The sequence below is a fragment of the Eleginops maclovinus genome, chromosome 12 (assembly GCF_036324505.1).
Source record: "Eleginops maclovinus isolate JMC-PN-2008 ecotype Puerto Natales chromosome 12, JC_Emac_rtc_rv5, whole genome shotgun sequence".
Classification (NCBI taxonomy): domain Eukaryota; kingdom Metazoa; phylum Chordata; class Actinopteri; order Perciformes; family Eleginopidae; genus Eleginops; species Eleginops maclovinus.
In genome coordinates, this window is record NC_086360.1 from 2,809,189 (window position 1) to 2,948,858 (window position 139,670).

Below are 139,670 nucleotides of genomic sequence, written 5' to 3' on the forward strand. Positions count from 1 at the left end.
CTTCTTCGAGTTTGTTTTAACCATTTAGTATTGCTAATTTTACTATTTGTTCCACCATTGCATAGCTGATAGCGTAGTGTAATTTCTTTACACAGCAACTTTGGGGATTAAATGTGTGTAACCAGGAGACACACTTACTGTCTCAGCGTGTGAACACGGTGAAATAAATGTACTCTACCCAGTCCCGGCCCTGAGCTTTGTGCTGCCCTAGGCATGATTTTAGCCGGCACTGACACACACTGAACAAACTGAAACATTGACCTTAATTAAATGTATTATGTCAACAAATGACATATAATTGTATTACGTTAGTTGAAATCAATAATATTAAGTTGAACCTAATATGTTTCATCTAGACGTATGCTATTGCTTTGATCTAACCTAATACAGTTCTATAAAATCTGTTGACATAACACATTAAATTAAAGTCAACGTGTCAGTGTTTTCAGTGTATAATTAAAGGTTGAGATCTCAGCTGCATATGAAGTAATAAAGAGTAGCTCCAGCTTTAACAGATAAACACAGTAATGCATTAATTATAATCCAGTAATTGAATAGCCTGTATCTTTTTGGCATGGACCATAAGATATAAAAACCTTAACCTTTGTGTTACTTTTATAAAGTAGAAGATCTGAGTGCTCCTTCCTTGTCAATAAAGGTTAAGGTTAGGGTTAGTTTATTTATTTAGCACATTTCAGACACAAGGGCAATTCAAAGTGCTTTACATAGGCAATAACACTGATCAAAAAATATAAATTGAACAAAAAGACAATTCTTAAAAAGGATAGAAATTAGTTAAAAATAGACATCGTAAATACAGCTCCGGAAAAAATGAAAACACCACTCAAAATGTTTCTTAAATCTTAATCTCTACATGTATGGCAGCCATTCCAGTGTCTGTTGAATTCCAACACAGAGAAATGTTGTCAGTAGTTTATAGAATACATAAAAAACTAAAAAATCATCTAACTCAAAGACATATAAATATTAAAACCGGAGAAACTGATAATGCTGCAGTGGTCTCTTAATTTTTTTCCGGGGCTGTATACATAATGCTGCTAGAATTGCTGAAGTGTAATGTTTAAACATGGGTAAATGACCTCTGAAAAAGCAGCATTTAAAAGCAACGTTTTCAGCCTTCCTTTAAAGAACTCAGGGTTGGGGCGGACCTCAGATTCTCAGTAAGTTTGATCTAGATCGTCAAATTTAATTCAGACCCTTGGGACGATGAGTAAACCCGCTCCCGAGGATCTGAGAGCTGTGGGTAACAGAGCAGCATGTCCGACATACAGCCCCGGAAAAAATTAAGGGACCACCTCAGCATTATCAGTTTCTCTTGTTTTATTATTTATAGGTATGTCTTTGAGTTAAATTATTTTGTATTGTGTTCTATAAACTACTGAAATGTATTCTCTGTGTTGAAATTCAACAGACACTGGAATGGCTGACATACATGTAGAGATAAAGATTTAAGAAAAACATTTGAGTGGTATTTTAATATTTTCCAGAGCTGTATATTGTGGTCCCAGTACATTTAAGCTTTGCAAGTTAACATTACAATGTTGAGGTCTATCGTTTGAGTGATTGGTAGCCAGCGCAGAGCTCTGAGAGCTGGGGTGATGGGGTCAACTCTTGTGGTTTCTGTGAGGACATAGGCGTTCTGGATGAGTTGTAGTTATCTGATGGATTTTTACATAGACCTAAATTAAGACAATTCAAAACGAGTCTTTCACACATATTTCCACTTGCAGGCTTCATGTACTCCGCTCAATACATTATCAGCAGCCCGACAAAGACACTTGTATTTTCTGTTTCTCAGCATGCTCCTTCCTGTTGAGCTGTTGGGCAGCTACAGTGTGAGCAGCTGACCCTCATTGATTTCAGTTCGGGTTTCTTCTGGAACAGGAGCACTGCTGGCTACTGTGGGACAGAGGGCCACACTGATCGATGCTCATCCAAGAGGTCAAGAGAAACAAGACAGCAGCCTGACAGAGGCCAGGGACAGCAGTCCACACGCACGTATCATCACGCCAGCTGGGAGCATGGGCGTCACTTTGTTTTGAAAAGAGCTGGGGACATTTTTTCAGAATAAAAACGACTGTATTGTGCCACCCTTTTTTTGTACACACAGGTTCCCTATTTGTTAGCAACACCAGAGACACAGGAGATAAAGAGTCAGGCTAGCCTACACACTATTGTGGCAGGAACCATAATCTATCCGGCAGGGGGGAATAATTGAGGAAACCATTCATCTCCTCTTTTTTTAGGAGACTTGCACGCGCCTGTTCTCCACGCTGACACACACACCTGCAAACTCACCCGTTGTGAAAAAGGTGACATGCTTGAACCGGACCCCTGTGGGGGGGGGGGGGGGGGAGATATTTTTTATTTTAGCATGTAAACTACGCATTCGGATACTCTCGGAGAAGAGAATAATTTTGGGTCATTTTAGAGTCAGTAAACTAAAAAGGAATTATTTTTAGTTAACATTTTTTTTTTTAAGAGCAGTTCCTGTGCCTGCTGCTGCAAGCATGAGCAATGTTTATATTTTTATTTAAAATGTACTGACGTGGTCAAATTGCACATCTTGGGTCCCCAGAAATACACGAGTGAGAAGACAAACTGTTCTCAAGCTATACAGTATCTCACAAAAGTGAGTACAACACTGAAGATATGACACTTTGATACAGTGTAAAGTAGTCAGTGTACAGCTTGTATAACAGTTTAAATTTGCTGTGCCCTCAAAATAACTCAACACACTGTTGTGTCTTGTCAAAAATGTTAGTCTTGTCAAGTTTGTTGTTTGGGTCATCATGCCCCAGGTCCATGGTTGGTCATGTTTTATGTTTTGTTTTGTCATTTTTGTCTTGTCTCCCACTTCCTGTTTTATTTTGGTAGTCACCTTCTGTCTTCCAGGTCTCTTGACTCCCTGTCACTTCCCTCGTCAGCCCCGCCCCTGATTGTTTCCACCTGTTCCCTGTTACCTCATGTTTAAATAGTCCTGTCTCCCCCTGTCTTGTGCCAGTTCGTCTTGTCCTGTCTGTGGGTCAGTAACCAGCGTACCAGCATTTTGTTTATTAATCCTCCATGTGAGCGTCTTGAGTTCTTGTTTTTGTTGTGCATTTTTGGAAATAAAGTATTTTTTAATACTTTAACTCTGTCTCCTGGGGTCGTGCATTTGAGTCCTACTGCATTGTGTTTAAAGTTTGTGACACACACAGCCATTAATGTCAAAACCGCTGGCAACAAAAGTGAGTACCCTAAGTGAAAATGGCCAAATTGTGCTGAACTAGCCATTTTCCCTCCCCGGTGTCATGTGACTTGTTAGTGTTACAAGGTCTCAGGTGTGAATGGGGAGCAGGTGTGTTACATTTGGTGTTATCCCTCTCACACTCTCTCATACTGGTCACTGGAAGTTCAACATGGCACCTCATGGCAAAGAACTCTCTGAGGATCTGAAAAAAAGAGCTGTTGCTCTACATAAAGATGGCCTAGGCTATAAGAAGATTGCCAACACCCTGAAACTGAGCTGCAGCACGGTGGCCAAGACCATACAGCAGTTTAACAGGACAGGTTCCACTCAGAATAGGCCTCGCCATGGTCCACCAAAGAGGTTGAGTGCACGTGCTCAGCGTCATATCCAGAGGTTGTCTCTTGAAAATAGACGTATGACTGCTGCCAGCATTTCTGCAGAGGTTAAAGGGGTGTGGGGTCAGTCTGTCAGTGCTCAGACCATATGCCGCACACTGTATCAAATTGGTCTGCATGGCCGTCGTCCCGGAAAGAAGCCTCTTCTAAAGATGATGCACAAGAAAGTCCGCAAACAGTTTGCTGAAGACAAGCAAACTAAGGACATGGATTACTGGAACCATGTCCTGTGGTCTGATGAGACCAAGATACACTTATTTGGTTCAGATGGTGTCAAGCGTGTGTGGCGGCGAGCAGGTGAGGAGTACAAAGACAAGTGTCTCTTGCCTACAGTCAAGCATGGTGGTGGGAGTGTCATGGTTTGGGGCTGCATGAGTGCTGCCGGCTGTGGGGAGCTACAGTTCCTTGAGGGAACCATAAATGCCAACATGTACTGTGACATACTGAAGCAGAGCATGATCTCCTCTCTTCGGAAACTGGGCCGCAGGGCAGTATTCCAACAAGATAACGACCCCAAACACACCTCCAAGATGACCCCTGCCTTGCTAAAGAAACTGAGGGTAAAGTTGATGGACTGGCCAAGCATGTCTCCAGACCTAAACCCTATTGAGCATCTGTGGGGCATCCTCAAATGGAAGGTTGAGGAGCGTAAAGTCTCTAACATCCACCAGCTCCATGATGTCGTCATGGAGGAATGGAAGAGGATTCCAGTGGCAACCTGTGAAGCTCTAGTGAACTCTCTGCCCAAGAGAGTTAAGGCAGTTCTGGAAAATAATGGTGGCCACACAAAATATTGACACTTTGGGCACAATTTTGCAATTTTCACTTAGGGGTGTACTCACTTTTGTTGCCAGCGGTTGAGACATTAATGGCTGTGTGTTGAGTTATTTTGAGGGCACAGCAAATTTACACTGTTATACAAGCTGTACACTGACTACTCTACATTGGATCAAAGTGTCATATCTCAGTGTTGTCCCATGAAAAGATATAACATATTTTCAAAAATGTGAGGGGTGTACTTACTTTTGTGAGATATTGTACATGTTCTGCAAAACAAACCAGTGCTCCTGTTTATTAAATGTCTGTATGCTAGCTAAGTTATACTTTCAAAAAGTGGTGAGGCCATGTCCCCAACGTCCCCAGCATAAATGACACCTATGCTTGGGAGGTCCTTCTTGAAGTGCCATTATCAAAATGTGCTTACCCGCCTGAAGTATATGGAAAAGCTCATTTATTTTAACTTGTTTAACACCGAAGCTTTTCAAGGTGCTCTCTGTAGGCAAGGAAAGGCATCATAATAACGTTTAACACAATACAAATGTATATAAAGCAATACATACTGTAAAAAAAAACACATATGGAGATATAAACATTTCTATTATTGCTCATCTGCAGCATTAAGCATCTCATATTGTAATTATTTCACTGAACCAGAGGGCAGAAATCATACTGACATGTTTGCACAGTTCAGCTAGTAAATGTTGCTATTTTAGTACATGGTGTTGTTTAGTAGAACTCTATGGTACTGGTGTATTTTAGTCATGATTTATTTCATGATTAAAAAAAGGTTTACTGTGAGTCAAAGTTTCAACTCTTACTCTCACATGACAATTCTGTCATCGTTCTGTTATCGTCACCATGTGACTTCATCAGCAGAAACCACCATGATCAGAGAAGAAGCATCCTACTGAAGCTTACATTTGTAGGAATATTGCATCATCTTGGATGTTAGTTGTGATATCGGTTGTAGCGGCCCCTCAACTTGAATAAACATGCTTGGAGTGTTTCCTTACGGGTGTACTTTATTCAGACGAGTGTGCATTGCACAAACACCTGGTAAAAACTTAAAAGGAAAATGACAAAGGCAATTTAGCTAGATACAAATAATGCCTTGACAAATGCACTTAAGCAAGCTAGCATCAAATAGATAACGACATTATCATGAAATGAATCACATTACTATTTACATTACATCATTTACACAAACGTAAGAAATGAATACATATGAAATAGACAGTACATTACAATGAAACACATACCTCGCTCCGCATATCGAGGGGTGCTAAAGAGTGGTGATCCAGGGAAGACTGCCGCCATTAACTTAACGTTGGAGAGCTAGCTAGCAACTTCATACGTTATTTTTAAACTGCTACTGCCAAGCAAATAGAGCACTCATTCAAACGGGTTTGACCAGGAATGCTGCAACGTAATATAACACTTCAAGGAACGCTTTAGAGAACACGTTAATTTAAAGTTATAATACTATTTTGAGATCTCTGACTCTAGACATGCATTGTCTTGTAACGTGCCTTCTTGTGTTATACCTTCAGCGAGCGTGCACGTTCTGGAAGGATTGGTTCACCGTGCAGATAGCATGATGTCAAAATAAAAGTCACATGAGATAAAAAGTAACTCAGAATAAAGGATAAAATATAATAACAGGATAAGCATAATAGACACTGCTAGTGGCCATCTACACTCCCACCACTCATGTTATGAAAAGTGAAGACAAGGATCAACCTGGCTGAACGGCTCATACTTGAGTCCTATATCTGTATCAGTGTTCTAGATATGTGCAGGTGAGTACTAATTAGTAACTAAGAGAGGGTAGCCTGTCATAAGAGGGATAAGGTGTAGACAACTGGACTGATCACTCACTCTCGAGGAGGAGAACTAGTTTCTGAATGGGCCTTTCTATAATCAAAGGTTTGGTAGGCCGATCTTGTTTCACTGACGTTCTTTCTCCTACTAACACTTTGACGCGACGCACTAGTCCATCACTCTCCTTTGTGGTTGGTAGCATCTCGGTATTGAGACTTCCTTCAGCCTTTGTAGGTCGCTCTTCCATCTCTCCCACCGTGGACTTAAGTCTTCGGGAAGTGGGTCAACCCATTCAATGCCTCGACGGCACAGCTCCTGGAGGATGCACTTTCCGGTTAGGATAAACGGAGCCACGAATCCAACTGGATCGTACAAAGAAGCAATGACGGATAGGATGCCGCGACGTGTGGAGGGCCTGGTCTGTGGGTTCACATTGAAGCTGAAAGTGTCATGTTCAAGGGACCACTGGATACCGAGAGCACGTTCTGCTGGAGCTGCAGTTAGGTCCAGATTGAGTGGTTCAGATGTGACTGCTCTCTCAGTTGGGTCCACAGAGTCCAGGACTGACCTTTCATTTGAGTTGAACTTGTGTAGACGTAGGCCTCCTCTCTTGCACAACTCTCGTGCTTCAGCGATCAACTTCTTTGCTTCCTCTACGGAGGGGACGCTGATGAGCCCATCATCGACGTAGAAGTTCTTTTCAACAAAGGCTGATGCTGATGGGTACTCTTCCTTGTGTTGGCGTGCCAAGTACTTCAACCCGAAGTTGGCACATCCAGGTGACGAAGCGGCGCCAAATAGGTGGACAGCCATTTGATACTCTTGAGGCTCTGCTTCGAGGTCTCCATCCTCCCACCAGAGAAACCGTAAGTAGTTCCGCAGTTCAGGAGAAACGTAAAACTGGTGGAACATTTTCTCGATGTCGCATACGATGGCTACAGCCTCTTTCCTGAAACGACAGAGCACTCCAAGGAGAGAGTTGATCAGGTCAGGACCTGTTAACAGTGTATCATTTAGTGAGACACCACGGAACTTTGCTGAACAGTCGAAGACGACCCTTAGCTTCTCTGGCTTCTTGGGGTGGAACACCCCATGGTGTGGTATGTACCACATAGTCTGCTGTCCTGTTGCAGGAGAGGCTGGCTCTGCGTCGCCTTTCTTTATCATATCTGCCATGAAGGCCTTGTACTGTTCTTTATACCGCTGGTTAATTTTCAGTCTTTTCTTTAGGTGCTGCAGTCGAACTGTAGCCAGCTTCTTATTATCTGGTAGCAGAGGAGGCTCTGTGCTCTTGAAAGGGAGGGGCATTTCATAGTGTCCATCTTTCCTTTGAGTTATGTTGTCACTCAGGAACTGAATGAAGTGAATGTCATCTTGTGACACATACTTGTCTTTGTCTGCATACTTCCTTTCATTGAAGTCTGATTCCAAGGCCTTCAGCACGTCAGTGGTTGATGGCGCTGGTATTTCCTTCACCGTCACTCGATGGACGAACCTCTGGTTTCCCTGCCGATCCAGATGTGGATTGGATGAGCCTACGATGCTCCAGCCGAGTTCCGTTCTCTGGGCGAATGGATCATTTTCGCCTCCTGTGATGACTTCCAGGGGGGCTAACGCGAACGGGCAATCACTTCCAATTAACAGTCCCACCTCACAGTCCTTCAGCAGCGGAAGTTTGTTTGCTAGATGCTTTAGATGAGGCCAAAGCAGCGCTGTTTTGGAAGTCGGAATGTAGGACTTATCGACCGGGATGAAGCCACGAGTGTAAGCTTGGCGTAGCTGAATCTGTTTTTCAGACTGTAGTCCTCGAACTTGTAGACCGTAGACACTTCTACTTGCTATGGGTGTGTCAACAGCTGTCATGGTGCTCAGTTTGAGCTGTACTGGTTTAGTCTCCACATTCAGCTCTTCGAGTAGGTCTTCCAAGACGAATGTCGAATCACTCTGCGTATCCAGAAGAGCGTACGTTATAACTTCTTTCTGTGGTTCATTTGCAGATGACATGAAAACAGGGACGATGCTTGATGTAGCAAAGACACGCTGCGTAACTGCATGGGACGTCACCTTGGTCTCCTCCTGGCCTTTGTCTGTAGAAGTGGACTGTTTCTCTTTTGCTTCCACATATCGTTTCTCTCTCTCTTCATGTAGGCAGGTGGGGTGACGTCTGCTGCATGTGCCACAAGTGTGTCGTGTTTTGCAATCTTTACTGTTATGTCCTTTTCTCAAACATCCGTAGCACAAATTGTTTTCCCGTATGAAGGCCTTCTTATCTTCCAGAGATTTAGCTGCAAAGGTAGGACACTTTACGACGCCGTGCGTCTCTTCTTTACAGATAGGACAAGGTGGCCTTGACTTGGTGCTGAACACTTTCTCGACCTTCTCCCAGGGATTGTTCCCTTTAGTGTTTGTGTGAAGTGCTCTAGCTCTCTTGGGCTGCCTGTCATCTGTGTCCTTGATCAGAAGTGGAGAGGCGACAGGGTTATAGGCTATCCGGGCCTCCTTTTGGATGAACCTTGTGAAACAGGAAAAGCTCGGGTAGTCCCCAGATTCGTCCAACCTTTCTGTGACGACTCTGCTCCATCTTCGTGTGATCCAGTCTGGTAATTTCTTCAGCAGCTTGTGGTTCTCTTCACAATCGTCCAAGATGGCCAATCCTTTCACATGAGGCATCGCTTCAACGCATGCCTGCAGGAAATCAGAAAACTCTCGAAGTGCAGCAGGATCACTGTTACCAACCTTGGGCCATTTCATGAGCTTGTCTCTAAAGGCCTTTTGCACAATGAAGTGGTTTCCGTACCTTTCTTCCAGGACTTTTAAGGCACCCTGATATGCTTCTTCTGAGTTTCTATAGAAGAATCCCTCTACAGCTTTAAGTGCTTCTCCACTCAGATAGTTTTTTAAATAGAACATTTTTTCATGAGCTGGGAGAGGCTTGCGGTCTATGAGGGCCATGAAGGACATCTTCCAGTCTACATACTTTAGGGCTTCACCGGAGAACTTTGTTGGCTCAGGAGCAGGCAGGCGATTCATACTGAGTGAGTTAATGAGTGCTTGGGTAAGGTCTTTCTCAGGAGGCGCTAGCGCATTGGCGTGTGCTTGTGGAGGCTGGTATGCGTTGGCCTTTGGATTAAGCTGGCCTTTGTATTCAACTGTGAGATCAACAGTCTCTTTTAGCCAGTTTCTGGAGTCATGTTCAAGGCTCTCGTATGCGTTTACTCTCGCCTCTGCTATTCTTACTTCTGACTGTGCTTGAATTTGCTGTAGTCTTTTCTTTTCCTGACGCATGTTTGCCTCTATCTTTTTAAGAGCTACTTGTTTTTCTTCTTCCAACCTTTTAAGAACTAGCTGCTTCTCTTCTTCTAACTTGCTAAGAACTTCTTCTTGAGCTTGTATTACATACACTGCTTTAACCTTTTCCTGTTGAGCTGCAAGTTCTGCTTCTGCATCTACATGTTGGCTTGAGGCCTGTGAGTGGATTGAATTTTCTGCTAGAGAGTGTACAGTATCTGTCTCTGTGTGTCCGAAGATAGATCCATACTCATCCTTCTTAAGTGCCATCCTCATTCGTACTTTCTCAAGTTCTGGATTGAAGACCTCTTCAACAGTTTCTAGCCGCTTCTCTATTATTTCGCTGATCTCTGCAGTGAGTGCTATACAAGCATCTATTTTTGGTACAATGTCTGGAGTGGCATTGTGGTTGCGTTGAATGGGCTCATAACATTCACTTACTGCATTGTGTCGCATTTGGATTTCTTCTCTGATTTTATTTAGTTCATCTTGAGAACAGAATGATTTTAGCGTTGTCCTCCTTTCCTGCCACCTCTTTCCAGGAGCCATAAGCTCTCATGAATTCTCTCTTATGTTTAATGGCTTCCTGTTTGTGCATCTCTAATCCCTTTTCTGTAAATGCTCTTTCACGTGAACTAGATCTGACTGGCTGTGGGTTATCGGTCATGGGTGGGTCATGTGTGTTAGTTACTTCTTCCCTATCAAGTGACATTTTGTTAAAGTTGTGTAGCTGTTTGGTTATATTGAAGTAGTGAACTATAGTTTAATGACTGAAATATAGCTCAATACTTCTCTGCAAATACTTAATATCAAACATGCACTGGACGAGTAGCATCAACAAAATGTAGGCTAACACACAAACAGCTTAGCAATGACTGCTAACATACAGATTTACCCATGAATGAATTTACATTTAACAGGTTCAGTTTGTTCAATTTTTTTATGTTAAATTAATTTACCCTTCTGTATCTTTAAATTCACCTTTCATATATGCCTATGATTAAATCAGAGCACAGGCCCGTAGCCAGGGGGGATCGAAGGGTTCGTTCGATCCCCCTCCCGCACTCGACCCCCCCCCCTCCCCCCATACACAGACACGCCCCTCAAGATATGTGGGCTATTCAATGAATGAATTGTTCATCTCCGGTGAATATACATGATTCAAATCTAAATTTACAATATCAAAATCCAGACTAATAAAAAAGAAAAGTAGACTCAGAGAAGTGACGAGTAAGAAAAATGGTTAATATTTCTGTTTACACATTTTGTTCAGACTGTTTTACACCAATCCAGTCGGTGGCGGTAATGCCCCCATTTCTGTTGGTAGCTAGCCTAATCGCCTATTACATAGGAACAAAGAAGAATCAGAAGAATAGCGAAAATGGGTAAAAAAGAAGACAAGGAACGTAAACGAAAGAAGTCGGCGGCAACATTGTCCCAAAACATTGGTGACTTATTCCAGAAAAGGACAAAAATCGGTAAGCTGCTGAGTGCAGGGCTTCTATTTCTTTACTACTTAGCTGCTAGACCTAGCTGCATCTGAACACTCACTGACCTAGGCTACTTGTCAGTGGTTGCCTAGCTCCATTAGGCTATATGCTAGCACTATCCCTCGCCGAACACAGAAAATACCACTGTCAATTTTGTAGGAAACATAGCGAACGTAACAGTAACTATTTTCGGGATTGTTAAAAGTGTATTGCTTGGCGTGTTAACGTGACTTCGGTGCTTCAATGTCTCCCCCCCTCCATCTCGTTATGCTTGTGCTCTGCAAGTGCCACATAGCTGACAGTTCCCCCCGTCTGTTTTAGACTAGTGTCTGTCTCCTGAGTCTACTGTCTTGACGCAGAGTGTTACCATTTTGTGCTCGCGGCTTCAGATGTCTATGACAGAACTTATTATGTGCAGTTTCGACCTCGGTCTCTATTGGTGCCTCTCCACCTTTTCCTGAAAGTGAAACGGATTTTATGAGGGGTTCCCCCCACACTAAAGCCAAATTATTTTATGCCCATTAGTTGATTTTTAAGAAATGTAAGTGACAATAACATTCAGTAACTCACTTTGCAATGCTGATGATCAAGCTAGGCTGTATTTTACTGTCACCATGCCTGTTGCTCCAGCTAGGCTGTATTTTACTGTCACCATGCCTGTTGCTCCTAAGGCCATAGTAAATAAAATACAGTATAGAGGTGTAAAAAAAAAAGGGGGTTAAACATGGATAGGGTGTATGTGAGTCAATCAGTGTAGTTTCCCTGCACCTGATGTTTGTGTTTCAGGTGCAGATGTTTGTTGTCAGACGTTTGTTGTGTGTGCTTTTTGTTAAAACCGTTTTATGACAAATGCAATATATCTGCTTGATGAAATTACCCAAACCCTCACAATTCTATGTGCACAATAGAAAATAAAATAATTCAGAGAATAAAATTATTATTATGTCTGGTTTGAAATACTCTAAAATTGACTTAAATGTCTTTCTTTTGCTGTATTTATTTAGTGAGTCAGCATGTGGAGGGTGAGCTACCAGCAGCTAGTAGTAGCAGCAATGAAACAGCCTTGCCAGGTAACAGTGCAGTGGAAGAGCAGAGAGATGCAGCAGCTCCTGAAGTGGCTGAGGATGTGAGAGTGAGACAGGCAGCAGAATGTGAGGTAGCCCAGCCGAGCTCTGTACTTGACAGTAGGGCTGACCTCAAATAATCGATTAATCGTTGGTCGACCAAAAAAAATACTTGTCGACCAAATTCCATTGGTCGATTGGTCGCAGGGGAAAAAAGCCGCGTCTCGTCAAAGGGCTTCCGGGACTTTTAATTTGAAGGGCGTGACAAGAAAGACGTTAAACGGTTTTGATTTGTTTGACAAGGACAGCATCGACTTATTTGGCTATCATGTCTGGAAGGAGCTCTAAGATATGGGAGCATTTCGAAAAGGATAGAGATGACCCAAAGAGGGTTATATGCCAAATTTGCAGAAAAACATTTGCCTATCATTCGTCCACGACGAACATGATTTACCACCTCAAGAATGTAAGTAGCTTAGCCTACTAGCCTAGCTATCCTATGCGATGAAGTTAATGCAATTAGGCCTATTATAAATATATATAAATTATAAATAATACATTGAATTAATAAATAATGAATTAAGTACATTTAGTTTTGTCGCTAGTATTGGTAAGGCTAAATTATCCAGCTCACTGGTTAACTTATTATTTAAATCTCTACAGGCGCATCCACTTTATTGCAATCTAGCCCCCTCCACCTCCACGTCATCCTCATCATCCTCCTCATCCTCCTCATCATTAACGCAGCAGAAGCTCACAATGAAAGCCCCTCTGTCTGAAAAAAGGAAGAGAGACATAACTGACAAAATAGCTGACTTCATAGCGCTGGACATGCGACCTGTGAATATCGTCAGTGGTGAGGGATTTAAAGATCTAATTAATTGCCTCGAGCCCGGATACAGCCTGCCAAAACGTGAAACAGTGATGCACGCGATTACAAACAAATACAGCACAATAAAACAAACACTCCAGGGCAAGATCGATAACTGCAAAGCACTCAGCTTCACAACAGATGCATGGACATCTAACCAGATGGAAAGTTACATGACGGTCACAGCGCATTTTATTTCGGATAACTGGCAACTGCATTCATTCGTGCTGGAAACGAAAGAGTTGGGAGTGAGCCACACAGCTGTCAACATAGCAGAGCGACTCAGCGAAGTCATGGCAGACTTTAAAATCCCCGCGGAAAAAAGGGTCGCTCTTGTACATGACAATGCCGCGAACATGGTGCTGTGCGCCCATCAGTTAGCGCGTAACCCGTCCTGGGGTAACGTCCAAGGAGTTCGTTGCGCAGGGCACACTTTGCAGCTGTGCATCAATGCGGCTCTTAAAAAAGATCCCATTTGCCGTGTCATAGCAGCTGCCAGACGTCTTGTTGGACATTTTAAGAAAAGTGCCAAGGCTACAGCGGCTCTCACTGAAAAACAAACACAACAGAACGTGGTTGAACACAAACTCATCCAGGATGTCTCCACGAGATGGAACTCCACTCACTGCATGTTGGAGCGCCTTCTGGAACAGAGGTGGCCGGTCACCGCTGTACTTTCCGACCCCGTTAGCGTTACCACACACAGATCTGACCGCGATTTGGATCTCACCACGGTCCAATGGAGGATAACAGAAGACATAGTGTCGGTGTTGAAGCCGATGGTCACACTTACAGAGTTGCTTTCACAAGATCTTAATGCATCTCTCTCTGCCACGCTGCCCATGCTCATAAACATGAAAAGACGTCACCTGTTGCTGCGCGAGGATGACAGCGCGGCCGTGACAGCACTGAAGAAAACACTTGGTGAGGAAATTGACAAGAGGTGGGAGCTAAACAAGGAGCTGCAGTCCAGCATTTACATCAAAGCTGCTGTCTTGGACCCACGCTTTAAAAGCTTATCGTTTATGGAGGAAGAGAAACGCAACCAGGCATACACTACGGTGTTGGATTTAGCTGAGAGTCTATCTCCAGCAGAAGAGCCTGCCCAGACACAGCACGCCAGTGGGGACGACAACGAACCCGGGCCTGTACCACAGAAGAAAACAAAAAAGAATGAAAAGCAGGACGAAATATCCATGCTGATGGGTACAGATGAGGAGCTGCAGACAGAAGAACAGAACAATGAAATGAAATGGTACTTGGAGGATAAAACAAAAGTTGAGTCGGGACCGCTAGCATGGTGGCAAAAAAACGAGGAGCGTTACCCGAAGCTGGCCAGAGCAGCCATGCGTATTCACTCCATCCCATCCACGTCCACACCATCGGAGCGCATCTTCTCTAAGGCCGGCTTCATTGTTAGCAAGACGCGGAGTTCACTTCTCCCTGACAATGTGGACAAATTGGTCTTCCTTTCTCACAATTTGAGAAAACTCAGAGCCGAGGACAAATCACTGTGAGCTTCAGGTTTTTTATGCAAGTCTACCTCGTTGGTCTGTTAATCTGCACTGTCTGTTTCAAATTAGGCCTATTTATTAGTTTAGGGCTATTCATGTTTGCCTATTTTACAGCAATCATATTTTTTTTCGTTATGTACATTTCCAAAAGAAACGAAAATAATAATATGTTTTTTTTTTAAATTAGTTTAAGGCTGTATTATTATTTTTGGTTTTGTTGAATTGTTGCATCATCATTCAGTACGTGTGTGGCGCCTGTTTAAAATAAATAATCAGAATGTTCAAACTCCGTCTGTCTTTCTGCGAACGTCGGGTTTTTTTTCTCACTCTCCGACTGAGAGAAGAACTTGTGTAGGCTATAGGCCTAGTGTTTAGATGAACCAGGAAACATTTTGTTAGTAGTCACACAAGGTTACTCCCGGCGTTAGTGGTAAATGTGAATAGATGCGGTAGCCGGGCATTAAAGGTAAAACTTCACAGATGTGTATCCCGGTCAAAATTGTAAAAAAAAAAAAAAAAAAAAAAAAAAAAAAATTGGGGGGGGGGGGGGGGGGGGGGGGCGATTAGTCGATTAGTCGGAGTAAATGACGACCACTGGTCGACCAACAAAATCCTTGGTCGGGGACAGCCCTACTTGACAGTGACCTTGGCTTCTTCATAGATGCAACCAAATCTATTGAGGAAATAGCACAGGCTGTGTGTCAGATGTCTGATGGCCAAAAGTACAATTTGGTGAAAAACCACGTCAGACCTTCGAAACATTTCATTTTCCCAACTACATTTATTGGTCGGTGCAACAGGGCATTCAGGTATGATTGGTTTGAGGAGCATGGATGGTGGCTGGTTTACAGCATGAAACTCGATGGCGCTTTCTGCATATGCTGTGCTCTCTTTCTCAATGCCACAGAGAGGAAACAGTCAACTTCACTGATAAATGCGCCCTTCAGTAAATGGCATAAGAAAACGAAGATAATTGGAAGCCACCAATCGAAAGCAAACCATTTAGTGGCATTTGAAAGAGCAAAACTGTTTCGACAGTCACATGAAAACCCCAATACCCGGATATCAGTCCGTATGGACAGTGCAAAGGAGACCAACATCAAAGAGAACAGGCACATTCTCAAGTGCGTTGCAGAGGCTGTTCTCTACTGTGGCCGTCAATGCATTGCACTGAGAGGATCAGCTGAGCAGCAGCATTGTAGTGGCAATCCTGGGAATTTCTTGGCCCTATTGAAACTGCTTTCAAATCACGATGAAAAGCTGAAGCAGCATTTGGAGAAACCAAAGCTAAAAAATGCCACATATCTATCACCTCAAAGCCAAAATGAAATGATTGATGTAATAGGGAAGCACATGATTCAGGCCAAGATCGTGGAAGAGGTCAGGCATGCTCAGATGTACACAGTCCTAGCTGATGAGGTCACATCCCATAATGAAGAGCTGATGCCAATGTGTGTTCGCTTCGTGGACAAAGACTTAAATATCAGAGAGGAGTTGCTTGAGATTTGTACTTTGCCACGGATCACAGGTCGCCACATTGCAAGCGCGATCAAAGATGTGCTGAGTCATCTAAGCATAGAGATTGCTGACTGTCGAGGCCAGGGGTACGATGGCGCCAGCAATATGAGCAGCGAAAATGTTGGCGTTCAAGCTTTGATAAAAAAGGATGCGCCTAAGGCAGTTTATATGCTACTACTTACATGTTTTAAAGAGTCCATCATTGTCCCTGTCCCCAAAAAGACAAAACCCATCTGCCTCAATGACTACCGCCCAGTTGCACTCACCTCCATCATCATGAAGTGCTTTGAGCGGTTAGTCAAAACTTTTATCACCTCCTCCCTCCCTGACTCACTGGACCCCCTGCAGTTTGCCTACAGAGCAAACAGGTCCACGGATGATGCCATCTCCCTCACCCTCCACACTGCCCTCTCCCACCTGGACCAGAGGAACACTTATGTGAGAATGCTGTTCATTGACTACAGTTCAGCATTCAACACCATTGTGCCCTCCAAGCTCATCATTAAGCTCAGGGACCTTGGGCTCAACAGCGCCCTCTGTGACTGGATCATGAGCTTCCTGACGGGCAGATCCCAGGCAGTGCGGATGGGGAACATCACATCCTCCACCTTGACCCTCAACACCGGAGCCCCTCAGGGTTGTGTGCTCAGCCCTCTCCTCTACTCCCTGTTCACGCACGACTGCGTGGCCACACACAGCTCCAACACCATCATCAAGTTTGCTGACGACACGACCGTCATCGGCCTGATCACAGACGGCGACGAGACGGCGTACAGAGAGGAGGTCAGAGCCCTGACATCTTGGTGCCAGGACAACAACCTCCATCTCAACGTCAGCAAAACAAAGGAGCTGATTGTGGACTACAGGAAGAGGCAGAGAGAGGCACACACACCCATCACCATCGACGGGACTCCTGTGGAGAGAGTCAGCAGCTTCAGGTTCCTCGGGGTAAACATCAGTGAGGACCTGACATGGACACATCACACCAGGGTCATATCCAAGACGGCTCGACAGCGGCTCTTCTTCCTCCGCAGGCTGCGGAAGTTCAACATGGACTCCAGGATACTCTGCAACTTCTACAGGTGCACCATCGAGAGTATCCTGACTGGCTGCATCACCGCCTGGTATGGCAGTTGCACCGCCCTCAACCGTAAGACTCTACAGAGGGTGGTGAAAACTGCTCAGCACATCACCAGGACGGAGCTGCCATCCATGGAGGACCTCTACACCCAGCGGTGTAGGAAGAAGGCCGGTAGGATATTAAAGGACCCCCATCACCCCAGCAACAATCTGTTCTGTCTGCTGCCGTCTGGCAGACGGTACCGCAGCATCCGGACCAAGACCACCAGACTCAGAGACAGTTTTATACCACAGGCTATAAGACTACTGAACTCCTGAGCTCTGTGAATGTCTACTCACATCTGTTTATAGTACACACATACATATATATTATACACATCTGCCATACATATCTGTTTATAGTACACATATCTATATATTGTACATATCTGCCATACACATCTGCTATACATAATATATGCATCTGTCCATACCTCCTCATTCAACAGTGTAAAGTATTTAAATACTCTCAATGTATTCCACATATGTATATATTTCACATCCTCAAATCTTTATTGTTAATATTGTAAATATTCTTCTCTCTTTTTGCACTACTTTATTTATCTTTTGCACCATGCATGTTGAGTTGTTGGAGGAGCACGCGACATAAGATTTTCATTGCCAACATATACGCTGTATCTGCTGTGCATATGACAAATAAAAACCTTGAACCTTGAACCTTGATATGCACTGCAATGGGCATTGCTTGAACCTTGTCATTGCACGCTCTTGTGCTCTTCCAGTTGTGCGCAACATGATTGATAAGATGAAGTACATCGTCATGTTCTTCACCTGCAGCCCGAAGAGGGAACACCTTCTCAAGGAGGTTGTAGATAAGGAGGCACATTCTACCGGAAAGCGGAAGCCCCTGATTGACCTCAGCCGCACAAGATGGGCAGCACGGCATGATGCCTACAGTCACTTCTACAGTGCCTTTGTCTTCATTATTAAGGCTCTGGAAGTCATGGCACAGGGTCTCCATACAGAGGAGTACAGTGAAGATGTCACCAGTGGATGGGAGGGCAAGTACAAAGCAGAGGCCTATGGTCTCTTGCTACAAAACTTTGGATTCATCCTCACATTCCTCACCGTATACCAAGTTTTATCCCACCTGGTGGGCATCACGGTGAAACTGCAAAGCACCTCACTCGACATCATCGAGGCATTTAGCATGGTTGATGAGGTGAAGTCTGTCTACAAGGAGCTCCGCGAGACCATCGACGACGACTTCAATCAAATCTACGAACAAGCAGTTAGGATGGCTGCTCAGGTCAACGTGGAACCAACCCAGCCGAGAGCAGCTGGAAGGCAGAAACACAGGGAAAATGTACCCGCTGAAGGAGTGAAGGAGTACTATCTCCGGAACATGACGATACCCTTCTTAGACCATGTCATTTCAGAGTTTGAGTCCAGATTTAGTCCCCTCTCTGTGACCGCATCAAGGCTCATGGGCCTAATTCCATCTGTCCAGTGCAACTCAGATGTAACGGTGGACATCTCTGAAGCAGTCGCTCTGTACCAAGATGACTTGCCATCACCAGAGGTCATTGACCAGGAGCTGAAACGGTGGAAGTTGAAGTGGCAGGTCAAAGCATTACACCAAAGACCAAGCTCATGTGCCTCAGCTATCAAAGAGTGTGATGAGATGATGTATCCGAACATCTTCAAACTCCTGAAAATTGCATGCACCTTGCCAGTGACCTCCTGCGAATGTGAGAGGTCTGCCAGTGTTCTCCGGAGACTCAACACATTCATGCGGAGCAGCATGGGAGAGGACCGCATGTCATCCTTGGCTCTCATCCATACCCACTACGACATGGCTCTGGATCTGGATGAAGCTGTCGATCTATACTCAAAAATGCACCCAAGACGATTGGAGCTGATGAGCGTTCTGATGCAATAGAAGCCATAGAAGAAGAAGAGGGAGACATGGGGGGTGGGTCATTTCACGTGAAATCAGACACTTTGGGGCCCAACCGACACAGATTTTAATCAAACTTTGTGTGCCTTCTTAGTGGTAAGGTAGAACCCCAGAACTGCATTTGCATGAATCTGGCACTAATATAAGGGAGAAATGGACTAAGAATGTTTTAAGTAAGAGGGTAGGGCACTACACATTCAACCTTGATTATGTCAATTTAAATTACAAAGAGATGGTTTTGATGCTGTTTGAAAGCTCTTTTCTGGAACACTTCAATTTATATCATTATTAATTCATGTTTAAGTTTTAATGACCATACCGATAGTGTACTTCATGAAGTAATTCTTATCTATTTATGTCAACAGTGGAGAGATAGACAATAAAGGACAGCAACAACAGACAGACAGAACAACAACAGAGACAGACAATGGAGGGCAGCAACAGACAGGCAATGGAAGAAAGCAACAGACAACTGAGGTGAGCAACAGAGACAGACAATCACAGATGTAGGAAGTTTGAGTAACACTTACATTTATATCAAATTCTTCATTCTTGTTAAAGTTTTAATGACTATAGAGATAGCTCAATTGAAGCAATTCATGTCCATTTATGTTAACAGTGGGGAGCAACAGACAAAAAATGAAGGACAGCAACAACAGACTCACAACAAACTTGACGATGAATAAAATATGTCTAAATTAAAAGATCTGAAGTGTGCTGGTGTATTTAGGGGGCATTGGAGTAGGGAGCCAAATGAAGTCCACTTTCGGGGGGAAAAGATCCCCCCCCCCCACCACAATGCTGGCTACGGGCCTGGAGCATCAACCATGTAGGCTACAGTATATTGTTTATAAAGGTGATTTCAGTCCATTAGACCTACATAAATATCACTGTTCACAATCGAAAAGTCCCTGTGATTTTATGCAGCAATCAACATAAACGAAATGGACCGGTCTTGCCTGGATTCCGTTTGAAGTGAGGGCGTTGGAACAGTAGATAGCAGTCTTAGAATGGCGGATGGCAGGTCCTTCTCACGTCGAGTTGAGTTTCACTCCACGTCGAGCAGTCGAGTTTTCACTGTAGCGGCCCCTCAACTTGAATAAACATGCTTGGAGTGTTTCCTTACGGGTGTACTTTATTCAGACGAGTGTGCATTGCACAAACACCTGGTAAAAACTTAAAAGGAAAATGACAAAGGCAATTTAGCTAGATACAAATAATGCCTTGACAAATGCACTTAAGCAAGCTAGCATCAAATAGATAACGACATTATCATGAAATGAATCACATTACTATTTACATTACATCATTTACACAAACGTAAGAAATGAATACATATGAAATAGACAGTACATTACAATGAAACACATACCTCGCTCCGCATATCGAGGGGTGCTAAAGAGTGGTGATCCAGGGAAGACTGCCGCCATTAACTTAACGTTGGAGAGCTAGCTAGCAACTTCATACGTTATTTTTAAACTGCTACTGCCAAGCAAATAGAGCACTCATTCAAACGGGTTTGACCAGGAATGCTGCAACGTAATATAACACTTCAAGGAACGCTTTAGAGAACACGTTAATTTAAAGTTATAATACTATTTTGAGATCTCTGACTCTAGACATGCATTGTTTTGTAACGTGCCTTCTTGTGTTATACCTTCAGCGAGCGTGCACGTTCTGGAAGGATTGGTTCACCGTGCAGATAGCATGATGTCAAAATAAAAGTCACATGAGATAAAAAAGTAACTCAGAATAAAGGATAAAATATAATAACAGGATAAGCATAATAGACACTGCTAGTGGCCATCTACATCGGTTTTACACTGTGCCTGAGAGTAACTCTCTGAGGTGTTATTATATTGTTTCTGCAAGCCCAACACAACAAGAAGCTGTATGAATGGATCAGTTATGAATGCACTGTGATGTATACCAGAGGTCCCCAACCCCCGGGCCGCGGACCGGTACCAGTCCGTGGGTCATTTGGTACCGGGCCGCACAGCAAGAATAAATAACTTACATTATTTCCGTTGTATTTATTGTCTGAGCCATAACGATCTTTTATTTTGAAAAATGACCGGATTCTCATGCTAAAATGTAACCCACAAGCTAGCAAAATGAGTGAAAAACCGTAGTATTTGGAAAGTTTCTTAGCGAAGGGGAAAAGGCCCAGTGAGGAGACGAAAGAAGAGCCTACGACTTTCAAGAAAAAGAAAGCTGCATTTAACACGCAATACCAGGGGTCCTACTTAAAATATGGATTCATCGCGACAAGTGATTCCCGCGCTCCAAGCCCGCTCTGTATAATATGCGGCTCTTTTACACACAAATAAGATGGTTATCCCGAGGGAAATCGCTGGACAGAGTGTTTGAATTACGAGAGAGCCGCTGCAGAGATTTCTCTCAGAATAGAAGTGACCGCTGGCAGCACATTTCAGTGACGAGGAAGGGGCCGCAAAACTGGCTTACATATGCGACATATATTCAACCTGCTCAATGAACTTAATCTGTCACTTCAGGGGAAAATGACAACTGTCTTAAATTGGCAGATAAAACAGCTGCATTTAAAGTCAAACTGGATTTGTGGGGACGGCGCGTGAACAGAGGCATATTGGATATGTTTCAAACATTATCAGGGGATTTTCGGTGAGACTGAGCCTGAGTCGTCATTCTCTCAGCTGATGCACGATCACCTATCTTTGCTTTTAAACGAGTTCGAGCGCTACTTCCCAACCACAAAAGACCCACGAACTGCCAAGGAATGGATCCGCGACCCATTTATGAACAAACCAGGTGAATCCAGCATGTCTGTGCGAGAAGAAGATCAGCTGCTGGAGGTCGCAAATGACGGTGGCCTTAAAAGTCTGTTCGAGACAACAACTCTGCCGGTGATCTGGATTAAAGTCATGGCAGAATACCCTGAGGTCGCCACAACAGTACTGAAAACCCTGTTGCCATTTCCGACATCATATCTGTGTGAAACTGGGTTTTCTGCAGTGACAGCAACCAAAACAAAGCTACAGAGTAGACTGGCCATAAGCAACACACTTCGGGTGTCATTGTCTCCCATTGTCCCTAGATGGGACCGTCTCGTTGCAGAGAAACAAGCTCAAGGCTCCCATTGATTTAGCGTTATGGTGAGCTGACATTTTCATGCACTTTATATTCGTTTTTGTTGTGTACCTGTGTCTTATTTTTAAGGCATATTTAAACATCACCATAGCGACCAGAGTCAGAGAGCGTTCGGGTTAGGGGGCAGAGAGGATGCTATTCATGTTATGTGGTTGGCGCGATGTTACGAGGACGCTGCTAATAAAGTTGCATACGAGTACACAGTGGATTCATGTTTATTATTATATTTACAATATACCACAGTTTTTATGCCAGTCGTCATTTTTATTGTGTTGTATTTATCCGTCACAGCTTAAAGCCCGGTCCGTGAAAATATTATCTGACGTTAAACCGGTCCGTGGCGCTGAAAAGGTTGGGGACCGCTGATGTACTACAGTATCATCCAGTGTGTGCAGTGAGCAGTGTGTGTGGACAAACACTGCCCCCAGCTGGTCACCTGCTGCAGCATGCACACACACTTCCCCTTACTCACAAAAAGTACTCAGATCCTATACTTGAGTAAAAGTAGAAGTACTCAGATCTTGTACTTGAGTAAAAGTAGAAGTACTCAGATCTTGTACTTGAGTAAAAGTAGAAGTACTCAGATCTTGTACTTGAGTAAAAGTAGAAGTACTCAGATCTTGTACTTGAGTAAAAGTAGAAGTACTCAGGTCTTGTACTTGAGTAAAGTAGAAGTACTCAGATCTTGTACTTGAGTAAAAGTAGAAGTACTCAGATCTTGTACTTGAGTAAAGTAGAAGTACTCAGATCTTGTACTTGAGTAAAAGTAGAATTACTCAGATCTTGTACTTGAGTAAAAGTAGAAGTATTCAGGTCTTGTACTTGAGTAAAGTAGAAGTACTCAGATCTTGTACTTGAGTAAAAGTAGAAGTACTCAGATCTTGTACTTGAGTAAAAGTAGAAGTACTCAGATATTGTACTTGAGTAAAGTAGAAGTACTCAGATCTTGTACTCGAGTAAAGTAGAGGTACTCAGATCTTGTACTTGAGTTAAAGTAGATGTACTCAGATCTTGTACTTGAGTAAAGTAGAAGTACTCAGATCTTGTACTTGAGTAAAGTAGAAGAACTCAGATCTTGTACTTGAGTAAAGTACAAGTACCAGAGTGTAGGAATACTCTGTCACAGTAAAAAAGTAAAAAGTAATATCTCTGATATGTTTTATAATGATTGATCATTAAAGTGTTCTCAGAGCTGGTAAAGGTGCAGCTAGTTTGAATGGCTTTGTATACTGCAGGGTAGCTGCTGGATTTACTCCAGGTGAACTAAAGTCTGATTTAAGGGCTGATTATATTTACCATCCTTAATCCATATCTGTAAAGTAACTAAAGGGACTAAATACATGTAGTGGAGTAAAAGTACACCATTAACCTCTGAATTGAAGTTAAAATACATGTCCCTCAAAATTGTACTTCAGTACAATATACAGTATTTAATTAACTGTACAGTTTTTCACTTCACATTCTCACTGTTTTGTGTTGGGAGGTTTTTTAGCAAACAAGTTGTAGAAAAAATGTGTCTTTCAAACCCACTCTAATGCTTTGGTGTTCAGCTGTAAAGATGTGCTTTAATAGAATAGAATATAAATCTCGCTTCAAGGATCTGTATTTCAGAAAGAGAGCAGAAGATAATATTCCTTAAAAGAAGGTTAAAGGAAAGGAATAAGTAAATAAAAAGTAGCTACAGGCTGATAAGTGGTGTCAGCAAAAAGGCGAAAGTAGTGTAATATAACAATATCTTGTTAGATTAAAAACAAGAGTCAAAGTTATACTTCGGACTGGATCAATCACAGCGGGCCTGAACCTCTGCTGTCACATCACATCACATATTCATAGCCAATCAAACAGTGTCTCAGCTCATTGTGTCTCTTAGTGGTTCCCAACCAGGGGTACAGGGACCCCTAGGGGTACAAACGGGGATTGCAGGGGTATGTACAAAGATTAAGGATTGCAAATTATCTCCACACCAAAAAACATTTTTATATCAATGTTCATAAGCCTGGGGTCCCGCCCCAGAACTACCGAAGTTTATGAACGACAAGCAAGCTCAAGTGTCTCAGAGATGACTGCTAGAAGTGAGTCTTAATATTATTATTTTCACTCACAATAAATGTAGATGTCAAGTTTAAATGCATTTGTATTAAAGGTGAGTGGTCTTCATTAAAGGAGAAGTTGGGTTAAATATGATACAAAGGGTTTAACACATTCCGAGAACCAGCACCTTATCGTGGTGGAGAGGTTTGTGTGCCCCGATGAACCTGGGGGCTGTGTTGTGTGGAACCTTGTGTTCCTGGTAGGGTCTCCCATGGCAAATTGGTCTCAGGTAAGGGGCCAGACTAAGATTGGTTCAAAAGACCTCATGACAAACAAACTTGAAAGCGAGGATACCCGGCCCGGAGGAAGCCCGGAGGAAGCCCGGGGTCCCCTTCTGGAGCCAGGCCCAGAAGGAGGACTCGTCAGCGAGCGTCTGGTGGCCGGGCTTGCCCTGTAGCCCGGCCGGGCTTTCCCCGGAGCCCGGCCGGGCACAGCCCGAAAAAGCAACGTGGGCAACACCTCCGCTTCTCCGTCCCGCGGGCCCACCACCTACTCGGGAAACAACGATGGGGTCGGGTGCGCTGCCAGAAGGGTGGCAGTGAAAGCAGAGGGTCTTGACGGACCAGACTCAGGCGACAGAAGCTGGCTTTGGGGACGTGGAATGTCACCTCTCTGGGGGGGAGCCCAGGAGCCGGAGCTTGTGCGGGAGGTGGAGCGTTACCAGTTGGATCTGGTGAGGCTCACCTCTACGCACAGCGTCGGCTCTGGAACCTTACTTCTTGATAGGGGTTGGACTCTATTCTTCTCCGGAGTTGCCCAAGGTGTGAGGCGCCGAGCGGGTGTGGGGATACTCACAAGCCCCCGGTTGAGTGCCGCTTTGTTGGAGTTTACCCCAGTGGACCAGAGGGTCGCCTCCCTACGCCTGCGGGTTATGGGGGGAAAACTCTGACTGTTGTGTGTGCTTATGCACCAAATAGCAGTTCAGAGTATTCGGCCTTCTTGGAGACCCTGAAAAGAGTCCTGTATGGGGCTCCTGAAGGGGACTCCTTAGTCTTGATGGGAGACTTAAACGCACACGTTGGCAATGATGGAGACTCGGGTGAAGAGAGGAGAGGAGTTGTCAACTGATCGCCATCTGGCGGTGAGTTGGGTCGAGTGGCGGGGGAAGCCTTTGGACAGACCTGGTAAGCCCAAACGTGTAGTGCGGGTGAACTGGGAACGTCTGGAGGAGTCCCAAGTCCAGGAGGCCTTCAACTCACACGTCCGGCGGAGCTTTTCAGGCATCCCTGTGGAGGCTGGGGACATTGAACCAGAGTGGGCGGTGTTCAAAGCTCCCATTGCCGAAGCTGCGGCGGGGAGCTGTGGTCTCAAGGTTTTATGTGCCTCAAAGGGCGGTAACCCTCGAACCTCCTGGTGGACACCGGGGGTCAGGGAAGCCGTCCGACTGAAGAAGGAGGCCTTCCGGGATATGTTATCCCTGGGTACTCCTGACGCAGTTGCAAGGTATCGACGGGCCCGAAGGGCAGCAGCCTCAGCCGTGGCCGAGGCAAAGTAGCGGGTGTGGGAGAAGTTCGGAGAAGCCATGGAGAAGGACTTTCGGTCGGCACCAAAGTTGTTCTGGAAAACCGTCCGACACCTCAGGAGGGGGAAGCAGGGAACCATCCAAGCTGTGTACAGTAAGGATGGGACGCTGTTGACCTCAACTGATAGTGTGTTAGGGCGGTGGAAGGAACACTTTGAGGAACTCCTGAATCCGACAACTCCGCCCTCTATGTCAGAGGCGGAGCTGGAGTATCACTGGGGGAAGTCACTGAGGTAGTTAAACAGCTCCACAATGGCAAAGCCCCGGGGGTGGATGAGATCCGCCCAGAAATGCTGAAGGCTCTGGGTGTTGAGGGACTGTCATGGTTGACACGTCTCATCAACATTGCGTGGAAGTCGGAAACAGTACCGAAGGAGTGGCAGACCGGGGTGGTGGTTCCTCTTTTAAAAAAGGGGGATCAGAGGGTGTGTGCCAATTACAGAGGCATCACATTACTCAGCCTCCCCGGGAAAGTTTACTCTAAGATGCTGGAAAGGAGGGGAAGAACAATGCGGATTTCGTCCTGGTCGTGGAACGACGGACCAGCTTTTCACTCTCGCAAGGATCCTGGAGGGGGCCTGGGAGTACGCTCATCCGGTCTACATGTGCTTTGTGGATTTGGAGAAGGCGTATGACCGGGTTCCCAGGGAGATACTGTGGGAGGTGCTGCGGGAGTATGGGGTGAGGGGTTCTCTACTCAGGGCCATCCAATCTCTGTACTTTCAAAGCGAGAGCTGTGTCTGGGTCCTCGGCAGCACGTCTAACCAATTTCTGGTGAGGGTTGGCCTCCGCCAGGGCTGCGCTTTGTCATCAATCCTGTTTGTGATATTCATAGACAGGATTTCGAGGCATAGTCGTGGGGGAGGGGGTCTGCAGTTCGGTGGGCTAAGGATTGCACCACTGCTTTTTGCAGATGATGTGGTCCTAATGGCTTCATCGATCTGTGACCTTCAGCACTCACTGGATCGGTTCGTGGCCGAGTGTGAAGCGGCTGGGATGAGGATCAGCACCTCCAAATCTGAGGCCATGGTTCTCAGCAGGAAACCGATGGACTGTCCACTCCAGGTAGGGAATGAAGCCTTAACCCAAGTGAAGGAGTTCAAGTATCTCGGGGTCTTGTTCTCGAGTGAGGGAACAATGGAGCGTGAGATGGGCCGGAGAATCGGAGCAGCGGGAGCGGTACTGCAGTCGCTTTACCGCACTGTTGTGACGAAAAGGGAGCTGAGACAGAAGGCAAAGCTCTCTGTCTACCGGGCCATCTTCGTTCCTACCCTCACCTATGGTCATGAAGGATGGGTCATGACCGAAAGAACGAGATCACGGATACAAGCGGCTGAAATGGGATTTCTCCGCAGGGTGGCTGGCATCTCCCTTAGGGATAAGGTGAGAAGTTCAGTCATCCGGGAGGGACTCAGAGTAGAACCGCTGCTCCTTCGCGTTGAAAGGAGCCAGTTGAGGTGGTTGGGGCGCCTAGTGAGGATGCCACCTGTGCGCCTCCCTAGGGAGGTGTTCCAGGCACGTCCAGCTGGGAAGAGACCGAGGGGTAGACCTAGGACCAGGTGGAGGGATTATATCTCTTCGCTGGCCTGGGAGCGTCTTGGAATCCCCCAGTCAGAGCTGGTTGATGTGGCCAGGGAAAGGAAAGTTTGGGGCTCCCTGCTGGAGCTGTTACCTCCGCGACCCTGACGGAAAAGCGGGAGAAGATGGATGGATGGATGGATGGGTTTAACACAAGAACAAATCTAGGCGAATCCTTACAGATGAGTGGGGGGGTTCTTATAGAGTGAGGTACAGCAGACAAAATAAGGTTGGGAACCACTGACTGTAGCAGACAGCAGGAGGACATGTTTGTGGACGTCCATTTGGAACCACAATGAATGTGATTGGTTAAATGTACAGTAGGTAAGAGATCAATCCATCCACCAACACTGAAAAAACTGAAACGTTGAATTTAATTAAATGTATTATGTCAACAGGTTTCACTTATTTTTTTAAACTTAATATTACTGCTTTCAATTAACCTAATACAGTTATGTATTATTTGTTGACAATACATTGAATTAAAGTCAAGGTTTCAGTTGTTTTGGTGTACACATCTACCTTAATAAACTGTCTGTCATCTCTCACTGAGGTAACCCATGACAGTGAAATACATGGAGAAGTTTGCGGATTGGTTGACCTGTCTCTCCTTTAAAACAGGGACCCATCACCATGGTTTGCAAAGAGAAAAAACATGGAAACTGTTGCCAAAAACACGTTTGTTTTTTCAAAGCTGATTTTATCCTTGCTTCATTTTAAAATCATTAACATTAAACAGTTCTGAACAGCTAAAATGACATGTTACAAATAAATTGAAACATGTCATTTACAATCAGGGTTGGGAGGGTTACTTTAAAAATGTAATCGGTTACTAGTTGCCTGATGTTAACATGTAATCAGTAACGTTATCTAAGTATCACACTGTAAAAGTAATGTAATCTGATTACTTTCCATTACTTTTGGCTTACCTCAAAATCAAATGCAATGCAGATCAAATCAATACAAGAGAAAATAAATAAGACGTTTTCTACTGAAGTGTATTCTGTAAAACAGGACAATGGGTCATCTTAGAGCAAGGCCTTCAGAACACTATAGTGTACAAATGCTGTTTTAGTTTAAAACCTTAATTAAAGTAAACACAGTATTTTTGTTTAATAAATCAGGTGTCCATCTACAGCATCAAAAAACTAAAGAATAAGAATTTTTAAAAAATGAAATTAGCCAAAAAGACAATTCATACAGCACGTGTTCCTTGAGCTTAAGATTTTATATCAATCTTTAATTTCAAATGTTTTTAACATTGTTATCCTGATGGTATCCCCGTTTTGAAAGAATCAGTAAACTCATTATTATTATTTTTTAAATGTAATTGTAATCCAACACAGTTACCTTTTTTTTGTATCCTGATTACGTAATCTCTTACAATTTACCCCCCCATCCCGTTGATTTGGGCAGTGGGTGCTCAGACCCTTCACACCATTGCTTCAGAAGCATCTCTCGTGTGACATCAGAGACGTTACATCCAAGTCTACGTTCTTTCAGAACCACTCCCGGTGTCTGCTAGGTCCGATGGTTTGGGTTCAGGCTCGTGGCTCTTGGCGTTGGACAGAGGCTGGATGTGGGACTGTGGTGGTTCTGACAGTTCCAGGGATTCAGTCCTGGACTCGGACAGACCTGGTGCTGGTTCTGCCTGAGGCAGTGGATGTGACAGCTCTGCTTGTTGCTCTGCTTTCCTCTCAGACTCTGACAGTCCTGAGGTTTGCTGAGACTGGTTCTGATTCTCTAATGGGTCTGATATCTGCTGAGTCTGGCTCTGGTTTCCTATTGTTTTCTGATTCTGGTTCTCTGACAGTTCTGAGGTTGGCTGAGGCTGGTTTTGGTTCTCTGATGGTTCTGAGATTTGCTGAGGCTGGTTCTCTGAGTGTTCCAATGTTTGTTGGGAGTGGTTTTGGTTCTTTGATGTTTGCTGAGACTGGCTGTGTTTCTCTAATGTTTGCTGAGACTGAGACTGATTCTGGTTTCCTGTTGTTTTCTGAGTCTGGTTCTGGTTCTCTGCTGGTTCTGGTTGGCGGCAGTGTGAGTGCAGCAGCAGCTGTCTCTGCAGCTCCTCTGCATTGTGGGCCAACATGAGGCTCACCTTCCTCTGGTGGGCAAGAGCCTCCTCCTTGTCATTCAGCTGCAGCAGGAGACAATAAGAAGACTCCTTACATGATGAGAGGGAACAGGGAGGCAGGAGTCATGTCTCCCAGGATGCACCACAGAGCGCCATAGCAAGGCCTTCCTGTCTGTGGCTATCAAACATAACAATCCACTGTATGTATTGTAATATACATTTTAAATACTGCAGTCCAATCTAATCATTTTTAACTTAACTTGTAATGTTTACATCAATATTTTAGCTTTATTTTTTTAGTTGAAAATATAGAAAAAAATATATATATTTATTTTTATATATGTATTTTATTGTCACAAAACCCAATGTCCCCCTGGATAAATTAAGTACTCTGAATCTGATGATTTTGATGAATAGGACATACTATCAGCCAAATTAAGATGCAAATTATTCAAATATAAGCAATTGCTTTCTTTACAACTTCCTATAACTCTCCAGAAGTTTATCAAGTTTAAGTTGTTTCTTCAGAGGAAAACACCACATCAAACTGTGTGCTTGAAGACATATGGACTATTAATATGGATTAATATTCAACATTCCAAACTTGAGCTGAATTGAGTTTATAAACTCCATATTTCCCAAAACGGCTGCTAAACCTTATCAGTGTTTTTCTCTTCTTTACAACATGTTTACTAGAAATAAATACACAGAATGTATCTATCCTCATAAAATAAAGTTATTTAACGAATCACAGATCATCACAAGCCGGCACTTTCTTTTATTTGATCTGTATTCTTTTTTTTTTGTGAAGGGAGGTACACATTTTTATTCAGAGGAGACCTCTCTTTTTTAGGGAGGACAGGGTTTGAAATTCCTGTGTTCTATAGACCTTTAAGTTTCTTTGTTTAGATTTCTTTTAAGAATGAATTATTTTTACATAATTTTATTTACTAGTGTGCTTCAAACTAAATACTTGTCAAAATGTATCACGATTTCTGTAAAATCCTGATGCAGGGATTGTTCATGCTTAAATTTTTCTCTAAAACTCCACCTTTTCATTCATTCAAATACTTCTGTCACGTTCAGAGCGAATAACCGAGTGCAACACCATGAACTGCATGAGACGCTGCCTGAAAGTCTGTGCTAGTATTGTACTAAGTGTTTTCCAAGAATACAATCAGGTTGAGGAGTTAACATGGGAACAGCGGCTGTTAACAAGCGCTCCTCTCTATGAGGACAATTGTCCCCCCTCATTAGGGAACACTCCTGACTGTACACATGCACATTAACGCCTTTTACCATTACAAGGGAACTGGAGAATGGAGGCCAGCAAACTGAATGGCATTGCACAGGGTCAACCACTACAATAATACAGAAGCATGTTCCAAATAAATGTCTCAGTGTCTGTGATCTGACAGATGTGGAGGATACTCACCAGGTCTAGCAGTCTGTACAGGGTCTCTAAAAGGTCCTCGGGCATCTTGGAGGGCAGCAGTCCTCTCAGCCTCTGGCTCACACTCATTAAGGGACTCCTGTTAGCTCCTGGAGGGAGAAGGCAGGCTCTTTTGACATGGTTCCATACATACAGCTCCGGAAAAAATTAAGAGTCCACTTCAGCATTATCAGTTTCTCCGGTTTGACTATTTCTGGACATGTCTTTGAGTGAAATGGTTTTTTTTTTTAAATGATATCGTATTCTATAAACTACTGACAACATTTCTCTGTGTTGAATTCAACAGACATGTGGCTGCCGTACATGTAGAGATAAAGATTTTAAAACATTTGGAGTGGTCTCTTCATTTTTTCCGGGGCTGTATGTATAGCTGCTAGCTCATAATATTATACACCAAAGTTTTATGTTAGACACTGCCGGATGCTAACTTGCATATGTTTGGCAATTTTTCAGTTAGCATAAGTTGTGTTAATAGGCATTCATTACCATTATAGCCTATGTGGACAAAAGTGTGGACTTGTCTTGGCCGATTTGGACAACTTTGGAGTAAAATGCCAATAGTTGAACTCTCTTTATTTGAAAAATAATTGTCCACTGTAGAAATAATCCTGTTCATCTTGTGCTCTCTAAATCCAATGGTTGTAACACCACTCGTAGTATTGAAAATGAGCCCACTGAGAGTACAAAAACAACAACTCCTTTGAGCCTGTAGTCATCAGGCAGCACAACAAGGAGTTAACGATGTAACTCAGTAAACAATGACCCGTACTGCACATGCACTGTTTGAAAAAGATTTCTACCGGCATCAGATCTGTATACAGAAATGTAAATATATTTAACAAATCCGGACACAAAAAAATACATACACTATATAGACAAAAGTATTGACACACTCCTCTTCATCATTGAATTCAGGTGTTTCCTTCAGTCCCATTGCCACAGGTGTATAAATCAAGCACCTAGCCATGCAGTCTGCCTTTACAAACATTTCTGAAAGAATGGGTCTCTAAGAGCGTCACTGAACTCGAAGGGGGGGGGTGGTCCTGTAACTTTGTGACATTTCCTCTCTCCTAGATATTCCACGATCAACTGTAAGTGGTATTATTGCAAAGTGGAAATGTTTAGGAACCACAGCAACTCAGCCTGGAGGTGCCAGACCACCTGAAGTTACAGAGCGGGGGCGCCGAGTGCTGAGGCGCATAGTGCGTAAAAGTGGCCAAAGTTCTGCTGACTCAATAACTGCAGAGCTCCAAAAGACCAGAACTGTGCTGGGAGCTTCATGGCCAAGCAGCTGCATGCAAGCCTCACATCACCATGCACAATGCCAAGTGTGGGATGGAGTGGTGTAAAGCACACCGCCACTGGACTCTGGAGCAGTGGAAACGTGTTCTATGGAGTGACCAATCACGCTTCTCTATCTGGCAGTCTGATGGACCAGTTTGGGTTTGGAGAAAGCCAGGAGAACCTTACCTGCCTGACTGCATTGTGCTAACTGTAGAGTGTGGTGGAGGAGGGGTAAAGCTATGGGATGTTTTTCTGGGGTTGGCCTCGGCCCCTTAGTTCCAGTGAAGGGGATTCTTAATGCTTCATCTTACCAAATCATTCTGGACTATTCTATGCTTCCAACTTTGTGGAAAAAGTTCGGGGAAAGCCCTTTCCTGTTCCAGCAGGACAAGGTCTATAAAGGCATGGCTGGATGAGTTTGGTGTGGAAGAACTGGACTGGCCCGCACAGAGCCCTGACCCCCACAGAACACCTTTGGGATGAACTAGAACTACGAGCCAGGCCCTCTCGTCCATCATCAGTGTTGACCTCACAGATGTTCTTCTGGATGAATGGGCAACAATTCCCCCAGACAACTCCAACATCTAGTAGAAAGCCTTCCCAGAAGAGTGGAAGCGGTTACAGCTGCAAAGGGGGGACCAACTTCATATTAACGCCTAATAATTTGGAATGGGATGTCATAAGCGCTCCTGTAGGTGTATTTTGTCTATATAGTGTTTGTTCATTTAATTTAAATCCTTTTTTGTTTTAACAGAACTACTTAGCGGTACATCACTTTTATTTTTATTGAATCGTATTTGATTATCCTGTGTGAAACGTACTGTCCTGTTTTTCATTATCACACTGTTGCTGCTTAAACCCCCTGAATTTCCGCACAGGGATTAATAAAGGTACATCTTATCTTATCTAATATGGCCACTTTCTTGTTAAACGAAATAGATTCAGCATCCTCAAAAACCCACAAATCTCCAAATCAGGTTAGCATCCAGCAGTTTCTATGAGCTGGGGACATAAAACTTTGGAGGGACTCAACATTTCCGGGTTCTCACTGCTGGCAACTACACTATATTGTTAAAATTTTAAACACATAAACACTTTTGTAGGTTTTGTTCTAAATATTAAATTGTTAAAAATGCTGAATAAGCACTGAAACTAAGATGAACCGTGTTTGTTTCTGTGAACGGCCAAATAATGCTTCACTTTCAATGTTGCAGCTGCCACGAATAGTGGGACGGTGTTATCTTTTATTTTGTGAAGATTGTCCAGTTAATCCTATGCTAAGAAAGGTTACAAGCAGCATTGGGGCTACATTCTTATTATTTAAAGATTGTTTTCTTTCAAATTTGCCAGAATTATTTTATAAATTAAATTTCATTAAACCAACTTGAGGTCCGTCATATCATAGTAAGTTTGTGCTTGAGTTAATTTAAAAATGTGAGCCTTTCCCCACACACTTGCCTTCAGCCTTGCAGTGCTGTGCGTTGGCTTCAGCCCGCAGCAGGAAGTGCTCACTGCGTTTCCTCAGCTGCTGCTCAAAGGCGATGCGAAAAGCATCTGCAACCATCAACGCCTCCTCCCTCCTCAAGCGCTGAGCATCCAGCTGGAAACACACACACACACACACACACACACACACACACACACACACACACACACACACACACACACACACACACACACACACACACACACACACACACACACACACACACACACACACACACACACACACACACACAGATTATAATAATAATAATAATAATAACATTAATAATAATAATAATAATAATAACATTAATAATAATAATAATAATAATAATAACATTAATAATAATAATAATAATAATAATAATAATAACATTAATAATAATAATAATAATAATAATAATAACATTAATAATAATTTACATGCTAAAAAGACATACTTAAAAACTAACATTGCAGAGGTGAACTCTGAACAAAAAAAAGAATCATAATTTTGGTTTATATGGTTGCTTTAAAAAAACATTGTTGGGATAAAACCATTTTTATTAGAACTTCTTGAGGAGCTAAACAAAAGGCACGGGGAGGTTGCTGGGATATTTTTTCAACGCAATATCAAAAATAAATTGCTAGGATCCAAAATGTATTGAACCGATCTTATTTTAAACTTTAAAAATAATCAACTAATTATACTGAAATTATGATCAAAATAATCTAGCTATCAAAAGTAGCGATCAACAAGAAATACAGCCACCCTCTCAGCTCACCTCACACACAGATTATCATTATAAGAGGGTCGCCCTTATAAATGTGACCCACATCTCTAAAAACGGGGGTACAAACGAGCTGATCCAGATTTGCTGTCCTTGTGATGTAATGAGGGAAATGTGAGCTGGCTTTACATTGAACTCCTGGCAACGTCTCGCCCACGTGACACTTCCCAAACTATCGTCCCCCATATACAGTCAGCGAGCTGAATCCACTCTGTTCTGGAAGTATTAGTTAGCGCTGTACTGGAGAGACTGTGTGTAATATAAAGGTCCTGTCCTTGTGGTAAACCGAGAGAGAAACGTTTGAGCTCCATACTGTTTCAGAAATAATGCTGGATGTGGTTTGGAACATTATATGGGGTTTAATCACGGCAACGTTTAGCTGAGTTTCTCCAGGCAGAAAACTCTCTTCAGAGGAGAGATCATGACTCCAAAGGGGCGTGGCCAGCAGCAGCTCCAAAGGGGCGTGGCCAGCAGCAGCTCCAAAGGGGCGTGGCCAGCAGCAGCTAATTCATTTAAAGCTACAGTCACAGAATCAGCACTTCAGGAACAGGGCTGAAATAGAGGGGGATGAGGCATGCTACAATGGGGGATCTGTTTGATATTTAGAGCAAAACACTTCAGACATGTTTTGTATAGATATGGCCCTACAATATATTGTTCAAATATAGCACGATGTTCATATATGTCCTTGAATAAGGAAATAAAAACATGTGAAAGAGTGAGTGTGGTTACCTCCTGTTGTAGCTGCAGCAACTGCTTCCTGCTGGCTGCAGCAGTGCGACTGCACGGACACGGGAGCTGCCCCCAGACACTGGCAGGCCCCCAGCACCGCCAGCTGCAGGGCACAGAGAGGAAGACTCATTGGTAACTGCACCTTTAACCTTCCTGTCGTGTTGTGGTAAAACCTGACGGGTTTACTACTTTCATCAATCATAAATATTGTGTTTTACATTGGATTGCCTCAAGGTCTAATGAAATCCTGAACATATTAAATTGCTGATCACCATTTTCAGTGCATTTTGAGTTGTTCAGTACACCTCTGATGTTCCATGTCAAAAATAACTTCCATAAGAAATGAATGATAACCCCAGATTAAGTCCATCCATCAGATACACACCCACAAATCCACAACCATGTTCCTTTTGGAATACATTTTCAATGTGTATTCTTGTATATTCACTGCAGTTGTTCATGTAAACAAGTGATCTGAGATATTGTTTACAAAAGGGGTGTTAAATAGAATTACGTGAAGATTTATGTTGTTTGTGTTCGTGTAAGAGCCCCTAAAATAGACCTATAGATATTCTGCCATGCCTACTATGTGTGCCCTGTGCAGTGTTGGGGTAGTTGCTCCAAAAAAGTTACACATTACTACGTATTAAGTTAGACTACTTGTTACTACTTTTGGATTACTCTGTAACATCACCTGAAATGCACCAGGAATCCAATGACAAATGCTCTTTGTTGGAACATCAGCCTTAACAAAACTTCACAGAAAAATGTCTCAAGTCTTTGTCATACAACCAACCTTATTTGAAATAGGTTTTACTTTCAACCATTCAGTGCAAACATGAATTGGTTAAAAATAACATCAATAAATTAATACTTTGGCCCTTATCACGATGTAGGACAAGATGATACTTCAACAGAATATTACACTGCCTTTACAATGTAATTTGAACAGTGTATTTAACAGAACACACCCACTGTAGCTCACTGAAGTAAATTATGGCTTTATGATAGATAAATCCATCTTACTGGACATGCTTATCAAAGAACAGGTTACTCTTCATGAGGATCATTTCGTTACTGTACTGGATGTATAGCTTTGTTCTAATTCTTGAACAGACTATGGGTTTGGTTCTCCTGTGTCCTGTGTGTGCAGTTCTCTCACCTCCAGATCACCTGCGTCCCTCTCGAGGCTGTACTGAGGTTTGGTTCCTTGGTAAGCTCTCTGCTCCTTCACACTCAGCATGGAGAGAAGCTCCAAGCACTGCCGACTACAAGCTGTAAACACACACAAATACATCAATTCTGTGTGTGGATAAAGACCAGGAGATGTAGTTGAAAGCTCTGTAAAAAGCTTGTATTGGACGTCGCCTTGAAATTATTATTATTTATTACACGGCTTACTGGAATACTCTTCACTGATTGGTCAATTTGGACATTCAGCGGTCTACTATTTATTGATAGTTGACCCCAGCACAACCCGAGCATGATATTTTGGATTCATGATGGCTAAACTGTCCCCAATAAAGAAAAGAAAACGGGAACAAGAATAAGAAAAGGGTGAAGGAGAATGACATAGGTTGAAAGACACAAAGCACAAAATTAGTCAAATCAACAGAAAAATACAGACAGGAAGTAAATACTAGACGGAACAGCTGAAGAAACACATGAAGTAAGCACTGAATGGACCAGCAGAAGAAGACAGACAGGAAGCAATCACTAAAGGGACCAGCAGAAGACAGACATGAAGTACACACCAGAGGGAACAGTAAAATACAGACAGGAAGTAAAAACTAGAGGGAAGAGCAGAAGACAGACAGGAAGTAAACACTAAAGGGAACAGCAGAAGACAGACAGAAAGCAAACACTAGAGGGAAGAGCAGAAGACAGACAGGAAGTAAACACTAGAGGGAAGAGCAGAAGACAGACAGGAAGTAAACACTAAAGGGAACAGCAGAAGACAGACAGGAAGTAAACACTAGAGGGAAGAGCAGAAGACAGACAGGAAGTAAACACTAACGGGAAGAGCAGAAGACAGACAGGAAGTGAACACTAAAGGGAACAGCAGAAGACAGACAGGAAGTAAACACTAGAGGGAACAGCAGAAGACAGACAGGAAGTAAACACTAAAGGGAAGAGCAGAAGACAGACAGGAAGTGAACACTAGAGGGAACAGCAGAAGACAGACAGGAAGTAAACACTAGAGGGAACAGCAGAAGACAGACAGGAAGTAAACACTAAAGGGAAGAGCAGAAGACAGACAGGAAGTGAACACTAAAGGGAAGAGCAGAAGACAGACAGGAAGTGAACACTAAAGGGAACAGCAGAAGACAGACAGGAAGTAAACACTAGAGGGAACAGCAGAAGACAGACAAAGTAAACACTAGAGGGAACAGCAGAATTCAGACAGGAACACTAACGCAAACACAGTATGGGCTCTTAGAGTGTTTAAAGAACAGACTCATTTTTCTAAGCTGAAGCAATAACGTCATTTTTTCAATAAATAAAATCATGTTTTAATCGATATGTTTTGTCAAATTATTGATTTGTTCAGTAAGCAGTCATGTCATTTGCAGGAGTATATGCTGCAAGCCAGTCATTATAGAGAAATGAACCATGACAGTGGGGATTCAGGACCCCTTCTCTTCATGTCAGGGACCTGCTCACCCTGTCGGGGAACCTTTCGCTTTAATGACGAGTATGCTGAATATTAGCCATACTTAGATGCTAATCGTGAGCGTTGGTGAGTTGGATTCACTTCACGGAGTTAACTCCTCATGCTGACTTCTCGGCGAATCCACTCCACTTCACAGATGGAGATAATGTGTGCAGACATGTCTAGGTCACCTCAAAGTGATTCTACATTATTCAGCATTTACCAGAATGTTCTGCCCGAAGCTGCTGCATCTCACTCTCTCTTTCCTCCAGGCTGTCATTCAGAGCCTTGTTCTCACTCAGTATTCTGTTATCAACAACAACAACAATAAATTACAACACAAACCAGTGAAAATACCACAGACGTGTGTGTGGATAAAATGTGACCTGCTGTATTTCTGCTCCCAGGACTGCTGAGACTTCTTCATCTGGACCTGACTGAAGCTTAGTTCCCACTGCAAGCTGTTCACCTCCTGCAGGATCGTGTTAGATACAGATAGATATTAGATAAGAGCAGGTCTCACACATCAAAGGGATTACGTAATCAGAGTACAATAAAAAGGTACCTGAATTCCCTTACAGTGACATTAAAAAAGATGTAATCAGATTACTGTTACATTTCTTAAAACTGTGGATTACTAGCAGGGTTACAGTGTTAGTAAAACCTAAAAAGAGCATTCAGTGTGTGTTGTAAAGGATCAGATGTTCTCTCTCCTCTGTCAGCGGTTCTGTTCTGTAGGCTAATACTTTAAGGTTAATTATATACACATACTGCCTGAATCTGCTTTATGGTTTCACTTTCTTTGGTTCATTTGTTCCATATTTAACCTACTGTGGAGGAAATAAGTACTTGATCCCCTGCAAATTTAGTTAGTTTAACCACTTGAAAGAAAGAACAGTCTGTCATTTTTATGGTAGGTTTATTTTAACAGTGAGAGCCTGAATGTAAAAAAATAATATCCAGAAATGTATATTAAAAAAAAGATATAAGTTGATTTACATTTAATTGGGGGAAATAAATATTTGATCCCTGCACCACAGATTCTGGCTCCCACGGAGTGGTTAAATAAGTCGTCTCCCTTTAAGAAAGTACTCCTCAACTCTTTAGCTGGATGAAAGACACCTGTCCACAGTCAGTAAATCAGATTACAACCTCTCCACCGAGGGCCAGACCATAGACAGGTCTTGTGTCTAACTAATGTCTAAGGACATCAGGGACAAGAGTGTAGACCGGCACAAGGCTGGAATAGAAGACAAGATCACCAGCAAGCAGTTTGGTGAGAGAGAGACAACTGGTTTGATTATTAGAAGATGGAAGAAGCACAAACTGACCGTCCATCGCCCTCAGTCTGGGGCTCCACCATCTAAGATCTGGCCTCTTGGGGCATCAATGATCATGAGAAAGGTGAGGGGTCAGCCAAGAACTACACAGGAGGGACGGTTAATGATCTGAAGGCAGCTGGGACCACAGTCACCAAGAAAACTACTGGTAACACACTGCGCTGTGATGGACTAAAATCCTACAGCGCCCGCAAGATCCTCTGCTCAAGAAGAGACACGTACAGGCCGTCTGAAGTCTGCCAGTGATCCTCTGAATCAGGGGTGTCCAAACTTTTTTCACCGAGGGCCACATACAAACAAATATACGGAGAGCTGGGCCACTTATAGAGGTGAATATAGCCTCATAAGTTACGTTATAAGTTAGCAAAACAAATCAAATGTAGGTGAATAATGCGCAATACTTGAAAACCCTTAAAAAAAAACAGCCTACCTCATCTGTCTTAAGGGGTTTCATTTATTTTGTTGGCAACTCATTCCTTAAAACAGAAGCCTCAGACTGCTTATAATAAGAGTAAATATGAAGGTTCAATTTCAAGCTGGTTATAGAAATAAATTATTGGGATTTTTTTGATCAACTAAGATTTGGTAGTGTAGGAAATGTTCTTTTATTCGAAGCCCAGGAGTCGATTTAAAAGAAACGAAGTGAAGCTCCTCTTGTAAGTGTTAAAAGGAGTATTTAATAAAAGGATGCAGCAGTAGGTTTTACAAAAGTTTCACAGCTGTGGCTCAATAGCCCGGTACACGCGTCCACAGGCCACTGACAGAGTGGAGCTCATCAGTAGTTACTGTCTGGCGGTCGGGAACAAAAGAGAGCTCGATTTCACAACACAAACATGTTTTATAGAAACACCCCTTTCCGGTCATAAAATAAACAAGTTAATAAGACGTGCTCCGGTCTCGTGCTCTCATTGGTTGGTAGTGGGAGCTGGATCTTGTTGGCCGCTTGTCACATGGAGTTCTCCGGACTTTTCTATATTCAATATTTCTATTTTCTCTCACCTACGATATTCTATTATGCAGTCCTTCTGAGGTTTATCAGTTATTAAACAGGCAATAGTATCATTGCAGCAACAATGAGTGAGAGGTAGAGGCGGTGTGTTTAGTATGTAACTCCACGTGTCCTTCTCCCTCTACTCATATATACAATACAATATTAGCTTTATGCTATCTGAGGCTAAAAACTACATCCGGTAATACTGCATTTGGTCCCCGGGCCGTAGTTTGGACACCCCTGCTCTGAATGATTCAGAGAAGGCTTATGAAAAGGTGATGTGTTCAGATGAGACCAAAATCACGATCTTAGGCATCAACTCCACATGTCGTGTTTGGAGGAAGAGAAATGCTGCCTAAGACCCCAAGAACACCATGCCCAGCATCAAGCATGAAGGGGAAACATTATGCTTTGAGGGGGTTTCTCTGCTAAGGGGACAGGGCGGTTCAATGCATCGAGGGGATGATGAAGGGGGCCATGTATCGTAGAATATCGGCTGATAGCCTCCTTCCCCTAAGTCATGTTTTGCAAGGGGATCAAATACTTTTTTCCCCCAATTAAATGCAAATGAATTTATATATTTTTTGATGTATATTTCTGGGTTTCTTTATATTCTGTCTCTCACTGTTAATGTAAACCCCCATAAAAAGTATCACCGTTCATTTCTTTGTAAGTAGGTAAACTAACTAAATTGGCAGGGGATCTTATTTCCTCCACTGTATATGTTCATGAAATAGTGTGTGTGAGCTTAAGTGTGTGTGTTAAACTAAAACGGAGCATTTTCTGTCAACTCAGATTTTATTCCTGCTTTTTTAAATTGTAGTATGTGCTCATGTGTTTCACTGTTGGTGTGTAGGCTGCTTCCTGAACATGCTTCATGGAAGCCAGGTTTTCCTAAAAGAATCTTGGTTTCTTCTTTCTAACGATTCATTTTTCTGATGTATTACATAATACACACAAGTATAAAAACAACTCATTGATATTTCTTTTATTTATTTGCATTGCTTTTGATATTGAGGTTGTCCAAAAGTAACACAAAGTAATCAGATTACATTACTTTTATATTTTGATCCTCATATTAGGTTACTGACTGCATTTTTCCAGATAAGTAGTAATTGTAATGGATTACATATTTTTAAAGTAACCCTCCTCCCAGCCCTGTATGGTAATGGTAAGAGTGGAGCAGGAATGAGTTGTAAAACCGAATACGAGTTAAAAACATTTCTGCACACCGTGATTCTCACCCATCTCCACTATAAGCTGCTGGTCAACAACACCACCACTGCAAGAGATTGTCCAAATACAAACTGTTCAATTTTGAAAATCTGGTTCTGCATTCAAACGTTAGATTGGTATTTAGGATTATTTATAATGGTACAACACCACCAGCTATTTCAAAAAAGAATGTATTTGATTTACGGCCATCCAACAATGGAATATTCTCCCAGCTGAGCTTAAAACCTGAACTGATTTTCACACTTTCTCCAATGGTGCAAAAACATGGATATTAAGCATCCGGTCATGGGAACATTAATTACATTCTAAATGTGTTTTTCAATTTTCACTGTACTAATATATTTTAACTGTATTAGGTACTATTTTATTAACTTTATATTGTTTGTGTGATAGAGAGTATGCTTTTAGTGTTTGTTATGTGCCTGCCTAAGGACTGCAGATGGAAATTAGCTGCTAGCTCAAATCTGGCATAAAGCATCTCTTCTCTTTCATGAGATTAATGTAATGTATGCATGGTACAAAATAAATGCATAAATATATAAAGACAACGTAAATTACACAGAGAAATGTGAAAAATGTCTCGCTTATTCCCATCTGAAATTATAATTATATCAACGCTTTCCTTTTGGAGCCTCTAAGGAACATTTTTAGTTATATCAGAAAGTGACTTCCTGTTTGGGGGTTACCATGGAAGGTTAGGATGGTGCAAACTGCTAATAAGCTGCACTTTACCTGCTTTTGTTTTACGTTACCACTTTAAGTCTGTGTCTGATATATCTCTCTATCTGCTACAGTGTATGGTGAACTATGTTTGCTGTGAAATATATGAATATAGAATCCTGGTGTACACAATCTGACCTAAATCTAGGGAAGGTTGCACATTTACTCTCCTACATTTATGTTTGAGTATATGTTCATTTTTTGCGTAAAAGTAAAAGAAGTCCCACAATGCAATTAACATTGACGTTTTATAGAGTGCTTCATTAGTAGTAGTCGATTTTTCTCATTCATCTTGACCCATTTTATATTTCCTGTTATTTCCCAGGGTGTATTCTCTCCAGTTGAAATCCAGCTGAGTCTGTAAGCAAATGTGTCTTCGTGTAGAACCTCCATTTCCTGTGGTATTACAGCTGTATCACTTTGTCTTTGACAAATAGGAGCAGTAGGAACCTGATTCAGAATGTGAGAGTCAACAGACCAAGCCTTTATTTGAGCAGCCTGCACTCACACTCACCTTCTCCAGAGCCTTGGCCGTCACCTCGCTCTTCTGCAGCAGATTCTTAGTATGACTCGTGGCTTTGTCCAGAATGGTCTGTGGGAACAAGAAGATTCCTGCAGGCTTTCATTTCAATTCAAATGCAGAGGAATTTTATTGGCAAGACCATATCAAAAACATAGGATTGCCAAAGCTTGTTGTACAAGGTGTTACAATGACAAAATAAAGATAATAAAGAGCACTAGTCAGTCGCCTCTCTGACTGAAGGCAAGTACTCAGTCGTACTTGTCACAGGGCGATGGTTAGATATAAAATAACGCAGAATAGCAGCTGTGTAGATCTTTCCAAAGGCAACTACATAACATTTAAATAGTCGCCTTTATAGTCGACTGGTTGGGCTTGTTGACCATTTAAATGTAAATGATCCCAACCAGTTTGTAGGACTGGAATACATGTGGAACAAAGTCCTACGGAGGAACCTGAAGTTCCTTCTGGAAGGTGTGGTGCGCTCATCTCTCATGATCTAATCCACTGATTCCTAACAAGGGCTACACATACTCCACAGGGTGTTGAGGGGGGCTCACCTCATTGAAAAAATATATGTAAAAACAAAACAAAATATCAAGAGAAAGAAATTAAAACATGTAAACTGATTTAATTAACTCATATTAAAATAGCTACAAATGTTCTAGCTAAAAGGACCCTTAAACCACTTCCACAAGACCTGGAACCCCTTACTAATGTTTATAAATGACCTCACTATTACCCCTGACACTGTCGTAGCCTGAGTGGAGTCCACTGGGGAGGGGGGAAGTCCCCTTCTTCCTGTTTCTCTCAACATATTGACCATTACTCTGTATATCCTTTATGGTTCTCCCATGTCTTAATCATTTTTAGTTATTTATTATTTTACTCAATGTGAATTTGCTGTATTCCTGTTATTTGTGATTTTATCCATTTATTTTTATAAATTTTATTTTTTTAATGCTTCCTATAAACGGTGAACACAACTTAATGGGGTAGGGGATGGATTTTTGTTATTTTCTCTTAACAAATTGTTCTGAAAGTGTCATGCCTGCAAAAAACAAATAAAAACAATACATTTTATTTTTTTTAGCTTCAAATCTTGAATTAATGGTTAGAATAGTTAGCTAAAAGTAATCACAATATAATAAATTTGATTCTATATCTTATATATCTTTTACTCTGATGGCCGGAATAAATCGGTAAATCTGAAGGTATCTTTTTTTTAATGAGAAATTGTTACCAAAAATATGTTCTTTTTATAAATCGTAATATTTTTGACCTACTCTTACAATTACATTTTGTATGTTGTTTATGTTTGCACCATCATAAACCAAAGCAAATTCTTTGTATGTGTAAATGTACCTGGCAATAAACTGGATTCTGATTTATCTGCAGTCACAACACTGTGAAATAACAGCGTACAATATATAGCTTCATTATTAACTTAAGGTATTACTGGCTGCTACTTTATTACTTGAACTTGTTTACTTATTCTGATAATACTGCACTTCTGTACCTTATTTTATTATTATTTTGTGTTATTCTAATTTTATTTTGCCATTTATCTGCACTTTAGTCTCCCTCGCTGTAACAATGTCAATTTCCCTTGATGTGGGACATATAAAGGACTTCCGTGTGTGTGTGTGTGTGTGTGTGTGTGTGTGTGTGTGTGTGTGTGTGCGTGTGTGTGTGTTGCTCTACCTTCCCCTGCAAGATCTTCAGAGCTTCATATTTGCCTTCCAGGTAGCGATGTGCCACCTCCAGCTCACAGCACAGACCATCAATCACCTGTCAGAGCAGAGGTCACAGAGAGCAAGGCTGAGGTCAAGAGGACAAAGCCATCCAGATTAAACTTTAACTTCCTTTCCTCATGCTACCTCAGTTGCTTCCTGCAGTCTGTCCTTCAGCTCGTCTTTCGAAAGGTAATCCAGGGAGCCTGCATATTCACAACAAATGTGCATTAGAGGTTATTGGAAGATTGTGTGTGTGTGTGTGTGTGTGTGTGTGTGTGTGTGTGTGTGTGTGTGTGTGTGTGTGTGTGTGTGTGTGTGTGTGTGTTGGATGGAGGGCAATACGATGCGTTTTAGTTCCAGCTTGTTAGAGGCATGTTAATGCTCTTGACACTGAAGCAGGAAGCTGTTCCTGTTTAAATCTGCAAACATTCTCAATGTGCACAGCTTACTTTGCTAGCTTCACGACAATCCAAAAAGAATTTCTGATTTCAGAAATTGGCATTTGAACTAGTTCAAATTCAATAAAAAATAAACATTAGTACTAGTAAGAATTGCATTTTTGATATCCTCCAGAAATGAATAAAAGCTAAATCGGCTTGCCATAGTTACAGGGTAGTCTTTTTGGATTGTCGTGAAGCTAGCAAAGTAAGCTGTGCACATTGAGAATGTTTGCAGATTTAAACAGGAACAGCTTCCTGCTTCAGTGTCAAGAGCATTAACATGCCTCTAACAAGCTGGAACTAAAATGCACCATGTTGCCCTCCATCAAAGGCTGCCTTTTGAACAGCAGAACATTACAATTAGTGCTGGCCCTACACACTCAGTACTGGGCTCCATAAGTGTCATTTATACTGGGGACAGCTTTTCAATTTTGTCCCCACCGCTTTGCATTGGGACAATTCGTTAAAATGTTCTATAAATAGCGTTCACAAAGAATTGTACACTTTAGAAAACATGTAGAATCTGGAGGACAGTTCACACACTCTGGGTGTGTTTCTGGTTTAGACCTGGGACACGTTTAATATCAGTAATAATTGAAATGAGAATAGTAAAGCAATGGTTGCTCCCGCTTTGCAGCAGCGTAGCACAGTTACTGCACTAGTTGTCCAAAGAAAGGATTTGAAGGATATTTATGTTTTTATGTTTATATATACAGCCACGGAAAAAGGTTAAGAGACACTCCAAAAGTTTCTTAAATCTTTATCTCCACTTATGTATGGCAGCCATTCCAGTGTCTGTTGAATTCCCACAGCAGAGAAATGTTGTCAGGAGTTTATAGAATATTAGGGGCTGGTATGTTACAGGCATTTTACGTTAAGATTATCATGGTTTAAATATTTGGTAAAGTGTTTAGATTAAAGTTACTCAATTATTGAAACTTTGATTTAAAACATATTCATTTATATAATGAATTAGTAACTTCAAGTCTCTCTTTTCCGTCGATGAATATGCGCTGTGAGGCAGGATATGACATGTCTATACGTCTATATATGGAGGACAATGGGACAAAGTGGGGGATGATTAGACGGGGAAAAGGTATAGTCTTTTTTTATATTTGATTAATCTTAAAACTACTTTTGAATCGAGGAAGTTGAAGTTTATATGCTGCCTGGACCACTTAATAAATATTGTGATCTCCACATTAGTTTGGCACATTGAAATCAGAACCCACAACCCCCACAAAGGAAAGTGGCTTTTTATTTGAGAGACAGATATAACACCAGGACGCTCTTCTTTAAGCTCTACAGTAAAGACAGAGGGTTAGTCTCAGATGAGCAGTGAACATACGATGGACTGACCAATCTCAGTTTAAACCTCTTCAGTCTGAGAGAAAACCATAACTCAATATTTAGAGCCCCTACAATGTTTCAATTACGATCAGGTCCCTAATGCTCTCCCTGACGGAAAAAAACATTCAACAGTATTACCCTCTGTTAAGCACAATTGTGGGGACATCCCCAAAGTGGAAGTTTAAATATTTTAATTATTCTTCTTTCTTTTCCTCCGCTTAGTAATATGCTTAAATTCAGCGGATTATCTCGTCTGATCTGAGGTCGTAGTCGAATGTTTTTCAAATGTGATTAATACATTTGCTGTCTGAAATATACTTTTTATTAACTCAGTAGTGTATGTAATCATCACAGTTGCAAGAACGATCCCATACTTATGCTCTTATTAGAAAGACAAGTTTCAAAATGAGCTTTTCACATTCTGAAAACTAGCTATAGCTTTACACCTCTCCCAACTATTTCCTAAAATGTCAATCTTACTGAACTGTAACAGACTACAATCAGTTTAAATACTTGTTTCCTCTTCGAACACGATATAAACCATGTCCTGATTGAAGAACAAAATTGCTGAAAATGATTTTGTTTGTTATTATATACAGCCCCGGAAAAAATTAAGAGACCACTTCAACATGATCAGTTTCTCCTGTTTTATTATCTGTAGGTATGTCTTTCAGTTAAATGATTTTTTCTTTTCTTTTATTGTACTTGTAATAAACTACTGACAACATTTCTCTGTGTTGGAATTCAACAGACACTGGACTGGCTGCCAGATATAGAGATAAAGATTAAAGGAACATTTGGAGTGGTCTCTTCATTTTTTCCGTGGCTGTATATCCATTTTCAACTTTAGATTATAGTGTATTCCTTAATTAATAAGTGTATGTTTTGATGTATAATGAATGACAAATGACAGGCTGCTATTTGAAGGGAAGGGGAAAGAAGATCCTTTGATGGTATCCTGCCTGTCTCTTCATCTTCTTGTCACAGTTACAGGTCTGTTAGAGCCAGTCTTTAGCTTTGTAAAAAGGGCCAAATATTGTCACCTAATTGTGACCTCTGTAGTCCAGACTATAAAATACTACAGTTCCCACAACGCCAGCCTCTAAAGAGACTGGCAACTGGCAACCTGTGTGAAATACTAGACACGGCCTTTAACCCTTAAGTTATCTCTAAATTATTACTCTACACAAAGTAAAGAAAGAAATACGATTTAAGGTGTTTAATATTCATCTGAGATTTGCCTCTTCCATTTTGATAGTTTGAAGGCCTTTCTTTTGGTTGAATGTATATGAAAAGTGTATTATTTTATTTAAATTAAACGCAAGTAAAATCAAATGAGCAAACTGTCTGTTTAAGGCATCTAGTGGCTTGATAGAACCAAAGGAAGGGAGGCGCGACAGGGTCAGTGATGTTCTTACCGGAGCAGGGCGGCTTCCAGCTGGCCCTCTGCTGAGGCCCTGCTGTCTTCAGGCCAGGGATCCAGGCTGCCCCACCTCCCAGGCTGCTGCTCCTCAGCGGCTCTACTCTGGACAACAGGCTTTCTGCTGTAAGGCTCTGGCTGTTCTTCCTTATGGACCCACTGGGTGCTGATCCGACCCCTGTCCCATCCCCCAGGTCTCCTTCCACCATGTCATCATCCAGGCTGCAGGCTCCGCTGACTTCCTGCATCTGGATCAGTGGTGAAAAGTAACCAAGTACATTTACTCAAAACATATATATACATTCTGAAATGGACCAATCTGCTGAAGGACTACTTTTACTTAAAAGTAGAAGTACCAGTGTAGGAATACTCTGTCACAGTAAAGGTCCTGCATTCAAAATGTTCCTCCAGTGAAAGTAGAAAGTACTCTCATCTAAATGTACTTAAAGTAGCGACAGTAAAAGTAGTCATTGTTTGATTGGTCCATTTTAGAATAATATCTCTGATATGTTTTATAATTATTGATCATTAAAGTGTTCTCAGAGCTGGTAAAGGTGCAGCTAGTTTGAATGGCTTTGTATACTGCAGGGTAGCTGCTGGATTTACTGCAGGTGAACTAAAGTCTGATTTAAGGGCTGATCATATTTACCATCATTAATCCAGATCTGTAAAGTAACTAAAGGGATTAAACAAATGTAGGGGAGTAAAAGTACACCATTTACCTCTGAACTGTAGTGGGGTACAAGTAGGCTTACTGTACTGAAGTAAATTACAAATACTTCAAAATTGTAAGTACAGTACTTGAATAAATGTCCTTAGTTACTTTACCACTGCCGATGTTTGCCCTTTACAGGTGTTTTCGTACCTGAACTGTACCACACTAAACAAGAAATGTCTCTAAGTACCTGATGATGACTCGTTAAAATGGTTACTTCGTTTTACCTGCAGCTTTGAAGCAGTGAACGTTATATTCCTGGTGGCGCTTCCCAGCAGACACAGATGAAACACAGTTAGTGAAGTTTGAACCCACAGTTACATCCGAAGAGACAGCTCCAACAAGTTTAACATATGACTCCAGAAAACTCAGCGGGAGTCGCTTCCTTTCGCTACCTGAACGCAGCATCAAGCTAACCGTGCCAACACACACTACTTCCGGTCCTCCTGACATCGAAATAAACTCCGTATTTTTATTTTAAAAAGCACGATGCGTCCCACATAACTGAAGTCATTATCAATTTAACTACAATATTTCGCAACCTTGTAAAAAGTACGCCCGGAAACAGTATCATTTAAATTTTAAAAAATGTAGTTATGTATCAGATGAAAACGATATTTATTATTAACTCTCGTAGTATAAAAGGTATCACAGGAGGAATAATTTCTTTAGTTTGAGTTTTTCTCAAAGGCAAACCTTGTATTTTTTACTCCACTATATTTAACACCCCCTGTTAGTAATTACTTTTTACATATCAAAACACATGTGTGATAAACTGCGCTGCAGTACTGTAGCAGCTACAAGAATAGCTTTACAAAGTAGGCTAATTAATTACTCATTTGCACCAAATTGTAAAAAACTGCAACAAAAAGATACAACCTTATTAAAACTATGCCAGGAAACCGTATAATAAAAAATAATTAAAATATATTAGATGAATACGATATGTGTTATCAGCGCTGTTAGATTAAAAAGGTATCAGAGGAGGAATAATATCTTAGGTTTCCTCAAATAAGAAATTGTTTAGTGTGTCACCAAGACCAGAGGGATTATTTAACGGAGCCTCCTGGAACAGTTGTAAAGTAAATATTGGATAAAGAGGTGTGTTAGTAGGCTACTGGCAAGATAATGTTCAAGTAAAGAGCCCAATGATCAGTTTCATACATTTTAATTCACATGGTTATTTTTGAAATAAACTTTTCATACATCAAAAAGCATTTAATGTAATTTCCCATCCAACCATGGAACACGGTGAATGTAACATGTCAGTTTAGCGCTGGGCTTGTTCACAGACGGTTCTCCATTACAGGTTCATCTAAGGTTAAACAGTCACTCAGCAAAGCAAAGAGATGTGAAGTAAGAAATAACAAGTGCTGAACATTCACTTCACACAAATAAATACTGACAATATTTCAACTGGCACAACTGAACTATTAAGGGCCACTTTAGGAGAAATTAATCCCTGTGCTTTCACATCATCATGAGCCTGTTTTCCAGCTTTAGAATCACAGCTTCTATTAGACAAAAACAATCTCATCTTATACAGGTGACATCTCAACGAGGCAAAAACCCTGGTGATACCAGAGCTAGTATCACAGTCATCAACGCGCTATGGAGTACAGGTTCAGTTATATGTATGTTTGAAAACCAATCTAAATTTACCAAAGATTAAGGTTTGAATTCTGAGGGGGAAATAAGTAACATTGTTTTTCCTGATTTGTCAATCTCAGACCTTAACTTTTTTTTGTTCACGTGTCGCTGATCCTCCTCCATATCAAGCCAAAACTCATTCATAGGAACATCCAGTGAAAAGTGAATGTGGCACAGTTTGACAGTGGATGTGTTAGTCACTGTTGTAGTCCTCTATGAGCAGCTCCTCCTCCTCCAGAAGGTCTTGGCTTGTTCTAGGTTGGGGCTGACTTTCAGGCAGTCCCTCCTCAACCCCACCCTGACTTTCAACTTTCTGCTCCTCTTCCTCCTCACTGTCTCCCTCCGGTTGGGCTGGCTCTTTGTCTGTCAGAGCCTCCAACTTTAATCTGCCAACGCACAACACAAACATCTGGTTCAATACGGTTCACACAAATGCAATGTAGAAATATACATCAACAGATGTTTGTTAAAAAGACACCTCAACATCTTTCTATATCACGTTTAGGGAAATGTATGAACAATTATGGGTATCCATAGTAACAATCAATGGTTATACTTTTTAACCAAAGGAATTAAATTACTTTTCTTTTTAAGCTCTTGCAACTTTATTAACCTAACAAATAACCCATTGAGAAATGATTAAAAAACACACACAATGTAAATGGCGAGATGCAGCACGCCACTTAGTGATTGAAAATGCTGTTTGCATATTTATTGCGGGGTGCAGTGATGTGGATGTAGCCACTTCTATGCAGCCGCTGTTCTTATCACAATTAAAAGCTTCAGACATTCACCATGCAGTTTGCTATTTACTGACATATTTTATGTCATAGAACAAAACAGTGTAAATCTCTTAAAATGTGCATTTATCACATACATATTTCAGGAATCTAACCAAAAACACGTTTACAAAACATAGCGTTTCCAGGTCGGTAAAATAATCAGTTAGACAGTTAGAAAGTAAGTCTTTAAGTCATGTGGACTTCAAGACTTGAATCTAAGTGCATTATGGGAAAATGTGCGCTGTACCTGCCGGGGAGCCTCCTCAGCGACATGTGACCAACATCCTGGATAAAAGCTATCTGAGCTGGAACTCAGTGAAGCACAGAGCACGTCTGTTAATGAAGTCCATTACCAACATACACACTCATTCAATAAAGTTTACAGACTGTCTCAACAGAAAAATCAAAGGTCATAACACATTAAATACTTTATTCACAGACAAAAATATTATTTCTTCAGCCAGCACAATGACCAACCAATACCAGTGAAACACTATGAAATGTCATTTCAAATAACACTATCATTTGAAGGCATTTTAAGCATGAGTCTTCGATATAATGCTGAAATGTCAAGAACAATATATGCAAGGAAACCATAGCAACAGAGCATGTTATGAATGTGGCAGCTTAAAGAGGCTGTAGGGCTGGGCCATGTGAGGCAAAAATCAATTCACAGTATTTTCAGGAAGAATGGAGACGCATAATATATATCTTGGCATTTTTGGTGGACGTGGGTTAAATGCTCAGTTGTTAGTCTAAGCTTTATAGTACATTTCACAATCAAATGTTAAGCTACTTTACAACAAAATGTTAAAGACTGTTTTAATTAAAATAATATAGCCATTGCATTTTCAACAGTCTGTTGTTGTAAATTATACATCTAAAGTGTTATGATTGAATAAATGTTACTCAGACCATCCTCAAATGATGCTCTGTGGATCTGTAGCATTTATTGAGAGACAAGCTGAAACCTACACTGCACATTAACTACCATTGACAACTTTACTGTTACTTTTTAATATAACTATTTTAATAATATTTTATTTGATGATTTCTTGCACATTTTAACTCAACGTCTTGTATTTATAGAACATTTTTATTTTTTTAAATATTGTTACTGCACATTCCGACTTATGTTTATATATACACATATTCGTTTTAGCTTTTGTTTACTTTATTCTTAACTGTCATGAACCAGGGACATATAAATCATTCTGACACTGTTAAAAACTACGAGATTTGACTGGTTCAAAAACACATATACAGGACAAATACATTAAACATAACATCCGAGGCCAATGGTGCAACGTTGTCACTCATTTCAACCAAGCTGTTACTGCGACGCTCATCAACATCAGCAGTCTGTGTGTGTGCGTGTGTGCGTGTGCGTGTGCGTGTGCGTGTGTGTGTTACCTTGGTTCCTCAGAGGGTTGGTGAGTTTGGCCAGGTAAGGCAGCAGCTCAGTCTGCAGGCTGAGCGGTGTGAGGCAAAAGCTCCTGAACAGAGACTGAGCAGCCAGGCCGTTTTCTCGGTGCTGACAGGAACCACATCAGTGTCATTACAGACTACTCATGACAGGATTACAGTACATTTAATTTGGCAGCCGATTTTATCCAGGGACTCACACTAAGTGCAAAAACAATACAGATTCAAACTCTGAACAACAAATGCAGATATACCCACTTCAGGCAAGTCCTACCATTGTAAGTGCTGCTGAATTTGTAACAGGGAGTAAATTAATGTTTTAAAGTGCATTTCTCTTGTTTTAATTGCCAAGGTACAATTGAAACAGATGGGGTTTCAGTTTGTGACGATAGATATGCAGAGTTGCTGCTGTCCTGATGTCAATGTGGAGCTCATTCCACCATGTGGGAGCCAGGAAATCAAACAGGCGTGTTTTTGAGAGGGTAGCAAGCCAGACTGTCCCATTGTTTTAGTTGATCTATTCATAATCAAACTTATAATCTGAAGAATCCTTCAGATGCTTTTTGGCCATTTATACTGATGAAGCTGATAATGTTACAGCTCTCGTCTGTGTGTGTGTCATCATGTGCTTCAGAGGAGTATGGAGTACTTTGACAGGTGTTTACATTTTTCTTTGTGGACAAATTTTGTTACCAATATACCATTCAAACTATGCAAACCTGCGGTCGAGAGCACCACGGCCAGATTTATGTGAAGAGATTAGTATAATCAAAATGTTAAATGTTTTATTTACTCATGCATATTAAAGTGAGAACAGTACATCCTTGGTCTCAAGCCCCCGGCTCCTACTGTCCTTTAGCTGCATTGCATGCGGTACTGCAGATAAACGAGGAACCTCACATTGTCAAAATGTTGGCATTGACTTGGTAGCAAAATGTTGGTTCAGGTGACATCTTTAATTACAACCATACACGATGCAGTCACACAACTTCACAGTGAGTCCATTAAATATTTTGTCTTCCAGACCATATCCAGGGTAGCTAGTAGCTTGTCAGTTACTCCCTTTATGATGTAAAAGAGCCAGGTCTCTCAGTTTAAACCAGTCAATAACTTTTAACCAATGACAGAGCATTATGTGTTGTGTCGTACCTTTTTGTTGACCAGCAGCCAGTTGGGTTTGTGAAGTGGTCTGAAGCCGACAGAAACCTGCTGCGAGTTGGAGTGCAGGAGCCCCCTTGTGGCCACTGAAGACCCATAATACCCCATGGTGCTGCGACTCTGAAAACATCACAACACAACCTTTTGGTACATGATCAACAGTGCTGTAAAGTAACTGAGTACATTTACTCAGGTACTGCACTTAAGTACAATTTTGAGAGACTTGCACTTGACTGTATTTCAATGTTTTGCTGCCTTTTCCTACTACAGTTCAGAGGTAAATGATGTACTTTTACTCCACTACATTTATTTAGTCCCTTTAGTTACTTTACAGATCTGGATTAATGATGGTAAATATAATCAGCCCTTAAATCAGACTTTAGTTCACCTGCAGTAAATCCAGCAGCTACCCTGCAGTATACAAAGCCATTCAAACTAGCTGCACCTTTACCAGCTCTGAGAACACTTTAATGATCAATCATTATAAAACATATCAGAGATATTATTCTGAAATGGACCAATCAAACAATGACTACTTTTACTGTCGCTACTTTAAGTACATTTAGATGAGAGTACTTTCTACTTTCACTGGAGGAACATTTTGAATGCAGGACTTTTAAAATGAAAAATCAGCTGATCAGATTTGACTACTTAGTGATGTCACCATGTTTTTTTGGTTGTGCAACCATTAGCCAACAACCAACCAAGGTAACACAAGTACAAGATCTGAGTTCTTCTCCCACCTCTGATGATCAACGTATTCATATCACTTTTTAAATACTGACCGTCCAATCAGAATTGAGGAGGTCAGCATCAGAGAGATACTCGCTGGCTCGGTCCACATCCTCCACCTCGGAGAAGAAGTCCAGGTAGTTCTGGTGGAGGTAGAGGCTGAAGAACTCCCCGGACATGTGTGAGCGCTCAACAACATACTGAACAAAGACATAAAGACAGAAGTGTTATTAGAGCTTGAGATGCCGTTTGGAATCTGTGAAAGCTAGTAAAAACAACGTGTGTGCACCTCAGGGTCCACGAGTAGTGCTTCTCTGTGATGATGAGACAGGTGGGAGGGTAGAGGGGGTCCAGGGGGACACTCGACCACTTCAGCATCTTCTTGTTTCCCTCCTGGTAATGACAAACAAACAAGCAAACAAACTATTTCACAACACTGACAGAAGCTATGTGGATTATAATAAACTGCATCTGTGCTACCCGTGGTCCTAATAATCAAAGGTCTTTCTTAGCTTTTTATTAGCAACACCGCCCTTTCAAATGGTCTTTAGGTATTTATTATTTACACATTTTGGTATTGTTTGTTTTTCTAACGTACAAGTTTTAAAGGTGTTTACTTATATCATTTAGTTAACAGTTCTACGAGCAACATTTCTCTCTCTTGTTCTTTTCATCTATTCACTTTTATTATTATTCTATTATGATATATATGTTTATTTAATAGGTTTATATTTGAAGTTGTTTTCTTTGAGAAGGATCATTATTTTATGATCATGTCTTTTACCTCCTTTTATCTCTTAAACTGTTATATTATGCTCAAAAAGGTCTTATTGCTGATCTGAGGTTCATTTCTTGTGCTCTGATTAATTTGCAATGTTTTGTTAAAGCACTTTGAGCTGCACCTGCTGTATGAAAAGTGCTATATAAATAAAGCTTTATTCATTATTATATTATCATTTCTTCATGAATTTGAATTAATCTAAAATCCTGAATAGACAATCTACAGCGGAAAAGTAGAGGGGTCTGGATACACTCAACATTTCACAATTAAAGCAGATCCCTTTTGCTGATTACAGTTGATGGTCTCGGAAATCGAGAGTTTAGAGGATTAGAGATGTGTTGTGTTATGTCCAACCGTGAGCTAGTCTGTGTCTCTAAACTTTCTGACATCCTATTGGTTCTTTCTAAAGATGCTCACCTTTCAAAACAACTTACATTTTTATTTTCCTTAAAACAAAGGTTCAATAATATCCTCAAACAACTTTACTCACTGAGTTGGAAATAGAGCCTTTATGCGGGACTATTTTCTCTTTACACTGATATTACTTAGCAGTTTACCAGTTCTACCACATCATCTTGCTGAACACAAGTCCACCTTTAGCTTACTAGTGGTTTTGAGCAGTGATGCGACCCTAAAGTAGTTCCTTTATAGCCTAACGTTAGCTTTTTGCTTCTGCTGATTGCATTTTTGCTAAAAAGTCAATCATACAGTGGTGTTAATATGCCAAGATTATCATGCAGAACAAAACCAATAAGTATGAGGAACGTGTGTTTGAAATAGATCTTATTTTTTTGTAATATTTTTCAATAATCAATTCAAATAATCCCATTGCTTTCTGTGGAGGGAGCCCTTCTATGCAAACTTTAGGGTCAGCCTCCAAAAAAACATCACTGTACTACTCCGTTTGGGGCAGCAGAACGATGTATGAGGGATTGAGTGTAAATAAAGTGCAGTGTCTGAGTGTTCATGGTGAAGAAGGGACGTATCCTCCAGTGCAACAGAGCGGCTCACTGATGTGTTTTTAACGACAGAAGAAGAATATAGATCAGGCTGTGAGACACACTACTAGTTAGGGGATTCTTCGATGGAAACAGGGAGATATGACCCACGTTTGCAGTGCAGGATCTTCCCTAGTGCTCTGAACAGGAACAGAGAGGCATCTTTCCCTCCAATAGCCTGCTCCTCTTCCTGGTCCTTTTTCTGTTTGGACCTCTTCTTCCTCTGGTTTGTTCTGGAAACAGCTTTGCCCAGTGTTGTTCCATGTCTGTCCTTCCTCAACAGCCCCTTCTCCAGTGACGTGTCTGGAGAATTACAAAGATGAAAGAACTTATACATGTCAGTTGATTAGACAACCATATACAGGTACAGTATTTCTACACAATAGATATGTCTTTGAGTTAAATTATTTTTATTTTATTTTATTTTATTGTATTCTATAAACTACTGACAACGTTTCTCTGTGTTGGAATTCAACAGACACTGGAATGACTGCCATACATGTAGAGATAAAGATTTAAGAACAAATTGGAGTGGTCTCTTAATTTTTTCTGGAGCGGTTTATATATATATATATATTTATATATATATATATATATATATAGCTACACTAAACAAAAATATTAACGCAACAGTTGCTTGCTCACATTTTTCACAGGCTGAAATCAGAGATGCCATACTTTTTCTATGTACATCCTAAAATCTGCAGTTGGGAGAAAAAACAAGTGTTGCTTTATATTTCTGATTAGTGTTTATACTGTATATACATATACGAACTCAAACGTGGGAGTTTGATAGGCTGGAGAAATGTACACTGCTCCTATTCTGTTTATTGTATATTAACATTGTGTATTCAATATAAATATTATAGATATTTATCCTTCATTATTGACGTCTATGTACTCACTGTTTTCCTGTTTTGTTTATCTTCTACTACTGATATGTATCTCTTTATTGTTTCTTATTATGTCACTTACTTCTCATTCATGTGTGATGTGTTTTCTATGCTGCTGTGACGAAAAATAAATCTGAAATAGGGATCAATAAAGTACATCTGATCTTATCTTTATATTTGCTTTGCAACAAAAAAGATTTCTTGAAAGATTTCATTGTGTGCACGTATACACTCCTCACCTGGGAGGGAGGAAAACTGGAGGCTGTTGATGGCACTGCGAACATCTCCTGAGCTTCCTGAACACAGCGTCTCCAATACGGCCAGGTCAGGGACGCACATCCTTCCAGCACTCTGCTCAGAACAAAATACGGTGTAAGGAAACATAAAACCTCGTACCAACACCATTCATCCACTGCAAGGCTTCCTTTCACCTTTCCTGCCTCCAGGGTGGAAATCCGAGTGAGGACCTTCATCATTGTGGTTGGAGCCACTGGATTAAAACTGGGAACACACAAAACAGTGTTCAGAGGAAAGCTTTAGATGGTCACTAGTTTTTAAAATCTTGATAATCCAAGTTTGTTTAGCTAATACATACAATCATGTTCAAGACATGAATCATATCAACATGAAACCATAAAGGCCCAAACTTTAAGAGTTGATAAATAACTGTTACTAGAATGGAATACATTGTTGTGGCAGCGGGGTGTAGTTAGGGTGCCGGCTGCTGGAGTGGTAGGAGTGGCTCAGCCGGAGGCCAGATAGCTGATCAGAATCAGGTAATGAGGGACTGATTAAAATCATGTTCGTAACCTGGTTCTGGTCTCTTGGCAGTAGACGGGGGGCCTGAGTGAGGACTGTTTCCCCAACAGGAACAAGAGACAAGAGCCACTAACCGCCAGTACCGTTGTTAAAAGTACTGTTCCGGAATAAAGATTTCATTTAGTTTCAAAGTACCGTGTGGTCCTTTCGTCATTGGGAACGTAGGGGTGAGCCCGAACGCTCACAGTGGTAAAGTCAGCTTAATGAAAATTAACTTGTTAAATCACACAGAGCCGTGGATTTTTCACTCTACTGCTCAGTTTCAGTTTTTTTTTTACATACATACTGTTTTATTTGGCCTCTACTTTGCAGGTTTTATTACCTAACATCAATTCAACTCTTGAAAAAAGCAAATGGAAGGGCTTTTGTCCCTTGAGTCACTGAGTTGCTTTAAAACAGAGGTGCAGGAAGAGCAGAGTTTCACTGTGATAAAATAACTGCAAAGTAGAAAAGGACCATCTATAATATAATTTATAATACACTGCATAAGTGATTAGCATCTGAGAGTGAGAAGTTTGACATGTCTCTGTTGTCCTGATGGAACTAGGGTACACCTCATCAGGTTGCCAGCAAACCACAGGGCTGATACAAAGACACAGACAGCCATTCACAAGCAAAAGTGTCTTTGGACACATCAACTTTCGCCAAAACAACATTCTTTGTCCTTATACGCTCATCCCCCAAATCTTCCCTCGTCAGTCCACAGGAGGGGTTAAACTGTATCCAACCTGATACTGCCGATGTCCAGCTCCTCCTGAATCTCCTTGGGGAAGAGACAGCGAGAGCTGCTGTCTCCACTCAGACTGTCTGACACTATGAACACCAGGGGACACCGACTGGTCTTCACAAAGCGCCTGAAAGACACATAGGTGACACAGATCATATAGCACATATAAATAGTACCAAATACAATTATAAATACTATTTGTGTAGACAGACACACACAAATAAACGCATGCACATGCATTTCTGTAAGCTTGAATTGAGCACAGACCTTATTTAGGACATCCAACCAAAAACTGATCCGTAAAAACATTGACTTGCTAACTCATTTCAGCACCACTCTATAAATAGACACATCATAGACTACACTATGTCATTTAGAAATTGTTTTATAGGGACCTCAATTCCTAATGCTGAGGAACAAATGTCTCCAAGGTGGCAAGACAATTTTCAATCCTCCTATAATTTTTAGCTGACACTGAAATTAGGGCATAGAAATCTGCAAAGTTAAGTCCTTAAAATGCTGTCTTCACTAGTACATAGTGGCTTCAAAGCTGTTTGCCATCATGGTAACTTCTGCAGAGTTTCTGTGTGAGAAAAGTGCACATTGAAAACTCACCTGAGGATATCGTGCAGGCTGCCAGGCTGCCTGTAGAACTGGTTTGGGAAATCCTGAGGAGGGACATGCGAGTGTCAAGAGTTATCTCAGGTGTGTGGGCAAACAGAGCAGCTTTACAACAACCATTAGAGCTATGTCCCAGCAGTGCAGGATGATGACTGATCCGACCTTTAGATAATATGTCAGCCTCCAGTAGGCTATAACTGATGACCTATCCATTATATTTCTCCCTGACATTGACAGGCAAGCAGAGAGTGCATTATAAAAATAGTAATACTCATAGCAGAAATGTCACCGTCTAAGAGATTTTTGGTTGTTAATTGAAGGGACTCTCCACTTTTCAATGGTCAGGTAGCAGAACGCGTCCAGGATTTGACCCTCAAGTTGTGTGTGGAGAGGCAGAAGGCATTAAATAAAACACCTGCTGTGTAAGCTGGGGTAGATTTACAGTGGGGCAAAAAAGTATTTAGTCAGCCACCAATTGTGCAAGTTCTCCCATTTAAAAAGATGAGAGAGGCCTGTAATTTTTATCATAGGTATACCTCAACTATGAGAGACAGAATGAGAAAAATAAATCCAGAAAATCACATTGTAGGATTTTTAATGAATTTATTTTCAAATGATTGTGGAAAATAAGTATTTGGTCAATAACAAAAGTTCACCTCAATACTTTGTTATATACCGTTTGTTGGCAATGACAGAGGTCCAACGTTTTCTGTAAGTCTTCACAAGGTTTTCACACACTGTTGCTGGTATTTTGGCCCATTCCTCCATGCAGATCTCCTCTAAAGCAGTGATGTTTTGGGGCTGTCGCTGGGCAACACGGACTTTCAACTCCCTCCAAAGATTTTCTATGGGGTTGAGATCTGGAGACTGGCTAGGCAACTCCAGGACCTTGAAATGCTTCTTACGAAGCCACTCCTTCGTTGCCCTGGCGGTGTGTTTGGGATCATTGTCATGCTGAAAGACCCAGCCACGCTTCATCTTCAGTGCCCTTGCTGATGGAAGGAGGTTTTCACTCAAAATCTCACGATACATGGCCCCATTCATTCTTTCCTTTACACGGATCAGTCGTCCTGGTCCCTTTGCAGAAAAACAGCCCCAAAGCATGATGTTTCCACCCCCATGCTTCACAGTAGGTATGGTGTTCTTTGGATGCAACTCTGCATTCTTTCTCCTCCAAACACGACGAGTTGAGTTTTTACCAAAAACTTCTATTTTGGTTTCATCTGACCATATGACATTCTCCCAATCCTCTTCTGGATCATCCAAATGCCCTCTAGCAAACTTCAGACGGGGCCTGGACATGTACTGGCTTAAGCAGGGGGACACGTCTGGAACTGCAGGATTTAAGTCCCTGGCGGCGTAGTGTGTTACTGATGGTAGCCTCTGTTACTTTGGTCCCAGCTCTCTGCAGGTCATTCACTAGCTCCCCCCGTGTGGTTATGGGATTTTTGCTCACCGTTCTTGTGATCATTTTGACCCCACGGGGTGAGATCTTGCGTGGAGCCCCAGATCGAGGGAGATTAGCAGTGGTCTTGTATGTCTTCCATTTTCTAATAATTGCTCCCACAGTTGATTTCTTCACACCAAGCTGCTTACCTATTGCAGATTCAGTTTTCCCAGCCTGGTGCAGGTCTACAATTTTGTCTCTGGTCTCCATTGACAGCTCTTTGGTCTTGGCCATAGTGGAGTTTGGAGTATGACTGTTTGAGGTTGTGGACAGGTGTCTTTTATACTGATAACGAGTTCAAAAAGGTGCCATTAATACAGGTAACGAGTGGAGGACAGAGGAGCCTCTTAAAGAAGAAGTTACAGGTCTGTGAGAGCCAGAAATCTTGCTTGTTTGTAGGTGACCAAATACTTATTTTACCGAGGAATTTACCAATTAATTCTTTAAAAATCCTACAATGTGATTTCCTGGATTATTTCCCCCATTCTGTCTCTCATAGTTGAAGTGTACCTATGATAAAATTACAGGCCTCTCTCATCTTTTTAAATGGGAGAACTTGCACAATTGGTGGCTGACTAAATACTTTTTTGCCCCACTGTAAACTGTCAAATAGACAAAGCTCCCAGGAAAATAATGAGGAAAATTATAATATTAGGAATTATAATCTAGTTTGTAAATAAATAACTATTGATTCAAATTTGTTATTTTTCTTTATGATTAGGGTCAATTATTGATGGATGCCCCTGGGCCAGTGGATTTTTTCCCCTTAATGTCTTCGCCTGCAATGTGTCAATTATCACCAGATGATACAATAAGAGGCAGAAGAGAGGTTAATACACAAAGAAGTAAAATGAACGGTACAGCATCTCAAAATATAACTGTCAGGGAGGGAGAGTCTTTTGAAATACAGTGGAGCATGTCAATGAGTTAGACTTTTATCAGTTGCATAGTTGGAGCTTAACACTTTAGCTTCAGGGATGATAAAAACGGTGGAAGCGCTGTTACAGAATAGTGAGTCTTTAAGTGCAAAGAAAAACAGTTCTCACAGCTGTCGTGATTAAACCCCATATTATGTTCCAAACCACATCCAGCATTATTTCTGAAACAGTATGGAGCTCAAACGTTTCTCTCTCGGTTTACCACAAGGACAGGACCTTTATATTACACACAGTCTCTCCAGTACAGCGTTAGCTCTGAGTGTTAGCGATGCTTGCTAATGTAAACACAGACCATAATACTTCCAGAACAGAGGGGATTCAGCTTCCCGTCTGTATATGGGGGACGATAGTTTGGGACGTGGGAGGGACATTGCCAGGAGTTTAATGTAAAGCCAGCTCACATTTTCCTAATTACATCACAAGAACAGCAAATCTGGATCAGCTCGTTTGTACCCCCGTTTTAAGAGATGTGGGTAAGGAGGAAGAGAGAGGGTTGTATTTTCTGACACTGTGAGTCTCCTTACACACAGGGGACACATATTTATATATAAAAGACAGCAAAAAGTGAATTTTGCATAATAGGGGACCTTTAAGTAAAAGAAAGGAACCATGTGTTCATAGCAGTACAAACCTCCACCAGTATGAACTTCCTGTCTGTAGCTCCTCCATCACCAACCATCTTCAGGCACTTGTACTTGTTTGCTCGGAGGAGGAAGTCCTGGAACTGGGTTAACTGGGAGGTGAAGGACAAACCATTCGTCCTCCATTCTGACAAAAGATGGAGGATTAGAAACACATCAGAAGAAAAGAAACCCTGGTAATTCACACATGTGAACAAACACACGACACATGGCTTTAAATGCAGAAGAAAAAAAATACATATATATATATATATTCAACGGTTGAAATTATGAGTAAGTCAACCGTGAGTGAAGGAGTGTACGCAATATATAATCCATGAAATATGTGCAACAAAAAGAATATAATGCAACAGGTTTTGTTGGTACAGTCCACTCTCAATCCAAAGCAATAATCCACATTGCGACTCGTCAACAAAAAAAAAATCTTCCTTAACACCTAGTCCCCCCCCCACGCCTTCTTAAATGAACACTGATAAAGCGGAGTTTTTCCATCAGAAAGGTGATCCTCTCCGATAGTGCGAAAGTGACACTGGTTGGACCGGGAGCCTGTCTCCTCACCTTGCTGACTGCTGCTGTACGGCTCCTGGTTGGAGGGGTTAGTCCACTCCTGAACCCTGAGGTCCAGCTCCAGAGATAGAACCTTGACTGTGGCAGTCTTCCCACAGCCCGAGGGTCCCGTCAGCAGCAACACACCCCCCTGTAACAGACAGAGGTGGGAAGTAGTAAAGTTCAAATACTTTGTTACTGTACTTAAGTGGAATTTTCACGAATCAGTACTTTGCTCCACTTTTCTGACCACTTTTTACTTTAGTCCTTACATTTTTAAAACACCTCTACATTCAACTTACATGTTCAAAAAAGGGTTTCTTTACTTTGAATCGGCATTGGTTGGTGTGATCATTATTATTTAAAGTCCTTGTGCACCTTTTTCTATCTAATGTCATACAGGAAAACACGATCAGTGTATCCATCATTTCCTGGTCTTCTCCAAAGAAGATGGACCATTGAGAACTCCGCTTGCAGCGCCTCATCTCAAACAGCGCCGGTAGCCTACGAGGCTATTTTAATGGAAGACGGCAGAAAGCAACAAGAAAAATATCGACCTGACTGAGAACAGAGACATTCCAAATCCCCCATAGCCATATATGAGGGTTATGTTCTTTAAAACGGTTGTGGTTTTGGCTACTTTTTACCTAAGTACATTTCAAAGCAAATACTTCACTTTAACTTGGGTAAAGAAGTAGTTCAACTTTTAACAGAGTATTTTTAAACAAGAGTATCTGTACTTCTTGAGTGGAGGATGTGTGTATTTTTTCACAGTGCTCATAGATGCTTTACAAGCTCATAAAGTGGAAGAAGGGGGTGAAATAGAGGTCAAAGGCAAGAGTGAAAGGTTCGTTCTTAGTTGTTGTTTTTTTATAGAGTTATGTATAGAGTGTTGGACTGTCGATATCACTTGGTAAGGAGTTCTACAGGGAGGGGGAGCTCCAAGGTCCAGCGCTAAGTCTCAGCTTGGGCTACAGTACTAGCATCAGCAGCACATTTGAATTGGCTTGTTTTGTTAGAAAGGAGGTAGAAGTTTTGGTCATGAAATCATGACACATTCATTACCTTTGATGTGTTTGTGTGAACTTTTATCCAGTTCTCCACTTCCTCGATCTTCTTCTTGTGGACCGCCAGCTCAGCCTACACACACAGACAGTTTAGGAAAAAAAAAAGATATATATATATCCACATGTTTCTTAAGTCTTCATCACTACATGTGTGGCAGTCATTCCAGTGTCTGTTGAATTCCGACACAGATAAAAATTGTCAGTAGTTTAGAGAATAGAATAAAACAAGAGTAAATGATAATGCTGAAGAGGTCTGGATTTAGATTTTAGGTGTCTTCATTTGTCATATAGTTAGCCAAAACCATCAGTGTTGTGGCAAAAAAATGGATTTCATAACTGCCTTTACAGAAAATGTACTGTATCAGATATATTTTAGGATGATGATGAAGAATTTAATCATATCAGCCACATCGTTTTTTAAAGATATTGAGTTAATACTGTATCGAAGTGTAATAGTGAAAATAAATTGCTAATGTGAAATGTGTTTAGAACAGTAGAGGAAAGCCAGTTGGATTCAGAGCAACTGTATCAGAATGATTTCACAGAGACCAGAACACATGTAACCAGTGATGATGCTGACCTGTGAACGGGGCGAGTATCTGTCCACCCAGGACTCATCCTGGTCCCTGTGGGCACACTCTCTCAGCAGGGAGGGGGTGGGGGGCTGTAAGCTGCCTGCCTCTCCTGCCCTCTTCCTGGGCTTCTTCACCTCAGCCTTGGAGCTCACAGCCTTTCTCCTTCTGGACACAGCAAAGCTTTCTCCTGGCAATTCAGTGAAGGACGGGTCCACCCAGCGGTTCAGCTAATAAAAAATACAGTCAATAACAAACAAAAATGATTTAGGTTATTTAATCAGAATCAGAATTCCTCTATTTGTTCCGCAATGAGAACATTTACATTATTATGTATAGTGCAAATCAAGTGAATAGAATAGAGTTAAATATAAAAAAATAAAATAGCAAACAAGTACACCATTGTGAATACAAGTAGCAGTGTATATTTAGTTTTTAAGGGACCATATAAAGTTAGAGAGGTAGCTGGTTCTGTGAAAAAATAAAGTGTGAATTGCATGAGGATATATTGTACATGCGTGTATATTGCACAAAGTTTTATATTAATAGTAAATTAACAATTAAAGGTGTGTATCTAAAGTAGATACACTGGCTATACTGGAGGAGGAAGGGTTCTTTGTGTGCTCAGCGAAGAGCTGATACATCCCCAATGCAAGCCTTAAGGTACTCCTGTAACAGCAGATTAAACTGATGCTATGAAAAATGGGACAATTATAGATGAATTAAGATAAAATAAAAACAAAGTGAAAGATTAGTGGGAACAAATACTAAATGAAGTACGTTTAAAATCCTGTTAAAGAAAGCAATTGTAAATAAATCCTTTAATATTCTATAGATATCCTGTATACAGTTTAGCAATGGTGGACTGTAATAAAGTATATTAACGCTAATTTGTTACTTCACCTCGACTGCATTCTGGAATCCTATATTGTATTTTTACTCCATGGCAATTATCTGACAGCTTTAATTCCTTTATAGAATTAGAATATTAACTCACATAAGACATAAATCAACAAATAAAAACATATAGTATTTTCCTGTTATGCTAAGTTCAACATTAATTATCTAATATTTTAAATCTGAAATGGGCCATATCAGATAATGAGTGCTTTTACTTTTTGTATTTAAGGTAGATTTTGATGCCCATACTTTTGTACTTTAACTTCAGTACAATTTTGAATGCAGGACTTGAAGTACTTGAAACAGAGTATTTGTACAATGTAGTATTACTTCTTCCACCTCTGCTCATAGCTCGCTTCTGGAGTCAAAACACACACATTATGTGGTGTAATCCGATGTGGAAGAAGTACTCAGATCTTGTACTTGAGTAAAAGCAGTATTAAAACATTCATATTTCACCAGCACAACAATTCACAGCAGTGTCTAACATAATGACTTGAATAATACATTAAGTGCAAAATGTTTTACATGCATGTATATTCTCAGAGGTGGGAGAAGTACTTAGGTCTTGTACTTGAGTAAAGTAGAAGTACCAGAGTGTAGGAATACTCTGTCACAGTAAAAGTCCTGCATTCTAAATGTTCCTCCAGTGAAAGTAGAAAGTACTCTCATCTAAATGTACTTAAAGTAGCGACAGTAAAAGTAGTCATTGTTTGATTGGTCCATTTCAGAATAATATCTCTGATATGTTTTATAATTATTGATCATTAAAGTGTTCTCAGAGCTGGTAAAGGTGCAGCTAGTTTGAATGGCTTTGTATACTGCAGGGTAGCTGCTGGATTTACTGCAGGTGAACTACAGTCTGATTTAAGGGCTGATTATATTTACCATCATTCATCCAGATCTGTAAACTAAAGGGATTAAATACATGTAGTGGTGTAAAAGTACACCATTTACCTCTGAAATGTAGTGGGGTAGAAGTATAAACTAGCAAACAATGGAATACCTCAACATCTTACAGTTACGTACACCACTATACGCGTATCTCGCTTCTGGAGATCTACATCCACACATAATGTGATGTCATGCTAATGTAACGTTAATACCTTACCCTGCTGGAAGCGGCTTTCTCTCCCCCGGAAAGTTTGTCCATCCTGCACCGTGCTGCCTCACATCGAGGCCATCAACACCTGCGACCCTGAAAAGTGTGTTGTTGGTGGTGGAGATGCTTTTAGCTCGATCTAACGCAGGCAGCAAAACAATTCACACTTCTATTAGTAGTAAACAGCATAAGAAAAGGGAGGGTGGAGGTTTAAGGTTATGTAGTACCTTAACTTCTCATCGTTGTTATTGTGCTGCCAAACATGTAGTAACATATCCTTAGCATATAATGTTTATATACGCTTAGAGTACATTTTAGTATATTTTAAAGTCTGAGGGTGTAACTACATCACATGCGGACCGCAGAATGTTGAATATGTTAGCTAACGAAGTTGTTAGTTTGAATAAAGCCAATATAATATCTGTTAACTCACCTTGTTAGACCATGTGAAGCACACACGGCGTCACCTTGTTAGAGCGAAATGAGAAATAAAGTGAATGTGTAAATCCAACAAACAGTACCGTAAGGTTAGCAAAGAGTTGCTGAGACAAAGTGAAGTTTATCTATTTAAACTCCGGGATACGTTGTGCCACAAACTGTCTGTTTATTGACGTAAAACTGACGTAAAGCAACCAGTTTACTGCAGTGTTTGTGAAAGTCTGGCGTGTTTGCTTACATCCAGCAAGCTAACCAACGCTTCCAGTTCGTCACAATTCTCTTTCTCAGGTCAGTTAAAAAAAAAACACATTTATCTTAACGTCTAAAGAGTGTGTCTAGACTGGCATGAATAAATAATAGCACTATTGTGTTTTTACAGGTGCCGTCATCACGACACGTGTTGGCTGCTAAGAAGCTATGAAGATGAGGAAGCGACCAAACATTCTGCTAACAGGTGATCAACAACTACTGCTGCATGTCTTTTAGCCAGAGGTGTAAAGTAACTAAGTAAATGTACTGAAATACTGTACTTGAGTACAATTATCAGGTACTACTTGAGTCTTTCCATGTTATGTTACATTGTACTGTAGCTCCACTACAATTCAGAGGTAAATGATGTACTTTTACTCCACTACATTTATGTAATACCTTGTTACTTTGCAGATTTGGATTAATGATAAACAGTGTAATCAACACATCAGACTTTGGTTCAGCCTGGATTACATTCACATGCTACCCAGCAGTAAATTAATTAATAAAAATGATCATCAATCATCAATAATTATAAACAAAACATATTGTATATATTGTCCTGAGGTATTTTTACTTTAATTGTATTTGATGCTAATACTTTTGTACTTTTACTTGAGTAACATTTTGAATGCAGGATTCTGATTCTGTTTCTGTTGAAGGTATTTAGCTAAAAGCAGAGGTGGGTGAAGTACCCAGATCTTGTACTTGAGTAAAAGTAGAAGTATTCAGGTCTTGTACTTGAGTAAAAGTAGAAGTACTCAGGTCTTGTACTTGAGTAAAAGTAGAAGTACTCAGATTTTGTACTTGAGTAAAAGTAGAAGTACTCAGATCTTGTACTTGAGTAAAAGTAGAAGTACTCAGATCTTGTACTTGAGTAAAAGTAGAAGTACCAGAGTGTAGGAATACTCTGTCACAGTAAAAGTCTGCATTCAAAATGTTCCTCCAGTGAAAGTAGAAAGTACTCTCATCTAAATGTACTTAAAGTAGCGACAGTAAAAGTAGTCATTGTTTGATTGGTCCATTTCAGAATAATATCTCTGATATGTTTTATAATGATTGATCATTAAAGTGTTCTCAGAGCTGGTAAAGGTGCAGCTAGTTCGAATGGCTTTGTATACTGCAGGGTAGCTGCTGGATTTACTCCAGGTGAACTAAAGTCTGATTTAAGGGTTGATCATATTTCACTAGGGATGCACCGATTGCAAAAATGACGGCTGATGTTTTACTATTTAAACTGTAATAGTAGCATAAGGCAGCCTATCCCTTTAAGAGAAAGAGTGGGGGATACGTGTGTGCTTGTGTAAGAGTGAGAGAGAGGTTGAGCGAGCCATAGTAAGTTTCTGGAAGTTAACAGGAGTAGCAGCAAGTATAACAAAGTCACAAATATAAACGACGGCCTCCCAAGAACACGGAATGATGGATTTAATTTACCGATCCTGCAGACACCCGCTACATGGGGCAAAAGTCCTGCAGCATGCAGCGGGTAGCAGCATCTCCTGCGACTTCTCCCGGTCACGTAGACGTAGCAAAACATAAACATCGGCGACTGCCATCGGTGATGTCACCTTATTTTACCGATGTGCCGATGGTGGTAAATAGGGCTAACATCGGCCGATGTCTCACAGATGTATCGGTGCATCCCTATATTTCACATCATTAATCCTAATCTGTAAAGTAACTAAAAGTATTAAATAAATGTAGTGGAGTAGAGGTACATGATTTACCTCTAAACTGTAGTTGGATAGAAGTACAAAGTAGCAAAAAATTAAAATACTTAAGTAATGTTAAAGTCTCTCAACTGTGTAATTAAGTACATTACTTGGTTACTTTTAAACCAATGTACCAGATGGGTCCGAGCCATCAGTATGGCTAAACCACCTGATAATTTCTCACCAGCTGATGTCGTATGCATGACTTTACCTTTTAAGAGTAGGGCAATACTAAATGTACATGTCCTCAATGTTACAGGAACCCCTGGCGTTGGAAAGACAACCTTAGGAAAGGAGCTGGCCCAGCGGACAGGGCTGTCCTATGTCAACATAGGAGACCTGGCACAGGAAGGTAAAAACCTTACCCGGCTGTTCAACAGATATATTCCACTACTATTCATCAATTTTTTTTCCATTTATTGTTGTGTCTTTTTAAAATGTTTAATCTTTATTTTGTGTATTATGTTTATACTGTATACATATACAGTGCTCAGCGTAAATGAGTTTTCCCCTTCGAAAAGTAACATTTGAAACAATATCTCAATGAACACAAAAACAATTTCCAAAATGTTGACAAGACTAAGTTTTATATAACATCTGTTTAACTTATAACATGAATTAAGGTTAATAATATAACGTAGATTACACATTTTTCAGTTTTACTCAAATAAGGGCGATGCAAAAATTAGTACACCCCACTGAAAGTCTCTGGAGCAAAGCTACATTTTAGACTACAAATGTCTAATTTAACAATAATCAACCACAGGTGAGTGTAATTATTCACTGCACAGGTGTCCAGCAGACAGCTGACTATAAAAGGGTGTTACTTAAAGAAAACCCCTTCCCATTTCATGTTGTTAGCACCACATGGAAGAGAAATGTCACAAGACCTGAGAAAGAAAATAATTTCTTTACACCGCAAAGGTCAAGGCTGCAAGAAGATCAGCACAGCTTTACCTATGAGTCAGAATACTGGAGCAGAAGTGGTACAAAAACTTAAAGAAGATGCAGCTGCAACCATCTCACAGAGACATGCAGGTCGTCCACGGAAGTTAACACCTCGACAGGAGTGTCTTCTGATGAGAAGGGTCGAAGAAAATCGGCATGCAAGTTCACTGCAGTTATCTAAGGAAGTAGAAAGCCAAACTGGGGTGACTATTTCCCGTGACACAATACGGCGTACACTGCAGAGGAATGGCATGCATGGTGCCGTCCACGAAGGAAGCCTCTCCTAAAGCCCAGGCACAAAAAAAGCCAGCCTAGAGTTTGCCAGGGCCCATGCTGACAAAGAGGAAGACTACTGGGACTCTATACTCTAGAGCAACGAGACCAAGACAAATGTTTTTGGAACTGATGGCTTCAAAACTGCATGGTGTGGCAAAGGTGAGGAATACAAAGAGACATGCATGGCGCCTACAGTGAAACATGGTGGCAGTGTCCTTATGTGGGGCTGCATGAGTGCTGCTGGTGTCGGGGAGCTGCGTTTCATTGATGGCATCACGGATTCACAGATGAACTGCTCTATACTGAAAGAGAAGATGATACCAACACTCCGTGCCCTTGATCGTCGTGCACTCCAACATGACAATGATCCTAAACACACATCTAAGGCCACTGTTGGATTTCTGAAGAAGAACAGGGTGAAAGTGATTCAGTGGCCAAGTATGTCTCTGGATCTGAACCCAATTGAACACCTATGGGGAATTCTGAAGAGACAAGTTGAGCATCACTCTCCATCCAGCATCCGGTCTCTAAAAGAGGTCATTGTTGAAGATTGGAAAAAGATTGCTGTAGCAAAATGTTTCCAACTTGTTCATTCTATTCCTAGAAGACTTGGTGCTGTCATTAAAAATCATGGAGGCCAAACAAAGAACTAGATGTAGTAGTTTTTGTTGTGGGGTGTACTCATTTTTGCATCGCCCTTATTTGAGTAAAACTGAAAAATGTGTAATCTAAGATATATTATTAACATTACTTTCATGTTATAAGTTAAACAGATGTTATATAAAACTTGTCAACATTTTGGAACAATTCAAATGTTACTTTTCAAAGGGGGTGTACTCATTTACGCTGAGCACTGTATGTGTTTATTTTTAACTTTAGTACGGTAGAAAACAGCATTTCCGTCTCCCTGTTTGTACCACACACTCAGAGATATTGATAATAAAGTTGACTTTGACTTTGAAATAGAAACCTAGACTGGGGAAAGCACCCACAGGATGGAGCATCCGTCATCTTAACTGTTGAATGAATGAAAACCCTTATTGACCACTTTTTGTGCTGGTTTGAATCTTCAGTCAATGGTTCACTTCTAGACTTCTAATGCAACTATAAGCTGATAAATGTCAGAGATAATCCTGATTCTGTCTCCACAGGAGAACTTTATGATGGCTACGATGACGAGTACCAATGCCCAATTTTGGATGAGGACAGGGTGAGTTAGATTCATGCAAGCTCTTGACCAGGGGATATGATCTGTCTGGTCTGTGCTGCACATGTATATGATTTTGAACTGCACTCTGCTGCACTATTGCACATCTTGCTTAAACTCACTAAATTCCCTGTGTCCTTTTTTATCTGCTTCACAGCAAACCGTTATTTCCCATGACATTTAAACCATAGTCGATTTATAGGACTCGTATTATGCGATAATTGAACAATATATTGTAGGACCATATCTATACAAAACATGTCTGAAGTGTTTTACTCAAAATAACAAACAGATCCCCCATTGTAGCATGCCTCACCCCCCTCTATTTCAGCCCTGTTCCTGAAGTGCTGATTCTGTGACTGTAGCTTTAAATGAACTAGCTGCTGCTGGCCACACCCCTTTGGAGCGTCATGCTCTCTCCTCTCAAGAGAGTTTTCTACCTGGAGAAACTCAGCTAAACGCTGCCGTGATTAAACGCCATATTATGTTCCAAACCACATCCAGCATTATTTCTGAAACAGTATGGAGCTCAAACGTTTCTCTCTCGGTTTACCACAAGGACAGGACCTTTATATTACACACAGTCTCTCCAGTACAGCGTTAACTCTGAGTGTTAGCGCTGCTTGCTAATGTAAACACAGACCATAATACTTGCAGAACAGAGTGGATTCAGCCAGGAGTTCAATTCAAAGCCAGCCCACATTTTCCTTATTACGTCATATCGGCAGCAAATCTGGATCAGCACGTTTGTACCCCTGTTTTTAGAGATGTGGGTAAGGAGGAAAAGAGAGAGGGTTGTATTCTGACACTTTGAGTGTACTTACACACAGGGGACACATACTTATGTATTAAAGAAGTGCATTTTACATAATAGGGGACCTTTCAACTAGGATTCTGAAGTTCCAGTACTGAACATGCTATAAACCAGTAAATAATACTTCATCAGTTTGATTGAAAATGAATTATACTACTGAACATTATACAAAAACACTATTGTGACAGTAATGTATTTATGTAACCTACATATACAGTACATGCATGTTTATTTGTATTTACAGCAGAAGAGCTGTAGGAGGTGTTGCTGTTTCTTCCTCATGCCGCTCCATACTGTATTGTATGAAGACAAACGACAGGCTTAAGGCATTGCAAGCGGAGTTTAATTCCTCTCTGTAACAACCCTTGCGACCATGCATCTGATCTCTACAGATTGAATGAGGTTACGGGTATGTTAAAGTGGCTGTATTGTCCTCTTTCAGGTGGTGGATGAGCTGGACGAACAGATGGTAGACGGTGGTATGATTATTGACTATCATGGCTGTGACCTGTTCCCTGAGCGCTGGTTCCACATCGTCTTTGTCCTCCGCACAGACAACACACAGCTATACACGCGGCTAGAGAGCAGGTAATGCACCCTTCTGATATATAGTATCTAGACTATTGTTATGATGCTGCTCAAAAAGCTACTTGTGTATTGGCTGAAAACACCTCCAACAGGCAGATCTGAATTGAACCCCCATTTGCCATGGCTAAAAATGGTATAAAAGCTGAAAGCCGCACCTTCAGACATTTTTGCTTGAAAAATGACTTTATTGATTATCAAAACAGTTGTTGATTATTTTTTTCATTCAATCGAATAAATGTAGAGATGGCAATGAAAAACAGAGTTCCCAGTCTCCTCCAACAATGAAGCATAATGTTTAAAAGACATGAAGTAAATTTAAAAATAGTGCAAGAAGAAACAGTGTAGAATAAAATAGTGCAAATAGAGTGGTGCAGGAACGAGTCCTAAAACCCGGGAGCGATTTAGCATTTGACCCTTTCCGGTTCCCTCGTCTCAGAGATTTCTCCGTAGGATTTTGGAAAATAGCTCGAAATAAGGTCTGTGGTTGACACAAGTTTAAGACACGGATCACGTTTTGTTCTACGACATTAAATACATCAGCAGTGACCCCCCCCCCCTACACTTGTGATCTTTTTTAAGAGTTTACGTGTCTGAAAAACGATGGCTGTTAACAAGTAATAGGACTACAGAAGTTGTCGAGGACGTTGTACGTCATTATGCCGAACACGTAAACACTCCCGCTAAGTTTGTTTGCCCCTTTTCTAGAGCAATGACTTCTAGTTAAACCCAGAGTGGCTAAAAGGAAAAGCTTTGTTAAAATATGCAAGCGAAAGTCAGGTGAAAGGTTCTTAAGTTGGCGTGACGTTGAATTTGACCCTGCTGTACTCGTCTGTAGTTCGTTTATAGCATAACGTTAGCATTTTGCTTCTGGCGATTACATTTAAGATTCTAAGGATCTAAAAGTAGGGTTAACATGTGGAGATTATCCGGCTGAACATAACGTGCATTTATCAAACAGGTTCGTTTTCCACAGATCTTATTTTTTACAATATTCCAAAACACTATGGAGAAATCACATTGCTTTTTTGTCGAGGGAACCCATGCACAGCTTACTTCCGGGTCAGCCTACAAAAATATATACATGTCAGAAAAAAAAATACAATAAGCTAAATGTTGAAGAGAATGTTGTCAGGGACCAAGTCGATGTAGGAGTCTAGGATTTGCTTCACAAAGAAGCTCCTCCGCTCATTAGAAAGTTGTTGCAGTTTGTCTGAGGTGGACTCTCTTTGATGACAGGGGGTACACGGGGAAGAAGCTGCAGGACAACGTGCAGTGTGAGATCTTCCAGACTATCTATGAGGAGGCCATGGAGGCCTACAGCGAGGATATCGTGCACCAGCTCACCAGCAACACTCCTGAGGACATGGATCGCAACCTGGAGCAGATAATCCAGTGGACTGAGCAGTGGATGAAGGACAATAACTAGAAGCGCACTGTCAACAAAAGTTATTTGGACAATTAAACATAAATGTTAAACTACATTTACTTTCACATATTTTGCCCACGGGAAGACTTATGATATATTCAAAGAAAAATCCGTTTCTGCAGTGGCTGGGCAAATGGTCGGACTTTAAAGCAGCGGGTGGTTGTCTATTTAAAAACTGTAACGAACAGGCTTACTGACACAAGTCAGAAGCCATAACTGATATTTAACCAGAGCATACTGGTGTCAGGTCATAGCGCTTGTGTACTGCTGCGTTCATGTCATATTTTTGATAATAAATGACTAATGGTAAACAACATTGTCACAATTTCCTTGTGATACTGACATTATTACATAACACTTGTTTGGTAAAGTGATTATAAGTTAGGGTTAACAGTTACTCCAAGTCTTTTTACTTACATATATTATATATATATATATATATATTTTAAATGTTTAAAATATCCACATTTTATTTAAACAACATTGACATTTGAGAACGTAGCTACTCTATTTGGATTATGCAAAAATAAATCAAGGAAATTTAAATGTCAAGGGCCTTAATCTGGGCTGAGCATTGTCAACTGTCTTGTAAAGGGGCAATGTCAAGATGTATAACGTATATTCCTTGATGAATACGTGTATAACTGATGGTTTAGGGACAACTACTATCTGGTCCATGTGAAATGGTCCCCTATTTTTATTGATAGGTGTGTCAGTTAAATACTGCAATCTGAAGATATTTCCCAATGAGCTACTTTTGTTTTTCAAGCTTTTCTGTTCACTAAATGTCTTTCCTTTATCAGCCCTGCTGTGCATTGAACACGCCATGTCACCAGATATGAGCTCGAATGGTGGGATACATCAGATAAACCCTGTGAGTTGTGGCTTCAGGTCATAGATCCTGTGTCAATAATCTTCCAGGCGTCATGATGACATGAGAACGCCCGAGAGAACCACACCTGGGCATACAGTCTGTCATAACAGCACACACTCTTCACACACGGAGCCCAGCATGCAGTGAGGCTGTTCACCACGGGAGGTATGTTCATAAAAACTGTGCGCGGGAGATGGTGTCTGTAAATCAACTATATACCATTTATACAGACGGGGAAGTAACTAAGTACATTAACTCAAGTAAAATTGTGCTTTGCTTGATTACATTGTACTCTATGCCACTACAATTCAAAGGTAAATAGTGTACTTTTACTCCACTACATGTATTTAATCCCTTTAGTTACTTTACAGATCTGGATTAATGATGGTAAATATAATCAGCCCTTAAATCAGACTTTAGTTCACCTGGAGTAAATCCAGCAGCTACCCTGCAGTATACAAAGCCATTCAAACTAGCTGCACCTTTACCAGCTCTGAGAACACTTTAATGATCAATAATTATAAAACATATCAGAGATATTATTCTGAAATGGACCAATCAAACAATGACTACTTTTACTGTCGCTACTTTAAGTACATTTAGATGAGAGTACTTTCTACTTTCACTGGAGGAACATTTAGAATGCAGGACTTTTACTGTGACAGAGTATTCCTACACTCTGGTACTTCTAATCTTTTGCTTATGTACAAGAACTGAGTACTTCTCCCACCTCTGAGAATATACATGCATGTAAAACATTTTGCACTTAATGTATTATTCAAGTCATTATGTTAGACACTGCTGTGAATTGTTGTGCTGGTGAAATATGAATGTTTTCTGACAGCTCTATGGTAAAGTTTATCTATTGGAGACTTTCCAGTGAGCTGGCAGGTGCTATAAATGAAATAACTAAACCTATTTACACTTCCAAGATTTCTGTTGAAAGACTAAGAGGATGACGTGCCTTCAGTCCGATAAATGTCCTGCCAGGATCCCTTCAAAATAAAAGCCCCTGAAGTGTTATCAGATGTGCAATATTTACTATGAATTGGTGTGTTACATTTTTAGAATATTAAAACGATTTTATTTAACATCTGTTGATAAATAGCATATTTAAAAGATTAAATGTAATAGCCCTATATGTGTTTAGAAGGTTAACCAAGTGCAACATTATTATGATAATTATTATTATTATTGAACAAGGCCCATGCAGAGAAATAGATGTTCATATCTCAAGAGAAGAGATGCTTTATACCACATTATAGATAAAAGCTAATTTCCATCAGCAGACTCTTACACACCTAACAATCAACAAACATTAAATACATTTCAGCCTATGACACTAACAACTAAAACTGTTAAAATACAGATGTTTAAAATAAACATACATCATGTTGGAAAGTCTGGTTGCCCTATCAATTTATTTGCATCATGGGAAAAGAAATGATATTCTGAACAGGTTTTAGGCTCAGCTGGAAGAATATTCCAATGACATTACTATGACGTAACTATGATATGAATATAATTCATACAACTAAACAAGACAATAGATTAATTAAACAAAGTGTTGACACCTTAGTATCCGGTTTTGTAGTTGTTGACATTTAGAAGTCTTATTTTGAAAGGTTTTTTTGCGGGTGGGTAGGACGCCATGTTTGTGTTCTCCAGCAGAGGGCGCCGTGCTCTGCTTACACTTCACCAGTGCTGTTTGCTAGTCGGAAGTGCACTTTATTTCCACCGTGTTTAGGTTGCTTCGGACACGTATGGACAAACGTGTGGAGGACAATGGGTAAGAATAAGATTTTCAGCTCATAAAATAGGATAATGTTCTTTTAGTGGGAGCTACAAGAGCTAACGTACCTATGGTGTTACAGCGGCTCCCCTCATATATCCTCTCTGCTTTTCAATGTCACCTTTTGAGCCGGCGGATAAACAGAGAGTGGAGTGGAGTAGATTCACTTCTGTGGTTCTGTAGTGGTTTATTCAGATATCTATATTGTCCCCATTGTAGTGTGTAATAAGCCAATATAGAACAGATACTACACCGCATCCCAAACGACAAAACCATAGTGTTTCATTGACAGTCAATTAGAGCATTATGTTGTACACTGTCTGTCACTGACCTACAAGTCTTCCCTTTTATTTTTCATATTTGTCTTATTCTTTTAGTCCAGAACGAGTGTGGCACCCTTACCCACCAACCCCGTTACTCATGTTATCTGAATAAGACATTCATTTCAAAGTTATCTTTCTTTTGTTAAATCTAATTCATCCTTGCCTTGAAAGTAGCATTACATTCCTCAGCTAGCATTAATTCCTGAGGTAAAAGCTAACAGGTCAGATTTGAAACCCTGTGACTATAATTAGAATAATAACAGTTACAGATTTGAATTACTTGAACTACAATTTATTATCTTCAGTCAAAGGAAATCTTTAGATATGATTAAGCCAACTCTACATGGTTTAAATGTATTACTGTATTTTCCCAGAATATGAAATTCCTTTATTGGCACTATGGAGCCTAAGCATGGTAAGGTTGCAACAATTAACCCTTTTTCTTATCAATTAGCTCAAAATGAAGACACCTGTGTTAAATTATAGTTAGATAATGCTAAGCTCTGACTGCATTTTGCACATTCTTGCACACATGCCTGCAAAAGCCCTCCACTTTAAAATAAAATCCACTGTAATTTGCCATATATTGTCATATTTGAAAGTGTTTTTTTTAATAGCTTTTAAGGTTCTTTGTATATTTAAATTACAATTTGTTGTAAATCCCTGTCTTTAGCATTTTCTTTTTTAATGCTAAAAGTTTCTTAAAAATAACCCTAACCCTAGCCTAACCCTTTTTTTAAAATGATTATCTTTATATTTTGACCTACTTTTACAACTTATTTTCTTACATTGTTTATGTTTACATCAACAGACTCAACATCAAATTCATTGTATGTGTAAATATACCTGGCAATAAACTTAATTCTGATTCTGATTAAGAACATTTTCTCAATAGCTTTCTGTTCTAGCCCACCATTGAGTGCTGTTAAAAGCAACAAATAAAACATCTCTTCAAAACAGAGAAACTAGGAAAGAAAGGGCGATATTTTCTAAAGTACTCAGTTCTTAATGTCCTCCAGTTCTGAATTAACCCATGAATTGCTGTGTTGTTGCAATTGGTCTATCTGCTACTGAGCTTTGTTTCCCATTAACTCATACCGGGATATTTGTTCTGTCACCAGAATCTCCAGAGGAATGAGCAGGCTGTATCTTTTAGTTAATACTGTATCTTGGTGCATGCTTTTTTCCCCAAATGTTTTTAAATTATTCTTTAAAAAAAGTTATCTTCAAAATCGACCCAAAATTAGAGTATATTGTAATGTTCTTGTTAGATCTGCCATTTTGATCCTATAAAGGTCAGAAATGGATTCAGCATCCTCAATAACCTCCAAAACCACTTCAAAATTGTCCAATACGGCCAAGCCATTTTAAAATATTTTCCATAAACTATAATGGAATAAATGCTAATCAACACAAATTGTGGTAATTGTGCAAATTGTCAAACATTTGCAAGTTAATATCCAGCAGTTTGTATGAGCTGGGGACCCGTACTATACATTTCTCACATAAAACTCTGGGGTGCTCAACATTTCCAGATAGGAAACACAAGAGGTCAATAGGACTCTATGAGCTGGTTACTAGACTCTCATAATGAATCAAAGTCAATCAGTAAAACATTATGTGTATTTGTGTTTCTGTACTGAGCCATTTGTCATTCTAGAATGAATATAAAAAAAAGTGAAACTGAAATATAATCAAATGCAGAAACATGGCTTATGAAAAGTGAGGATGGTTGGAGGTGTGAGTCTCGCTGGCTGTTTGCTGTAAAGAGGAATTTGTGAAAATGTAAATGGCCTGCATTTATCCAACACTTTGAGCTGTTTCTCATTTAACCATCCAGAACAACACTCAAACACTGAAAGCAGCAAGCTACAATCACATAAACATCCAGAGTATTTGGGGTTATAGTCTCCTTATGAATACAGGCTTATGATTTGTCTCCTGTGTCCTCACAGAGATCAGCAATAATGCCACAGCCCAGAATGATGCTGGTGGTGACGGGAGATGACTTTGGCTACTGTCCCAGAAGAAACCAGGGGATTGTGGACTGCTTCAAGTCTGGAGGCATCTCCAATGTGTCAATGCTGGTTAACGGCTCTGCTGCCAAGGAGGCGGCAGATCTGGCTCAGAGGTAGGGTCACGACAGGGGCACACTTTCAAATAATGGGGGCACATTAAGTAAATAAATCAGTGTTACGATCACCTTATGTAAGTAATAATTTCCGTATGATTAAATGTTATTGAAGCGGCATAGTATAGGCAATAAAACTGAAAATGAACTCCAAATAAAACTGCGACTGAGACATCAGAAAGCAAATATAATGCAGGGAATAATTATCCAATGTCAGGGCAGGAATGTAGTGTTGTTTGTTTTTGGTCGATGATCCAATATCCAACATACAAAATGGTTTCACCTTTCCTTTCCCTGGTAAATAACCATATGCAATATATTATAATCATCAGGTGCCCAAAACTGCCTTCAAATAGAAATCATTACTAAAATAATTACACTAAATAATAATATATTTACTATTAACGAAACATAAATCAATATATAGTGTCTTACATTTTTAGTTCAATTTAAGAAATGTTAATATTTGAGGGGCAGCTGTGACTCAGATAGGTACTTTTACTTGAGTGAAGGATCTGACTACTTCTTCCAAAGCTGAATACAATTAGTATACCTTGATATATTCATTGTTCATAGTTTAATGACTTTAACAATTACTTTATTTAAGATATGCAAACATTTACCAGCTTTTCTTTGTTAATATGTGCTTTTATATTGTTTGAATTTTCTGTATGTATAACACATGTGGAAACTTTGACACTCAGGTGGACTTTGACTTGTAAAAATTCTTCACGAAAACAAGAGAACATGTTTATTTTTTATCAAACCAGAAATAACATTAGTTTATTGAAATCCCAGAAATATGCCGTAAATTGCTTTAACATAGTTCACTAAGTATCATGAAATAGCAGCGTACTCGCTCATGCGTAGAACCGATCAGGCTTCCGGTATGGATCGGTTAATGACAGGTCTAATGGCATTACCGTGGCTGACAAGGGAAGCTGTAGTTCCAGCATTTGGCCACTACCGCCTTGTTTCATTAGCGACATTAACCCAGCCCCTACATATTTCCCCTTCCCTCTTTGATAACTTGTGGACTGTTTCTCGTATTAACGGTTTTAATTCAAACAGTTTAATAAAAACACATTCACAATTGTATTGCTTTTGAACAAAATATGTGCCCCCCACCTCTCGATAAGTGCTGTAGTAGCTTGGCTTCCCTCACAATGAAAAACATCAGGTAAATCTCCTTAGGTTTTGCCCCACACCAGATCTGTGGATTTTTACATCCTGGTCAACGGTGCCCTAACACATGACTGGTCTCTTAGCCGTGGTTTAAACCAAATCTGAAATCTTCAGTCATTAGGGAAAGGTCAAGAGAAGAGTGGAGTATGTGAACTCTTAAAGAACATGTATAAAATAATTGAATTGAAATAAAACACTGCTAATCTGGAACATTTGGTAAATGTTGTGTGGCACCAGCATCTGCAGGTCGCTGTGTTTCCTTTGGTAGAAAGCCCGACACATCACCTCACTGCCTTCTTGTTGTATCCCAACGCATATGTACACACCTGGCACAAAGTCCAGCTACAAATAACAAGCAGCTGCCACATAAAATACACACAGTGCCGGGCAAGTCATATTAATTTATACTGCCCATTGAAAAGCAACAAAAGTCAATCAAATCACTTAAAGAGATTAAACTGCAACACAGACATAAATGAGAGAATATAGGGAAATTAGTCCTATCACAAATACCAGGTACAAGTTTCACAATGATGTTTGCGTTTGACCAACAACACAATCTTGATGGTTAATTGCAATTTAGTGGCAATTCAACCAGAGACTTTACAATAATAAATACACCAGAGCTCTTTTTGATAGGGCTCTTACACTTCCTGTAAATGATATTACATTTAATACAGTCATTTAAATAACATTTAATTATTAAAGTAAGTTGGCTTTGAGAAGCAAAATGTAACTGTAGCTTAGTATAATGAGAAATAAGACCACGCTGATTTAGTCTTTAATCATTTGGGTTTTGAATACTTTAATGGCTAAACAATTTCTAACAAAAACAACAAGTACGTTTGTTAATCTATTTTTGACAACAAAAGAAACGATGCTGGGCGATAAGATGTTACAGATTATTTTTTGCTTCCTGGACCTGTTGCGCTAAAGAGCTAAAGATGCTCACCAGAACCATCATTCAAAGAACAGCAAGAGAGGAAGCATACTTTAGAGAGTGCATCTGATACAGACCATCTCTGTTGTCCACAGATTCAAAGGCTTCATTTACACAAAAGCCACAGCAGAGATGTGCCAAAGAAAATCTGGAGTTCCAGGCTCCTCCAATAATGCCACATACAATATACTTAGGACACAAAATGATCAGGGCATACGAAATAGAAAGAAAATAGTGCAAGAGAAGACTAATCGGTTCATGAAAAATGTGTCAACGAATATTTTGTAACAATTTTTAAAGATTAGTCGACTAATGCGGAGCAGCCCTAACGTCTATAAATAAATGTGTGTCCCTGGTGTGTAAGGAGACTCATAAAGTGTCAGAAAATACAACCCTCTCTCTGTTCCTCCTTACCCACATCTCTAAAAACAGGGGTACAAACAAGCTGATCCAGATTTGCTTCGGTTATGACGTCATACCCGAAATGTGGGCTGGCTTTACACTGAACTCCTGGCAACGTCCTTGTCCACGTGACATCCCAACTTATCGTCCCCCATATAGAGTTGTTGTATATAATACATATAATGTCTCTGTTCTGGTGGTAAACTCTGAGAAGTGTTTCAGAAATAATGCTGGATGTGGTTTGGACATAATATGGCGTTTAATCACAGCAGCGTTTAGCTGAGTTTCTCCAGGTAGAAAACTCTCTTCAGAGGAGAGATCATGACGCTCCAAAGGGGCGTGGCCAGAAGCAGCTCCAAAGGGGCGTGGCCAGCAGAAGCTCAGTGCAGCACTACACACCACGCAGTCTAATAGTACATATACAACTGAATAACATATATCATTGCAACCCATGTCATTGCGGTCAAATTAACGGAGTTAGTAATCATTTAAAATTGCGCGCCAGGAAATCTCGGAAAACGTTCTTGTTTGAGACACTTAGGGGCGGAGCTCCATCATGACGTCACAAGTGTAACCACAAGTCTGGCGTCCATTGTTGCCGGTGTGTTTCGTGGTGTTTTGCTATGTCAATTCTAGACTAAAATGACGAAAATCGCTAGCGGGAAGCGATGGATTGTGGTCTTCTGCAGCAACACCAACTCGGACAGAGTGTCATTGTTTACATTACCGAAAGATGACAGTATGGCCAGAGCTTGGAATCGGGAGGTGAAGCGGACATGGGCAGATTGGGTGACACACAAAAAGCATGAACTACCGTAGTAATGATGTATATCATTTGAAAGCTGAGAGTCTCAATAATCGATTCATGTAAAGCTTCCCATGAATAAACATATATTGTGTGTGTAAGATATGTTTATCCCAATGTATAACATATCAAAATGCCCCCTGATGTCTTTTCTTGTCAGGCACAACATCCCCATGGGTCTCCATGCCAACCTGTCAGAGGGCATTCCAGTGTGCCACAGCCTCCGGCAGGCCTCCACCCTGATCAACCAGCGCGGCTTCTTCCATGGGAAGGTGGGCTTCCGTCAGGCCCTGGAGAGAGGTCAGCTCAGCATGAAACAGGTACACTGCTCCACATGCATGGTGTTAGCATGGCTGAACCAAAAAAGTGTTTTGACTCAGACATGGTGCAGGATTTTAGTCCATTACGGCGCAGTGTGTTACCAGTAGTTTTCTTGGTGACTGTGGTCCCAGCTGCCTTCAGATCATTAACCAGTCCCTCCTGTGTAGTTCTTGGCTGACCCCTCACCTTTCTCATGATCATTGATGCCCCAAGAGGCCAGATCTTAGATGGTGGAGCCCCAGACTGAGGGCGATGGACGGTCATTTTGTGCTTCTTCCATCTTCTAATAATGAAACCAGTTGTCTCTCTCTCACCAAACTGCTTGCTGGTGGTCTTGTCTTCTATTCCAGCCTTGTGCCGGTCTACACTCTTGTCGCTGATGTCCTTAGACATTAGTTAGACACAAGACCTGTCTATGGTCTGGCCCTCGGTGGAGAGGTTGTAATCTGATTTATTGACTGTGGACAGGTGTCTTTCATCCAGCTAAAGAGTTGAGGAGTACTTTCTTAAAGGGAGAGGACTTATTTAACCACTCTGTGGGAGCCAGAATCCTTGTTGGTTGCAAGGGGATCACATACTTATTTCCCCCAATTAAATGCAAATCAATTTTTTAATGTACATTTCTGGATTTTCTTTTTGATATGCTGTCTCTCACTGTTAAAATAAACCTTCCATTAACAATATAGACTTTTAATTCCTTTCTAAGTGGGCAAACTTACAAAATCGGCAGGGGATCAAATACTTATTTCCTTCACTGTAAATACCCGGATACATAAACAATGACATACAATGAAAGGGTTCAGATATCAAGCAGTATATAAAATAAATCAAATGGGCTCCACATTTATCATATGTGATGAACACATTAATGATTTTAAGTACTTTGAGTATAATTTGAGGCTAATCATTTCTGTACTTTTACTTAAATAAGATTTTGAACGCAGGGCTTTTACTTGTAACGTGTTTCTTTTGCAGTGCTTCTTTCACCCTTATTTTAATGTTATCTGCAATGCACAACATGCCCAAAGACCAGAGGAGTGATGTACTTGATCTATAAAACCTGTTTAATGTTTATATCCTGTGCAGTGTGTACCCCAAATTGCTCTAAAAGGAAAGTACGTTTGAGGCAGAAACCTGCACACAGTTCTGTAGGAATTAGAGTCAAACACACAGAGGCTGCGGCGCTGTGTGCCAGAACATGACGCACACTGGAGGCTGGTTACTGGCACAGAGTCACACAATGCAAGACAAACCCGTTTGTTTGGCTGTGTGGGTTCAGACTTAATCTCTTTATATTGCGCGTCCAGCCACAGAAATACACCTGGAACCTAGTTAGAAGATCAGTGAGTAGCAGCAAGAAGCACAATAGAGAGGGTAACCAAACTGAACAGAAACCATGAGGGACTTTCACAGTATTTCATTATGTTTACATACTTAATTTACATGAAAGAAAACTGTTCAATGACGTGATGTTGTCAACTCGACCAAATGATATCTTATGGTTGCTTTGATTCTCGGCTGTGTCCTCGGCTGCTCTCTGTGTGGAGATCAGCGAGCATGGGTTCAAAAAAACCTCAGAGAGCAGAGGAATAACCGGTTCAAAGTGGTGTTTCATTATTATTTGAACTCTTCAACTGACTTGGTCGTGACTCATCAAACTACATATCACATGTGGTAGAGAGGTCATGTGTTTGTGGAGTCATTTTGCATGACTGCAGAATTGGAACTGAAGTTTAGGCCAAATAGCTGGTAACTAGTTTTTGTTAATACATGGCTAACAAGACTCCCTGTTTCTCCTTTACAGTATTGTTACAGTTTAGCTTTTTCCCTTCCCAGGTGGAGCTGGAGTTAAGGGCACAAGTCCAACTGTTCAGGGAGCTGACGGGTCACCTGCCTCACCACATGGACGGACACCAGCACGTCCATGTACTGCCAGGTAGTCGAGTAAAGTCTGGAAAAAAATGTGTGCCGATTTGACATTGAACACACCCTCTGCAAGTTATTTCAGGGACGGAACAAATTTGAATATGCTAACATGGACAAGGAACAGGGAAACAGTCTTCCACCTGTGTGTAGGAATACTCTGTCACAGTAAAAGTCCTGCATTCTAAATGTTCCTCCAGTGAAAGTAGAAAGTACTCTCATCTAAATGTACTTAAAGTAGCGACAGTAAAAGTAGTCATTGTTTGATTGGTCCATTTCAGAATAATATCTCTGATATGTTTTATAATGATTGATCATTAAAGTGTTCTCAGAGCTGGTAAAGGTGCAGCTAGTTTGAATGGCTCTGTATACTGCAGGGTAGCTGCTGGATTTACTCCAGGTGAACTACAGTCTGATTCAAGGGTTGATTATATTTACCATCATTAATCCAGATCTGTAAAGTAACTACAGGGACTAAATAAATGTAGTGCAGTAAAAGTACACCATTTACCTCTGAAGTGTAGTACTGAGTAGAAGTACTTTTGGCTCTTTTGTCAAAATGACCCTCAAAGTGTCGGGGGTGGAGAGAGAATCTGCAATCAGAACTGTACCAAAAAGCACAAAAAAGATGACTTAAGAGATTTACATATATATTTTACGTGTTATTTAGCTGATGCTTTTATGCGAAGGGACCTGCAAAAACTGCATTCAATCATGAATATATATACAGGGCACTTCTCCCTCTTACTATCAGCGTGTGCCCTCAAACTGAAATGCAGATTTTCCCCGTAAAATGGTAGAGTGATGCCAGAAAACAATATTTCTGTTCGTCAAAAACTGTATAATTAATCAAAAAATATGAAAAGCGTGTCAAATAAACCATCCGACGGCATTGACAGAAGAAAGAAATATTATTTTCCTTCTCCCTCCAATGCATTATTTTCACTGGAAAGTCATTTTGGCAGGAAGTGACCTGTAGATCTATGTTTTACATTTAGATGTTTGAGTTCTTTGATTGTTGTGCATTAGGTGGAAGATGTGTGAGTCTGTCCCGTGAGTGCTGACGTGTTGCTCTGTGTTGCAGAGGTGCGTGAGGTGTTTGCACACGTCCTGTCAGACCTCCAGATTCCGTTCACTCGTGTTCCAGTGGAGCCCGGTTTACACGGCTGCCCCGCGCTGCCAGCACACCTCCAAAGATTCTACGCTCAGGTGGAGAAGGACGCCCGGGACTCCATCCCTGTGTTCACTCGCTACGGAATCAGGTGTGTGTGGAATGTAGCTCAATGAATCCTTCCTATGGTTGTACTCGTCTGACAGAGATTTAGAGGAGGATTCTAAGTCCAGATGGAACAACTGGTGTTCATAAGGACAGAATGTGCACACCTCACATAGACTTACGCAACATTCACACGGTTCCGTTCCGTTAACGCTTGCCGGAGGCGTATCTGGCGCTTGTGGTTAACGCGACCGACTGGTTCCGGACACTCAAAGCGAAAAAGCCCACTTTCTATATGAAAAGACGGAATCTAAAACATGTTTTGATTGACAGCTAATGTCACTGGTTCTGTTTTTGGCAATCAACACATTTTAGGATTATAAAAGAGGCCCTATTATGCTAACTTGGGGTTTTCCCTTTCCTGTATTGTGTTCTACAGGTTTTTGTGTATGTAAATGGTGTACAACGCCGCCCCCCGAACACCCCACACTTGAATTGCCCACATTGGACTCCTTTACTGAATTTCTCCTTTACTGGATTAATAAAGGTCCATCTTAATCTTTGTTTACTTCATTACATTCCAACACTATTGGTTCTATAGAGTGGGCAGGAACGAGTCCTAAAACCCGGAAGTGAGTTAGCGACATTAATAACATCAGCAGTCATCACAACAGAGCTTCCCAGCTAACCAATCAGAACAGTCTGGGCTCTGGTTTCAGACAGCGGGTGAAAAGAGGTGCTGCAGCACAGGCAGTATGAGAAAGATAAAGAGCTTTGTGAACATTAAAGCATATAGAGTGGGGCAGGAACGAGTCCTAAAACCCGGAAGTGAGTTAGCGACATTAATAACATCAGCAGTCATCACAACAGAGCTTCCCAGCTAACCAATCAGAACAGTCTGGGCTCTGGTTTCAGACAGCGGGTGAAAAGAGGTGCTGCAGCACAGGCAGTATGAGAAAGATAAAGAGCTTTGTGAACATTAAAGCATGGAGACAAGTCCCAGGAGAGACACTACATACTGATATACACCTGAACATCAGCAGGAGAGGACTCTTTAAAGTAGAGATGCTACATACTGATATACACCTGAACATCAGCAGGAGAGGACTCTTTAAAGTAGAGACGCTACATACTGATATACACCTTGAACATCAGCAGGAGAGGACTCTTTAAAGTAGAGACACTACATACTGATATACACCTGAACATCTGCAGGAGAGGACTCTTTAAAGTAGAGACACCACATACTGATATACACCTGAACATCAGCAGGAGAGGACTCTTTAAAGTAGAGACACTACATACTGATATACACATGAACATCAGCAGGGGAGGACTCTTTAAAGTAGAGACACTACATACTGATATACACCTGAACATCAGGAGAGGACTCTTTAAAGTAGAGACATTACATACTGATATACACCTGAACATCAGCAGGAGAGGACTCTTTAAAGTAGAGACACTACATACTGATATACACCTGAACATCAGCAGGAGAGGACTCTTTAAAGTAGAGACACTACATACTGATATACACCTGAACATCAGGAGAGGACTCTTTAAAGTAGAGACATTACATACTGATATACACCTGAACATCAGCAGGAGAAGACTCTTTAAAGTAGAGACACTACATACTGATATACACCTGAACATCAGCGGGAGAGGACTCTTTAAAGTAGAGACACTTCATACTGATATACACCTGAACATCAGCGGGAGAGGACTCTTTAAAGTAGAGACACTTCATACTGATATACACCTGAACATCAGCAGGAGAGGACTCTTTAAAGTAGAGACATTACATACTGATATACACCTGAACATCATCAGGAGAGGCCTCTTTAAAGTAGAGACACTACATACTGATATACACCTGAACATCAGCAGGAGAGGACTCTTTAAAGTAGAGACACTACATACTGATATACACCTGAACATCAGCAGGAGAGGACTCTTTAAAGTAGAGACGCTACATACTGATATACACCTGAACATCAGCAGGAGAGGACTCTTTAAAGTAGAGACATGACATACTGATATACACCTGAACATCAGCAGGAGAGGACTCTTTAAAGTAGAGACCCTACATACTGATATACACCTGAACATCAGCAGGAGAGGACTCTTTAAAGTAAAGACGCCACATACTGATATACACCTGAACATCAGCAGGGGAGGACTCTTTAAAGTAGAGACACTACATACTGATATACACCTGAACATAAGCAGGAGAGGACTCTTTAAAGTAGAGACACTACATACTGATATACACCTGAACATCAACAGGAGAGGACTCTTTAAAGTAGAGACATTACATACTGATATACACCTGAACATCAGCAGGAGAGGACTCTTTAAAGTAGAGACCCTACATACTGATATACACCTGAACATCAGCAGGAGAGGACTCTTTAAAGTAGAGACGCTACATACTGATATACACCTGAACATCAGCAGGAGAGGACTCTTTAAAGTAGAGACGCTACATACTGATATACACCTGAACATCAGCAGGAGAGGACTCTTTAAAGAAGAGACGCTACATACTGATATACACCTGAACATCAGCAGGAGAGGACTCTTTAAAGTAGAGACACTACATACAGATATACACCTGAACATCAGCAGGAGAGGACTCTTTAAAGAAGAGACACTACATACTGATATACACCTGAACATCAGCAGGAGAGGACTCTTTAAAGTAGAGACACTACATACTGATATACACCTGAACATCAGCAGGAGAGGACTCTTTAAAGTAGAGACACTACATACTGATATACACCTGAACATCAGCAGGAGAGGACTCTTTAAAGAAGAGACACTACATACTGATATACACCTGAACATCAGCAGAATATAGCACTTACAAAGATGTGGCTTATTGTAAGCTAATGTTCCTGCAGGATTCTTGCTTTTCGGAGTTTCTTCATGGTTAAATGAGGTGATTGTCTGTCTCTTGGGATGAAAGCTTCAGAGATGTAATGAAATACACAGAACACATGCTAACTGGACCTATAGATATTATTCCAGCAAAACAAACGCATGCATTTATGGAGAGGTCAGTGCCCAGAAGGTGAACAGGCTCCTCTCCAGCTACCAATCCTTACAAAGTATTTATGTGATCCGTACAGGGAATCAAATCTGTGATCTTCAGGTTCCCCAGACTTCTCCAACATTTGATGACGATGAAAATTATCATTCAGGTATCTCTGCTGACGGTGGCATGCATTAATGATGGAGCATGCAGCCCAGTGTAATGGTTGTGTGTCACAGCTGAGGCTTCACTTCACAACACACACACTGTGCTGTCTGTCCACTCGTAGATCTGCACACTGCTGGAGGAAGCAGAAGTATTAATGTGTAAGCAGGTGGTCCAGTCTGCTGACATGTCCTTAATACCACCATGTGTTCGCATGGCTTCACTAATGCCATGCAAAGACTGGCTTTGCATAGCTCTGCCTTCGGAGTGAACCGCAGAGTTTTGACCTCTCCATCATTGTCCTTTCTCCAGGGCGCACACCCAGTATACTCATAACCTGCAGACATGGTTGCAGGTTGGATTAAAAACACAGATGGATGAATATTTAAATCCCATTAGATGTTTTAATACCCAGAGGTGTCGCCCTGCTCAGAGGCAGAGGTGGAGGAAGTATTCAGATATTGTACTTAAGTAAAAATAGAAGTACCAGAGAGTAGGAATACTGTTGATTATTATAATTATTGATCATTAAAGTGTTCTCAGAGCTGGTAAAGGTGCAGCTAGTTTGAATGGCTTTGTATACTGCAGGGTAGCTGCTGGATTTACTGCAGGTGAACTAAAGTCTGATTTAAGGGCTCATTATATTCACCATCATTAATCCAGATCTGTAAAGTAACTACAGGGACTAAATACATGTAGTGGAGTAAAAGTACAAAGTAGCTTGAAATGGAAATACTCAAGGAAAGTACAAGTACCTCAAAATGTTACTTAAGTACAGTACTTGAGTAAATGTACTTAGTTAGTTTACACCTCTGATGCACGTCCCTGATAAGGGTTGATGCCGCTTGTTTGTTTGTTTGTTTATTATTGAAGGTTGATAATGAGCTGTCAGCTGCTTTATGGCTGACTTTGATAAGGGTCTTATCCTCTGTCCACAGATGGCCCCATGTGTACCTGGGACTGACCACCATGGGCCAGAACATGTCTGTCTCCAACCTGCAGCGGGCCCTCAGCCACGCGCTGGCTGCGGGGCCCCCAGGCTCTACCTCCAGCAGTGCATCAGGCTCCAATCAGCCTGTGGTCACAGCAGAGCTCATGGTCCACCCGGGTTACCCCAGTCACCCCCAGGAAGGAGGCTGTGGAGAGGGACCCGACGACTTCTCCAAGTCCGCTGACAGACAGCACGAGTTGAGCGTGCTCAGGGACCCCGCCCTGCTGGCCCTCTACCGCCAGGAGAGAGTGCAGCTGTGTGCCTTCAAACACCTCTGAGACACAGTCGATATAACACCATTCTCTCTCAATCTGCCCTAATGAGCAGTATGTGATAGGGGGGGATTTTACTCCAGACGTAGTTTCCATAATAGCATACCTTATCTTGTTATTAAAACAGTTCCTAAAAGCACAGAAATATGTGCACTGCCATGTCTAAATAATGTTTCATGTATATACAGAATAGCGAAGTGTTTCACAAATAGCCGTTTACAACGCAAGTATAAACAACGTTACAATAGGATATCTACAGTTCAGTAGGAAAATGATGGATTCAAATTCTAACTAATCAGTCTCTAATTTGTTAATAATGAAGGAACCTCCACACTGAGGTTGTACTGAGTTATAGATGCTCTATAGATCCTTACAGTCGAGAAGAAAAGAGAACAGAAGCCCTGCACAAACCATGGTAACCTCCCAGCTCGGTTTCATGTTCACTGTGTGGAGAAGTGAGCAGGCGTTTGCAGAAGCTGACAGAAATATCCCATTATACTCCTTTTCAACAATCTCTGATTGGCTGAAACACCAAACAGATCATTGTTCCCATAAACCCCTCTGTTTCAGGCCTGTTCCAAAAGTGCTGATTCTGTGTCTGTAGCTTTAAATGCTAATGAGCTGCTGCTGGCCACGCCCCTCTGAGAAGTGATTGCTTAAAAAAAACACAATGGTGCTCTAGGAGGAGATTCAGGTGATAAGGTGGGTGGGTGTTACCTTGGTAGGTGATTGGCTAATGATTGCACAATCCAACAAAACATTGTGACATCACAAAGTGGCCAAATCTGATCAGCTGATTTTCAGACAGGTTTTTATATATCAGGACCAAAAGAGATGGATGTTGTGGGAGCTAGGATTAGACAGATCGGACAGAAACTAGCAGGGGTGGGGGGGTCAAACATACAGTACATCACAGTTTACAAGGCCACCTCCTGCCTCCCCCTGCACCCACCGGGGTTGTGTTCACACAGTTATCACGCAGTCAGGGGTTATTAGCTCAATGAAGCTCAGAAATTGGGTCAATAATCGGGATAACCTGTTGCGTTGTCTCCATCCCAACCACTGTGATGTCTCCAGATGTCAGCTGATGAATGAAACCTCAGAAGGAAATAAACGTGTCCTTTAAAGGCAAACCCACAAAATGATGATTTGTACACCAATCAATCAACCCATTTTATCTTTTACTGTTAAACAGATATTTTCAAAGGCTGCACACGGTGAGTCATTGATATGCAATTAATCGTTTAGTGGATGGAGACTTATTCCTTAGTAAATGAAGCCATGTTGTGGATTAGATAAATGATTCCTAATGAACGCAGGTCTGTAGCACTGAACATCTGATAACCTGCCAAATGTCGGACTCAGTGAATGTGATGCACCTGTAACAGTACGCTTTGTAATATTTATAGCTTTTATCTGGATATTTGAAATGGTATATTTTGATAAAGTTTCTGTGGAAACTTTTTTTACATTGCTGTGTTTTAAATGTGACAGAGATAACAACTGAACAGCTGAGCAAATAAATGATGTCAAAGTGATGTCTGATGTTTCTTCTCTGATCTAAAGCAACGTGTTGTTTTCTTATATCTAATTCTTACGTTTTTAAACCCTTCAGAGCAGCTTCTGCACATATTTTCCAAATGTACATAAACGGTGATATTTTTATGATATTCTTATTCTTTTTCCATTGCAGAATATAGACTCGGAGGATGAAAGCCTCTATTTGTCACACACACACACTGAAATCTGATCTCTGCTTTTAACCCATCCAACTGGGAGCAGTGGGCATAAATTGTACAGAGGGGAGCAATGGGGGTTGGGGGGGAGGGGGGTGTAGGGGGTGTCTGGTGCCTTGCTCGAGTGCACCACAGCAGGGCCCAGGAGGTGAACTGGGACCTGTAAGTAGCAGCCCACCCTCCATATTTAGGTTTGCTAGGGGACTTGAACCCGCGACCCTACAGCTCTCAGTCCAAGTCCCGACTTTTTTTTCTTTTATTATAAAATTTTACATTTTATTTATATTTTTACATAATATGTACATGTACCAGAAAAGGTCCTTTATGGACACATTTATTTGAGCACAAACACAAATTATAAAAATAATAAACCCTCCTACGCCAAAAACTAATTATGAAAACCAATAAACAAGAAAAAACATACATGAATCAAATAAATCATAGGAGGAGGAAGAGGAGGAGGAGGAGGAAAAGAAGAAGAAAATGAAGAAAAAGAAGAAGAATACCCTTAATGGTCCCACAGAGGAGAAATTGTACTAGGAGCAGTGGGCTGCCATATGTACGGCACACGGGGAGCAATGTCTTGCTCAGGGACACCATGGTAGCACTCGGTCTTTCTGGGACTTGAACTGTGACCTTCCAGTTCCCTGGCCAAGCACACTTTGCCACCACCGCCACCAAAGAGAGAGAGAGACCTCAAACAACTGTTTATTTTACAATCACAGTATTTAGTTTTGTTGTTCAGGAATAAGTTGTCAAATGTAGGCAGCTGTTTTGAGTCAGCGGGTTACAAAACTGCTTCTCTTTAACATGCACTCCTCCCTATCGTGACTCATCACCGATATATTCCTGAGAATAGACACACCATTTACCAACAAATCTTTGGAATCACTCAAGATTTAATAATGTCTTGTGGTATTCTTTCCTGTGCTTCCCAGTCTAGGTCTGGATAGTACTGGAGATTGAAACATTTAGCAGGAGTGGAAGGGGTTTTAAACACTGTTTACCTGTGAAAAATAAAACAATAGTAATAATCTAATCTGAGTATCACAATATCAAAGTCATGTAACCTGATTACTTTCATAATAAATATGAATAATCAGGAAAACCTGCCTGTCATGAAGTATATTCAGGCAGAAGCCTATACACCAAATGTAAGGAAGGGAATACAGTTCCTGCTGGTGGTGCGAGACAGACACCAGCTCCCCCTGGTGGAGGGGTTGCACAATCTGAGTTCCTGCCACATTTTATGTGTCACTGTCAGTCCCCTCCTGAGAACAAAATCAAGCCACTTCTACTAAGTTTGATGAGGGATAAAACGATGTTTCTTTCTTTTCTTCGTGAGATTGATACTGTTGAACTACTCCCACAAGTATGAAATACTTTTACTGTCTACTTTTTGAGTAATCCTCTGTCAAAGACCCTCCTGAATACAAGAATGCATGTTGTTTGTGTTGTTTTTAATAAGCGTTAAAAACCTTTCCTCATGAGACTGATATTGTTGGAGTATTTTAAGATGATATGGTAGACAGATATCAGCACTGCTTCGAGTCAGTACTCCAGCAGCAGCATTTTTACCCCTTGGAAAGTATTTAGAGACTGGCCTGTATACTGCTCACAACTATCCTTAGCACAGTGACACACCCTTGTCACTCTTGTTGGCCTCTATGATGCTGCTGTCTATTAATGATAAGATTTCTCTCTGCCCCTAGTTTATTCCTCCATCAGTCTCATCAGCCTCGTCTTTACCTACCACCCTGAAGTGAAATGAGTGTTTGATTATGGACAGTTTTTATTTTATCCTTATCTAAATCAGAGGGACGATAGCTCATACAGTGGGGCAAAAAAGTATTTAGTCAGCCACCAATTGTGCAAGTTCTCCCATTTAAAAAGATGAGAGAGGCCTGTAATTTTCATCATAGGTATACCTCAACTATGAGAGACAAAATGAGAAAAAGAAATCCAGGAAATCACATTGTAGGATTTTTAATGAATTAATTGGTAAATTCCTCGGTAAAATAAGTATTTGGTCACCTACAAACAAGCAAGATTTCTGGCTCTCACAGACCTGTAACTTCTTCTTTAAGAGGCTCCTCTGTCCTCCACTCGTTACCTGTATTAATGGCACCTTTTTGAACTCGTTATCAGTATAAAAGACACCTGTCCACAACCTCAAACAGTCATACTCCAAACTCCACTATGGCCAAGACCAAAGAGCTGTCAAAGGAGACCAGAGACAAAATTGTAGACCTGCACCAGGCTGGGAAAACTGAATCTGCAATAGGTAAGCAGCTTGGTGTGAAGAAATCAATTGTGGGAGCAATTATTAGAAAATGGAAGACATACAAGACCACTGCTAATCTCCCTCGATCTGGGGCTCCACGCAAGATCTCACCCCGTGGGGTCAAAATTATCACAAGAACGGTGAGCAAAAATCCCAGAACCACACGGGGGGACCTAGTGAATGACCTGCAGAGAGCTGGGACCAAAGTAACAGAGGCTACCATCAGTAACACACTACGCCGCCAGGGACTTAAATCCTGCAGTTCCAGACGTGTCCCCCTGCTTAAGCCAGTACATGTCCAGGCCCGTCTGAAGTTTGCTAGAGGGCATTTGGATGATCCAGAAGAGGATTGGGAGAATGTCATATGGTCAGATGAAACCAAAATAGAACTTTTTGGTAAAAACTCAACTCGTCGTGTTTGGAGGAGAAAGAATGCAGAGTTGCATCCAAAGAACACCATACCTACTGTGAAGCATGGGGGTGGAAACATCATGCTTTGGGGCTGTTTCTCTGCAAAGGGACCAGGACGACTGATCCGTGTAAAGGAAAGAATGAATGGGGCCATGTATCGTGAGATTTTGAGTGAAAACCTCCTTCCATCAGCAAGGGCACTGAAGATGAAGCGTGGCTGGGTCTTTCAGCATGACAATGATAACAAACACACCGCCAGGGCAACGAAGGAGTGGCTTCGTAAGAAGCATTTCAAGGTCCTGGAGTGGCCTAGCCAGTCTCCAGATCTCAACCCCATAGAAAATCTTTGGAGGGAGTTGAAAGTCCGTGTTGCCCAGCGACAGCCCCAAAACCTCACTGCTTTAGAGGAGATCTGCATGGAGGAATGGGCCAAAATACCAGCAACAGTGTGTGAAAACCTTGTGAAGACTTACAGAAAACGTTTGACCTCTGTCGTTGCCAACAAAGGGTATATAACAAAGTATTGAGATGAACTTTTGTTATTGACCAAATACTTATTTTCCACAATAATTGGAAAATAAATTCATTAAAAATCCTTCAATGTGATTTCCTGGATTTTCTTTCTCATTCTGTCTCTCATAGTTGAGGTATACCTATGATAAAAATTACAGGCCTCTCATCTTTTTAAATGGGAGAACTTGCACAATTGGTGGCTGACTAAATACTTTTTTGCCCCACTGTATATGAGATGGCAATGGTCTTTTATTTTGGAAATCATACACCAGCATGTCATGGTATTTTTGGAGTGACTTTCTGTGATGGCCTTTTATCAACTCCAATTGAAATGAGTCACCCAGTGGAAATGGAAAGTTCAATTTTATGATTAGATAATGTCTACATAAAGGTATATTTAAGTTTTACATTTGAGAAAGTATTCACTCAGTTATAGCGTGGTGGTAACTTATTGATTTCATTATTTAGTACATATTTCTTAATTTAAGCTCCAGTATACATTAATATTTTAGGTATGTTTTAGGATTATTTGTTACTGACAAGTAAGATTAAGCGCTTTTATTTTGAAGGCAGTTTTTACAGTGCTTTTGTTTTGAAATAACTTCCGAGACTTTCGCCCCGCCCCTCGCTCCAATGACCTTTTAGAAAGGGAAAAAGCCTCTCCGCCGCTCTTCGGTTGATTGGTTTAAGAAAGAAAAAGATATGGTCCGTAGACACACGGATTGTAAATCAGATTACATTACATTTTGATACTTGTATTACGTTACGTTTACATTTTTTTAACCTCTAACTGGCAATTGTAACAGATTACAGTTATAAAATAACCCTCCCACCCTGTGTATGTGTATCAATAACCCTATTATTTCATATTCAGTTTTCATTATTGTACACATACAGATTTTTCTGATTACACATATGATAATGCTGGGGCCCCTGCTGGGATTAAGACACAGTGGAGAGTTACGGATTAAAAATACTCGTATCTTAATATGTAATGGCTTCTTTAGGAGCCAATAACTGTATTCCACAGCTACACCCAGTAAACTGAGACATCTCAAACTCACGAGAAACTGAAGCCGCTTTTGTTAAATGAAACTGAAATCCTGTTGCTGGTCTGGATTAGTTCCGCTCCTGTGTTTAGTCATGGAATATATATTTGTACTGCCGTGATATATTTCACCCGTTCCACTCCACCAGACTAGACTAGATTTCAGAATGCTATTTTTAGATAAATATTGTTGTGCCTTTTCTTTGTGTGTATGTATAATGGTTAATGTGTGTGTGTGTGTGTGTGTGTGTGTATAATGGTGAGTGTATGTAGTGAGTGTGTGTGTGTGCATGTATGTAATGGTGAGTATGTATGTAATGGTGAGTGTGTGTAGGTATGTGATGGTGAGTATGTGTATGTAGGTAGTGATGAGTGTATGTATAATGGTGAGTGTGTGTGTGTGTGTGTGTGTGTGCATGTATGTAATGGTGAGTATGTATGTAATGGTGTGTGTGTGTGTGTGTAATGGTGAGTGTGTGTGTAATGGTGAGTGTGTGTAGGTGTGTAATGGTGAGTATGTGTATGTAGGTAGTGATGAGTGTATGTAGGTAATGGTGAGTGTGTGTAGGTAATGGTGAGTGTGTATGTGGGTAATGGTGTGTGTGTGTGTGTGTGTGTGTGTGTATGTGATGGTGTGTGTGTGGGTGCATGTGATGGTGTGTGGGTGTATGTGATGGTGAGTGTGTATGTAGGTAATGGTGTGTGTGTGTAATGGTGAGAAACAGCCTTTGGGTTTCTGTTTGTACCACACAGAAATTGTTAATACAGTTGACTTTGACTTGAGCCAAACACGAGCAACATCCAGCAGAGGAGAGGCAGACAGTGAGGCCAAATGGTTAGCCATCTTTATTATGAAACAATATTGGGACCAGATCATACAGCTGTTACATGGTGGTGTTTTGGCCACTGCAGTCCCTTCCCGTGTCCCGACACACCCCCGGCAGCCAGCTCTCTCCCAGCTGCCTCCAAGGTGCCCGATACTAAGACCGCCTCCAGGAGCTGAGCTTCATTCCAGCCGAGTGCATCCTTCTCCAGCTCCCCCCCACCCCCCCTCTCGACAAGTTATGTCCTTCACAGCAGGGCAGCTGACATTATGTTGCAATGTGGTAAAGGGGATGGGGGGGACGGGGGTTATATTGGGGGAAAATATGTGAGAAAGATTTCAATTAACAACCTTCCCACGTTTCCAATTTTAAATATCATGTGCCAATCCAAAGTATTTAGGGGAGAAAGAATTATGAATATGGAAAGAAGCGTTTTAACGGCATGGTACCACTCCATTTCCTGTCCAATGTGGGGACGGAAGATAACTGCATGTTTGGAAAGCAATTTGGTTTCATCAACAAACAGGAATCTTCTGTAGCATGTTCAGCTCTAACCAATCAATTGAAGTATGGTCTGCCACTGTTTGTTGGGGGTGGGGGTGGGAGGGGTAAGGGATTGTCCCGTAGAGTACAGTGCAAGTCTAGAAGCAGTGGAGGTGAGTAAGGGGACACTTCGAACGTCCTACCTACAGCCTCTGTTCTGTCTGTCACCTTCGTGTTTTAAGCCTCAAATATTATCAAGGGTGGGCCAAAAGAAAAAGGACGAGTAATCGACCTGTTTTACCAAAAAATAAGATACTTCAGAAAAATCATGTCTAAGTGGTCATCTATTTAACACAAGAGTTGTCTATAGAGGAAAAGCAAACAGAAAAATGAAAAAATTACTCCGGATTTCCATCTAACTCCTCATCGGAACATCATGTTCCCTTAGCTATTTTTTCCCATTTTTCCCCATTAAGAAAAGAGTAAAAAGTTAGAAATGGTCTGGAGATTTATGGCCGAGCAGGAGGAGGAGGAGGGAGGGGAGGGGAGGAAGCTGTCTGATCCACAGAGAGTCCTGGATGAGGGGGGGACGGTGAGACTGCCACTGCCGGGTTTCAGCTGGGCAGCTCCTGGACTGCAGGGAGGACCGGTATGACGGAGGGGAGGGGGGTATGAGCGGGGGGGGGGGGTGGGGGGGGGGGGGGCAGGGAGGTAAGAGGGAGATCTGTGTTTGGTTGGGCGAGTGAGATAGAAGGAGAGGGGGGGAGAAAGAGGAGACAGAGAGAGGGCTACACGATCGTCAGGTCATCAGTCCATTGGCCGCTTCTCGCCGTGTTTCTTTGTAAACTCTTCAGCGTTCTTCAAGAATTTTTTACGGTCCTTTGAGTATTCTTCTGCTAGGTCTGCCCTTAGAGGGTGCTCCGGCTGGGGGTCGTTCACCAGCGCAATGAGGGACTGAATCACTGAAAGACACAGCAGAGGACAGCAGGTTAGAGATGTACAGTGCTAGGCCTTCAGTTTGGAATTGTGTGTTGGAATAATGGTTCAATAAAGTTGATGCATTCCATGGTGTAAAGTAACTAAGTACATTTACTCAAGTACTGTCCTTAACTACAATTTTGAGAGACTCGTACTTTATTTGAGTATTTCAATTGTTTTCTTCTTTGTACTTTTACTCCACTACATGTATTTAATCCCTTTAGTGACTTTACAGATCTGGATTAATGATGGTAAATATAATCACCCCTTAAATCAGACTTTAGTTCACCTGGAGTAAATCCAGCAGCTACCCTGCAGTATACAAAGCCATTCAAACTAGCTGCACCTTTACCAGCTCTGAGAACACTTTAATGATCAATCATTATAAAACATATCAGACATATTATTCTGAAATGGACCAATCAAACAATGACTACTTTTACTGTCGCTACTTTAAGTACATTTAGATGAGAGTACTTTCTACTTTCACTGGAGGAACATTTAGAATACTTTTACTGTGACAGAGTATTCCTACACTCTGGTACTTCTACTTTACTCAAGTACAAGACCTGAGTACTTCTACTTTTACTCAAGTACAAGATCTGAGTACTTCTACTTTACTCAAGTACAAGATCTGAGTACTTCTACTTTTACTCAAGTACAAGATCTGAGTACTTCTACTTTACTCAAGTACAAGATCTGAGTACTTCTACTTTTACTCAAGTACAAGATCTGAGTACTTCTACTTTACTCAAGTACAAGATCTGAGTACTTCTACTTTACTCAAGTACAAGATCTGAGTACTTCTCGCACCTCTGCCGACGGTGCATTCAGGTTCTGAAGTCAGTGTCTGGAAGCAGAGCCTCAGCAGTGAGCTGCCATTTGCATGTATGACTTTGTAAACTCCATCACGTCTATCAGACATGATTATAGACTTTTGTTGTATTGAAGGGTTTATATAGATGAGGTGGAAGACGGTATTAGCTACATAAAGGCACCATTCCTCTATGTGGTTATCGGAGGAGAGCTCTCATTGGATGATCACAAAGTTAGGGATGCACAGATTTATCCAATGTTAATATTTTCTTTTTTCCCCACATAACATGACCGCTGATGGCAGTGCAGATATTTAACCATTGTGTCTCATAAATTGCACGACGGCACGTTGCCTATTCCAGCGTATTTTTATAAAGAAACAAGATGTATTTGTTTCCCTGCAAAAGGGCGAATACATAACAAAAATGTGTTACCAAGGGAGTAACTCTGAAACTGTCTTTGCACTTCCTGTCATTTCATGTCACTTCTCAACTTCCTGTCACAATTCTAAACTGAAGGTGGAGGGTTTAAACACGGCAGCAAGATGTGGGACCTGTCAGGAACTGCATATTAGAATAAGCATTGGTCAAACTAAAAGATATATGTACTTATAATAATACTCAAACTAAATCTTAGTGGAGTTGGGGTTAGGGTTAGGGTTAGGGTTAGGGTTAGGGTTAATATATATTTAAAAAACTTGACAATAACATCTACCGTTTTAACCTTCAAGTTGTTTACATTTGTATGAAAATATCTTTCTTGTTGAGTGCAGTTTTCTAATTAATGTTGCACAGAACTGTTTCCACCCACCATGTTCCATGACAGCCAAAGGGTTTAACAACTTCACACATCTTTACTGAATAGAGCTTGAAGGCAAATCCTCTAAGAGTCAATAAAAGAACCGTGATACCGGCTGCTAGAAGCTAACATTAACTAGCTTTCCTGCTGATTTGAACACAAATTTGTGTTCACGATTTGACGTTATCAAAAACTAAAAAGTCAAGTGTGCACAAGCTGTGTGTACGAGCTAAGGGGTGGAGCGAAGAGAGGTGTCATTACTTTAATGTGTTTTTATGTCACTTTCAGTTATTTAAAACGGCTGCTACTATCTTTTTGCCATGGCTGTGAACTTGTTTGTCTTTATACAATTGTATTTTTATTACTCGTGTGCTTTTCTTTTTTATCTGCTATGCCACTTTTGCTGTAACACCATACATTTTACTGACTAATAAAGGGTCTTTGATTCTGATTGATCGGCAGACTTGGAAACGATAATTAAAATCGAAGTTTAAAACATCTTATTTAAATGTTGATATTAATGCTTCAATGTTACGACGTTGGGCTCAAACCTCCCCCTGTGCACTTTCTTTCTAATCATATATCAATCAAAATTGGTGAAGTCAGTAATAATATTCATTTAATGGACATATTAGATTTGTTTAAAGTGAGATAATTTATATGCGTACACCCACCTTGGTCAGTTTTGGTGGCAGGCTTCCAGTTCTCTGCACTGATCACAGGCAAGCACACCTGGCCCTTCTCATCAATATTGGGGTGGTAGATCTTTGTCTTGAATGTGATCTTGGGAGGCTTGAAAGGGTACTCGGTTGGGAAAATGATTTCGATTCTGAACGCACCTTTGTCATAAGGAGGGTTGTCCTGTAAGGGAACAGAGGAAGTCAGTGAGAGGAAGTGTGGGCCAGCAAATGGAAGAGATAAGAAATACTTTATTCATCCAAAATTGGGACATTTTTTCATTACAGCAGCTTGTTAAAGGCATTACACATAATTTGGAAAGTAAAAAGAGTAGAAAATAAACAAACATAAGCATCTCAAAATAGAAAAATAAATCAGAACTAAAAAGGTAAATATACTTACAGGAACAATGAGCCCCTGCCATGACAATAGGTTTGATTCCTCAACTTGAATGTTTCTGAAGTTTTTCATTCCAGACTTGCGAATCTCGTCAAGTTCCTGAGAAAACAAGCAAACCGTGAATATTAGACGGGATTTTGTTGAAATTTCAAACTCTGTACCTGGGGATTAAATCTTAATTGTCTTACCATACCTCACTCATTATTTTATTGACCGAACACAAATATAAACCTACAAAATGTTGCATAAAAGGAGGAGGTGATGGGATATGCAGGCTGTTGGGTTCTTGCCCACTTGCTCAGAGTTCTGTGGTTCAATAAGTGATAGTGCTACCTGCAGCTGGACTTGCAAGAATTTTGCTCACAGGGATGAAGCCCAGGAGTGATGCCATAGTTTTTGCTGCACTAGTGACTTTTATTGGTTAGTGAGGCTGCATGCAGAATTGGGAATGGAACTGATGAGATTGTATTATCCGTGAGTCCGCCTTAAAATCTGCCCCATGTCGACCGCAGAAGCATTGCTCCGAAACTGGACATTAAAGAAAATGTTTGCAGGAAAATCCTAAATTAAACCTTGATAAATGTTCTCAAAATATGGTGTCCTTTACTAATATCAAATTATCGGTTATGACAAACGAAATCTGCATGAAGAGAACGTTCCTTTTGCTTTCTCTGTTAAATTGTGCCCATATACATATAAAAATGCAAAAACACCAACCTTATACTTCACTTATCTAGATGTTGTAGTTGGATAACTTTATATGTAATTGTATATACAGAACTTACAACAGACTCATACGTGATTTATAGACCCTGGTTAACATTTAATATAGTTTATTGACTTCAAGTGCTATTTTATCATAAAAGTAGTGCTCTGAGGAGCCCGTGACTGGCTAATACTTTGTACTCGTCCTCCCTAGCTCATAAAGACACCGGTGCTGGGTGGGATAATTAAAGGCTATTCTGAGAATGATTCAATATGGTGGAAAAGTAACCATATTAAGCGGGGTTAACGCAGTATGTTTCCTAACACACAGGTATTATGTATTAATATAGAACAAAAGATACGCCTTGTAGGCCTCTAAGCATGATCGTCAATCAGTGTCATCTACTTAGCCGGGTTTGACAGATCCTGCTGTATTCACATTTTTTAAAACCAATTTAGTTTACTTACTACTTTAAGGTCTAACCAAAATTGTAAGTTTGACCTGCAAAATAAGGCTTTTAAATAAGGTAAAGCTTCTATCTTTGTTGGGCCTATTTCCTTGTTCTGTTCTGCGAGCTAGCTTTAAGGCTCCATGTTGTTGTGTGTAGCTCCTGTACAGCGCCGTTACCTCATTGTCTGGATACTGGGGGATCATATCATTACAGAGAACTACCGTCTGGTTCTTGCATATAACCACAATGAAAAATCATAGCTGTGAATTTATTTTAAATTCATCCACACCAAACCAAGACCGGATCATTTGAGTGTAGCTGAAACTCGCTTGCTAGCTAGCTAGCTAGCTGAAACGCAGCTCAGATCGGAGGCTAGCACGTTAGCTGATTAGCAAGCGCCTTATGCCGAGCAAATCCACTCACGCTATGTCGGCCACATCTAAACTCACTTCGCAGTCACACAACAACAGCTATATGGATGCTATAGATAGGTATTAAACGGAACAATTGTCCCGTGTTCGTCTTCAGAAGGCTGACTATCGACTCTCTGGCCTAATTTTGCCGGTGCTTTGCTGCTTAGCTAAATGATTTGGTCGGCTAACGGTATCTCGGTGGACAGTAGTGACCTCTCGTTTATATTAAGTTAAGCGTTAAAAATAGCCTCCAAATTAGTCTTCAAACAACATTATCTCATACTCGTTAAGATGAATAACGAATGAGTACACTGGTCTAAAATGAGTCTTTACAGATACTAAATAATATGAAAATAACGGTTTCGGGAGATTTACCTTGGCCAGCCTCCTGCTCGCCGCCATCTTGAAACTACTGTGTGTTCCCAGAATACACAGCGCGGCGAATATGGGACTGGTGCTCCCGCTGAGCATCTGCCATCAAGTTAACTAATGGATGCATACTACATCCTTAAAATACATCATGCATGTAACATGTCATCTATAAGAGGAAATCTGATTAGTACAGACTGAGGGGAAGTCCTTAAGTGTATCTATGTATTTAGGCTGCATGCATGTGTCTGCGTTAACTACATAGCCATCAGTTAACTAAACACTGAATATCAGCCATCTGTTAACCCTAGTTGAGAGAAAAACCTGAACCTTAAAATTATAGGATTACTTTTATTTTATTTTATCTAGGATTTTCGAGTCTTTTCTAAGAATGTGCATTCCATGAAATTGATCAAAATGTGTGCAACAGCTGTGATAAATACAGCTAATTGGAATTTGCTCCATTTTAAATAATTGTACATGTAGCATTGAAATGTTGCCCCTACCATTGAAAAATAATTTAAATTTACATTTTGAATGGTGTAAAATGTTACTTAATCCTTGCTTTCATTAATATTTATGTATTTGCAGCATTTATAAACCTTTTCATATGGAAGTTGACAATCTGACCGCTGACAGGTAAGTTACATGTGAATTCTGTAAAGTCGCATTTTAACAAATTTTCTCTGGCTATTTAGATGTAACTTTTAATGTACTTTCATTATTTCTAATTTATTGATTTTAAACATAAAGAATACTTTTCAGTGTAGGACCTGTTTTGTCACTAACCTCAAGAATCATATATTTGTTTTGTTTGTGTCATTTGGTATTACTTTATACATATAAATGTCAACTTTTTGGGGTACCAAGATCAGGGGTAGAACATAAATCTTGAATAAATAAAGAAAAAACAAAGGGGGGAAAAAGTGGACTGGAGCTCCACTGCAAGTCTGAGCCGTGGCGTCAGGGCGTCACCTGGAAGTAGTCACGCTGGGCGGGATTACCGGAACAACAAGATGGCGGAGAGTGAAGAGTTTCGGGTAGGCTAAAAGAAAAACACTGATTGTCACTTTCGTCCGTCAACATTACTACATGTCACAAAAACTTGAAACAATAGGATGTTATAAATATGACGCTCGGAGTTAACGGGCTCTGATGATAAAGCATTGCTTGATAGAAATATGCACTTTTTAGAGCAGGTCGTTTGGGTTTTCGGAAGTTAGCCTTTAAAGCTATCAGACGCTAATAGGTCTCGTTGTTTCTCTGCAACTAAAACCCTTACTGAATTAGTTTTTCACTGCGTCTGGTCGCGGTGTAGTTTCCTTTCTACGCAGGTGTATAACGCTGTTAAGTAACATTAGTGATAATTAAAGCCCTCCTGCACAGAGTCGATAACATGCAGCTGTTATCGCGATGATACGACAGCTAGCAAAAAGTTAACGCTATGGTGTCTAAATACATTATTTTTTAACACCTTCATATAACCTTAGCCACACTGATTTGAAGTCTTAAGGTTGTTGTTTTTTAATCGTTTTTATCAATTTACTAGTTTCCTTGTATTATACTGTTATGTGTACACTATACTTCCTGTAAACAACTCATGTAAACACACAGCTGAGTCTTTGATTATTGATTGATAATTAGCTTGTTCGGTCAATATAAAGGGATTTAATGTGGTTAAAGGACGCTGGGCAGTTGTTTTGATTATGAACTTTATGTATTACACATCTCTGTCTAATGTAGGCATTGTTACTGTGATATAATGAAAATACAAGCAATGCTGATAATCATTTCGCAGTGTGAGGCAGTAGTGAGGGTTACTTCATAAATGTTATCCGTTACTTAACTATTTACATGCTAAAAACAAGCTGAGGCTGTTTAACCGTAATACATCTATTACTGTATTTGTGTTTAATCAATCAAACGTCCACCTACTGCATTACAAAATGATGTTATTTAAAATAACGAGGAATTAAAGTGTCTAAATATAAGCCATACAGAAAATTCATTCAGCACGTCTACCTATAATATATCAATCTTTATTTGAAAATGTATTGTTACACTGTAATTCTGCTAGTAATCTCAATTTCTTTCTTTATTTAACAGTAATCTGTTAATGTATTATCCTTTCAGTGCTATTAAAAAAAGTGTGAGCAGGGAGCATTTGTTTGAGGCGGGAATAATTGATTTATGGAAATAGGCCTATGCTTGTATTCGTTTGTAGCGATTGGTGTGAATTTGCCTCAATATTTTTGATACAGATACAAAACATATTAGAAAAAAAAGGTCATCCAGATGCACCTAACTGTGTTGTCTACATACTGTATTTGCTATCAAGCCAGAAATGACACACCCAATAAACCCCCTGAATGTGTTAGTAACTATGCAAACATGACCAGTTCTCAAAGTTTAAAATGTGAACAATGTCGGGTTTTTGAATGTCTTAATGTTAGTTATGCAGAATCGTTTGCTTTTTTCTCTGTTGTTGGTGACACAGGTACACAGAATAACACAGATCATTGACTCAGTGTCATATCAACATGGTTTGCAATCAGCAGTTTCAGTTAAACATCCAACCCGACAAGAAATGTAACAGAGAGGGACGGATCAATTTATTAAGTGCAAAAACAGACGTACCTACCATTCAAATGTCACGCCTCTGCAATTCTACAATGTTTGCATCTAAACCTGTAGACCCTGAAAGGATTTAATAGGAACATGTAATAATGTGTGCACACAGATATTGAATTGATTGTGTTAACAAATTCTAAATGTATTTTCTTACATTCCTGTTCATGTTAATTGATTATATTGAATTTATCATTTGTATATGAGTTGACTGAACATTAAAACATACAGTAGTAATAAGGGAATCACAGATAAAATGATGTATTAAAGTAAGCGAACCTCATTGAACCCAGACTTATGATTATTCCATTAATGCCACAAAAGCCTGGCAACAAAAGTTTTTTCCAGATTTCCTCAAGATACAGGTTTATCGTAGAAAGGCATGCATACAATGTGGTCAAGACTTGTATTATGAGTTGTTGTTTGGGCTTGATGGTGGCTTGTGTAGTGTCTTCTTGTTTATATCAGCAGTAGTGTTCAGCAGGTTACTTGACTTGGTTTAACTGTCTCTTCAGTTGTGTAACTTATAGAGGAATCAAGAGTGTGCCAGCTTCAGGTGTTTCTGGGATTTATTTGTCATGAGAAAAGAGGTTGAAAATCAAAATTCAGGCACTGTGTCACCAGAATTATTCAAGGATCAAAGACCCATTGGCCCAATTCCAATCGGAGTGGACTCCGTCTATAGTCACACTCACAGCTGAATGACGCTCCTTCTTTAAGGCAGAGGGTGCAAATACAGCGGCAAGCTTTGGGGATATTTCCCGTCTGTGACAGAAACGGGAACAGCTGTACATTTTTTTAACTGTAGTTTCAAATCAGCCACTCGCCAACTAATTATAACAAAAGTCCAAAATGTTTTAGTGGCGTTGCGGTTTTTTAAAACCTCCTCCTCGGATGTTTATGAGCTGCTTAGTTTCCTGTTAATATTCACAACTTTACAATCAAATCCACAGATCTAATGTTTTCTACACTAGACACGGGTATATATGAACGAAGTAATACAAAATGATATGTAACCTCCATGTTGGTTACATCTGTATGATAATATTAAATGTCCTTCTTTTTTTGCTCAGTTCATAGTCGACGTTCGTATGGAACTATGTGTACATAGCGTGTTTTGAGGGACACAAAGTCAGGTGGGGCAGCAGGTTTATCAGGACCAACTTCCACTCTTGTTTGTTTGGAACTGTACTCAATGTGGCGGACCCTCCCTACGAACGGAGAAAAAGTGTGTTGCGGTCGGTCGTGTAGGCGTGCACTCTCTGTTGCCCTGTGATGTGGGGGGGGTCAACACAGTTATAACTGCCTTTTCTGTTCGCAGGAGTCCTTCCTGTAGCAGAAACCTCTGCGTGTTGACAGGTAAAACTGCCGCGTGGCACCACACCGACACCAGCATGAACCTCCAGCAGCCAGCACCCCTCATCCCCCCCGTCCACCCTGATGTGCAGATGAAGCCCCTCCCCTTCTATGATGTGCTGGACGTCCTCATCAAGCCCTCGAGTCTAGGTGGGGTTTTCTTTTCTTTTTGCTTTAAACCAGAGGTCTTCAACAGGGGGGGTCGCGACCCCCAGGGGGTCCGCGGAGGTACTGCAGGGGGGTCGCGAAATCTTTGGTTGATTAGACAATTTTTTATATATATATATTTTTTTTACAAACCGTTTTTTCCCACAAATTGCAATGTCTTTAAATGCACAACACAAATCCAAAATATTATAGCGAACGGAAAAATGGAGGCAGATGTGCCAATCACGAGGCCGTGTGACACACGCTGGCTCATAGACATAATATTATGTACGTTCAGACACATATATGACACAAAACCACTCACCCAGTTCTGGATCTCTTGCCAGAAAGACTTTCCGCAATTGGCAGGAAAAGCCATGATGAGCCTTTTGCCCTTTGCCACAACCTATCTTTGCGAAAGTGGATTTTCCTCACTGACTTACTTGAAAAACAAATACAGGTCAAGGCTGCAGCCTGAGGCTGATATGACCCTCTGCCTGACAACCTCCATCCGTCCAAGGCTGGATCAGCTGTGTGCTGCTCATCAGGGTCAGACATCTCACTGATGTGAGAGTACGTGTGCCATCCACAGATGGTTTGAGGATTCATTGTCCCATCTACATGCATGTTTAGTGTTAAAATCTCATAGCGCAGTGTTTGTTTATAAATGACAGTGGCACAGCCACTCTGCACCTTGCACTTGTTTAAAGTTCAAACTTTTATTGTGATTTATTTTAATAGCCCTGTGTTGTGTGCAAGATATATGTTCATAAATGGCAGTGGTACGGCCACACTGTACCTTGCACTTGTTTAAAATAAAAACATGAATATATTAACCTGTGTATTATTTGAATAGCTTAGTATTGAATGTACAATAACAGTATCTATGTTTACACACTGCACTAGGCCCCGTTTAATATAAAACACAATTGTATGCCATATTAATAGTAGGGGGTCCCTGCTCCAACTCTCCATCAGTTTGGGGGTCCCTGGCCTGAAAAACGTTGAAGACCCCTGCTTTAAACTGTGAGACATGTAACTCCAGGTTATGATGTCATGACTCGGACAAGGTATGGTTTCATACAGCGCCGGAAAAAATGAAGATACCACTTCAGAATTATTATTTATAGGTTTGTCTTTGAGTTAAATTATTATTATTTATTTTGTATTGTATTCTCTAAACTTCTGACAACATTTCTCTGTGTTGGAATTCAACAGACACTGGAATGGCTGCCATACATGTAGAGATTTAAGAAAAATGTGGAGTGTTTTTTCCGGGGATGTATACCGATGCCAAAGCATTATTTAAGAAGTTGTTAACAGCATACCACCAAAACATTTTTCATGACTATACTTTCCTGAGTAGGTTGTACAAACCACTTAAATGTGTTGAATTGTGTAAATACAGCCAGCTAGGGAATTGCTTATCAAAAGATAATACCACATTCATGTCGTATTGAAGCTTTTTCAAAATGACGGCAAACGAGACTGGGCCAACAAAACAGATCAACATCGGCCTATGTCACGTTTTTTGCCCATGTTTGACCCATCTGTCCCTAATTCTAAAACAGATGCTTCAATAAAGGACTACTTAGTAGAATGAAGGACTTCACTTGTTTCTGTAATATGTGAAAAATCTAAAGAAGACAAATAGTATGAGAACAAAACATGTTTTTCATGTAGGCTATTAGGGCTGAACGATTTTGGAAAATAATCTAATCGCGATTTTTTTCCTCAATATTGCAATTGCGATTTAATATGCGATTATTTTTTCAAGGTCCTCTTCTCATGTATTTTTCAACAAACACAAGCAATAAATCAATCGTGAACCTCGTGAGGTAGCAACAGTAGCGAGGCACATTCTGCACAATACCTGACGTTGCGCAGCATCTTCCTTTTTAAAGCCAAAATAATTCCACACAACTGACGTGCCGCCCCTCTTTGGTACCAAACTTCCAGCCGTGCACTCTTCTGACGAGCCTGAGGCCATTGTGCAACAGGTTCAAGCGCAGCGTTGACTTCTTTCCTTGCCCGCTCGGCTCGCTCGCAAGTCACGTGACCAGATCACGTGACCAGTCAAATTGCAGCCTTTGCGGTTGGAAAACCTCGTTTTGTCATATTGCGATATTATCGCAAATGCAATTAATCGTTCAGCCCTATAGGCTATACAAACTAAAAACAAACTTTTAATATATTCAATTAGGTAAATACAACCAGCTGGGTAATGGCTTATCAAAAGATAATGCTGCTTTCATGTCATATTGGAGCAATCGTAATTTTGAGCGTTCATATCAACTTGGCACTTAATAGTACAGTAGTGGCTGAAAATGAAAAATGGACCCTTGATATCAGAAGAGGACAGTCTTCAATGATATTAAACCCACATTCTGAGTTATTTGGTCAATAAAGAGTATTTGAATCCTCACATGATCGACACCCTATGTGATTAACAAGACTTATACCTTGAGAAGGCAGTGCCAGCTATCAGTAACGGGACAGTTTGTAATTCTTCCAAAGAAAGGCCTTACCAGAGAAAATTGTGCTCCTTTGTCCCCAGTGTAGAACTTTGAATTCTGAACACAATTAGCCTTTGTTATGTCAGGGTGAAAGACTCAGGAGAGATTAGACTTGAGGAAACAGCCAGTTTCAGTGCACTAAGCAGAGTATTTGAGTGCATGGTGTGCGGATTGTGCAGATGAGTTGGGAATACTGCAGTGATCCACCTGAAAATCTTCCATAATGATAACGATTTGTTCTGTATGCAGCTTATTAATGATTCTATGTGTGTGTTTTTAGCCTTGGTATCTTGGTTTTGTGATGAGCAGCACTCTAACTGTCAGTCACCATGTGTGTCTTCAGGAGCGAGCCCGGCACAGAGGTACCACCAAGAGAAATACTTCATCTTTGCCCTGACACCACAACAAGTTCGTGAAGTGTGCATATCCAGGTAGGACTGCTAAAGGAAACATGCCATGTGGTTTTAATTAATGAATATAGTTAGTTTGTTAAACCTTGTTTCTTTACAGGGACTTTCTACCAGGGGGAAGACGAGACTATATGGTTCAGATTCAACTGAGGTGAGAGTTGTCTCTGACAAAGCATCTGGAGATACTTAGGACCTAAAAGAAAAAGAAAAACAAATGGAAGAAATACACATTTATTTGAATGAAGAGAGCAAAGCATTAATCAAATCTCTTTTAAAATCATATAATACCTATACCTATTTATTATAAATAATATGTACAGTGGGGCAAAAAAGTATTTAGTCAGCCACCAATTGTGCAAGTTCTCCCATTTAAAAAGATGAGAGAGGCCTGTAATTTTATCATAGGTATACCTCAACTATGAGAGACAGAATGGGGGAAACAATCCAGGAAATCACATTGTAGGATTTCTAATGAATTAATTGGTAAATTCCTCGGTAAAATAAGTATTTGGTCACCTACAAACAAGCAAGATTTCTGGCTCTCACAGACCTGTAACTTCTTCTTTAAGAGGCTCCTCTGTCCTCCACTCGTTACCTGTATTAATGGCACCTTTTTGAACTCGTTATCAGTATAAAAGACACCTGTCCACAACCTCAAACAGTCATACTCCAAACTCCACTATGGCCAAGACCAAAGAGCTGTCAAAGGAGACCAGAGACAAAATTGTAGACCTGCACCAGGCTGGCAAAACTGAATCTGCAATAGGTAAGCAGCTTGGTGTGAAGAAATCCACTGTGGGAGCAATTATTAGAAAATGGAAGACATACAAGACCACTGCTAATCTCCCTCGATCTGGGGCTCCACGCAAGATCTCACCCCGTGGGGTCAAAATGATCACAGGAACGGTGAGCAAAAATCCCAGAACCACACGGGGGGACCTAGTGAATGACCTGCAGAGAGCTGGGACCAAAGTAACAGAGGCTACCATCAGTGACACACTACACCGCCAGGGACTTCAATCCTGCAGTTCCAGACGTGTCCCCCTGCTTAAGCCAGTACATGTCCAGGCCCGTCTGAAGTTTGCTAGAGGGCATTTGGATGATCCAGAAGAGGATTGGGAGAATGTCATATGGTCAGATGAAACCAAAATAGAACTTTTTGGTAAAAACTCAACTCGTCGTGTTTGGAGGAGAAAGAATGCAGAGTTGCATCCAAAGAACACCATACCTACTGTGAAGCATGGGGGTGGAAACCTCATGCTTTGGGGCTGTTTTTCTGCAAAGGGACCAGGACGACTGATCCGTGTAAAGGAAAGAATGAATGGGGCCATGTATCGTGAGTTTTTGAGTGAAAACCTCCTTCCATCAGCAAGGGCACTGAAGATGAAGCGTGGCTGGGTCTTTCAGCATGACAATGATCCCAAACACACCGCCAGGGCAACGAAGGAGTGGCTTCGTAAGAAGCATTTCAAGGTCCTGGAGTGGCCTAGCCAGTCTCCAGATCTCAACCCCATAGAAAATCTTTGGAGGGAGTTGAAAGTCCGTGTTGCCCAGCGACAGCCCCAAAACATCACTGCTTTAGAGGAGATCTGCATGGAGGAATGGGCCAAAATACCAGCAACAGTGTGAAAACCTTGTGAAGACTTACAGAAAACGTTTGACCTCTGTCATTGCCAACAAAGGGTATATAACAAAGTATTGAGATGAACTTTTGTTATTGACCAAATACTTATTTTCCACAATAATGTGAAAATGAATTCTTTAAAAATCCTACAATGTGATTTTCTGGATTTTTTTTTCTCATTCTGTCTCTCATAGTTGAGGTATACCTATGATAAAATTACAGGCCTCTCTCATCTTTTTAAATGGGAGAACTTGCACAATTGGTGGCTGACTAAATACTTTGTTGCCCCACTGTATACTGTTTTCGTGATGACTCCAAACTAAACCGATTATTGATTTAATTATGTTAGCATTTCATGAAGCCATCACCAGAGAGAGCACTACCCTAACACTATTTGTTTTATTGATGTCACACAGAAACAAGACATTTTGTTCATAAATGATGTTTTTAATTGCAGTAAACCCAAGATTTGGGTTTTGTATTTTTTTGCTTTAAAACATGATTCATTTGTTTCAATTATTTGTGCAAATAAAGCAGACAGAATACAGGTCTGCTTCAGTAAACAAAGACAATACAGACAACCAGAATTATATAAATGTCAATTGACATTCAACAATATTGTGTATCATTTATGATGTTTTGGTATCAGAGGATCTATATCAGCCATACGCTGCCCTGCTCTGTAAAGAATAGCACCAGCATTAAGAAAAACTGTCCACCTGTGCTCCCATTATTAATGATCCATCACAGGTTTAGCAAACACAATGAACATGTACTTTAAAAGGGGAAGACACTTGTTCAAAAACACTACAATACAAAGGTTTTGCTGAACATAATTTGAACTCATAAAGAGTGCTTTTTTCCTGGATACAGATTCTGTCTCTTAAATTTTTCTTCGTGTTGTCAGGTTTTGCTTGTCAGAGACGAGTTGCACTCAAGAGGATAACTACCCAAACAGTCTGTGTATAAAGGTCAACGGGAAACTTTTCCCTCTGCCAGTAAGTGCTTTCTTGTACTCCAGAAGTCAGTCCAACTGAATTGATCCCCATACAGACGCTAACAAAGTCTTTTGTTCCCGCAGGGTTACGCACCGCCACCAAAAAATGGTGTGGAACAGAAGAGACCGGGAAGACCTCTCAACATCACCTCTCTGGTCCGCCTCTCCTCTGCTGTACCCAATCAGATTTCAGTGACATGGGCACCTGAAATTGGAAAAGTGAGAAAATAAGAATATATACTATCTATTCTTTTCCTGTGCTCGAGTTGGACATTTTGGGTCATTAACAGTGCACCAGATTCCGTAAAGGTGGTTTGTTTTAATGTTTTACAGACCTATTCCATGTCTGTGTACCTGGTGAGGCAGCTGACATCACCATTGCTGCTGCAGAGGCTGAGGATGAAGGGCATCAGAAACCCAGACCACTCCAGAGCACTAAGTGAGTACACCGTAAAGCCTTCAGGGGTGCAGTACAGTTTCACACAACCTGTTGAGAGCTAGTCTGGAGTGGGCCCCTAGTGATGACTGAGATGTGTGTTTTTACTTTGGTTTTTGCGTATGGTATATCATTTTTTAATTTAAATGAGTCATTCTGTTTCCCACGCCCTCTGTATTCCAGTTAAAGAGAAGCTGACGGCAGATCCAGACAGTGAGATCGCTACAACGAGCCTTCGAGTCTCACTCATGTGCCCGGTAAATGAAGCACCCATGTTCAATGTTTATGTGACTTTTAAATAGCACGTTTTAAATTATTCTGACCATTATGCTGGTCAGGCACAAGAGTACCTTCAGTGAAATACTCATTCAACCAGAAAGTCCTTTCTGCCTGTGGCCATCAGACTGTACTCTGTGAGGGGCAAGCCCCCAGCACTAAAAGCCGAATCCAGAGTTATTTTCTCTCTCCTATCATCTGACTGAGCCGAGAACAGGAGATCGAAGGCGGGGCTTAAGGGAAACTCCAGTGCACATGCTCTATTGGTCCATGTATGGGTACTTTTGAACTCGACAGGCAGACATGATTGCTAATTTGTGACCTTTTGCTATCAAGCGTCAAGCCATTTTGGCTTTGTGCGCCACTGACCAACTGTCTTGGGAATAAACAAAGCCCCACCCCTGATGCTGAACACCAGGCACTCTGAGTCAATATGCTGGCATAACAGTTATTTTGTTTATATAATGTTGTATAATTTTTCATTTTGATAGCATCTTTGTGGACATTTTTACTTAAATTTGTATAATATATATATTTTGTTTGTCACGAAAAACCAATTTCCAACGGGAACTATTACATTATTTCAGATTTTGAATAAAATATAGTTCCTCAACAAATGTGAAAATATTCTCTGCCCATTGATCTGATCCCAGTATGATCATGCATTGCTCTGCCACAGGTTCTGCTTTGAGATACCACTGGTGGGTGCCAAAGTCAGAAAAATTCAATAAACATAACAGAATTACATTTAAAAAAACACAAAGACTGAAGAGCAGCTTCGCCTATAACCAATAAATGAGCACTCCCTTCAGAAGTCGAGTTATATTGGTTGTCATGCCATAATTATTAAGTTAAATTAATATTGCCACTGTTGCAATCCTTGTCTTATTGTGACCTTTCCACTTGTTACATTACACAAATAAAATGCCTTTTTAACATCGTCCCATTATAGTGTTATAAAAAGAAAACTCACTGGCAGCTGCTGTGTTCATCCCTCATCACTCCATCAGAGAGTGTTGCCTTCAATAACTACCTATTTTACCTACCTAATATTATGGTTTTATGTCAAAGTTAATGCAGCACCACATCTACCACCGACACACTGTTTAATGCACCTGTGAGTGCGAGACCTTTTTAAAAAGAAAAGTAAACTTGCATGAATTGAACCAAGCCTTTCCTCAAAGCTCAACTCCTGACTGACCTGTGTGTTTTGTCCTCCAGCTGGGTAAGATGCGTTTGACGGTGCCGTGCCGGGCGGTGACCTGCTCCCACCTGCAGTGTTTTGACGCTGCCCTGTACCTGCAGATGAACGAGAAGAAACCCACCTGGATCTGTCCTGTGTGTGACAAGAAGGCTGCGTACGAGAGTCTCATCATCGACGGGTCAGTCCCATTTATTCCAAGCATGGCAGATCCATTCTTAATTTCTCTGCTTCTCATCCTAAAACTTTGGCCGCTGAGAAAATAGGCGTAATGTTAACAATGCACACAGTTTCTCACCATATCTATCCAAACTCCATCAATTTGATGTATTCTAAATATAGATGTACCTGACCGATACAAATAATACAAATTTTGCGTATCGACTCTATTAAAGCTGATCAAAATCTGATCCTTTCTTTACTGTGACATGTTTTGTCCCGCCTGTTAATGTTGCAGTGCTACTATCTTTAAAGACAGCCAGGCTCTCCACTACATAGTTTAACCTTCCTTAAAGGTCTCCTATTATGCTATATTTGAACAATATATTGTAGGGCCATATCTATACAAACATGTCTGAAGTGTTTTGCTCAAAATATCAAACAGATCCCCCATTGTAGCATGCCTCATCCCCCTCTATTTCAGCCCTGTTCCTGAAGTGCTGATTCTGTGACTGTAGCTTTAAATGAACTAGCTGCTGCTGGCCACGCCCCTTTGGAGCTGCTGCTGGCCACGCCCCTTTGGAGCTGCTGCTGGCCACGCCCCTTTGGAGCGTCATGATCTCTCCTCTGATTAAACGCCATATTATGTTCCAAACCACATCCAGCATTATTTCTGAAACAGTATGGAGCTCAAACGTTTCTCTCTCGGTTTACCACAAGGACAGGACCTTTATATTACACACAGTCTCTCCAGTACAGCGTTAGCTCTGAGTGTGTCTGATCCGGATCAGCTCGTTTGTACCCCCGTTTTTAGAGGTGTGGGTAAGGAGGAAAAGGGAGAGGGTTTTATTTATGTATAAAAATCATGAAAAAGTGCATTTTGCGTAATAGGGGACCTTTCAATGTAGTATGCACATGTAATTCCATGTGTGTGATAGAGTTTACATGGTATTGCAGAAACAAAACATTGAAGGTTCAGGATTGGAATATATTGATATTTATCTTTTCAGTCTTATCAACGAAGACCTTCCACACGTTCATATAGAGTAAAATTAACATGATATACTGAAGTCTTAACCCATTTAAGCCAGGAAAGCGTTGCCACATTTCTACCATTCAAACCGGGGGCGCTGTTGCGTCATTCTACCATTGAAGCAGGGAAAACGGATACGTCATTTTCTATTACAAGAGCTCTGTGGTATTTTTTTGCATAATTATCGGCCTCTTAGCCCAATGAAATGCATCAGAATATACACGTGGCATTGTTTGGATTTTTTTCGAGCAATCATGGCAACTGCAGAAGGAATTCTGAAGTTAGTGATGGTAGTGATATTGACGATCTGCACAGCGCTGATGACATTATTGCTGACGACTTTGAACCCATCGATCCAATCGACCGGGATTTATGGTTAAGACATATGTTTGAAGACGGCGACGATGATGACCATGAGTTTGAAGGTTTTGAAACCAAGTGGAGAATTACTACTCTAATCCACAAAGTTCTTTCAACCGCACCCCAGGGGTGAAAGTCGATTTACCTGCAGAGGCCACTCATGAAAGCAACTCTGTAAGCTCTCAAATACTTTCTGAATTGTGTTTCTATCTGCTACAGAGGCTGAGAAATCAATTATTTAGTAGGCGTTGACACAATTGTTGAATTTCCAGAAAAACTTCAGGTTTTAGGGAGTTCTTCTAAAATCGCCCATAGGTTTTACAGGCATTTTTTCTAGGTGTTTTAGGTCTAAATCCCTCATTGTAGTGAATACCTGGGATCTAAAGTCATGGGTCATAAACTGGAAACCACCTGACCAGTGAGTGTGCCCCTGCTATAAACTGCTGACCGAGGGGATTTGTTCTTTGTTCAGTTTATTCCTGGAGATCCTGAATGACTGCTCCGATGTGGATGAAATCAAGTTCCAAGAGGACGGAACCTGGTGTCCCATGAGACCAAAGAAAGAAGCCGTCAAAGTGTCCTCACAGTCGATTTCAAAAATAGAGAGTAAGTACATCCTCCTGTTCCTGAGCAAGGTTTGAAATGATCCTACCAACAGTATGTTGTCACCAGCTGATCCGTACTGGAGACCTGATGGTTCTGCACATGTGTGAAAATGCTGCTATCTCCGATGATGCTGACTGAAATATATCGAAGCATTTTACGGCAGTTTCTGGGGGTGATCTTAAGAATGTTTTTAAGATTAAGTTTGTTTTGAGAGTTCAGTAGTGTGCAATGGACTCGGAGCTGAGAACCACAGACAGAAAGCCAGAGAGGGACAGACATGTTGGTTTTGGATTCTTCATGAGAATTACTGTTAATATACAAATCTATGTCGGTCTAAACCTTTGAAACTTTTAGCTACAGTTCCTTTGCGCCAGTCTGCTGTGGTCCCCCACTCTACTGAGCCCAGCACCACCAAAAAGGCAGATGTGATCGACCTGACTCTGGAAAGCTCGTCCTCCTCTTCCTCTGATGAAGAGGACTCGGACCCTCCCCTGAAGAAACGCTGCATTTACATTTCCAAGAGCGAGGACATGCATGCGAAGGGGTGAGCAAGCCTGTCTTTGTCCTTTTCTACAACTATAAATAGACATACCTGCACCAGTGTTGTTCCAGAAACAACAAACTGAACATATAAGCTGTTCATAATTCCATCCATAAGTATGACATCAGTGACATTTAATGAATGAGCAGAGAGGAAGCCCCAATTAGTGGTCCACAATATTCACAAGTATTCACCTGAATACCGGAATGGCCTTGAGTCCAGCTTCATGCTTGCTGGGCACAACGACCAATGGCATTATTTCTAAACTTAAAATAAAGTCATAGCTCAAACGCCTTACACTCATGAATTAGAGTGCCAGAAAGCCTTTCAACTTCAAATAATGTGGCTGGTTAAGAATGGAAGAAGCTGCCTCCTCCCTTTCAGATTTTGATAGGGTAGATAACAGGTTATTCGTCTCGATAATGTCCTTCCTGGACCTAAACCATCACAGCAGCCCAAAAAAATGAGTAGTAATATAGAGCAAGGATTTCTACCCAGTTATGGGTCAGGCCAGTTGAGATCGTCCGGTGTGCTGTGTGAAATGATTCAATTTCTAAATAAAACAAATATTATTTAGTTGCTGCACATAAAAAAAAAAAATCTAACAGTGCCATGTTCCCAAGCAAGCTTAACGTTTACAAAAACAAACACGGACTATTTTGTTTGCTTGTTTTTAAATCAAATTCTTATTTTCCCTGCTATACAGCAGACATGTGGACTCGAGTCATGATTTTAATGACTTCAGACTTGACTTGATCAAATTCGGCCTGACTTGCTAATACTATTAACTCGAGACTTGACTCGGACTTTGCCTCTTTTACTTGTAATGACTTGACATGTCTCGAGTCAAAAACTAAATTCCTGATCTTGGACAACCTTCCCTGCAATGCTAACTTGCGAAGCCCCGAAGAACGTAAAGTGCGAGAGCCGGCAGGCAAGCGCAAGTGATGCAATCATGTGGCGGATTTTGGCCTTTTTGGATTGGATCAGGGATTTAACCAACGTGATTGGATAATCCCCGGTTTTCCCCTCATTAATATTCACGGTTTTCCCGGATTTCATCTATGGAAAAGATGCAATTGCACCGCGGAAGGAAAGCCTAGTTGAGAGCTGTCCATCTGGTCTCTCTCTCTCTCTCTCTCTCTCTCTCTCTCTCTCTCTCTCTCTCTCTCTCTCTCTCTCTCTCTCTCTCTCTCTCTCTCTCTCTCTCTCTCTCTCTCTCTCACCCCCTTACATTTGGAGGCACAACCAGAGAAAAATACATTTTCCTGATGACTGTACCCGTATTTTTCCCTCGACTGTACTGATTTCTGTTGCACAGATGTTCTAGTTGTGCACAGAAGTCGAACAAACTGTTGTCAAAGTTGACTTTACAAATGCCTGAGAAAACAACTTTCCAGAACTTTCTCATGCCACATTACTGTGGCATGAGAAAGTTCTCTCTGTCTCTCTCTGTCTCTCTCTCTTTCTGTCTCTCTCTCTCGCAAAAGATTTCAACACAGAAAACATTGAACATATTTCAATCTGTATTTATAAAATCAGACTGTAGATTAGATTGATATGTTCAAATGATGATCGATAGTCTAATAATTGAAATATTAAGTGAAGAGTACATGATGACTTGGACTCGACTTGCCCTTCTCTGTCTTTACTTGGGACTTGACTTGGACTTGACTGCTAAGACTTGGGACTGACTTGTGACTTGCTAAACAGTGACTTGGTCCCACCTCTGCTATACAGCCCCAGGAAAAATCAAGAGACCACTGCATCATTATCAGTTTCCCTGGTTTTACTATTTATAGATTTGTCTTTGAGTTAAATTATTATTATTTTAGTGTATTCTATAAACTACTGACAATTTTTCTCTGCGTTGGAATTCAACAGACACTGGAAAGACTGCCATACATGTAGAGATAAAGATTTAAGAAACATGTGGAGTGGTCTCTTATTTTTTTTCGGAGCTGTATCAGGTTACAATTTCTCATTTTGCAACTTTTTTGGGTTGTTGGTCGAACAATTATTTTTTCTGTAAACAATAATCCTCACTAAAGGTTGAAAACAGAACATTAGAACAGGGGAAAAATAAAATAATAATGAAAGTATGTCTATGCTATGGAGTAAATCATGAACTTATACAAGACCATATGCATGCATGAAATAAAATTCACACTGTAACCCCCCCCTCCCTCATCCCTTGTGTTGTTCTGTTTTGTTTTTTGTGTGTGAGCCTTTACGTCATATTGAATTGCTGTCTTTCCTTTTATGTATGTCTTTGAAAATATACACTAAAGTCTAGATGAAAAGAAATGTCTGCCCCAGACTGTGACAGTAATGCTTGTGTGTCCTCTCAGAGTGTTGACCTACCAGCCCACTGTGCGCGTGCCAAATGTCCAGGTCCTGGACCCGTCCTACCTGACCTCTACGCTGGCTGACTATGCAGTCCCCTTCCACCCCTCCACCCTGGCCTCCATCCCCACAGACATGCAGAGTGAGTTAGTGGGAAGGGACTCTGACTGCCAGCATTACCCCTACGGCGCACTGTTAACCATCTTTCTCTCTAACCTGCAGGTCTGGATTTGTTTTCCTTAATTCAAGCAGATCCTCAGGTCAGTTTTCTACTGTGATCACATTTCTCTCATCTTATCAGTGTAAACCAGAATTCAAAGCTGAAACAGAAAGTCCAATTGCTACTTACAAAATGTAGGCTACTTGTTTAAGCTGCTTTTTTGTTTGTGTTGCAGCAAATTGGAAAAAGAGTAAACTGACACTGACTTACTAAACTTTTTTTATTGAGTTGAATAAGTTAAGATAAGATATAGCCTAATCGGGAAATGTTTTTGTCACAGCAGCATGTTAAAATAAGGCAGGGCACATTATTTGAAAAATAAAAAGAGTGGAAAATAAACAAACATAAAATAGAATATCTCCAAATAGAAAATAAAACCGAACTAAAAAGTAAAATATTGACCGTGAAAGATAAGAATCTGTAGACTATCTGTCAAATCAAAACTATGAAGGGCAAAGTTTCAGCTAACATAATTTAAATGTTGGATATTATTTATATTAAGTGTTGTAGGAGTCGCATAATAAATGAAATGTAAAATGTGAGGAAAAGTCCAGTTAGCAAAAGAGCAATATGGAGCAGCGAGTTTTCGGCCTGCCAGAGGAGATTCGAAAAAGAAAAACAAATGCATAAAAAAAGTTGATCCAGGTTTAGTTTGTTGCATGCACATGGTCACAGCAGTGCGCACTGTGGCCACGGTCACTCAACGCCTATTTCCCTATTAAATGTATCTGAGACATCAGTATAACAGCTGTAGCAACCAAAAAGTAAAATATCATAAAAATGATACCCAAATAAGGTGATTAACAACTAAATAAAATAAAAAGAATAATAAAGATCAAAAGTCGCTAATAGAATTGTAAAAATAAACAATACAAGTAAAAACCTGTACAATAAATAAAACAATATACGAATAAATAATGAATAAAGATTAAAAGACCAATTAAAAATGGGATGGCGCTAGCTGTCCACTGAGTCAGCCTGACTCAGCTCTTGTTACTAGGTGGATATAAAAAAAGAGGGCAGAGTTGGAATTGTATCTGAGCAGTGAAACACTGTTTGAGTGGACTTGAATAAATGATTGTTGTTTCCTCCTGCTCAGCATTACCGGCCGCAGATGTTCCTGGACAACCTGACGAGCAGCATGCAAAGTGCAGCCAGCACCAGCTCCGCCCTGGTGTCCTCCTCCAGCAGCCACTACGACACCAGCACCCACGCTGCCAGCTCCATCCACGAGACTCGGGTCATCACTGGAGGAGGGGGCAACGGAGGGGGCACTGACAGCGGCATTTCAGATATCATTTCACTAGACTGAGCCACATCTCACTGGACCTCTTCAGGCCTGTTTTCTGTGGCCTTCTCAGTGTGCACTACGTGAACATACCATGTAGAATTCTCCACAGAAGCACCCACTCGAGCACTTTGATGATCTGAGCATAGTAACGTTGTAAAAAACTCTATTCTTTGTGCCGTTGGGGTTCTTCAAAAGGGTTTTGCACACAGGATGAAACATAATTTGATGGCCAAAGACAACATTGTGAGTCAGTGTATTGTGATCTCTCTTGACCAAGTACTCATCTCTTGGTGGCTGCGGTTCAGGAGGCAGAGTGATCCCCACCCCCTGCAAACAACATGTTGAAGTGTCATCTAGCAAGATACTGAACCCCATATTGCCAACGATAGTGTGGCTAACAGCGTGTGAGTGTGTGTGCTTAAGTATTTATCACTCCTGATGAGCAGGTGGCACCTTGTATGGCAGCCCTCTGCCTCTGTATGAATGCGAGTAAATGGGTGCTGACGTGTGTTGTAAAAGTGCTGTGAGGGCTCCCAGAGGCTGGAAGACCTGTTTGACTCTGGGAAATACTCTCATGGGCTCTTTTACCTCACATGCCATTAAAACTTGAGTTATTTGGTTTTCGTACCAAATTTCCCCAGCGTTTTAGCTTTGGTTTGGTTATGTATTTCTTAGTGGTTTAGCTTTGTTTCAGTCCAGTTGTTTTATCACTGGTTTGGTCTCATCCTTAGGAAAACCCTGTCTCCTCCTGACTTGCTTTCTGTATCAGCCACCACTCATTGACTTCAGCTCTGTGCTATTGTATGCTGGGCAATCAGTGGAACATCCTCAAACATGAAAGGAAGTCATTAGTTGTAGTGTTCAATTTAAAAATATTACCTGGGGATGTTTACTAGTTTATTTTAACTTTGAATTTGTGTCATCATTATGCCCTGAACATCTAGTCTTGTGGCCATCCTTATATACTTGTTTATGTGAATAACACACACTCACCTCTGTAGGGTTTTTTTTTCCTCCCGCTGATAGGTAAATATCTGTAATCCTTGTTTTTTTTTTAATATTGTTTGACATTTTTAGAAAATTGAAATCTTCATTTATACCAATGTTCATCTGACGTGAGCCTCTTGAGAGCTGGCTGACCTGCGCTGTGCCTCATCGTGAAAGAATGGCGAGACAGACGGAAGGAGAGCTTGGACTCGCCACTCTCAACTTGTTTCACACAGCATCCATGCCGGTGAATGAAATTTAAGTATGCCGAAAAATACTTTTGGACTGATGAACTGTAAACAGGCCGGTCGGTTATTCAATTTTTATTTTTAAGTGTTCTACCAGCTGTTACAGGGCAGCGCTCAACCTAAAAGGTTCCTTTGTGATTAAGTCAGAGCAATAATAATTTAATTAGCATTAGATAATAAAGTTGTAAATGTAGTTCGCAGTAAATGGTTCCAGTTGGTTTCCACTCTGCCTCCCGAATCCAATCCCCTTCCTTTATGTACAGTCAAGTTGTTGGCCCAGAAGCTAAAATGATTTTGCAGATCCAAAACTTACACTCATTTGCCTTCTTTCAGCGATTGAAATGATCAGATGTCTATCAATATCATCCGTCTAAGTACAGAGCAAGAGTCAGGGCCTGGCTAGCCTAGCTTAGCATGACTGGAAGCAGAGGGGACCAGGTAGCCATGTTCTGAGGCTCAAACCTGTCTATCCTGACCTCTCTAAAGATCCCAGATACACACGCTCCGTCCCGTTTGTTTGCTTCAGACACAAACAGAAATAAAATCTGTTATTATACCGGGCATTATGTGCTACCCCAAGCTAGCTGTTACTTGCTGTCATGCTAAGCTAGTCTGACCAGGTCTGGACTCAAGCTGTGCTTTAAACAGGCATAGGAGCCTTTCATCTAGGTCTCAGAAAGAAAGTCAACAAGTGTATTTCACAAAATGTTTAGCTAACGTACTCACATATCATCATTGTGGGACGGTTTTGTTGCAAACACTAATACTGCCAAAACTGGGATCCTCTTCTCTTCAGTCTCTGTAAATCTTCTGAGCTGCATGTGTTCAGAGTGTATGCTGATGACGCTGTGTTGTTGGACAGGGATAGATGGATTGAACATGAACATTCACTCAGTGTCAACACCTCCCCTTTCTCATATCAGCCAGTAAACCGGGCAGCTACTGTACTCTACACTCCTACATGATCGGGATGGCTTGCTGTGCATGTGGACTCCAAGCCATCGGGAGCTCAATCTCAGGGACCTGCTCTCCACTTTGAAACATACTGGCACATAGAAAACAACACTGTCAGTATCTGGAACTAAAATACAGATGGTGGAGGGGCTAGTGAAGTTTATTTTCTAGGTCTGTGTATTTGTGTTTTTCAAACACTGTTAATGAATGTTGGCAATTTAAAGGCTGTGATAACGATCAGTTCTCCCAAACTGAAATAAATCTCACTTAGCTCAGTGGCCTCCGAGATATTACGTTTCAATACATTTTAAACATTCACCGGCTTGTGAAATTGATCACGTCTCACTAGGGACAAATAACCCATACGTCATTGGCAGATGGGCTGACCAGAGCTAGCTGTTTCCAGTCGTTATGCTAACCAGGTCCAGACTCCGGCTCTGTGCTTTAGTTGATATCCAAATTCTCACCTAGGTTTCATTCATCAAGTGTACTTCCCAGAATGGTGTGTTCTTTTTCTCCAGTATCCCTATGGAGGCCATCTTTAATTGAACTTAAACTGTGAAAACTACGTTCTTATTCATTGAGTTGTGATGAAGGAAAATATATTATCTCGAAACCTGGAACAATAAAATTCAAACTCTGCATGGAGAGATACCACTGGTGACAGGCGAGATGTTTGTTTGTAATTCTGGGAAACCACAGTTGAAAAAAGTCCAGATTCAACAGCATCAATTTTGTTCCCAGCTTTACAGCCTCTATTCTCACAGACGGGCGGGGGAGGGTTAGCATTAAGGTCTCTTGTTTTATGGAATTACTGGTAATACTTTTGGAAAGTTACCAGGCAGATGTTGTTTTATTGTGTACCCTTCGTTCGTTATGTACTTTGAAACAATCCAGATAACTTAAAGAAAGTTGCTTCAGATTCACAAGGTTTATTACAGGATGGTTTATTACAAAATTGTCTCTGTTTTTCTGTATTTTAAACTTGACATGTGTTGGTGTTTTTGTATTATTAAAATTTACTTTTTTTTAAATCAGCTAATATCTGTAACTTGGAAATGTTTTAAAGGTGTTTATTATTCCAGGAAGTGAACCTGCTACTCGCTGAAGGTAGAAAAATAAGATGCTATAAAGTGTATGAGGAACACTTCAGCTCCTTAGTGATCACATGATTAAAAATGAGCCAATCAGACACAAGGATTTAACCTTTCCTGCCCCATCGCTTCAAAACAATTTATTCCTAAGGAGTTATTCTAAATAAAAGCGGGAAGGCAGCTGCTGCAAATACTGTGCTTACATTACTCTGTTCTGAACTGTTCACATGGCTTCATAGATACAAACGTTTGGTAGATGTTTCTGCTGGGCTGTTCAATAATCCCACATCAAGGTGTGACCATAATCCATTGCTGCAGTAATGTCAGTGTTTAAGAAGTCATTGAGTTTGAGAAAAGTAAAGAACTTTCCCCTTCTGCAGTTTGATAACTATGATCCATAGACAATGCTTTTGGATTTCAGGTCTGATGTTTTTCATTGAAACAAATTGTCATAGCCATAGCTCATAGGGTTTAGATTAGATTAGATTATACTTTATTGTCATTGCACAGAGAACAAGTACTCGGAAAGCGATAGGGGTGTGTATTCTCAAGAATGTGTTGATACAATATGTATCATGATATTTTGGTTACCATTTAAAATACTATGATACTGTAAGCAAGTCATATACAGCTACTTTTTAATGATACATTTTGGAAATAAGGAACACACAGCAAACAAAGGAGTCCAATGGAGGTGTTAAGGCAGGGTCGGAGAGAAACTCCCTCTGATGGGAACACAGGGATTTTAGCCTATGCAGACCATTTACATGCACAAAAACCTATAAACTAGTAATATAGTTTAACATCTACAGGATAGTAGCAGAAGTGCTTAAAGTAACAAAAAAGGTCAAAGGTTGAGTTCCTAGCTCATGTGACTCTGGTGTGCTGAGATGCTCCTCCTCTGAGTTCACCTCCCTGAATGTCCACGTCAGAGGGAGGCCCAGTTCCAAATCGAGCCCTTACACTAGCCCTAGCCTTCCACTCCGTTTGCGTGTGTGCATGGAGAGTTAAGTGCTATTCCAAAACAACTATTGTGGAGTGGGTATGGGTTATCAATCCCTCCAACAGGAAGTCTGCATTGGTCCTGACCAGTGTTGGAGTAGTTACTCACAAAAGTAATGCCTTACACATTACTAATTACTTTTTTAAAATGAATGCCTTACTTTATTAAAGCACTCACTGTTGATAGTAATGAGTTACACTACTAGTTACATTACTTTTGGATTACTCTGTGAAATCACCTGAGAAGCACCATATATCAAATGACAAATAACAATGTAATGTCAACACTCATTTATGCCAGATCAGCACAAATCCTTAGTCTAATCGGACAGTACTGAACGGAGACCCCTGTTACTGCTCTGTGTGTGAACATCAGCCATGTTTTCTGCTTTTTTGTAGCTCAGTTTCCATCAGAACTCTGATCCAGGTAGCTTGCTAAATGTTCCTGTGTTACCTTTCTTTTACTCTCGGACAGTATCTCGGCTCCGAACCGTAGTTGGGATGCTCACTGGCCTTTGAATGTCTGACCTTGGCTCGTTGTCAGGCCGGTAACCAGCCGCCCAGGCCATTTTTACCTTAACAAAGATGAGGAGGCATTGGAACATCCGCCGCTTTATTTCACTCAGACCGTGATAACATGTCTTGAAGCAGGTTCATAATGAGCTAAACTGGACACTTTTTCCCTCTCTACACTACACATGTGCGCCTCACCACGGTCGTCGCCGTTACACAGCCAGAGAGTTCTCTTTCCCACAACAACCAGGTGCACACGTCACACACATACCTCCTGGCTTCCGTTACTGAAAGGGGACAGACCAAGCCTGTAACACCTGTCTGATGGCCCCGGCCCGTTACCTGTATCTTTCTCAATCACCGTGGGAATAGTTAACATGTCCTCCACGATGTTTGCTGCTACAACCCTGTTTCTGTCTGCTGTTATGCAGATAGTAACAAGATCATTTCCTGCTTAGTAACTGTAATGTAATTACTTCTGTTATCAACAGTAACAAGTTACGTTACTGCTTTTCCGACAAATGTAATCTGATTTCTGTAATGCGTTCCTTTGTGGCGTGTTACCCCCAACACTAGTCCTGACCTAACATGCTGCCTTACGCCTGAAGCATGTTAAGAGACACAAAATATGGGCAACCTGTTCACAGGATGTGGTCGAGACACCGTTCTTAACCAAAAACAATCTACATTTTCCTATCATTTAATTAGAGGTTTTGACTTTTTGTAAAGCCCTATTTTCTTTGTTGAATGTGTGTGGGAACAAATGTATTTCATTTTTATTACTACAGGAGCTACATGAAGTCAGCATCACAAGACAGACCAGACATCACAACAACTGTGAGTAAATAAATAACTTGTAAAAGAATGTCTTAGAAATGTCTGTTAATAGGCGTCTACAGTGGCTATAGAAACACAGGAAGGAAGTCTCCATCATCTTTCTTCCACCAGCCACTGACTTGGTGTTTCAGATTTAAATTCAAGCAGGTCATGTTATCATGTACACACACATACTGACTTACATCTTCTAACCAAACCTCTGTTTTTAAAATCTACTTAAGTAAAATTCCTCTTGAGTTAACGTTGTTCAGCAGCCTAAAATTATTTAGAAAACATAATAACCAAAAACAGACGATTTCTAACCTGCACCCTGTTCTCAGCTCTAAAGCATGGCTTTCCTTGAATTTACTGAGGCAAAATGTAACAATAATATCCCCAAAATGAAGAGGTGGAGAAAGTACTTGAGTAAAAGTAGAAGTACTCAGATCTTGTACTTGAGTAAAAGTAGAAGTACTCAGATCTTGTACTTGAGTAAAGTAGAAGTACCAGAGTGTAGGAATACTCTGTCACAGTAAAAGTCCTGTATTCTAAATGTTCCTCCAGTGAAAGTAGAAAGTACTCTCATCTAAATGTACTTAAAGTAGCGACAGTAAAAGTAGTCATTGTTTGATTGGTCCATTTCAGAATAATATCTCTGATATGTTTTATAATGATTGATCATTAAAGTGTTGGTAAAGGAGCTGGTAAAGGTGCAGCTAGTTTGAATGGCTTTGTATACTGCAGGGTAGCTGCTGGATTTACTGCAGGTGAACTAAAGTCTGATTTAAGGGCTGATTATATTTACCATCATTAATCCAGATCTGTAAAGTAACTACAGGGATTAAATACATGTAGTGGAGTAAAAGTACACCATTTACAACTGAACAGTAGTGGAGTTGAAGTACAAAGTAGCTAAACATTCAACTATTCAAGTCAAGTACAAATACCTATGTACAGTACTTGAGTCAATGTACCTAATTTCTTTCACTCATGCCACAATGACCCCCTGTCAACTGTGGGGAAGTGCTGTTTCATATCTTTGAGGAACGTTCTGGGGCCATGAGGCCAAATTAATCATTGAACACTCAACATGTCAGGTCAGATGACAACCAGAGAGCAGGCAGGGTCTGCAGGCCAGGAAATATGGGGAAGGCAGAGGCAAACAGGGGGAAAGGCAACGTGGGAAATCAGAGTGGACTATCCGACGTGAGTGAGTGAAGGTTGAGGGTAAGTTAAGGTCAGTGCCATCCTCAGGTGTGTGTTTGCTGGCCGTCAAACAGCAAGCACTACAGAAACAAAGCACAGTGTGACTTTAAGGGAATTATGGTAGCATTATGTGGCTTAAATTCTCCTCGTGAATGCACCCGGTCACCTTCCAACGGACTGCAATATATACAGTATCACTATGTCTCTATGCATTGCACAGTTTGCCTGCCATTCTTCAGTACCAGGACCAGAGGCCCATCACACACACTAAACCGCTGGTGCTGAATGCAGCCACATGGTTAGCAGAGGTGAGAAATAACATTACTCACGTACTGTCCTTGAGTACAACTGTAAGGTATTTTCCTTTAATGCTTCTTTGCACTTCTACTCCACTTCATTTAAAAGGGAAATAATGTAATGTTATCTCAATTCATTTATTTAACAGCTTTAACTATTATAAACAAAATGCTTCTCTAAAAATGAAACTAGTGGACTAACTCTTCAAGTAACAAATGAGTCAAAATATTCAAATACTTTACAAAAGTCAATCAGGACTTTTTTTCATCTTCAACAATAAAACGCTACTTGATGCAACAATATTATCTAGAAATGTCACATGTATACATATCATTATATTGACACATAAAGGTCATTTGTCTGCCCAATGATTACATTCACTTCCTATACTTGCATCTGAATACTTCTTCCACCACTGATGGTTAGCTGGGATGTAAACAGGCTCGGGAAGTAATGGATTACATGTAACGGAATTTAGTACAATAGAAAGAAGCTAAAAGTTTTCCCTTACTGAGCCAGTTACAAAAGCTGTCAAATAAATGGAGTAAAATAACAATATTTGCCTCCAAAATGTTGTAGAGTAAAAGAATAAAATTGCAAAAAGTGAACATAATCAAGTAAAGTGAAAGGGAGTGCAAACCTTGAGTAAATGTTTTTATTTATTTCCAGCACTAAAGAAAACTGGGTGGCTTATTTACAGTAGGTGTAGGGAAGTATATTGGGTGTAAACTTGTTGTTATGTTTGGAAGTAGAGGCATTTCATTGGAAATTGAAAATGTACATGATACTAAATTATTTTGATATGCTACATATGTTTTAAATGTAGTCACACACACACACACACACACACACACACACACACACACACACACACACACACACACACACACACACACACACACACACACACACACACACACACACACACACACACATCCATCAACTGCTACTGACTAATCTCAAACCATTACTTTAACCTCAGCCTGATACCAGATGTATCCCTAACCCTAGGGTAGTAAGTCCAAATCTTACACTGAAATAAAACGTTGACTTTAATTAAATGTATTATGTCAACAGATTTCACTTAACTGTTTTAGGTTAGATGAAAGCAATAATATTAAGTTGAACCTAATATTTATTATTCAAACTTAATATTACTGCTTTCAACTAACCTAATACAGTTATGAAATGGGTGTACAACAGTCTCTTAAGTGGAGGATCAGCCAACAAAGCCTCTACACGACTGTAATAGGTTCAAAAGACACACACACACACTGGCCGTAAGAGTAATTGTTCCTTACGTGTATGGTTCTGACCCGCAGTAGATGGCAGACAGAGGAGAGATCCCAATTATAGTTGGGATGAACAGCAGTGAGGAGGCTTGTTAGCTCTCCTCCTGCAGCAGCTCCTCCTCTGGGAGCGTTTGCTTTTCCTAGTTAACCGTCAGCCTGTCCTCAATCAGCAATTATGGTCAGAACCAGTTAGCCAATGTGTTGCCCAGCGCTTAATCATATGTGGTTGTATTTTTGTATGTGTTTTATTTTATTTTACTTTCATTCAGGTAGTTGTTGACTGTCGTTCTGTACTGTGCTGTAATGTCATCATTCACACAGTTTGTAGAACAGTCTCCAAAACAAGAATCTGCCCGAGAGGATCCAACAGAGGGAATCCCAGCCAGCAGTTTGACACTGCTGAGTTTGTTGACAACCAGGTAAGTTCGAGCTGCGTAAAGCAATTTGAAGACGACATATTATGCCTCTACATGTCTGCATGCTTTAATATTCTAAAAGCTCTTTATGTTTCTCATACTGCCTGTGCTGCAGCACCTCTTTTCACCCTCTGTCTGAAACCAGAGCCCAGTCTGCTCTGATTGGTTAGCTGCCCGGCTGGTTGTGATTAATCAGCCACTTAGAGATATCCCGCCCCTTAGACTATCACTATCAATGTGTTGGAGCGCAAGCCAATAGAAGCACAATTGTTACATAGTGGTGTCACTGTGTCAACTCGACAAAGGAGTACAATGGAGGCGTTTCAGGCAGGTGGGGGGAGTGTGGGGGAGAGAAACTCCCTCTGGAGGGAACACAGGGATTGTAGCCTTAGCAGACCATTTACATGCACAGAAACATACAGAAAAAACTAAAGGAAAGGGAAACATCAAAAAGTATAGCAGGTCGCTTTAAGAAACAAATACGAAATGATGTTGCAGGACTTGAGGATGTGTTGGACCTAGCAGAGAAAACAACTTCAAAGCTGTCCTCTATCATGATGAGAGGTCTATTCCATATGGTTTCACTGCATTAAAGTTTGATCTGTCAGTCCTCTGAATTTGTGATAGGCCGTGACAAGAAATGATGTGATTTTGCCCAAAAGAATGCTGCAAAAATCCACATCCTCAACACAATATAGTGGTTAGTACCTGCAGTCCAGGGAATTTTAGGACAGTGGAATGTGTCCCTTACATTGAGATAGTAAAGGATCTCTTCACAGCAAAAGGAACACAAGCGACCTTTTTAAGTATATATGAGCATATGTATTTTGTCTTAAGAAAACCCAAAATATGAACTTATTTTTAAATGACTGTTTTACTTTTTTACATTAGAAAAAACAAACTGCATCATTGACATACTGTATCATCTTTGAGTTGATGTCAATGAATCAAAGTTTATTTTTATAGCCCAATATCACTCATTTTACATTTGTCTTAGTGGACCGTTTGTACAGAATATGAATGCGACACCCTCTGTCCTTGGACCCTCACATTGTACAAGGAAAAACTACCTATGAAACCCCAGGTTACGGGGAAAATGGCAGAAACCTTGGGGAGAGCCACAGAGGCATCACTCTCCCAGGACGGACAGATGTGCAACAGATTTAGTTTTTTTAAAAGTATAAAAGATAATACATAATGCAGGATTTACATTAGCTCTCTGTTGGAGGTGTAGTTGTGTCTACCTTATAAAGTCAAATATGCTCTGTTTCAGCTCTCTTTTTGGACTCCACCACTTCCGTCTCCGTCTCTAGCTATTATGAAAATATCCTTTGCTGCTGGCAGAAAAAAACTTGAGTTTGAAAGTTTGTTTTTATTCACATCTGTCATTCTCTTGAGCGATGTCTGTTTCTTTACGGCGTCACTGTTGGCTGTGAAGACTAACTGAGCATCGCTGCATGTGCAACACACTTCCAGAGGAGGTCAGTGACACCCTGCTGATCATCAGCTTCATCACCATCACCGTCCTCTGTGTCTGCGCACTGTCCCTCAAACACAGGGTGGATCAGGATTACAAAGGGCCAGCAGAGAGCCAGTGGACAGGCAGAGACAGAGACATGACTACGGAAAGAGACAGAGAGTAAAACAGAGACAGAGACAGGGACAGGGACGGGGACAGAGACAGAGACAGAGATTGAAAACGAGACAGAGACAGAGACAGAGACAGAGACAGAGATTGAAAACGAGACAGACACAGAGACAGGTACACGCACAGAGACAGGTACAGAGGCAGGGAGCGAGACAGGCACAGAGACAGAGACAGGCACAGAGACGTGCACAGAGATAGGTACACGGACAGAGAATGAGAAAGACACAGAGACTGAGACAGGGACAGAGACAGGCGCAGAGACGGGGAAAGAGACACACAGAGAGACGGACTCAGGTACAGAGACAGTCACAGGGACAGACAATGTTTGTTGAGGGGGAGCAGACGCCGTGTCCCAGAGGATTTGTCAGGCAAAGCAGAGCCCCAGCTGTGTGTGTCAGCTGTCAGCTCTTCAGCATCAGGCCCATGTTGCCCCTTTGTGTGTGTTTTTGCATATTAAATGTTCCATGTCCTGCAGTCCAGTGGACGCTGCGGCAGGTGCACACAGCTCTGAGCTCCTCACCCAGGAGCCCCGCTGACCGGGTGTGACCGGGGCTCCTTTTTGTAATGCAAAGAAGGAAATAAGAATGTTAAATGAAGCTTAGCGGAGGTTTAGCCAGGAAGATTTCTTTACAAATCACAAATCTCTCTCGGGTCCCCTGACTGTGGGCCTTCCCTTCAAGTTACGGATGTGTGGCTCCTGATGATACAGCGTCACTGAAGTATACTCCAGCCTGGAACAGAGTACTGGTTATTAATTTAGGGATAGGGGAGAGTGGGGTAAGATGAGCCAAGTTTTACTTATGTTGTATTCTAACCAAGAAAAAATGAGATAGAAGTTAGATAACAACAACAACAACAACAACAACAACAACAACAACCTTTCCCCTTTTCACCCCCCCCCTTTTTTTCTATGCTTTTATCTTTTTATGTTATATGTTCTTGTTTATATTTGCACTGTGGGACTGCCAGAAACGGTATTTCAATTTTCTGTATGTATAACACATGTGGAAACTTTGACAATAAAGTGGACTTTGACTTTTGACTTTGACTTCAGGATGTGTTCTGTCAATCAAAATGAAAAGAATGCATCTATCAAAAAGGGCCATGAAAAAATGACACTTTTTGACAACAAAAAAGGTCTTTGTGTCTTAACCTGCCCACTCTCAGGGGTAAGTTCAACAATTGACTTTCTGAAGTTTGAACCTGAGTTGTTTGGTACAGGAATGTTGTTTCAGTCAGCTAACTCAGAACCAGTTCACAGCATTTCTTTGGAGGAAGGCCATGGAAGTGGTCAGCTATTTTTTTGATCTGGTCTGAAGCTCCTTCTCTATCCTGTGTGAAGACCCTCTCTGCCTCTGCTGCTCCACTCTACACTTTCCACTTCCTTTCCTTTTTATGCTTCTACGCAGGTTGGACTTTCTTGGCATGATAGCTTTTCTACAATGTTGAAGACATCAAACATCAAAATCAGTTGGGTAAAACTACACTGAAACAGCATTTTATTCTACAGAGACTTAACTTCAGTGCCTCATGGGGGGTTAAGTTGAACCACTGGCTCTCTTTTCCCCACAGCCGCTTTTATTGAAAAAAACTGTCTATCTTAGTCCTTCATGCTAATCTTTAGCTAAATGATTTACATGGTTTACACTTTGCAAAATATAAAACATGTATGATATATATGTTTGGACCTGGATACATTTGCTTTGACAGAACAGTAATTATATCTGACGTGTTGAACATGTGCTTTGACGAGCTGAACATGGTTTATTGTGAAAAAACACATTTACCACTTTACCATGTGCTTGTCTCCATCACAGCAACATATACATGATGGGTGCTTCCTGAATTTATGGTCACATGACAACAAATGTGCACGGTTGCTTGGATACAGGGGGTGGGTCAACTTACTCACTGGCTCATCTTACCCCACTCTCCCCTATCAGCTTGGACAATTCAGACGATTAGCCACAAAACGCTCTCCCATATTAGAACTACGATGTTCTATCACTTCTCAGAAATGAAATTACCATGTATCAATATCCATGTAAGACTTTGAATATTTAGATAATGGAAATGATGTTGTTGTAATGTTTTATTGTTGCAGGAGAAAGACAATCGTAAAGCCATTAGCTAAAAAACAACCAATTTGTATTTTTCTAGGCAATGCAAGTTTTTTTATAGTCGAGCTCAACACAAAACATAAAAAAACATTACAAGTTTCAACATACAGTAAAACACATTATCAATTACATTTAATCACATATAAACAAAACAAAAAGGTATCACAGTTCCAATTTTTGTTTTATTTGTATGTATGTATATCAGTGATGGGCAAGTTACTTCCAAAATGTAATACAGTACATATTACTTATTGCTGTCTTTTTAAAGTAATAAGTTGCATTACGTTATTACTGTCTCTGAACTGTAATGCATTACACTACTTTTGCGTTACTTTGAGTTACTTTCACCAAAATAACCTCTAAAGTTTGGCTTTAAATGCTGAAATGTAGTTTATTGCAGCTCATTACTTAAAGCTATCTATCTATCTGGCAGTACATGCTGAACATTAGGAAAAGAGCTAGAGATTAAACTCATGCTCCGTTTAAGTGTGCTGAATAATATGTGACAGCGGTAACATGACGTCTCTGTGTGTTATTAATAACATGTTAGTGGAGCCTCTGCACGGCCCTGTGACCTGCTGTATATCAACGAGTCTCTATTCAACGTTAGCTCACCTGGTCATTGGTGTGTTAACGGGGATTTGGTTGACAAGCTTTCTAAAAGCCTGCGATTCCACAGAGGACAGAGGCTGCATATCTTCAAGTCTCTGCCACGAGTCTCTCAACTTCTCGGGGTTCAAGCAGCAGACCCAGAGAAAGTGACCTTCTGTTGCTTTGGCCTGCGCGCACTCCTGTCTTTCTCTGTTCTCTTCTCCGAGCCTGCAGCTCTGCATTGTGAGCCTGCAGCTCTGCATTGCGAGGCTGCAGCTCTGCATTGCGAGCCTGCAGCTCTGCATTGTGAGCCTGCAGCTCTGCATTGTGAATCTGTTTCTGCAGCCCTCTTAACCAATAGTAAACAGGTTTACTGAGTTACTATTCTACCCTCACAATTATTCTCTGGTGTCGGAATGTCTCGCCATGTTTGTGAATTCTTAGAAACACAACACCACATCATTTCAGGTTAAAATGTGTTGTAACTGCGTTACTGAGAATTCTAACGGGTATTATATTGTATTACCCACATTTCAGAAGTGATGCGTTATATTACTGCGTTACAGCAAAAAGTAATACATTACTGTAACGCCCAACTTTGATGTATATTTATGCACCATAGAACCAAGAAGAATTCCTCGTATGTGTGGTGTAATCCTGTGAGTGATCCAAGTGAATCTGATTACATCAGATTTTATGTAATTTTTAGGGAATACAGTTTTCTGATTTCATAATCCCGTCACATGTAATCCCGAAGCATTACCTATGACTTTTTGAACTATGTTAACACTCTACACTGTAGAGTGTACAGTGTCTCCCATCACAAGCTATTGGCCCAACGCTCCATTCAGTGGATCACGGTGATCAGACAGATATGACAGCACATAATTATGTTGCGATTGTCTCCACGGCCTTCACATAACATTCCTTCATCTCTCATCCTCACATCATCTTAATAAGACTCCATCTTAAGAAAGACAATGCATTCCATGTTTTGTCTTTGTTGAATTCGATATCTCCTTGAACTGAAAGAGAGCCTCTGGTAAACCCCTCTCTCTGAAAACACATGTTGAGAACGCACTGATGTTTTGCATCAGCTAGTGTGTATGGTATCTTCACTGAGTATGTGGACCCTGACGTGATGGGTCGTCATGTGATCCCATAACAATAGGTTTTAACCTGCTGCCATCACAGCCTCATCTTTTATAACCACAGTCCAAACACCACATACATTTTTTCTATATATTGGTTAGCACTATTTAATTTTTTAAACCCATTCAAAGAAAAAGTCATACAGACATCCGACTCAATTAATAAATACAATAAAAACAATACTAATAAAATATATTTATTTATAAAAGACAATAAACAAATAATAAATAAAAAGGATATGATATAACAACTGTGGGAATGTAATAACACATGGAGTACACCTCATCATACATTTAGACACAGTGTTTAGGATAAAGCTTTATTTACACAGGGATTAAGGGGCCTCAATCACTAAATCATATATATCAACAACCATGTCTTTATTTTCTACTTTATTTTGCATTTTGAGAACTGTTTATTTACACATGACAAAGCAAAATGAAGTGAAAAACATTAAATAATCAAATAATTATGTTCACATATAGACGAAGAGAAAGGAAGTGAAGCACAAAACTGAAATAATTTATTATAAACTAATTCATTGGATATAGTTTACGGATAAATCGTTAATTCTCATACATTAATTATCACATCTAACCGCAGGGTCATTAGTAATGTTTGATGAGGTCTCATCTATCGTTAAAGAAGAAGGAACCTTTGTTTGCAATTACTGAGATCAGACGTTTCCTGTAGTTCTTGACCAGGTTTGCACACACTGCAGCAGGGATGTTGGCCCACTCCTCCATACAGATCTTCTCCAGATCCTTCAGGTTTCGGGGCTGTCACTGGGCAATACGGACTTTCAGCTCCCTCCAAAGATTTTCTATTGGGTTCAGGTCTGGAGACTGGCTAGGCCACTCCAGGACCTTGAGATGCTTCTTACTCCTTAGTTAGCCTGGTTGTGTGTTTCGGGTCGTTGTCATGCTGGAAGACCCAGCCACGAACCATCTTCACTGCTCTTACTGAGGGAAGGAGGTTGTTGGCCAAGATCTCGCAATACATGGCCCCATCCATCCTCCCCTCAATACGGTGCAGTCGTCCTGTCCCCTTTGCAGAAAAGCATCCCCAAAGAATGATGATCCACCTCCATGCTTCACGGTTGGGAAGGTGTTCTTGGGGTTGTACTCATCCTTCTTCTTCTCCAAACACGGCGAGTGGAGTTTAGACCAAAAAGCTCTATTTTTGTCTCATCAGACCACATGACCTTCTCCCATTCCTCCTCTGGATCATCCAGATGGTCATTGGAAAACTTCAGATGGGCCAGGACATGCGCTGGCTTGTCGGCAGTGTATCAAATACTTGTTTTCCCCACTGTATACAGAGCCCAGGGAGCAGTGCCTTCTGGTTCCCAAGCCGGGTCCCTACAGACTTCGCCACCACCACAAAGATATGTACGTCATTTCTTGTAATGGCATGTTCCATTTAACAAACACGATCTTTCCATTTTAGGTTTAAGTCATCATATTTAAAAAAAACTCCTTGTAATCTGTTTAATTATTGCTACTCTTATTACAAGGAATAGGTAAGAATCTTTTTGGTTTTCTTCTGGTTTTTACTGTATTTAGAGAGATACCAAAAACACTTCACAGTTCTCTTATTTCCCAGAAGCTTCTGAAAGCTTAACATGACCAAAATACATGTCTAAATATGACTATGGTCCTTCTGGTCACCGCACTCTTTGATTGCACAGCATCTCATGGCACTGTCATGCATCCTGTCATGCAGATCATGACACAGAGTTGGAAGCTTAAGAGTAAGCTATAAGTGGATCACACACTGAAAACACTTTGACTTTAATTAAATGTATTATGTCAACAGATTTCACATATCTGTAATTAAGTTAGTCCAAAGCAATAATGTTATTTTAAATAGAAAATATTAGGTTCAACTTAATATTATTGCTTTCAACTAACCTAAAACAGTTATGTGAAATTTGTTGACAAATGTGTTGTCCTTTGTCTAAGTGAATGTTTAGCTAATAGTTTTCCCTGATTTCAGTGCTTGTGCTAAGCTAGGCTAAAACGTACCAGGCGCTGTTTATCTGCAGGTGTGTGCAGGAGCTGCTAATTGGTATCGACGGAGCAGCATCGCGACCGTTCAGATCAGCAGTGCAATCCCTCCCTGACACGCGACGTGATTTTATTCCACAGCCCGGGTCAAAGGTCCCACTCAGAATCAATGAGCACTGAGAAAGCGGAGGGTAGCAGGTGGGGGGGGGCTCTGTGCTGCCTATATTGATACGTCAATGCTCAAGAACAACATGTTCAAAACTGACAACACAGATACAAATGACCTCCAATAATGGGAAGTGGGTATGGATATTTATTTATATCATGACTGGACTCTGAATGGAGTCCTAAGAATACATTCAGCAAGTGCTATTAATAAACTACAAAAACAGATTAGCCTCAAAAAGTTTCCCAGGAAATGATCATACTTGTTTTTATCACAGGCTTTTGTCCAATGTTCAGACGTCAGTGGGTTCAACTAAAATAGCAACATCTGACTCTGAGGGTTGTTAAGTTTAAAAAGGCTGAGACAAAACTTTGGTTTCAGATCTCCGATTCCCGACTTACCCCGCACACATGCTACCTTACATCTCTGTTACATCTCTACATTTTCTCACAGGACAGACAGATTAAGCTCTTCTAATTGAATGAGACACATTGTTCCTATGACTGATATTCCCATATGTGACACCAGGACCTCACAATAAGAACTGTATGTTAATGTAGTCAGCAGCAGAGATATAATTGTATGTAGAATTGACTCATGAGCTGCACAGGGCCAGGAGAGTTTCTTTAAAGGAGCACTGTTCTGCTCATTTTAAGGTTTCATATCTGTCTCTCCTGGGACATGTCTCCATGCTTTAATGTTCAGAAAGCTCTTTATGTTTCTCATACTGTCTGTGCTGCAGCACCTCTTTCCACCCTCTGTCTGAAACCAGAGCCCAGTCTGCTCTGATTGGTTAGCTGGCTGGCTCTATGATTGGTCAACCGCTTAGAGATGTGCTTCCCCTTAGCGCTTCACATACAACGTGTCGGAGCGCTAGCCACTAGCGGTGCAAGTGTTCCAAAGAGATGTCACTACGTTAAGGAAGTAAAGAAAAGGAGTCCAGTGGAGGTGTTTCAGGCAGGGGTGTGTGTGTGTGTGTGTGTGTGTGTGTGTGTGTGTGTGTGTGTGTGTGTGTGTGTGTGTGTGTGTGTGTGTGTGTGTGTGTGTGTGTGTGTGTGTGTGTGTGTGTGTGTGTGTGTGTGTGTGTGTGTGTGTGTGTGTGTGTGTGTGTGTGTGTGTGTGTGTGAGAGTGTGTGTGAGAGTGTGTGTGAGAGAGAGAGAGAGAGAAACTCCCTCTGGAGGGAACATAGGGATTATAGCCTTAGCAGACCATATACATGCACACAAAACTATATAACACACTACAGGAATCATCACATTTTACAATGCAATACAAATGAATACAAGAGAGTATGTTATGTAAGACAACATCGTTTGACCTTAGAAAAGAAGAAACCAAGATATTTAGGATCAAAAATGATTTTACTGATAGTAAAACCTGCCTTTTCATGAAGCATATACTGAATTAAAAACAGAACAAATGAAAAACGATCTGATCCTTTTACAGCTAACACTATATGTTCTTCCTACAGTATGGAATAGAGCACCTGAATTTTTTCAACAAATCACGTTTCAATCTACTGAAGAAATGGAAGAAAACCACAGGCAATACAGGCAATATAAGATTCGATATGAAGAACTCAAATTATATTATATTCTTGGCCTCCAAAATAGTACAAATATAGGACAAATACTCTCGAGTTTAATACACAAAATAAAAACTAACACAGTATTGTTGTTGTACGAATCAGATGTCTACCTACTGCTTTTAATAATAAAAAAAGGTTTAGGAATTGAGACTTGTTTCACATTATTTGAATGAAAACATTTTAATCCTGCAATACGTTTTTTTTTTTTATTGACCTGTTATCTGATGACATCTTCTTTTTATTTATCTAATGACGTAATGCAGTTTGAAGTGTTCCATTACTCCCCAAGCCTGGGTGTATAGTGGTAGGTGTCAAGTTGTAGTTTGCACACGCTGATCAGTGAATGTATTCTGACTGCTTGAAAATGTAATGTGATTACTTTCTGACAGATTTAGGACTGAGC

General features: G+C 40.8%; 7 protein-coding genes and 1 long non-coding RNA gene across 12 annotated transcripts; 4 read left to right on the top strand and 4 right to left on the bottom strand.

Annotated features, from left to right (window-relative positions):
* Window positions 1–17,811: 17,811 nt before the first annotated feature.
* Window positions 17,812–19,738, top strand: LOC134873043 (52 kDa repressor of the inhibitor of the protein kinase-like). Of its 2 annotated transcripts, none has more exons than XM_063896430.1 (2): window positions 17,812–18,052; window positions 18,548–19,722. In XM_063896430.1, exons 1-2 carry the CDS (start codon window positions 17,868–17,870, stop codon window positions 19,014–19,016), a joined length of 654 nt encoding a protein of 217 aa, XP_063752500.1. In that variant the 5' UTR covers window positions 17,812–17,867; the 3' UTR covers window positions 19,017–19,722. The 2 variants fall into 2 exon arrangements, with proteins under 2 accessions (XP_063752500.1, XP_063752499.1); XM_063896429.1 differs by lacking the exon at window positions 17,812–18,052 and having other exon boundaries at window positions 18,241–19,511; window positions 19,654–19,738.
* Window positions 19,739–28,039: 8,301 nt separating this feature from the next.
* On the bottom strand, window positions 28,040–49,165 carry ccdc125 (coiled-coil domain containing 125). Its single transcript, XM_063896394.1, is given in 13 exon segments — window positions 28,040–29,491; window positions 30,864–30,970; window positions 33,624–33,765; window positions 35,153–35,216; window positions 35,218–35,255; window positions 36,315–36,427; window positions 38,029–38,111; window positions 38,192–38,277; window positions 42,607–42,684; window positions 44,317–44,403; window positions 44,493–44,551; window positions 47,557–47,806; window positions 48,501–49,165. Coding segments are annotated over 12 exon segments (1,755 nt in total). The 5' UTR covers window positions 48,501–49,165; the 3' UTR covers window positions 28,040–28,843.
* Window positions 49,166–49,425: 260 nt separating this feature from the next.
* rad17 (RAD17 checkpoint clamp loader component) lies at window positions 49,426–66,911 on the bottom strand. 3 transcript variants are annotated; one of them, XM_063896786.1, is made up of 17 exons: window positions 66,506–66,911; window positions 66,082–66,168; window positions 64,079–64,300; window positions 63,497–63,571; window positions 62,444–62,582; window positions 61,876–62,012; window positions 58,854–58,906; window positions 58,240–58,365; window positions 57,124–57,193; window positions 56,932–57,043; window positions 55,911–56,102; window positions 54,310–54,413; window positions 54,074–54,220; window positions 53,280–53,408; window positions 52,119–52,239; window positions 50,953–51,038; window positions 49,426–50,309 (listed from the first exon to the last, which is right to left on the bottom strand). In XM_063896786.1, the coding sequence occupies exons 2-17, from the start codon at window positions 66,121–66,123 to the stop codon at window positions 50,253–50,255; spliced, it is 1,812 nt and encodes a 603-aa protein (XP_063752856.1). In that variant the 5' UTR covers window positions 66,124–66,168; window positions 66,506–66,911; the 3' UTR covers window positions 49,426–50,252. The 3 variants fall into 3 exon arrangements, with proteins under 3 accessions (XP_063752856.1, XP_063752855.1, XP_063752854.1); XM_063896785.1 differs by having other exon boundaries at window positions 50,953–51,010; window positions 66,082–66,211; window positions 66,506–66,899; XM_063896784.1 differs by having other exon boundaries at window positions 50,953–51,010; window positions 66,506–66,898.
* Window positions 66,649–74,044, top strand: ak6 (adenylate kinase 6). The gene is made up of 6 exons (XM_063896789.1): window positions 66,649–66,798; window positions 66,890–66,964; window positions 68,731–68,823; window positions 70,847–70,905; window positions 72,159–72,304; window positions 73,541–74,044. The coding sequence occupies exons 2-6, from the start codon at window positions 66,928–66,930 to the stop codon at window positions 73,728–73,730; spliced, it is 525 nt and encodes a 174-aa protein (XP_063752859.1). The 5' UTR covers window positions 66,649–66,798; window positions 66,890–66,927; the 3' UTR covers window positions 73,731–74,044.
* Window positions 74,045–74,235: 191 nt separating this feature from the next.
* Window positions 74,236–91,651, top strand: ydjc (YdjC chitooligosaccharide deacetylase homolog). 2 transcript variants are annotated; one of them, XM_063896788.1, is made up of 6 exons: window positions 74,236–74,769; window positions 78,675–78,850; window positions 82,343–82,502; window positions 84,340–84,439; window positions 85,511–85,688; window positions 89,789–91,651. In XM_063896788.1, the coding sequence occupies exons 2-6, from the start codon at window positions 78,687–78,689 to the stop codon at window positions 90,117–90,119; spliced, it is 933 nt and encodes a 310-aa protein (XP_063752858.1). In that variant the 5' UTR covers window positions 74,236–74,769; window positions 78,675–78,686; the 3' UTR covers window positions 90,120–91,651. The 2 variants fall into 2 exon arrangements, with proteins under 2 accessions (XP_063752858.1, XP_063752857.1); XM_063896787.1 differs by lacking the exon at window positions 74,236–74,769 and adding an exon at window positions 76,281–76,393.
* A 5,272-nt stretch (window positions 91,652–96,923) lies between these two features.
* ube2l3b (ubiquitin-conjugating enzyme E2L 3b) lies at window positions 96,924–103,166 on the bottom strand. The gene is made up of 4 exons (XM_063897653.1): window positions 103,027–103,166; window positions 101,085–101,180; window positions 100,679–100,865; window positions 96,924–98,374 (listed from the first exon to the last, which is right to left on the bottom strand). The coding sequence occupies exons 1-4, from the start codon at window positions 103,120–103,122 to the stop codon at window positions 98,220–98,222; spliced, it is 534 nt and encodes a 177-aa protein (XP_063753723.1). The 5' UTR covers window positions 103,123–103,166; the 3' UTR covers window positions 96,924–98,219.
* An 821-nt stretch (window positions 103,167–103,987) lies between these two features.
* On the top strand, window positions 103,988–124,394 carry pias2 (protein inhibitor of activated STAT, 2). Its single transcript, XM_063897517.1, has 14 exons — window positions 103,988–104,060; window positions 106,970–107,154; window positions 110,011–110,098; window positions 110,178–110,228; window positions 112,609–112,699; window positions 112,783–112,917; window positions 113,032–113,137; window positions 113,318–113,391; window positions 114,632–114,792; window positions 116,636–116,769; window positions 117,124–117,313; window positions 119,662–119,798; window positions 119,879–119,916; window positions 120,976–124,394. The coding sequence occupies exons 2-14, from the start codon at window positions 107,043–107,045 to the stop codon at window positions 121,186–121,188; spliced, it is 1,530 nt and encodes a 509-aa protein (XP_063753587.1). The 5' UTR covers window positions 103,988–104,060; window positions 106,970–107,042; the 3' UTR covers window positions 121,189–124,394.
* Window positions 112,289–123,257, bottom strand: LOC134873717 (uncharacterized). Its single transcript, XR_010166977.1, has 3 exons — window positions 123,129–123,257; window positions 114,612–114,865; window positions 112,289–112,903 (listed from the first exon to the last, which is right to left on the bottom strand). It is a non-coding gene; the product is annotated as an uncharacterized LOC134873717 (long non-coding RNA).
* Window positions 124,395–139,670: the final 15,276 nt, after the last annotated feature.

Bases quoted from the DNA above. Each gene is read 5' to 3' on its own strand.
- LOC134873043 (XM_063896429.1), top strand. From the start codon at position 18,285: ATGGTTGATGAGGTGAAGTCTGTCTACAAGGAGCTCCGCGAGACCATC.
- rad17 (XM_063896785.1), bottom strand. From the start codon at position 66,123: ATGGACAAACTTTCCGGGGGAGAGAAAGCCGCTTCCAGCAGG. The intron at 56,103-56,931 runs GTGAGGAGTGTA...GTAATTCTCCAG, and splicing joins CCAGTTTTCCTCCCTCCCAG to ACACGTCACTGGAGAAGGGG. The intron at 51,011-52,118 runs GTAACACACACA...ACTGAGTTCCAG, and splicing joins CAACCCTCTGAGGAACCAAG to CTCAGATAGCTTTTATCCAG.
- ak6 (XM_063896789.1), top strand. From the start codon at position 66,928: ATGAAGATGAGGAAGCGACCAAACATTCTGCTAACAG. The intron at 66,965-68,730 runs GTGATCAACAAC...TCAATGTTACAG, and splicing joins ACCAAACATTCTGCTAACAG to GAACCCCTGGCGTTGGAAAG. The intron at 72,305-73,540 runs GTAATGCACCCT...CTTTGATGACAG, and splicing joins TACACGCGGCTAGAGAGCAG to GGGGTACACGGGGAAGAAGC.
- ydjc (XM_063896788.1), top strand. From the start codon at position 78,687: ATGCCACAGCCCAGAATGATGCTGGTGGTGACGGGAGATGACTTTGGC. The intron at 82,503-84,339 runs GTACACTGCTCC...TTCCCTTCCCAG, and splicing joins GTCAGCTCAGCATGAAACAG to GTGGAGCTGGAGTTAAGGGC. The intron at 85,689-89,788 runs GTGTGTGTGGAA...CTCTGTCCACAG, and splicing joins TTCACTCGCTACGGAATCAG to ATGGCCCCATGTGTACCTGG.
- ube2l3b (XM_063897653.1), bottom strand. From the start codon at position 103,122: ATGCTCAGCGGGAGCACCAGTCCCATATTCGCCGCGCTGTGTATTCTG. The intron at 100,866-101,084 runs GTAAGTATATTT...GTTCCCTTACAG, and splicing joins GGCAGGGGCTCATTGTTCCT to GACAACCCTCCTTATGACAA. The intron at 98,375-100,678 runs GTGGGTGTACGC...TGTGTCTTTCAG, and splicing joins TGCCACCAAAACTGACCAAG to TGATTCAGTCCCTCATTGCG.
- pias2 (XM_063897517.1), top strand. From the start codon at position 107,043: ATGAACCTCCAGCAGCCAGCACCCCTCATCCCCCCCGTCCACCCTGAT. The intron at 110,229-112,608 runs GTGAGAGTTGTC...TCGTGTTGTCAG, and splicing joins ATGGTTCAGATTCAACTGAG to GTTTTGCTTGTCAGAGACGA. The intron at 114,793-116,635 runs GTCAGTCCCATT...TTCTTTGTTCAG, and splicing joins GAGAGTCTCATCATCGACGG to TTTATTCCTGGAGATCCTGA.